The 144,179-nt window shown below is 42.6% G+C and overlaps 3 protein-coding genes and 1 long non-coding RNA gene across 5 annotated transcripts; 1 reads left to right on the top strand and 3 right to left on the bottom strand.

The window, feature by feature from the left end:
* Positions 1-46,895: 46,895 nt before the first annotated feature.
* On the bottom strand, positions 46,896-51,914 carry TTC32 (tetratricopeptide repeat domain 32). The gene is made up of 3 exons (XM_026519362.4): positions 51,624-51,914; positions 48,058-48,224; positions 46,896-47,316 (listed from the first exon to the last, which is right to left on the bottom strand). The coding sequence occupies exons 1-3, from the start codon at positions 51,773-51,775 to the stop codon at positions 47,189-47,191; spliced, it is 447 nt and encodes a 148-aa protein (XP_026375147.1). The 5' UTR covers positions 51,776-51,914; the 3' UTR covers positions 46,896-47,188.
* Positions 51,915-55,766: 3,852 nt separating this feature from the next.
* On the bottom strand, positions 55,767-112,841 carry WDR35 (WD repeat domain 35). 2 transcript variants are annotated; one of them, XM_026519378.4, is made up of 27 exons: positions 112,603-112,841; positions 111,788-111,905; positions 110,165-110,236; positions 109,011-109,103; positions 107,412-107,540; positions 104,382-104,515; positions 103,352-103,517; positions 103,066-103,211; positions 99,244-99,369; positions 95,881-96,066; positions 91,006-91,066; positions 83,884-84,028; positions 80,548-80,617; positions 79,465-79,518; positions 77,275-77,384; positions 76,579-76,789; positions 71,378-71,458; positions 68,801-68,937; positions 68,066-68,269; positions 67,080-67,226; positions 66,291-66,423; positions 64,014-64,124; positions 62,957-63,121; positions 61,929-62,069; positions 61,146-61,302; positions 59,079-59,319; positions 55,767-58,777 (listed from the first exon to the last, which is right to left on the bottom strand). In XM_026519378.4, the coding sequence occupies exons 1-27, from the start codon at positions 112,624-112,626 to the stop codon at positions 58,627-58,629; spliced, it is 3,513 nt and encodes a 1,170-aa protein (XP_026375163.2). In that variant the 5' UTR covers positions 112,627-112,841; the 3' UTR covers positions 55,767-58,626. The 2 variants fall into 2 exon arrangements, with proteins under 2 accessions (XP_026375163.2, XP_057165231.1); XM_057309248.1 differs by lacking the exons at positions 55,767-58,777; positions 59,079-59,319; positions 61,146-61,302 and adding an exon at positions 61,313-61,370.
* A 192-nt stretch (positions 112,842-113,033) lies between these two features.
* On the top strand, positions 113,034-117,024 carry LOC130543151 (uncharacterized). Its single transcript, XR_008958255.1, has 2 exons — positions 113,034-113,223; positions 116,885-117,024. It is a non-coding gene; the product is annotated as an uncharacterized LOC130543151 (long non-coding RNA).
* On the bottom strand, positions 115,323-136,829 carry MATN3 (matrilin 3). Its single transcript, XM_057309249.1, has 8 exons — positions 136,546-136,829; positions 131,125-131,691; positions 128,267-128,392; positions 127,407-127,532; positions 125,873-125,998; positions 122,694-122,819; positions 119,824-119,932; positions 115,323-115,678 (listed from the first exon to the last, which is right to left on the bottom strand). Exons 1-8 carry the CDS (start codon positions 136,760-136,762, stop codon positions 115,621-115,623), a joined length of 1,455 nt encoding a protein of 484 aa, XP_057165232.1. The 5' UTR covers positions 136,763-136,829; the 3' UTR covers positions 115,323-115,620.
* Positions 136,830-144,179: the final 7,350 nt, after the last annotated feature.

The raw sequence follows: 144,179 nt of genomic DNA, 5'->3' as shown, positions 1-144,179 counted from the left end.
TATCAAAACCGTTCTCAGAATGAAAAACTCCAGATGATTTCACTGCTGAATTCTATCAAATATTGAAACAAGAAATAATATTAGTCATATGTAAACTCTTTCAGAAAAAAAGAGAAAGGAACACTTCCCAGCTCATTTAATGAGCTTAGCCTACTCTGATATACCAAAGCCTGCAAAAAAAAATTACAAGAAAACTTCTCCATGAACACAAATGCAAAAATCCTTAACAAAATATTAGCAAGCAGAATCCATCAACGTATAAAAAAGATAATTCATCACGAACAAGTGGGTTTATACGAGGAGTGCAAGATTGATCTGGCATTCTAAAATCAAAGAAATTCACCATATCAACAGAATAAAAGAGAAAAACTATGTGATTTATCTCCAAAAATGGAGGAAAAGCATTTGTCAAAATTCAAAATCCATTCAAGTTTAAAACAAAAATGACCAGCAAATGGGGAATGCAAGGAAATTTTTTCAATTTGATAAAGGGCAGTTACAAATGAAAACAAAAACAAACAAACCCCACCCTACAGCTAGCACCATACTTAATGAGGAAACACTTTTCCATGAGATTTGTATCAAACACTTGGTGATGAAACCATTCTCCCTAACATCAGTAATAAGGATGTCCACTTTCAACACTTCTAGTTAACATAATACTAGAAGTCCTAGCCAGCGCAATAAAGAAAAGAAATAAAACTCATAAAGACTGGCAAGAGAAAAGTAAGGTTCTCGCTTTTCACAGAGGGCACGATTGTTTAATTATCAAAATTTAAAGACTCAACCAAAGAAACTACCAGAGGAAATAAATGAGTTTAACAATCCCAGAGGATATGAGATCAATACATATAACCAATTGCACTTTTATGTACTAGCATCAAACAACTAGAAAATGAAGTTAAACTTTCATTTATTATTATGTCAAAAAATATAAAACATTTAGGAACAAATTAAACAACAGTATGGCAAAACTCCTCAATGAAAATTTTAAAATACTGCACTGCTGTAAGAAATTCTTGAATGCCTAAATAAATATTTTAAAAAACATATTATGTGCTTGGTATGTACTTTCTGAATCTACTCAACAAATTTTAATGAGTGCCTATTACATTCCAGGCGCTGTTCTACACACTGCAGATAAAGCGGTTAAAATCCTGGCCTTATGAAGTTATATCCTAGTCAGGGAAAGCAGACAATTAAAAAAAAAAGTTATCCTATAATACATCAGATGCTGATAAGTTTTATGAATAAGAAAGTCTCAGGAGAGAGTAATGAAGGAAGTCTGTCTTACAGGATACTTAGTGAAGACCTTTTTGATAAGAAAAGATTTGAACAGAGACCTGAGAACAGTGAGAGAGTGAGCCATTGGATAAATTAGAGAAGAGAATGCCAGGCAAAAAGAACAACAGGTGCAAAGGTCCTGAGGCAGGAGCATGCCAGTATGAGAAACAGCAGAATGGATAATGTAGCTGAAATGCAGATGAGTGAGCAAGAAGAGTAAACGATGGCAGAGAGGTCAGATCTCAGGGGCCTGAATCATGCAAGGATTAGGGATTTTACCTACTACATCATGCAAAGTCAATGGGAGAATTTTGAGCAGAAGACTGCCACAACCTGGCATGTTTTAAAATATCTCTCTGCTGCTGTGCGGAGAGTATGTATAAACGACAAGCGTGGAAACGGGGAGCCAAGAGGCTTCTCAATACTCCAGTGAGAGATGCCAGTGGTTGGATTAGAGTGGTCGCCCAGGTGATGGAGAAGAGTATTACCTGGGTTCTGAACACTCACCAGAGATACGACCCACTGGATCTGTCGGCAGATCAGACATAGGGTCTGAGAGAAATAGAGAAGTCAAGGATTTTGGCCAAGAAACCAGAAGAATGAAGACATCATTTATAAGAACGTATAAAGTGTGGGTCTGGAAGAGAAATTAAAAGGTAGATTTTTGGACGTGTCTCTTTTGTGATACCAATTAGCTAATCAAATGGTGATATGCTAGGCAGCTGCATATTTAGGTCTGGAGTGCGGAGGCAGAGGTCAGGACTTGAGATAAAAACCTGAGGGGCCATCAGCCTATAGACAGGGTAAACATATACAGCTTTCCAACTGGGACTCTTTGAGACTGAAAGGCAGTGCTAATTATGCCAAGTGACATGGGAAACCCCAGAACTCTGCTGGGCAAACCAGGACAGAGGATCATCCTGCCCAAAGAAGGTATCAAAGCCATGAGACTAGGTGAGATCCCCAAAGCAACATGTGAATAGAGAAGAGAAGCACTCCAGTGTCTGGATGTCAAAAGACAAGGAAACAGTAAAGGCACTGCCAGGCAGTGGGCGGGAGGGCTGAGAGCCTGTGACCCAGACAGCAAATGAGGAAAGGTTTTTTATACAAGAGGCAGTGACCAGCTGCATCCAATGCTACTGAGACACGGGGTAGGAAGGTGAGTGAAGACTGAACAAGAATGCAAGATAAACCTCTCACCCCCAGAAAAGAAAGTGCTCAAAGACCATATAAATTTCAATCTTGTTCATGGTCAGGGTTTAAAAACAGAAAAATTTTAGGGATTCCACATAATCAGTTTCACTTTAAAGAGAAATAATTCAATTACTTCCTTTAAAAATGGTATCCAAAATGGATTGTGTTTTATGGTCAGTTAAGAAAAAGATACTAGAAAAAAGCAAAAAAAAAAATGATAGAAAACACAGCACTTCAGATGAGCCAGGCACTGTGTTTTACAGCTGGTGACAGGTAGGTGAAGTCACCTACCCAAGGCCCCGGACTAGTAAGTGGTGCAGCCAGCGTCTCCTCCTGGGTTGCCTGGCCCCACAGGCTGTGCCCTTAGCCCTGCACCCGTAAGACAGGGATATATACACACAAGAGGAGACTTTTCAGCAATTGACCATAAGGTCCCTCCTTGCATTTCCAGGGGCATCTGGGTGTTGCAGGTGGTTAAGGCTGGACTCTTGGTTTCAGCTCAGGTTGTGATCTCTGGGTCGTGATCTCAGGGTCATCATCTTGAGGTTGTGAGATCAATCCCCAAGTCAGGCTCCACACTAAGCATGGAGTCTGCTTAAGTTTCTCTCTCCCTCTGCCTCTGCCCCTCCCCCCAAAAAATTAATTAATTAAATTTAAAAAAGAAAAAACAGTTGCATTTCCAAAAATCACAAGAGTGGAATACAGGATACACACTGGTACTTGATCCCACGTGGACCAGAGTTCTCCCACCCCACTCACCTCCCTCAGAACGTCATCTTCTGTAGGTACACGGAAGTTGGACACCACCCAGCCTCTCCTCTGTCCCTGAGTTTCTGAGAACATACTTGCTAAAAATGCCACTAACTGGCTGCTCACCTGGACCACAGCATCCCAGTTTGGTTTGTGAGTCAATGCATGTGCCCACTTTGGGGCAAGACCCAACTAGAGGAGTGGTTACATCCTGAGGTGGTTTTGTTTTGTTCACTCGAAAACATGTCATGAATATCTTTTCTTTCAAATTGATTGAAGCTACACTATCACTTTTTAATGACCGCATATTTTCCTTTGCAGGATGAGCCACACTTCAGTCAACTGATCCCTTAATAATGGACATTTAGGAGTTTTTCCAGTTTTCTATTAATCAGAAATTAATGAATATTCTAGTGCATTCTCGTACAACTTTCCCCACTCAGTTTCCTTCTTATGCTAAATTTTGTAAAGCAGGATTTCTAGGTCAAAGTATATGGTATTTTATGTCTTGATACTTGTTGTCAAAAGCCTTGCAAATAGGTTGTACTAATCCATACTCTTTTGAACTAAATATTTCTCAACACCTTGACTATTACTGTTATTTTTTTAACCCAATCTGTTTACCTTCCCCAATAGGCACAACATGATATCTCAATTTTTAACTCATATTTTTTCATCATTAGCAAGGTTGAACACCTTTTTACATGCTCCGACCACTTTATTTCTTCTTTTTGTAAATTTACTATTCAATTTATTTGTCCATTTGTCCATGTGGTTTGTTTTTCTTTCTCCTTTTGTTTGGTAAAGGGCTTGCATATATTGGGCTTAGTAGCCCTATCATTAACATTGCAAATATCCTTCCCAGTTTGTCATCTGGCTTCAGATCTTAATCTGGTTTCACAGGACAGTAAACTGATATAAGTTTATTATACCAGACCCATATACTTCTAAATAACCCACAGATACTGCAACCTTTCCTCCAGGCTCAGTGGTCTAAGCTCTGGGGAGAATAACACATTGATTCAATGTCTCTGGTGAACACCATGCCTCCTGCCGCCATACTTTTCCCTTTCGCGGCTTTGACTCCCAAAGCCCTCCATGATAGAAGTCATCTCCATGATCATCCCCTTCCAAGGCTCCTGTTTCATAAAGATGACCTATGTTCCAAAGCTTAGTTTTAGCACTGGAACTTTGCCTCTTCCCTCGTGCATTTGTATGCGTGATCCTGAAGCACCACCAAGCACCCAGCACAGGTTTGGCCTGTGTTTGGCAGAACCAGTGAAGTTTCTCTCTGGTCAACAGTGGGGATGCTTTGTCCTATCCCCAAAAGAGAAAAAAAAAATGACAGGAAGACAGAGAGGCAGACGGATCGGCAAGGGGAAAGCCCATGGCAGCGCTCTGCCAGCTCAAGGTCCTGCCCCAGCTTCATCATGACTGTGGTTGAAATGGACGCTGTCATCTGTGAACAGGCCCAGCCTTCTCCCAACAAAGCCGAAACACTGCCAAACCTCAGAGGCCTCCAAGTACGCTGTGGCAAGTCTGCTCAGAGATGACTTCACCAGCCTAGGGTAAAGCCAAGAACCAAAATACTTTGTCTTCTGCTGTTTATTTTTAAATCATGATTATGTGTTCCCTCTTCTTTCAGGGACATCAAACATGTAGGAACATTGTGCAGGGACTTCTGGGGGGCCTGGCCATTGGCAAGAGCACAGAGGAGATGTCGGGCAGGTGCTGGGAACAGTGTATCCATGGCAGATGTTCAAAGGGCTGACCACACTTGGCTAGACTTGCTGTCCAATAAGTATGTCTAGTCCCAAGGCTGTGGTCATCTGCAAATAGTCACGGGGCACATGGCTCCCCATCCCCAAGAACAGCACTTCCCCTGCTGCATCCTCCAGAGGAAGCTGCTTATCTTCAAGTTCAAGAGGTGGAGTTCACATGTTCCTTGATCTCAGGCTCTTCCAGAGCAATACTTCTTCACTCTGTTTTGTATAAATCCGGCTCTTTGGAGGTTCATACCTTCAGGCAATCTATTCACTACCACTCCCTATCACACTCATTCATCAAAAACTTCAGTGCCAGGCAAACGATTATCTCCAACCAAAGTCCCTAAGTGACCTCAACATCAACCAGATGACCTGGCCAGCACCCACAGGCTTAAGGGAGACTCCAAGTACAAGAAATGAATGTTGGGGAGGCAAAAACAATAGAGTCTACTACCAGATGGTCTTCAGTTATGATGCCAGGGCTGGTTCTGCAGTGGGCAAGGTGGAAGGAAGGGTGGGCCCTTGACATGCCTGAGAAATGCATTTCTAGATGTTGTGAACCCTCTAGAGTCAAAGATACACAAAAATGTTTGTACTGGATTCTGGCTTTCTCCTGAATCACAAGTAACTGCTTTCTCAGCTTTCCTTAGTTTTCTACCAATTGGTGAACCATTTTGAACCAGTTACAGAAGCTGCTGAAATGGTTTTAGGAAGTGCCTGTTCCTGTCTTCACATAAAACACATGGCGAATTCATTTACACCATTGGTGCAAGCCTCTGCTGAATTCAACATTCCATCTTCTAATGTGTCCAAAGCTTCTAAGAACACTTATTTTCTTAACCCACTTCAGTTTGCGTCTACCACCAGTAGTAGCTTTTGGCATTCTTCAGTGGTCATTATTTTTCACCTGGAAACCAAATTGTAATCACCTCATAAGAGGTGTCCAACACCTTATTCCTAATACTTAACAGTGTCCACGATGAAGAAGAGGACATGAGCTACCCTGAGATGCTCTGAGCAACCTGTGGGTGCTAACCATTTATGGTAGAGACATTGGTGGGTTTTGCCACCTGGAATCTAGTCACCCTTCTGCTGACAACCATATCCTCTCACTAACTCTTAGATGTTGGGTTTTGGTGGGCTTCACTCCATAATCAGGACTAAAGCCTATAACATAAGCTTAAGCCAACTAGATCATCACATCACATTAATCTGGGGACAGATACAGGACCCAGTCCAAACCAGTGAGAGGCAATGAGAAGGTGACTCAAGTTTCTAGGAAAGAGACTGCTGCTATTTCCTGCTGGCCTTGAATCTGAGGAAATGTAAGTTTGGGAGCTAAGGCAGCCATTTAGTACCCTGAGGGAGGGATTCCACGTCCAGATGGAGTCAGCCCAAAGGAAGCAAAGTTGAAAGAGATAGAAAAGGAGAGGGAGAGAGAGAGAGAGAGAGAGAAACGTGCCGAATCCTGGTGACGCTGACTGAATAAGGTCCTGCCTGAAGCCAAGCCTGAAACCAGCCCAACTCTGCTCTTTTCAGAGAAGTGAGATAAGTTCTTTTTGCTTAAGTGGGATTTCTATCCCTGGAAAGCAAAAGAACCCAAATGGATATAATCCAAATGGTAACTCGGTCCCATCTCAGGCCTCACCAGCCCATGGCAGATGCCTGGTCACATCAATAACAACAGAATGGCGGCTCTTCGCTTCTACCTCCACCACGACCTACAGGGACTCAGCAGCACCACCCCCAGGGCTCCCTCAGTTACTTCTTGGTGGGGACTTCCCACATGGGCATCTCAAACGTGTTTAGGAACAGTTCTGGTCATGCGCTTTTACAACACACTCCTATCAAATGACAACACCCAGAAGGGTGGGATAAACCCACTGATCCTGTTATGATCGTCAGCAGAGGTGAGAGGAGAGGAAGTATATTGGCGGCCTCCACCAAGACCATTCAAATAACATGGAGGAGAGTCCCTGCCATAAGGAATAGAGAATCATTATCAGAAGAGCAGGGAAATAAGAGCTGGGCAGACAAAACAATAGGCCCCACTATGGGCAAGGAGGGCCATCACCAGCAAGTGATAAGGAAATGAAGATGTGGGGAAGGGAAGAGATGTACCCACAGTCACTGGGGGAGGAAGCTGCAGAGCTCAAACTCAAGCCCCAGGGTCCAGGGTGCTTTCCCTGCTCACCCACTTCCTTTTCTGCAGAGCTGGGCACAATTTAGAAAGAGCCAGGAATGTTCACAAACTCACATGCCAGTTCGTCCTAATCCACTGTTGAATTAGAACACATTCCTAAACATCGGTACAAAGGTATGATCTGTCTAACAATCAATGACCCACTGAACATGAGCACCAGGCTCCCCGTGACGCAAACTGTCGTAGAACAGGGTCCTGGATCACCAGTCATCCTCCCCTTGAAACAGCCATTTTATGGAGTTAAATGTGATCCTTTGCCAGGCTTGATCCAAGTACTTCCTGACTCACCCCACCTCAGCCATCCCCATGACGCTAAGATCCTGCAATGCCCTCACATATCAAGCAAATTCTCTTGGCCATTTAGACTTACTTTCTCCCATCATCCCAGAATTCCCTCTCCCATTTTTATGGCCGAAGGGCTTTCCTTTCCCTTCTTTCTCTAAGGCTTTTCTTTTTCAAACCAAACTCCAAAGCAAACTTCAAGTCTCCTCAATGTTAAGAAGCCTAAATTGAAAGCAGGAGACCTAAGGGTAGGAGCCAATCCTGGGTCTGCTTCCCTTGACAATGTTGGCCAGTTCCTCCTCTCTGGGGCTTTAGTTCCCTTCCCAATGCCACGGCACACAAAGTCTAAGATTTCCTACATCATCTGACCCACTATAAGCACAAAAGATGCCCCCACTTCCCCCCACCCATCACTCCAAGCCTCATGACACCAAATTCTGCAGCATTCACACCAGGGATATGTTCTGCTCCCAGGCTAGACCTGAATGATGGGAAGCGATGTTCTTGGCCCCTGAGACCTGAGAGTCCCTGGCTGTTTCTGTTTTAAAAATAAACCATATGACTCTCAGATTTGAGGGTTGAAGAGTAAAGAGAAAGAGGATATAAGAGAAGCTTCAGGGCTGATTGCCAAAAATGTTTCCCACCCACCAATTTCTTTAACAGGGAGCATCTCGAGGGGGAGCCGACCACATGGTCTTGATTTATTGCAACTTCACTTATCAGGCTGGTATCCTTTCAGGCATACTGGATGGCCAACAGGCAAGAGCCTTTTCAAAGCCCCTTCCCTCCAACCCGGGCTGGCCAATGGCCAGGAAAGGGGCCTGAAGGAGTTCTGTACAGCCTCCCAGGAAGCTGTTCCTGCTGGGTGACCTTCCCCCACCAAGCCAGAAAGCTCTACAGAGGATCACACATGACAGAGATTTGGCAACAAATGTCACATGGAGTCCAGGTCCAAATGGAAGCTGTGGGACTGGGCCCAAGTGTGATGGATACGTATCAATGAGTATGGATAACAACTTAGACAGCACCCCACACAACCAGCCCCTGATGTATGACTCCTGCACACATACATGGGCACGCCCCTGTGAGCTCAGCCTCCGCCTGCAGCTGGGACACCTCTGATTTCGCAACTACCTGTAAATGGGATATTGAACCTGCTCATGGACTCTCACTAAACACACACTAAGAAGCCCATCATCGTGAAAAATCATTTTAGTTATGCCAAGAGTTAATGTCCCTCTTCCCACTGGCAAAACCAGGTGCAGAGTTAAAGCAAGTCACCTTGTCCCACAAGGACATCTGCCTACAGGAGAGGGTCTGGTTCACTGAACCCAGGTATGTGATGGAGTTTGCAATTGGCACCTATGCCCTGGGTACATGTCTGCAACAACAAACGTGTGCCTGTTAAACACCAAAGCCCTCAAACACACAGAGGAATCAATGCCCCAGTCAGCTCCAGCAAGCTCCCTCTAGAGGTAGAACTCCGGGAAGTAAAAGGAGGAGCTGGGGCCAAAAGGCTCCTGTGGGCTCCGCTCTTAACTGGTGGCTTTTCACTAAGCATATCCTAAAGCCAGCAAAGGCATAAACCCAGCCAACGTCTAGCACCAAGATGCATCTTCCCGCCAGAGGATCCCCACAAGAAGGTCTTTTACTGGGAGTTGACCAGGGGCCATGTTTCCTGGCTTCTGAGCTGAGCCCTGCCTGAGTGTATCTTCTTTCCCAGACAGGAGTGCCTGCACCCCAGATGTCCAGCCTTCATACACTTGTACCTACAAGCCGCAAATCCACTCATCAGCTCTGCCCTGGGGCTCTTCTGGCTCTGAAAGGCTCCTCGAGTTCAGTGTATAGCCAACACTGCCAGCCCAGGAGACCCACTGTGGGCACAGAGGATAAGCCAGTTGGGGTATTCTCCAGCTTAGGGAGAGAGGCACATTGCCAACAGAGGATGCTGAGGATCATTTTATGATTGGGAAACACACCAATGGTGAAAGAAGAAAACCCAGCAACTGCCTGTTCTCCGGACCAGAAAGTTCTAGAACATGATGCTGTCCACTCAGAAAGGGTCTGATGCTTCCCAAAACACCTGCAGGCTTCAGTCAGTTTCAGGAAAACTCCATGGTAAGATTCACAGATGATGGCTCTCTAAGGGGGTATGAGTCCAATTCCTTATTTTCTAAATGGGAAACGTGAGGCCCAGAGAGAAGGCAGGTCTGTCCTAAGCAATGCAGAGCTGGACCATGAAGCTAGGCTGGTACAGCAACTGAGAACACAGGCTTTGGAGTCAGGTGGTCCTAAGTTCAATCTAAACTCCACTGTGGCCGAGGGTCAACACCAACTAGTGAAATAAGAACACCACTAGCCCATGGAGTTAGGTGAGCGCTGAATGGGCCACTACATGAAAGAATCCAGCATACCACAGGAAGTTAATAAATACTGAGCTCTGCCCCTTCCTGCTCCTACCTTCTTCCACCAATCTGAGCAAAGCCTTAGCTGCTTTCCAACATTTGACTAGATGATGCTTTTGAAGACAGGGCCCAAACCAAAAAGGCTACCCCAGTGGATGAGAGCATGTCAGCCCCTTCCAATGCCAGGAGCAGGTAGAGTCCAAGATTCCCAGGGCTCCTGGAAAAGACACTCCCTCTGGTTAGAGCCCAAAGCCTGCTGCACCCTTCCCCTGGGGCTCCAATCCTGTCACAATAACAATACCAGGAGGGGAGACTGCTCCTTGTTGGGGGGCCTTGGTAGCCCTCCCTGAGAAGAGGAGGAGAGCGTCCTGATTCACAGCATCACACAGCCCCAGATGTGGCTGAGGATCTGGGCAGGGTCCTTGCTGCCTATAGATCCTGAAGGGCTTTCTTAGGTCAGAGGGAGCACAACGCAGGCTTCAGGGCCCTAGAAGGCAGAGCCAGGACCCAGGAATAGCTACAGGTTATTGGGAAGTTATAGGGGTGTCATACCTGCCATATCTATATCCTTTTTCAGGTTACAAGATGCATCCGTATCTATCTTCTCAGTGCAGAGTGTAATGGGCCATCTCAAAAGGTGGAGATCTCTACTAGGTAGACCCTAGTACTGGACGGCCACCTGCCAGAGATCGCACTAGGAGTTTCTCTAGTGGGCAAGGGAGGAAGGAGGGGGCTTTGAGGGCCTTTCCAAATCCAGATCTCTTCAAGGCCATTAGGAGATTCTTGTCCAGCTCCACCAAGTTTCAGGGTACTGATGGACAGCCCCAAACATCACGGAGCAAGTAGCTTGTTGTCAGAAAGGAAACCTCCTAGTCCAGGTACATCCGACAACCTAGCTGCAACTCCTCACCCAAGAAAAGCCAAGTTAAAATGCCAGGCCTCCCTCCCAGCTCAGAAATTGAAAACTCACTTGCAACATGAGGCTAGCAAAGCAAAATCTACCGCACTGACCCAGTGAGGGAACTAGGCCGCCCAATGGGGGGCTCCCTATGATTGGAGCCTGCAGTGAAGCATTCCAGGCTGAGCCTCCCAGGACACACACATCTCTGTCCGCTCAGTCTCCACACCATTAACAAGGGGAGATTTCCCTAGGCTAGTCCTCACCAGGCTAATTGGGCAGGAGTAAGGCAGCTTTCCTGGGACAAAGAAAGTCACCTTGTCCAGGCACTTGCGATAGCCAAAGTGGGCCATCTTTTCCTCTGGATTCTAAGACCTCCATGCCGGGGGAGGTAAGGGGAAAAAGCAGACTGGGAAGAATTCAAGTACAAGCCCCATCCAGTGTTCTGAGCGTTGAGTCTCTGCCACAGGACCATCGACCACTGAGTCAGTACCACCAGTGGCCAAGACCTGTGAATGACTGCAATCTAGACATTTTCTTCGTATGTTGAAATCTGCTTTCCTATTTTGCCCCACTTTCATTTACTCCACAAATATTTATTAATCATCTACTATGAACTAAGCAGATGGTCCTCACCCAACTAGAATCTGAAAAGAACAATTATGCCCTCCTGAATCCCCAGCTGCTGGTACTCCCCATTTCACCTCCCCCCTTCAGCTACTCCTGCCCTGGTGGGGGTTGGAGGCCCCTCCAGAGGAGATGGAAAACCTTGACAATATACCCCAAGTGTTCCATCCTGAGAGTTTCAAGGCCTGGGCCCTTCCAAGTCACAGGAAGCTCTGACAGCTCCCTTAGGTCAGTAGAGGGATGACCAGGAGAGGCAGGCCTCCCAAAGGCCAGAACAAACCTACCTGGCTGATAAGGCAAGGCCCAGAGAATGGAGGCCATCCGGTGGTCAACACATAATGCTTCAAACCACAGAAGAGAAAGAGAAAACTCTCATGAAGACACTGGCTACATTTTCTCTGCCTCAATTCTTGGATCTTATGGGAGCTCTGTAGCCATTTTGGTTTTATTTTGTTCTGTTGAGGTAAGGATGAGGTAAGAATCCGAATGTCGGCTAGCACTGTGTCCTTACAGATGACCCACACTGGTGGTTTTCAAATGATGCTGGATGGAGTCCTGCAGGGTACAGAGTCCTTTACAAGATGTCAGGGGAGCAGACTGTGGGGGCAAAGTAGGATCGGGGGAATAAGCAGCATTGTCCCTGTCCCGCTCTCTCAAACGATCAATTCAGAGGTTATCTATTCTATATATGGAGTTTTTTGTTTGAAGAATGGCTCCCGCAGATCTTTAAAAAAGATTTTTTTTTTTTTTTTTTTTTGGATACCTCCTGCCTTTTGAAAGACAAAATAAAACCAGGGCCCAAAGAGAGAAGCGAATTGGCAAAGGTCACAGAAGGGGCTATAGGAATCTCCTGAATGATGGGCCAGAGTTCCAATTCGCCCAAGCTTTAGGACCACTTTAGGGTAAAAGCGCTGCACAGCGAGACTGCAAGTGAGGTGAGGGACAATTACTCCCCAGCTGTGAACCATAAGAAATGCAAATAGATGGGCTCTTTTCCTCAGATGGAAATCACACACAATCCGGGCTTGGCTGGGGTGTCTGGGGCCTGGGCGGGTGCCTGGACTAGATTGTTCCCAGGAAAAATTGATGGCACCCATGTCCTCAAGCTCAGTTTTGGGGCCCACTTCAAGGTCCTGCAAATGCTTCACTTTCCAGGGCCCATCCGTGGATGTGAGCATAGAGTTGCTCCTAAGGGGAGTTAGCTGGCTCAGGTATGGGACCCTGTCAAGGCCCCAAGTTGAAGGCCCCACACAGGGCCCATGCAGGGGCTGAGTCAGTTTATGGAGACATGGTGTCAGCATCTAGCTAATGCTCAAATAGATCATGAATAATTTGCTGGAAGCAGCTGAAGGCCATACACATTCTATAGCCATCAAATGTGGACTATACATTGTTCTTAAACTTGTTTCATTCTCTCTTTCGCCAAAAAAGGAAAAGAAAAAAAAGACACAAGTTTTGGGCCCTGCTTCCTCTGCTCTACAGCCTTGCGTTTCTCTGGGCCTGGGCTTTTATTGGTGTTTTGTCTGCGATGGGCTTTGGCCACATAAATGTGAATGAAATGAGGTAACTCATAATTAAATCTTCTGGCTACATTGTGGCTGGTGGCTAATACCTCTGAGTGTCGGTGGAATTGATGGAGACAGGCTGGCAGGCAGGCCCCCCAAACAAGTGGCAGTGGGGCTGAGAGCCAGCACGTTCCACAGATCAGGGGCTTCAGACCAGGGCTCTCGGGTGGTGAGGCTTGGGGGAAGGAGGACAGGGTCCACCTCAGGCATAGCTGCAGGATTAGCTTCACGACTGCCACCGCGCCCAGTGCTGAGACGCACAGTCCCTGAGCTACAGTGAGGCCCCCATTCTGAGGGTAGCACAGAGGGAATCAGCTACCTGAGGACCTCCCGTCTCCAAGTGGGCCACAGTCCTGGGCGAGGACAAATGGCAAAAAGGAGATCACAGTCCACTTCTCTGTAGCCCATCCTTATCCATCCCTGCAGCAGTGAAGAAGAGAAAAGAGGAGAAGGAGGACAGGAGTGATGGGGACATAAATAATGACAAAGATTAGATATCCCAGGAGCCAGGGGGCTAAGCCAAATTTGATTTAGAAAAATAAATATGACATTTCTTACATCCAAATGTCATGTATCAAATTCATACCGGTTACACTTGTTTTTAAGTTTATCAGAATTAAAGTTTGCCAACAATCTACACCCACAGATACTAAGCACCCACTTTGTATCAGTACCACTGCTCTGACTTTGCTCAACCCCAGCAGATCCCCTATATACCTAGGAAAGGCCTGGGTCACTGACATTCGAGACCCCACGATAGGAGATGGGTAGTGTCTTTCTGCCACAAGGGATACTGAGAGTCTGGCTGAGGGCTTTACATCTAGTAAGCCATCAGCAGACACTGGACATACTCTCAGGTGAAGATTAAACACAATTTTTTGTAGATGAAGAGATGTGGGCAAAGTAGTTCTCTTTCCTTCCATTTATTCACCTATTTGACAAAAGTCTCTGGGGCCACTTTACTAGACATATCTGTGTTCATCAATATCTGTTTCTTCTCTTCTTCCTGGAAGTAGAAGACACCATGTTCCAGCCCCCTTGCAGTTAGATGGAGCCCCAGAACTAATTCTGGCCAATTGGGCTAACGAGCAGAAGTGATACATGCTGCTTTCAAGCTGAAGCATAAAAGAGCAGTTGGGGAACCCTCCTTCATGCCACTCTCCTGCAGAGCAATCAAGAGAGACTGTGTAATCCCAGCCGGTAGGGGTATAAGGGACAGAGCCTCCTTCAGCTGAGAACCTTGAGTGACTGCATGGAGCAGAATCCCCACCCCCAACCTGTGATGGACAGAAAGCACAAACAAGAAATAAAACATTGTATTAAACCACCGGATTTCCAGGTTATTTTGCTACCTAACCTAGCCTATCCTAACTACTGTAATGGTGAACCCCATAAAACCTGTCCCAAAAACAGCAGCTTTGGGGAAAGGGGCAAGAAATTAGCAGAATATAGGGAGCCTAAATGGAGAACAAAGGGATAAAAGCCACAGAAACCTCCTGTGAGCTGCCAAGGAGAGCTTTGCCAAGTTCACAGTCTCTGGAGGTCGATCCTACCCTGTCTCACCCCAGCCAGCAAGTGTCCCCCACCATCCAGAAGTATCTGCCCCAGTGCTCCCCAGTCAACCATCTGAGCTGCAAAAGGGGCAGTGGAGACCAGCTGGGGGTAGGGGCAGGACCAGCTACCTAATTCCAGGGGCCCGGGGTAGACTGAAAATGTGGGTCCTCTTGTTCAAAACTTATAAAGAGCCTCAAGATGTACGTCCGTCTTCCACGGATGCTCAGGCATGAGCCCACGTGGAGAAGCAGTAAGACAGAGGCAGAGGCAGGAGGGAGGCATCGCACACGCCTCCATACCATCAAGACCTAAAATCCCCCCAGGACAAGCAACAGCCCCTGGAAAAGCTCAGTGAAAGGGACTCCCTCAAGGCCACGCAGCCAGTGAGGGGCACAAGCACACTACCAAGGCCAGGCCTCCCCCTCCCCCCACACCAGATGGGACACTGATGGAGCTGAAGCCATGAGCACACAGTGCCCAGCTGCTGCCACCATCAACAGAAGCTGCGAGGGTGGAGTCATTCTCACACAGCAAACCCAGGAAGGAGGCCATGGAGCTGAGTGCCCTGGCAACCCGGGGCCACACCAGACAGTCTCGGGGAAGGCGCCAGGACATCCCAGCAGCATCAAGCCCAGTGTGGGGGTGGGGGTAGGGGGTCCAGGCTAGGAAGGCAACTTCAGACACCCCACCTAGACAGGAGGACTACATTCCCATAAGCTCAGGGTCTCTAGAAGACTGCCCTCTAGGCAGGGAGAGTCACCAGTCTCTCCCACCCTCAGCTCCCCTTCCCCTTGGTCCAAAGGGGCAACATGAGGTAGGAGAAAGAGACCTGGTCTCAGCCCTGCTACTGACTTACTATGTGATCCTCAGAAAGGTCTTGAGCCTGTTCTCCCCCAGTAAAATCCAAAGCTGGGTTTTATGATCTCAAAGGCACAGCTGGCTCCAAAATCATGATTCTTCCTGAGAGGACTCTTACTCCAGTGGGACAAGCCATGTCAACCACAGGAGACTAAACTCCAAGTCCTCCCGAAAACAGATGAAGAGACGGGGCTGCCTGACTTTACCTCCTTCCTGGATTTGCTGGAGGAGACCTCTTTGTGGGGTCTTGGAGCCCCTCTGCCCAGCCACAGGTCGTGTGGTGTGATTTCACACTGTGGGGGCCCCTCTGGGCCAAGGCTTTGCCATGGAAGCAGCCAGAAGCCGCTGTCCAGCTGGCAACATGTGGGATCTCAGACAAAGGCCATGTGTAAATCACCCATAAAAATCACTCTCTTGCTCCCCACCCAGCTCTAATGGATCCCACAGAATAATTTATGAAGCCCAAGTGGGGAAGACTTCATGCACCACCCAGGGCCATAAAGCACAGGGTCTCCTGATTGTTCCCCAACCGCCCCACGGGCCCCAGGCTGGAACAGAGGAGCTCCCTCCAAGCACGTGTTTCTAGGCTCCAACACAGAGGAGCTGTTTCAGTTCTATGAAGGCCTTCCTGGGAATGCCTGGGTGTCACAGCCTCAGAATAAGGACTTGGGTAGAAGAAGCTCAGGGCTCCAGAAAACCGTTGTTACCATTTCTGCCACCAGAATATAAAGCAGAGACTGACATACTCACATAGTATTTCATGAATGTTTCCAAATATCTATTTTATTATTAAAATCAAACTTATGCCTATACAGAATTTAGAAAAATCAAACAGCACACAAAGTCATACAATGAAAAGAAAAAGCCCCCCCCAATCTAACATTAAGAGAATTATCTCATGATTAGAGGCTAGTCCCCACTCTACAGATGTAGAAACTGCAGTAAGAGAGGTCAAACAGCTTGCCCAAGGTCACTCAGCTCATCTGTAATGGAGCCTAGGTGCTCTGACCACTCAAGGTGGGTGGTCCCTGTGGATGGCATTTTCTACACTTTGCATCTTAGTTCTGGGATGTCCAACACCCCTCCTGTCTATTCCTGAACCCCACACTGATACCTGTCCCGCCCTAAAGAAAGAAGGGGAAGACGGTGGTTTCTGGTCCTGCCTGCACACAGGAGGAGCCTGGGCTCCTGCACTGCATCCACCAACAGGCCCCTCTGCTCCCAGCTCTGCAGCCCTGGCTCCTCACAGAGCTGGCTTCCTCTTGCTCCACTGCATGACTCCAGCTGAGCTCCCCCAGCAAAGCTCCCCCAGTGAAGCTCTACTAGAAACTTTCTTCCACACCTAAGTTCTGAAGCTGCAGAGCCCAGGCATACACATCCTAACTGATATTCTAAGCACCTTCTGCCCACTCTGAGAGGGTCTGAGCTAGGGCTGGTGGTACAGGACGAGGGAGAGGGAGACAGTCAAGTCCAGTGCCCAGGGGATGGGGCCCTCACAACCAGAGCAGACACAACAGGAGGACATAACACATAATGGTCACTTAAACAGAGAATAAAGAAACGAATACCTCATTTGGGAACAAGTTAACTTGCAGCACCACTGGGCCCTGAGGAAAAGGTCCAGCAGACCATGATAAAGGCAGCCCAGAGACCTCCCCGGGCCAGACCTCCTGCTGCAGGTACAAAGGCCACCCCAGCATGGCCAGATGACAGCATCCTGGGGGCTCACATTCTAAGCAAGAAACCTGTGCCATCTGGGCTTGGCCCAACCAGAGCTGTGTGATCCAGGACAAGTGCCCCCAAAGCACCCAGAATTGTAGGATTCTGAATTACAGGAAAGCCCAGGACACAATATTTTAAGGCCCTGAACGAAATCATGGAGGAGACACAGGGTGCCTATGATCATAAAATCCTGCCCTCTCAACAGCCCCCGTGACACTTGTCTTAGACACTTCCTCCAAAGGCATTCCCACCCCTAGAGGTCAGCTCATTCCTCAATGGAAATTTGTATTTTTTTTTTTTAATTTTAGACTAGGATCTGCTTTTTTGTAATTTCAGCTAACAGGTTCAAGTCTAGTCTCCTAAAGCCGTGTTTACAACATCTGTTTCCTCCGTAACATGCAACTAATGACCTCCAAAAGCATATCGTGGGCATGCACTCATACATTCACTCAACACATTTTATTGAGCACCTACCAGGTGCTACGCACTGGACAGAAAAAGAAAAGAGCATGAAAGAGACAAAAACCCCTACCACAAAGACCCTATGCTTAGTATTGCTTATAATAATAATAAATAAAGTGCACAGAAGGTCCAACGGAGATAAAGAGAAATAAAGGAAGAGGAGAGAGTACTCGGGGTGCATTTTTAAATAGAGCGGTCAGGGAAGACCTTATTAAGTAGAGACCTAAAGAGGGGAGGCAGCAATATGTGCAAAGTCCCTGAGGTAGCAAAAGCCAGGGCACAGGGGCTTGGGCTTGAGGATGGGCACAATTCTGGGGGGTCCAGCTAAAACTCCGCCCTTAGCTCTCCACTCAGTAAGGAGGTGGGAGAGAGAAGGGCATTTTAGAGATGAACCTTGAATCTGCTCTAATTTCTTATCCGATGTACATTAGTACTTCCCTAGTAGCCAGACTGTGCTGGCAACACACCTCACAATGAAGACGCCGCCCCGTGGCATCGCCACACGGTGCTGAGAGCACCCCCTCCAGACAAACGCAACAAGCCCAGCCTTCCACCCGTCCCTCACTGTCCTCCTGTCCTCCCCTGGACCCGCTCCAGCCTGTCTAGGTCAATCAATCAGTCTCCACTCTTTTCAAAATCACGATGTGCAGCTCACAACAGGAAAGATGGAGAAAAGGCACGCCGCATATCCGTTCACACACCACTCAGGTTGCCTTAACCCAGACGCCTGACCTCCATGTTGGGGAGTCGGCGCACAGGCCCACCCTCCCCCTCTGTAACCCACATCACCTCCAATACCAGAAACATGGATCACACGGATCTTTTCCCTTTTTTTAAGATGTTCCCAAGAAAATCTGTATTTAATTTATGGGCAATTTATAATGGAAATCGACCATATAAAATGTATACAAATGCGTAGGGCTGTATATAGGGCTTGGAAGGAGACAGTTGAGCTTAGCGATAATTAACGTGAAGGGTCTCTTCCCTGCTGCCAGGTAGACATTTGGATTGCCCGGACTCTCATTAAACTTAAACCAGAAAGGGCTCGGGGGCCGAGGGCCAAACATTCCTCAAGTCTATGGAGGACGTCAGGACATGGAGCCGACGACAATACATTTCACCAGCATTGCCAAAGCCTTGTTTAAGTTTAGAAGATGCCTGTATTGCATTACTTGGACAGAGAGAGCCAGCCCGTGCGCCACAATCCATTTTCCAAAGAAACAAAACCACTTCCAACCAAACCAACCCCAAACCAACATGAGGCCGCAGCATTTGCAGAGCGGTCAACAGATCCACGGGACACCTATCTGTCCCCACCCCGGCTCCGTGGCCTCCAAAGGCAGGGCAGCTGCTGCTCCCAGCACAGGGCTGCCCTGCTCAAGTCAGAGAAGAGTTACAGAGAACCTTGGAGCTGCCAAAAGCTATTTCCAGGGGACTTTGATCCACTGATGCTGTAATCTCTGAAGGGAAACATACTTCATTTAGAAGGTATTCTTTGGTGTCATTCCCAAGGAGAAGGCATACTTGTTTTTGGAATAACAGAGCACTTACTCTCCTCTCTTGCTCTTGTTCTCACTCTCCCGCACTCTGGTTGTGATTGTGCACAAACAACCTTGCTGAACACAGTGAGAGATCATAGAACATACTGTCGGCCAGAAAAGCGTGTTTTCAACAATGCCCAATTAGAGGCCAAAATCCTAGATGGCCGCAATACTGTAGCCTAAGGGCCAGATCTCAGGCTCAACCATTCTTCCACTGGCCGCCCCCAGCCTCCACCGGCTGAGGATTCTTTGTCTCTGCCCTCGTTCAGGGTGAGACCCCATTATGGGAGAGGTGGGTCCCCCTAAAACACATACAGGTCCCTCAAATCCCCCAAATGCCATGGCGAAGGGTGGTACATTTAAATAAGTTTTTCCTGGCATATTCTGCCATGGCTTAGATCAATTACCTCATTTTTCAACAATGAAAAGATTAAACAGTTGTTAAGGGTTATAAAATGATTTAATATGCTATTAAGCGGAGATGTAAACTATCAAAGTTTTAAGTTTCCAGGGAGAGACTTAAATATCAATTATATTCGCATCCAATTTGTATGGAGCCCCCCCTCCAAAGCGCCCACTCCCAGAAACCCACAACAGGGGCAGCTCCCCACTTCCTGGGGACACACAGCCCCTCCGAAAGGGGGCTGTGAAAATGCAGTTCCTGTGCACTGGTTTCATGAGAATTTGTCATGGCCAGGGAAACCGGGCTCAGACTGTTCACAACACTTTTTCCTTGAAACGGAGAACAAAATCAAATTTTGGAGAAATTTTAGGGATATGTATTTGTGCTCAATGACGGGAAAGGACCATTAAGTACCTTCTGTGAAACTAGAGGAGGACTCTAACTTCTGAACCCTCACTGGTTTTCACTCACTCGCTGCTGGCAACATTTCAAAGGGTAATTTTTTTTTAATTATCTTGTAAGGCAAAAGGAAAAAATAAAAACTCTTTGCTTCCTCTGTCTCCTCTCCTAGCATTAACTTTTCAAAATACGGGTTCTCACTTTACTCCCCCGAACGATTCAGCCGAAAACCTGTCACCCCTGATACTGACATCCCCCAGATTTGCAAGTGCCCCATTTACGTAACCAAATGGTGTAAAGCCTGCATCCTGCCTCAGTTCACCTCTTGGCCCCTGAATAGGTTCTGACACCATGGGCCCCATCAGGAGGATGACTCAATAGCCCATTCTGTCAATCCCAACCGCAAGAGGGAAGTTAAGGCAGACCCAGCTGCAAGGGGAGCGCTGGGTCGATTTCCATTGAACACAGATGTGTGCCCACCTCCCTGTGTTCTCCCTGTTCACTCCAACTAGAGGAAATCCTACAAGAATGTCACAGATGGGCAGGCTCCACAACGATGTCATGTGCCTAGACTAGGCACCCCCAGGTCCCTGCTCCCTCCTTCAGACCCCAGGAAGTCTTCAAAGATGGAAGAAGAGGGAATCTGGGGGCGGGAAGCAATGCGACCCTGCTCCTGACAAAAGTGCAGAATACGGCTGAAAGAACACTCAGGAAAATGTTTTGCAGAGTGAATACATCCCGCCCCCAGAATACTGCTGCCTAGTGTCCAGGGAACTAGAAAGCCCATATCAGGGTAAGATTTGATTGCAATTATTTAAAAAGTGCACATTCCATGCTTTTCAAGGAGAAGCCAGACTCCCCAAATTAACAGTAAATCAAAACAGCCCCAAAACAGACTGATGTCTTCAGAAACAACCCTTGAGTTTCTCATGCTACTTAATCGTACTGTATATTTTACCACTTACGAGGGGAGTGTGCCTGGCTGGGCGGCCTCTGCAGCACGCCCCACAGCAGGACCCTTGCCACATAATTAAGTGGCTTTCAGAGAGAGGCTCACCGTTTCTCTCAAGATGAATGAAGCAAGTTTCACTGTGAAGATGGCCTTTTTTTTCCTTCTCCAGGAAGAAAGCCGTGCCTGTGCACGAGGCAAGGACTGAGCTGCTGCTGCTGCGTCTGGAAGGGAGAGACTTTCCACACCCGCTCATGTACAGTCCATTTGTCAAAGCAATGACCCCCAAGTCACCAAGTGGGTGGACAGAGGGGTGGTGAGAAGCAGCCCGGTGACTTCCAAGTTTCTCCTTCCTCCTCCCCTCAATAGTCTGCTGTAGAGGAAGGGACTCGAGGTTCGATCCCTTCTGAATTGTCTGATTTTCCAACTGTGCTCCTGGACAGCTTGTGATTAGCAGGGAGAGGGGTCTCAGACAGAGCCTGAACCCTTTCCTTATCTATCCCACCTGGCCAGGCGGGCCAGGCCCCTGGCTCCAAAGGATGGGCACGTATCTGGTTGAAGTGGGACGTGGTCCTGGAAGGAACCACGGTGTATCAATCAGCGACATCCAGAGCACATCGGCCAGAAGCCACAACAGATTCTTGCCATTAGGTGTTCTCTCCAGTTCTGAAAAGTCCCCTGTGCTGTTTCTACCCCTCACAGGGAGGCAAGCGGAGCAATGATGAGTGGAGACAGCTGCAAGCATCAACTGAAAGCCATGTTCCAGAACAACGGGCTCCGTCCTCCCCAAAAGGTGCCCTGCACACCTTGGAGACATGGGTGAGGCTCCACTGAGGGCGGCAGACGGGGAGTTCTGTTAAGTGAAAGCAAAAAATAAGTCAAAATGACCCAAATTATGATCTTTACTGCTTCGGCCAGCTTCTGCCATTTGAAAACCTTCTTCTGGGGTCCAAAAAAGGGCAGGAGTGGGGAGTTGGGGATCCTGGCAGGGGCAGATGCACTGGGGGCTCTGAACCTGGGGAGGGGGACCCTGGCCAGGTGTCCCCAGCCCCCACTGTCACCTGTCCAGAGCACACCTTCCAGCAGAGCACCCTGACCCCTGCCACAGTCTCAGGAGGGGAGCTGGCACCTGACGCACACTGCAGAGGGCCGGATTTCCTAAGAAGCCGTTGCCAGAGCTGTTTGCAGAAGTAACTGCAGGTTTCTGTCCTCGCAAAGGGCATCCAGCAAGGCTGAACGCTCTACTAAAATAAATGGAACCAATGAGTATTGCCCATTTGGGGGCACCGTATTAAAGGGTGGGAGGAAATAGATGTGCTGCTCAAAACCCATGCTATAAACGCTGCCCTGCGCAGTGAGTCTCACGCCGGAGCAGAACTGACGGCAGCACTCACCCACCCTGCCTGGCGGTTGTGCGCACAGAGCAGCGTCCTGAAAATCGCGGTGATGGAAGCGGGAGGTAAAAGGCCCCTAGTGCCTGAGCAACCCCAGAGTCCATAGTGTCATCTGAAAGGCCCAGGGACACCCACCCCCACTCGGTGCCTAACACCCGTCGGCTCCCACGAAGCACTTTAAGAAGCACTCTGGGAGCCCTCCTCTTGCACTCATTACACACACATATACGACAAAACTCCAGAGGAACTCGGAGGTCAGCGTTACACACCCATGCTCCAGATGGGAAGACCGAGATGAGGGTTCCTAGGAAGCCCGCTTGCCCCTGACTCAGCCATCTTCTTTCTCACACTGACCACGTGCGCTCGTGCGCACGCGCACATGCGCGCGCACGCACGCAGGCAGGCGCATGCGCGCCTCTCTGTGAGTGACAGACGCTGGCAGTTCCCTGCAGCCTTGCCTTCCAGGAGAAGCGGCGCTACCTCCGTTTTACTTGGGGGGGCTAGGGGAGGGGCGTGTGGGAGGTTAAGGGCAAGGTTTGCGGTCTTTAGTATAAATAACGGGTCACCACACTCAGATCATCTTGTTCCAGTGTGACCGCAATCCCGTGACCCTTCGTTACTCCCCAAACCAGTCCTGTCATATAATATGCGAACTATGCATAAACAATCTGGGTTATGGTGGGTTTCCTAAAACTAGGAGAATTTCAGCCATAACACTCACGTTTTGTTTCTGGAAATTAAAGCCTGGGAACAGGGAAAATAAAGTCCATCGATTTATGAATTGTATTTCTGCACATACTTCAATTCCCAAGGCTTGTGGGGAAACAGAAACGCGATCTTGCTCCTGATGGCGTTGCCCCTGAGAGCAGCAGGCCTAACGCTCCGCGGCTTCCCACTTCGTACCAGGAAGCCAAGCTCTCCAAATATGGGCCCTGCTAAAACTTGAGTGACCTAATACCTCAGGGAACAACAAGAACACACCCAAGCAAGAGGGACTTGCTAATTGGGGCCCCCTGCCCAATGGCTTCCAGATGTCAAAAGAGGTGGCCAACGCGTCAGCGATGACCCATTGTCCCAGACGGCCAGCTCTGCATCCCGCAACAATGCTGCATGGGGACTGGTTTGTGTGTCTTTCTGTCCCCCAACTGTGACCTTCTGCAGCTGGGGGCACGAAGCCCTAAGACCTAGCTAGCTGGAGGCTCAGCCAGTGTTTGCTGAATGGTGACTGAGGGAAGTCAGGGGACAAAGGAGTGCTTTCCAGTGTGGGAGCTGGGCTGAGAGAAACCGGGGAAAGTTTCACCAACTGGCTAGGAGTGGGGCCGGACACAATAGCAGGATTTCAGTAAGGACAGGAGAGCTCAAGGTGGAGGGAACTGATGGTAAAGTTAATCGGGCAGGGGCTGGAGTGTGCAGAGGCAAGGGGATCAATGTGATGAGCACATTGGAGATAAGAAGGGAATCCAGAGGTGGGTGCAGCAGTTAGGATAAATAGGCCTATGGTGATGTCGCCCATGCTAGAAGGCTCCAGAATGGCCTGGAGCTGCAGCCTGCTGCTGCCCACACAGTCCACACTTGAGGGCTTCCTCATCAGCATGGCCTCCCTGCCCCTTGCGCCAGGACAAAAACCTCTATCCTTCAAGACCCTGCTCAAAGTCCACCTCCTCCAGGAAGCTTTCCTTGAATTCCCCTTCTCCAATTTCTACTGTGTACACTCTGTTCTGCCCAGCCCAGCCACCCACTAAGGGCCACGACAAGGTGGGGCAAGCATCTTATGGGTTCATAGCATCACCACAGTCTACCACTTCTTATGCCATGAGCTTCCCCCGACAGCGTGGCTTACCCCAGGGCAGGTGCACCAGGACTGCAGAAAGAGACTGCCAGTCCTGAGGGAGAATGGCATGAGCGGGGACCATTCAGCCAGCCAAGCCCCTACCCATTTCTCTACTCCCCAGGGACTCTGCTTACCTTCCCAGCCCTTGACCCAAGGACAAGAGTTACTAGTCCCTTCTTCAAGGCTCCTGGAGAAAGAGCGTCCTGCACCGAGTTCAGAAGGCAGCCCCACCTTCTGTGCTTCTCCCAGAATCCCTTGGCTCCCCACCCATTGCCAGTCCTCTCCAGCTGAAGACCATAGGTCACCCCACATTAAAGCCAGGCAGGGTGGCCTGCTGGTGCTATCATCATGCACAGTTAGCCCCACGTCCAGGAGGCCAACTAGGCCTGGATACAAGTACCATCCACCCCCAGGAGCAGTCTGTCTGGTCAGAACAACTAAAACCACCCTAGCCCTGTGAGCAAACCCACTTTTACAAGAACAGAGCAGAGCTGGGGAAGTGGGGAGAAGAGGTATTGAAGGCTGGGAGAGCTCAGGTCTGGGTCCTTCCCACTGCAGAAGGAGGTGGGAAGACTGGCTCTTGCCTCTATGGCTGTGCTTAGGGGTGGATCTGCACGGAGAGCCTCCACCTATGAAGAAGCCAGAACAGTCCTGGCCTTCAGGACAGCAGCACATACACAGGCTCCAGGACTCTGCCCTCATCATAAGGAAAACATATGACATATTTAATGGATCACTTAGGGGCAAACACTTATAGGACAAAAGTATTCTTCACTCAAAAAGTGTCCTCTACAGTAATTAGCAAACTCTCCAACACGTAATTGCCTGTGGGAGAGCTAAGGGAGACTTCTCCCTAGAATCCCATTACGTAGGTGTTAGTCACTTACCCTTTAGTATGAATCAGCTTAATCTGATTGCTTTCCTGAGGCCTTCTGATAGAATTCAACTTCCTAAAAGAGTAGATTCTGTAGGGGACTGACACAGGGTGAGCCATTTTGGAGTAAGGGGCATAATATGAAGCTGGGAAGAATGGGGGAGAGAAAGAGGACTTGTTCAGTCAGAAAGCCAAATAAAGAGACAAGGAAGAGGAGCCTGTGATCACATCAGAGACCCAGAGGGGAAGAACTGAGGATCCAAAACAGCCTCTCGGACTTGGGCACCGTATTAGTGCGCTAGGGCCGCCCTAACAGAGCACCGCCAACTGGCGGCTTAAACAACAGAAGCTTATTGTCTCACAGACCTGGAGGCCAGAAGTCCGAGGTCAAGGTGTTGGCAGGGCTGCTTCCTTCTGGGGACCATGGGGGCCTCCAGTCCCAGGTGCCTCCCCTAACTTCTGCCGTTGCGTTGGCAACTCGGGACGCCATTGACAAAATGGCGATGTAGAAGCATCACCCCGACCTCTGCCTTCACCTTGACGTGGCTTTCTCTCTGTGTGCTTGTCTGTGTCCAAATGTCTCCCTTTTATAAGGACGATTACTGGATTAGGGCCCACCCTAGTCCAGTATGACCCCGTCTTAATCGATTACACCTGCAATGGCTGTGTTTCCAAATAAGGTCCCTTCTGAGGTGCTGGGAGTTAGGACTCCAACACATGAAGGGGAGAGGGAGAGGGTGGAACAGATTTGACCCGGAACAGGCACTTTTTCTGGGAAAGAAATGAGACAGAAGACAGCTCAACTTTGACTAGCTGAGTGACTCTGAGCAAGACATTCCCCAGTCTGACCCTCATTTATTCATCTGTGGCCCGGGGAACATGGGTGATGGTCCCTTTCCCCCTGATCGCCGGGTGCAGAGAGGGCACATGAGGACAGACCTGCATTCTGCAGGTGCCCCAGGGGCAGTAGCAGTGTCTCAGCAGGGCCTCCCCTCCCTAGATCCTGCAAGACCTTCCATTCCTGCTCAAGTAAGGACATGCACCAAGCAACCAACACGCCCAAGCTCTAGGGATAGGGAGCTGGGACACTGCGGGGTGCAAGGGTTCCCTGACACCCATGGGTAAGCCTCAGACACCACGTGGTTGAGACCTGCACAGAGAGCAAGCATTCTACTGAACAAGACCAATAAATTCCTGATGTTTGCCTACAAACAGCTTGTGCTTTCCAGGAGCAACAGCTATCAAAGTGTGATCACAGAAGATCAAAGTCGGGCCCACTACCTTGAGCTCAGCCCCCGGGGGAGGGACACACCTCCCTAGCACCTACCTGTGGCCAGCACACAGTAAGCCCTCAAGGAGCCCTAGACGGAGGGAAGGCAGGCCCACTTGTGGGGCGACGGCGACACCTAGTGGCCAAGTAGGAAATGGCATGCTCAGGCCCCGGCCAGGAGAAAAGATGCCTGATGGCCTCACGCCCTGTGTACCTAAGTGGCTGTGTCAGATTTAAGTCCCATACCCTCTGGGCTCCAAGTTCAGACTCCAGGTCCCAGGAGGGACAGCAAAGACCCCTCTACCTTCACAGGACCATATAATCGCCTGCACAGCTATTTTTAAAAGAACAAAACCATGCACAAAAGTGGGGTAGCTGAGTCCTGATGTTCGGACAAGTCATGCTGCTGGTGGACAGTGGGGCTGACCCCCTAACAGGGTTCTGCCACTCCGGGAACACACACAGCAGGACTCCCGGCATCTCACAGCAGGCCCAATGCTGGGTGACGGTGGGAACTCAGTAGCGACCTGGGCTCTAGGCCAGGTTCTGCACCAGGACCTGTCCAAGCCCATGACCCTGCCTCAACAGAGACACCCCATCCCTGAAGAGGGGGAGATGATGGAGTTATAGTAAACAACCTCTGGGGACATTTGAAGCTCAGATGCTGTCTGAGTCATTGTGCGCAACCTGCCTTCAAGACACTGACGCTTCATGTCAGAGCTGAGAGAAGCAGGTGCAACTAAATGTAATATTATCTAATTTTGACCCAACATATCCAAATATGTTATCATTTTGACACATAATCAAATACAAATTATTCATGAGATCGTATTTTTTTTATTGGTACTAAGTCTTCAAAATCTGGTATGTGTGTGGGTATCCATAAAACACAACGTAGCTCGATGTGAACACTAAATTTTCATCAAAAATATTTTTTTTAAGATTTTATTTATTTATTTGACAGAGAGAGAGACAGCTAGCGAGAGAGGGAACACAGTCAGGGGGAGTGGGAGAGGAAGAAGCAGGCTCATAGCGGAAGAGCCTGATGTGGGGCTCGATCCCAGAACCCCGGGATCACGCCCTGAGCCGAAGGCAGACGCTTAACCGCTGTGCCACCCAGGCGCCCCTCATCAAAAATATTTGATCTGTATTTAGATTTCATAAACTTCGCAGTTGGAAAAGTAGATTCACTCACTTTAAATGTGAATTTGTTGTTCTGAACATCCTTTAAATTTTTCAACAACCAAACTGAGTATTTTTTTAAGTTAATTCAAGTAAAATTTAAAATTCCATCTCTGGGATGCCTGCGTGGCTCAGTTGGTTAAGCACTTGCCTGTGGTTCAGGTCATGATCTCTGCTTAGCGGGGACTCTGCTCCTCCCTCTCCCTCTGCCCCTCCCTCCCTCCTCTTCCCACCCCCCATAAATAAATAAAATCTTTTTTAAAAAATTCAATTCTCAGCAGCAGTAGTAGATATCGACTGCCCCAGAAGCATGAACTCCCACCTGAAGCAGAGCCTAGAAGCGCTCCCAGACCTGTTACCTGATTCACTGCAACGATTTCTTCCCCAGACTTCCATGAAATGCATAGCTCCTGACACACACAGTCCTGACGAGGATGAATGGAAGCAAGTCCCTAGATTTTAGGTCCCTATAGGTAAAAAGGGCCTGATGGCCCCGTGTCTGTCTCCGGCTCCCGTAGGTGCCCCTGCGCAAAGCCAGGGGTTGCCCCGCAGAGCAGCCTCACCTCTAGGTCTGTCCTGCATCTCGAGGGTTTTGAGCTGCCCTCACCTGCCCTCAGGCCTCCAGCTGCAATAGCCCCACACGGCCCACGAGCTCACCTGGAGCTGACCCCCCCTCCCCCGCAGGTGGCCCAGCCTCCCACCTGCATGGCCTGGCCGGCCCCACCCAGGTCGCCACGCTCTCAGGGCAAGTGCTCCCCCTCCCCTGCTCCCCTGTCCTCTGCCCCAGGCTCACCTTGCTGATCCTGTTCTCGCCAGGGCTCTGGCTAGGGGTACCCAAGACAGCCTCTTACTGCTCCCAGGTCCATCAAGGATCTGATGCGAGTGTCCACGTGGAGTTCCCACAAGGGTAGCAGGGAGGGGACCCTCTCCCAGGGTCTTCCTAGGCTTCCTGGAAAGCATTTGCACGGCCGGGATCTTCCGTATGCATCTACCCTGAGCTTTCTGAAAAGCAAAACCTTTCACCTAGAACTTGTGGGTGAGAGGGGAAGGGCTCTTGTGGGTCCTTACAGCCCGCTGTCCCCCACCCCAGCAGAGCTCTCTCCCCCCCAACCGACTGGGCCAGACTGACGTGGCTAGGGGGAGGTGAGATGGTGAGTCAAGGGACCTCCCACCACAGCCCACCTTCCAGCTGGACAGCACCTGTCCTTCCATCCATCTGCCCCCCCCCATCCAGGAGGAAGCCCTGGTCTGCTCCTTAGGATCAGCCTGGAGCATTGCCCTAAGTGACCCTGATACCAGGGGGCACCGAGGGCTGACACATTGCCCCAGGCTGGAAGGTCACCCTACTTCTCCCGTTTCAGACCCATCTGGGGGGCTGCTATCCCCCTGGATGCCCAGCTATCCTCCTGCTGCGGCCGTGCGCTGTCTGAATACATCTGGGGAAGTCCTGTGTTCCTGGCCTCTCTGCTGGGGCTCTCCTTCCGCTGCCCCAAGAAACAGGAGTCCAAGTCCCAAACTCAAACAGCAGCCAAAGCCAGTCCCACCTCTCCCTGTGGAAGAACACCCAGGCCCTGCCCTTGGAGCGGAGGACGTTTGGGGAATCCAGCCTGGTTCCATCTCTGCCCTGATGGGGCTGACGTCGTGAGCAGGGCAGCTGAACTGTTCTTCTCTACCTGTTCCGGTCTGTCACACTGCTCCTTCCCTGCACACCTCTATCTACCAACAAGAGACTAGGACCTCAGTCGCCTCGAGACAGGTGGCACTTGGTGGGACCTCTCTACTCAGCTCTTGCCAAGTCTTCCCTGGGACTTCCCTGCGTTCTTGCCCTTCTTGCGGGTTGATAAATGACTTTCCCCCAGTGTGAACATAAAGTTGTCTGGGCTTGTGGAACCTGCTGAAGAAACCACCTACAGCCGTGCTGTGTTCAGTTCCTATTTTATGAAGGCCAGGGGGAGAGTCTCTGAGAAGAAAGAAGGAGAAAAAAGGGTACGTAAGGTGAAGGATCACGGGCCTAGAGGTAGGTAGGCTGTGTGCAATCTCTACCCACTGGGGGGCTCCCTACCGTCACCGTGGGCACAAAAGTCGTGTCCAGGCTGCTGCCCCAGCCAGGCCCTCCTCCCTTAGGATGTCCCAGGAGAATCTAGGTCCCAACAGAAAGGCCATTCACGTGAATGAACTGTCATGTTGCCCAGATTTCCTGCTCTGGAAGGTGTAATGGGACCAGCGCAGGCAGGGGCCGGGCCAGGTGCAGGGAATGTGAGTGAACCGCAGAGGCCCTGCCGTGGAGGTGACCCAAAGGAGAGGCTCAGAGGCACCTGACTGTGGGCAAGGGAGGCTCACGAGGTACAGACATAGGGAAGCCTGTCTGAGCCTTGCAGGGTGACGCTGTCTGGGCAGAGATGGAAGAGGCTTCCCCTGTGTGTATCCACCATCGAGAGTGTGACAGGTGTCCTTGGTGACAGGTGTCCATGAAGAGCTACGTGCCCACGGCCTGTGGAGCTCAGGACCCTGAGCCACAGACGTCAGAGCCCTGACTGGCTGCTCCCACTGTGAGGACCAAGGACTGGCCTGGCAGCCCTTGTCCAGCCTGGCTTAATCTGCCAACCCCGTTCTCACACAACATATAGATGGCCCCACACCAGAGGGCGGGTTCAAAACCCAGCTGTAAACCACATCACGGCCTTCAGCATCGCTGTGCTCTTCTGGGATCCTGGGGAGGGAGCCACACCTATCTCAGCTTGCCCTCCTGGGAGAACCCGCACCTTTTCCAATGCTGCCTCCACTCAGGAGACTCCCATTCAGGCGAGAAGGCTGAGCGCCGGGAGCCGCACATGCAGGCCTGTTCCGCCAGTCCTCTCCTGCGGGCTGTGCTCGAGCTGGGGTAGCGAGTGCTGCCCCGTGTGGCTGTGCAGCTCACGCAGCCCGCACAACCCCAAGCGTGGCCCTGAGCCCCGTTTCCCCAGCGGGCTCCGGGCGGACCCGATCTTCAGCACTCTACTTCACTGACTTAGTAGAATGTCTAGCAGTTGCCTTGAGTTGGAAAGGAGGATGCCATCCCTTCAGGAAGAACCCATATGGGCCTCTTGATGCGAGTACCCGGTGCCCATTTCCTGCCTTGCCTTCAGCTTTTAGCCCTGAAGTTCAATTACACAGTCAACACCACGCCTGTTCGCCAGGCTCTGGAGGCTGCTCACAAGCCACGCAGACGGGGTGCGAACCCCCCAGGAGGAAGGTGGTGCTGGGGCGCAGTGCAGCCAAGCTGGGCCACGGCTCCAGGGACACTCAGGCCAGGGTGACCCTGCGGTGCCCCACTCCAGGAAGGAGCCAAGAGTAACCTGGGTGAGCTTCCGCTGACCCTCGCAGAGCAAGGGAGGGGATGGTTCTGGAAAAGTCTCTGTAGTTCGCTCTTAAGAGCTCTGAGTCCAGGGAATGCAGGACTAGCCTCTCCCAACCCCCATTTCTCTCCTACCAGCTACCCTGAGGGGATTCAGAAAAAAGCAAAAGTAGGTTGAGCACAAAGATGCTCCCTGGACATTGACTCTTTCTCTGCAAGACGAGCAGAAGATGCGGCGGTGCTGGACGAGAGGGGTTTCATCGCACAGCTGGCGTGGGGTGCGGCTGGGGCCAGAGCCCCCGACCCCGACCCCACGCTGGCATTTCAGAGCCCAGGGCTGAGCGTGGCCCTCTCCCAGCTGTGACTTGAGAGGCGCTGCCATTGCCACCTCACCACCTCCCGCGCTCCTACAGATTCCCCACAAGATAAATCCTTTTGCTTAAGGCCAAACCCTATCACTTAAGGGCCTTCTCGATGGCATTCGCGGGAGACGCGAAAAGACCAAAGAGCGTGATAACAAATGAACACGTAGCACTTCAGCTCAGTGGCCAGGGCTACACAATGAACAAGGAGAATCTGAGCCCAGCTGGAGTCCGATGGACCCATTCTGCACATTCCACACAACTACCCGGCCCCTGCCACCTGAGATTCCGTGCATGGCCGTCCCAGTGCCTGGCTTGTCCTGCTACCGGGAGCTCTACATGGGAACCAGGGCCCGAGCCCAGGGCCAGGACCCCTGGTGAAGTCCTTCTAAGAAATAACGCCACTCCTCAGCTCTTGACAGTACAACTCTTTTCCCCAGGGGCGCTATGAGCTGAGTCCCAAAAGCAGTTGAGCTGGCGGGCCAAGGAGGGCAAGGAGAAGGTGCGCGGCAGGGTCTGGGGCCGGCAATCAAAAAGCGATGTGTTGGCATGTCAGACACAAGGCAGGGCCAGAATCTGAAGCTTGCTTCCAGGCAGCGAGGTGCAGGCTCGAGCCGTCTCAAGTGGGGTGCTCCCATGGAGGGCACGTCCTGTGTCTCTAGGACAAGCTTAGGACAGGGTTCATGAGGAATGGCCTGTGTTTTGGTGCGTGGCATGCCATTCTAACCCCTGGAACTAGAAGAAGTGGCTTCAAGATCCTAGGCCCCCTCAGGCAGGCAACTCTCGGAGGTCCTGGGTCCGACGAGTGTAATTGCTCAATCTGCCTCTTGTGGTGAGGACTGCTGGGCCTCACCTTCTGGTGAGGAAGCTGAACCCCGCTGGGGTTCAGGAAGAGGATCTCTTCCTCCAGAGGACGCAGACCCAGTGTGAGGTGGCTCTGAAGAAAGTGGATACACTGGACATCTTAGAAGCCTTCTCCATGAAGTTTGTCGATCCCTCTTCAGACCTCATCGGCGAGTAGATACGCCGCAGGCTCTCCACTCCCGTGGCCTCCTGCTTGATGTTTCAAGAGGCCTCCTTGGCCTCCATTACCCTCACATCCGGTTAGACCTGTGATCTCCATGCTGCCTCATTCTGTCTTCCAACTCCGTCTGCAGGCCACTGCCGGCTCTCCTTCAAAGCCACAGCAACTGCTTCCAACCCGGATGAGGAAGGCCTTGAGTGTCTGCCTTGCTGGAATCCATTTCCAGACTCACTGATCTCTCTACGCCGCTGGGGAAGATGAACTAGACTGTCACGGCTCAAACTCACTTCATATGACTTCCATACTTTCTTGGTGAAAATTACCCCCATCTCCTCCTAGGTGAATTCTCAGGCTTCAGAGACCATTTCAAATTCTGCCACTTCTACAAAATGTTTCTCTTCCTTCCCTCACCCCCAACTCCTTTGCCTTTGAACTCTCATAATCACAGAGTCACAACCATATTCTACCTTGGTTGGTTATTTGTCCTTAATCGTTTGTCCTTATTTTCCCTTCCATGTGGAGATCCTTGAAGGTAGGGCCATGATCTTTGCCTCTGGTAGCATTCAGGCTTGGCTTTCAATTCCTAAAATGTATGTGAAAATGAGTCAAGTGCCATATCTGTCACCACCTACTTGAGGACCCAAGGATACAACCTAAGTCAGTATGCCTGACGTCACCTGTGACGAGACCTCAGGTAGGGAGCCAGTCCTATCACAGAGCAGCACAGAGGCTCAGTCCAGATCCAGTCCACAAAGTCACAGATAAAGTGGGGGACAGGCCTTGGTCAGATCATGGTTGGGGAGCAGGAATGGCTGTGGGAACCGTGGTTCTAGAGTGCTTCCCCAACAAGAGTGTGGCCATCTCCACCATGATGGCCACTGACCCTTTCATTGGCATGAGCAGGGCTGCAGTGAAGGACCACGCCTGCAAACCAAGAGAGTCTAGCAGAAACCAAGCATTTTTCCAGTTTAATATCACTGCTATGGTACCTCTGTGAGGGTAAGACAAGGGCCACCTGCTCTTGCCAGTTCTTAAAACAGCTTCGATGGTATTCCTTCTCAGTCCCATGTTCTCAATATACTCTAAAATCTTGGGTTATTTACTTTGAAGGGGACTATGGTGTATATGAAAATGAAGTCTATGAGGAGGAAGCCCTTGCTGTGAAGGGATGGCCCACAATCACGAGAGACCCTGACTGACTAGAGGTAAGATGGCCACTCTCCGAAAGGTTAGTTATATCCCTGAGCTTAGCCCCACTGTTCCCCCGCCCCCATCTGAAGGGAATCCCACCTGATTAGGGAAGGGAACACTGAAGAAGAGTTTGTGGAAGGAACTCAACATATCGGAATGCTTTAGATTCCATGGTTGATTTTCTTTTTCTTTTTGGGCTATTGTTTTATCTTATTTCCTCATCAGATACTTGTTCATATTGGAGGTATAAGGTAAACTGGAATAATACTGAGTGGCCCTCTACTTTAAAACATTAAGTGATGTTGATAAAAACAAATTATCACATGACTAGATCATGATCCGTCAAGAATATAGCCCACCAACCAATGGGAAAAACCAGTAGAATAAATCTCTGCAGTAGACTGTCTCTGCTGGGCTCAAACCCCAGCTCTGTCATCTTTGTCATTCGTAAGTCGAGACCTTGGTGAAGTCTCTAACCCTGTGTGGTCCTCAGGTCCCCTTGTCCATGAAGCAGAGTTACCTATCGTCCTCTTTTGTTCTGTGATTCCACAAACCAAAGCACCTGCTCTTGATTCCACTCTTATCCTAGATTAATGCTATTCTGCCGTGACTCAGTAAAAGAAACACTAACCTGAGTGGGCAGGCATGAGGACAGGCCAAGGAAGAAGGTTGTTCTGTCACCAGGAGATGGCTCAGTGGCGTTGCAGTCCCAGATCGGAGGTCAATATGTAGCTAGAGGACTTCGGGAGAACTTTCCTTGAGCATTTCCACCCAGTTGCCTGAGGCTTGACACTCTCCTTCAGCAGGGCCCAGGAGGGGCCAACAGACACTGGCGATCCAGACAAGAGTAGCCAAAGATAAGGGTATTCTGGAGGCAAGAAGGCAGAAGAAGAAAGTTCTCCATGAATATCCCAAATGCTTACCTTCCTAAGATGAGTCCTTCACCAAGTTCCACGATGGGGAAACGACACCATGAGTCAGCCATTGCAGTAGGTATCCTTTGAGGTGGAGTTGATGAGCTTTGTGGATGCCGTGGCCGAATTACTCCTGGCCAAGTGCTGAGTGTCAGCATCACCAGAATTTGACAACAGCCCCCCGTGGGACATCATTGTAAAGGGCAAGTACACCCAGCTAAAAGCCGAGGGGGCCAAGCCAGAAACCCAATCCTACTGGATATAAAAGCCCAAGATTCTGTAAGGACATCTCATGTGTCAGAGCAAGACCCCTAAAGTGGGAGATCCAATCTCCCAGGGGATCTCAGTGTCACCTGAGCCTACCAAAAGACTAATCCGTTCTTTCTGTGCAGTTTCTCAGTCAGGAGCTTCCCCTGACTTCCGAGCAATTGCCTCCAGCGCCCTGTGCAGGCCTCCTCGAGTATAAGAAGGGGCCAGGATGGACTGAAGGCAGATGCTGATGGACACAAGGGCTCTTCAGAGTGCCTCCCACCTTGTTTGTCTCCAAATTCTTCCTGGCAGCTGCAGAGAGTAACCTGTTGGAGATAGACTTTGACCCTGTCTCCCAGAGTGAGAGAGTCCTGTACCCCTCATTAGTCAGAAGGCCAGTGGTGAAAGTGTGGCATCTGGACCCAAAGAGGAGCACTCTGGGAAAATCACAAAGGTCCAAGCAAGAATCTAGACTCCCATTTATATGGACAGTTCGGTGACACATTTAGAAAGCGTCTGGGGAGCCGCAGGCCCTGAATACTCCCTAGGTGTTTTAAAGAGTTCCGGCTCACAAGTACTGCTTGGTGATTCGGCATCAACGTCCAGAGGTCAAATCCAACAGGAGGAAGGTAACCAGTAACTGGGATTAAGCATGGTGGGAGGCACCCTGGCATAAGTTGGACCTCTAGGAGATCTCCTACTTGGCCGGTTACTACCTGTGTGAACTGCACCCTTATTTTTCCTTTTTTAACCTATCGCCTCCTTTTACAAAATGGGGCTTTGAACATCATTAAGGTTAAGGAAGACTTTAGAACTGTTGGTAAAGCATCAGTATGTGGACTTCTGTTAGGGAGTCTCCACTGTTCCCCACTTCTGTTCTCGCAAGTGTCTACACTGCCTGGCCCGAGTCTAGCTATACCTGAACCCCATGGGGCATTGTCCAGGCCAGTGCCCTCCTCAGGGGAGAAGAAGAGGTGAGAGCAAAGCCCTCTCGTGTTGTACCGTGGTGACACTGAGAAGTTCTGCCCCCAGTCTTGCCCACGAACATCTCCACCTCTCCCCGCCGGCCTCCCAGATGAGTCCAACCTTCTGAGAGCTGCCTCGAGTCCTGACCAAACTCTGAACTACCCTTTCTGCAGAGCTGTGGGAAAGGCACACCACATCAAGGCTGCAGCTGGGCAGACCCATCTCGTTCCATCAGCCCAAGGAACTCTTCCTTGAAGGGGCCCTGCATGCAGATCTGGGTGAGTTCTAAAGGCTCTTTGGCCAAAACCACCTGGCTCTCACCCATCAAGCTTGTCTAGTGTCTGGCTATGCTAATTTGCAGGCATTTTATGGGATGTTTAACAAGTCTGATTATCCTTCTAGAAGAAGAAAGTCCTGGAAGAGAGTCCCTAGGAGCCCAAAATCTCAGTCTTCCTGCCTCAGTGACACTCCCACCCCCATCCTTCTTGAACTCAGGCCAGGAAAATGGACTTGGCCATCCAGCCTGGGTTCAATGACTATGCGGGCAATGTGCCTGCTAGGCACATGATCAAGATCTGAGATGGGAACTTTAGACAGCATGTCATTTGAGACCCCTGCCAACCCCTAAGAACCCGCCTTTTTCCTCCTCATGGAGCAGCACCCAAAGGTCCTGGCCATGGACCTGGCTGGCTCTCCGCTTCCTTGTCACAGCATTGGTCACTGCGCTGAAACTATCCAAGATGGCCTGTAAGTTATCCCATGAACAACAACAGATTTCAAGTGTGATAAACACATTTAACCAAGCACACGACCCCCACTGCCCCACGGGTGATGCTCTATTTCAGGGATCTTACCCCCTTCCTGCAACAAGGGAGAGCTCTCAGTGCCGCATAGCAGAGGCCCTCCAAGCTTGCCACCTCAGCATTTGTTGTATAAAATGAGATGAAGGACCAGGGAGGGCCATGTTGTCTGCTTTCCTCTGAGCAAGGAAGAAACGTGGGGACAAGGCGAGTTACCAACCACAGCCTAGAGGCCATTAGTGGGAGAGAGAACTGCCCAGGAAACAGAGCTCCCCCAGCCTGCCCCCACTTTCTCGGGAGTCTGCCCACCGGTGAGGGACGGCCGTGTCCTGTAGAGACTACCTGTGAGCCCAGCTGTCCCACTGCTCGCCATGAGTGTTTGCCAGAGCTGCCCACATGACCATCGTCACCACCCCCTCCCCCCAGGGTCACTATTTAACTCCGTTCTGGGAGCTCACAGCACGCCGTCTCGCTCAGGAGAGTATCCTCGGGGTGGCCCTTGCTTCCTGCGCCCACGATCTGACGCCTGGGATGTGGGCCTGCTGTTGCTGGGCCTTCCTGGCCAGGTCCCGAAGCCCTCTCTCAGGAGGGTGGTAAGAAGGTCTCCCTGGGGCCCGGTTCCAGAGCTTGTCTCACTTCCAGAGGATGCTGTCATGGACTGAGCCCTCAGCTCGGCCCCCACTCTGCTTCCTGCCCACGTAACTGTCTCAGGAGGGCGATGTCTCTCACTATAAAAATGGGTGGTCCATCTTGTTAACGCAGCTGAGCGTCATGGGTTGGTTAGCTGTAAGGGCCAAGGTGGGGGGTTGGGGAGCAGCTCTTGGCCTGGGTGATAAAGAGCCCTGGCTGCTGAAGTCCCTGGGGGGGGGGGGGTGCTGCAACCCCTGCTGGGCCAGAAGGGCTTTATGATGCTGGCTTCTTCCCACTGAGGACCTCAGGCCCCCAGGTCTTTATCAAGGTTTTAGAAACACTAAAGCACTGAAAAGGAAGAACACAGTTCAAGTGCAAGCATTGGTTTACATAAAGGAGATTCTTAAAGGGGCCCTAAGAAGAGAGGATTTGCGTGTAATCACTAACACTTGAAGTGCTTTAAAAAGCGAAAGGCTGTCAGTAGTGGGTATAAATGGCAGAAGAACTCAGAGAAGTGACTCCGAGGAGAGTGAGAAAGGCTTCAGCCGGGAGGTAGCAATCCAGAGCTTTCTTGAAAGGGGAAGGGGTCGCTATGCCTGATGAGCACAAGACCTAGCCCACCCTGCCCATGGTGTGGATCGTGGCCATGACCCAAGGCCACTGCAGCCCCACTGTCGCACTGTTGGGAGGAGAGGGGAGAGGAGAGGCTTGCTCCCCGGCTCCTGAGCCCTCTTCCTATGGGGGTGGGGGCGCCCTACCAGCATGGCCCTCCTTCTACTCCTCCAGCCCCTGAACCTCACGCAGTACCCACTCCTGCCCCAACACTCCCAGCCACTTCCCTGAGCAGTGAGGTGCAGAACCCAGCCGCACAGCTGCGCCACTCCTGCCCTTGCCTCACTCTCCCAGGAGGAGCCCACTTGCGGCCTCTGCTTCTCCTGTCTCCTCCCCACTGTGAGTCTCACCTGAGACCACAGCATGGCAGTGCTGTGTGGGCAGGTGAGGCGTCCAAGTTCTAAGGCTCTGTTGTTGGAAAAGCATTCCTCTCTCTCTAAGCTAAATCCTCCAAATTGGTCCTTCTTCCAAAGAAGCCCAACATCCCCTCTAAATGTGCCTGTCTGGTTCGAACCCCAACATCCCCTCTAAATGTGCCTGTCTGGTTCGAACCCCAGTGCTATTTACTGGACCCCTCAAGACACCAGGGATGCTGGGCTGGGGAGAGCTGGCAGGCGGGCAGCCCACTCCCACACCTTGCCCCTCCCCAAGCCCGCTTAGGCAGATTGTTCTTGGACCCCATGAAACCTGTATCCTTTTTTTAATTAATTAATTTTTATTTAAATTCCGTTTAACATATAGTGTGTTATTAGTTTCGGAGGTAGAATTTAGTGATTCATCAGTTGTATAAAACACCCAAGGCTATTCCATCACTGCCCTCCTTAATGCCCATCACCTGGGTACCCCATTCCCCCACCCCCTCCCTTCTATAACCCTCAGTTTGTTTCCCGGAGTCCCGAGTCTCTCATGGTTGGTCTCCCTCTCAAGATAAAAAGCTTTTGCACAGCAAAGGAAACAGTCAACAAAACTAAGAGGCAATCCATGGAATGGGAGAAGATATTTGCAAATGACATTTTGGATAAAGGGCTGGTATCCAAGATCTATAAAGGACTTATCAAACTCAACACCCAAAGTGCTTTATACCAACTTCCTTTCCTGCAGCCCCACAACCTGCCTGCGCCTTGGGGCACCCTCTCTACTCAGGGGTGTGATTTGGGTGCCCGTGCACCTAACACTTCTCTGCATCAGGTTTTGGGACCCTGGCACAGTTCGTCATAGGGTTGGAGCTGCAGGGCTCCCATTCTGGAGGATGGTCCCAGGCAAAGAACGGCATCTTGAGGCAGGTCTAGATTTGGCATCAAGATAAGTGAAAACAAGTAGAAACCGAGGTGCTTCACTCACTAGGAGCCACGGTTATTCTTAAACTGAGAGCTCAGAAGGGCTCGGGTTCTGTTACCATCTGCACAACTTCTGCCTGTTTGTCTATGTATAAAATAAAGGGGTCCTAGGAAGAGGGCAGGGGACAGAAAGGCAGCACGCAGAGGATTTTTAGGACAGAGGATTTTCAGGACATATGTCCTCACTCATTTGTCCAAACCCCCAGAATGTACACTACAAAGAGCGAACCCTAAGGGGAGCTATGAACTTCGGGTGATGAGGATGCGTCCATGTAGGTTCATCCTTGGTTATTAAAAAAAAAAAAAAAGCACCATCCTGGGGAGTGAGATCAGTCATGAGGGAAGCTATGCATGTGTGGGGGGTAAAAGGTATATGTTCGTCTCTGTACCTTCCTCTTAATTTTGTTGGAAACCTAGACGTCCACAAAATAAAGTCTTTTAAATAAGCAGATGATGAATAAAAATCAAGGAGGTGATTTCTCAAATTCCTTCCAGCTCAAGTGTCATGTGACTCTGATTAAAATTATATGCCCATTAAGCAATTCAAAAGGAATTGTCTAGAAATGTGAGCGCTAGCAGACCGAGGAGGAAGAGCACTTGGGGCAAGGGCAGGCTGCTCCCCGGTCCGGGACTGCTGGCTGTCCTGGTAATTGATGAGGCTGGAGCACAGCAGTATTTTACGAGAGCCCGGGAGTAGGAAGCCTGAGGTCGCTATACATTAGTCATGTCTGAAAACCCTTCTCATGGATTCTGTAAGCCAGCAGAGCTAGCCACCGCTCCTCGCCCAGACGAAGGACCTACTGATCCAGAAAAAAGGAACAGTGAGCCAGCATTGCTTGATTTGCTCAACAGCGATGACTTTTTCCAGGGAGGAAACCCCACATAAAACTATTGCAGACAGAATTCTGGATCGAGGCAGGCCCTGGCGTGATAACTCAGTATTATCCATCATGCCAAGTTCCATGGTACCGATGTGATCTCCAGTTTGAGAGAGGAAACATACCACCCACCCTCCCCGAGAAACTCAAGTCCTTGAGAGAGTGAGGGGAGCCAAGGAAAGTCTCCCAGCATCTGTCCTTTCCTCCTCTCCCCTCCTCCACTGCTCGAATAGGACTAGAACAGTTGGGGAAGGAGACACTGATCAGTCACCCTGGCCATCAGGCACCTGGGCTTACCCCTGGGCCAAGTGCCAGAAAGAGACGTACAAATGCTGTTCCGGTCCTCAGGGTCCCTAGCTCGAGGTGGGTGGGGTGACAAATAGGAAGGAAACAGGAAGAGCATAACCAGATATTGAGATGATATAGACAAGTGGTTCTCAAGCTTCGGTGTGCACCAGAGTCTTCTAGGGAGTCGGTGAAACACACTCTGAGATACAGACCCAGTTGATGCCACCACTACTGGTCTGCGGACCACATTCAGTGGCAAAGGTGCTCCATCTAGACCGTAATGAAACACTGGAGAATAGGGTGATGAGTCTAGACGGATATCAGCAGGGAAGGGTTCATGTAGTTGTTGAAGCTTCAAGAATGGGCCAGACTTGAATAAATGAGGGAAAGAGGGTGTTCTGGGAAATAACACTGTGAGCAGAGACAGGATGGTGGCAGGAGGTTAACAAGGGTAGAGAAGACGACGCTGGTCACTGTCACACGCTGGCATCTGTGACAGATGTGGGGTTGGGCTCCACAAGCAGGCGCCTCACTCCATTTGCCCGCCTCCTCTCCTCCCCATTCAGGAGGCTGCTCCAGTTCCAGTAAGTCTACTGGCAGCCGGTCTTCACAATGGAAATGATAATTGCTCTGCGAGCCCCTCTGACAGCTCCCGATCCCACCGGCTCAGCCAACTTGGATGGCATCTCACCTGGCTTGTCGTAATGGCTTGTTGCTTGGCAGCCCGAAAGGACTCCCACTTGTCTTTTCAGTCTCAAGCCAGAGGAGCCTCTGTCCTCCAATAGCAGAGCGTCTTGAGGGCGCACAGGGTGGTTGTGAACTTCTCGGCGGACAGCCAGGACAAACCAGCATGTTTTGTAGGGTCCTTAGTCACAAGCCCCTCTCCTGAAACAGTGAGGAGAAAGGGAAACAAGGCCCCTTTCTTCACTCCCTTCCTTGGAAGTCTTTAGTTTACAGGCTCATTCTCACCAAATACTTACTCCTTGCACGAGTGCCATTTGTTGGTGCAAGCACACGAAAGCGTACGTGTAAGACACCTGTCATTTGGAAATTGAACTAATATTTATTAGGTGCTGACTCAGTTTCCCAGGACTGCCACAGCAAAGCACCACAGCCGGGGGAGCTGATAACAACAGAAATGCCTTCTCTCCCAGTTCTGGAGGCTCAAAGTCTGACATCGAGGTGTCAGCAGGGCCATGCTCCCTTTGGAGGCTCTAGGACAGGATCTTTCCTTGCCCTCCTCCAGCTCCTGGTGGCCCCACGTGGCCCTTGGCTTGTGGCTGCTTCCATATACACGTGGCCTTCTCCCCTGTGTCTGAGTTCAAATTCCCTTCTTATAAGGACATCAGTCATATTGGATTAATGGCCCACCCCACCCCAACCAGTTCACCTTAACTAGTTACATCACAACAGCCCCCCTTCCCCAATAGCGTCCCATTCAGAGGTACTGATGGCGAAGACTTCCAACATATCTTTTTGGGGGACACAATTCAACCCGTAACAAGTACCTGTTAAAAGCCCTATTAAAACACAAAGTCCTTGCTGAATCAACCTTGTCTTTTAGAGAACTTTTCTTCCTCTAAACTAGAACAGTGAGCTATTTAAAGTAAAATAAAAACAACTACAAATCAGGCCCCTTTTCAATATCAACTGAGAAATAAAGGATCAAACACTTGTCGGCCCCACACCTAATAGACAGTGATGAATCTGTAAGATCTAAATAGCAAGTTAATTAGCAGATTTGATAACGAACTCATTAATCCATTCAACATGTCTGAGGCTCCTGTGTCCCAGGCTCTGTGCGAGGGGCCGATGATGGGGCATGAGCAAAGCAGACAGAAGTCCCTGCCCTGAGGTAGCCTACCTTCGGGAGGGAGGAGACAGGGAGACAAAAGGAATAAACACATGGTAGGGCAGACAGAGAAAAAGTGAGACGAGGAGCGTGATGGGGATTTGCGTGTCTCAGTGGGGCAGGAGGTTAGAAGAGGGCCCCACTGTCAGGGGACAGAGGATCAAAGGCCTGGAGGAGCAGAGGGCCAGCGGTGGGATGAGGGGCAGGGAGGGAACGGCCAGCGCAAAGGCCTTTGGGGAAACTCTGCTGCTTACTCTGACACAAACCACTCTGCGGTGACAGCCAAGGCAGACCAGTTGGGAGACCTGCAAAAAGAAAAGGTGGGGGGGAGCACGCGGGCCTGGGGTGGCAGCAGGGGAATCGCTGGGCTGCTGCCGCTGGGGATCTAGGGCGGGGGTCTGGCTCCGACAGCAGCAGGGAGCAGAGCGAGGAGGCCCGTGAGCTCCGTCTGGGACAAATTCAGGTTGCACCGTGGCAACTCGTCTTAAAGAGAGCAAGAAGTGGAAATAGGTTTGGGAAATGTGGTGCCAAGATGATATCCTCAGAGGTATTCCTGGTACAAACTGGCTAAAATTGCCTCAAGGGCACAGATCCACAAAGGTGGTGAAAAGAACTCAAACTAATGTTTTAAAGATGTGAGTGGTGGGAACAGCGAAGTGAGCGGTTTGACGCTTTGTTTCCAGTTGTTCTGGTTAAAGCCTTCACCTCTGGAAGGGGGGCGGGTCTTAATCTCCATTTATCCCTCCTGTGCGGTTTTAATTTTTATTACCATATGCATTATTAATTTTATAACAAAAAATTGGCAAGCATTCTTAATGTGGATTTTTTAAAATCATGGGTCCAAGCAGAACGAGGCCGATTTCTATGTTCTTACATAGAAGAATATCCAAGATCATCAATAATTTAAATTACTGAATAATGATATGCCATTAATCTGTGCATGTCCATGCGTACATGTGTCTGTGTATTTGTACACCGAAAAAGGTCTGGAAGGGTAGATACAACTTCACAGTGGCTCCTTTTGCAGCGTGAGAACGGGAAAGGGCCTGGGGGTGGAGGGTGGGGACTTCTGTTTTCTACATTCTCTGTGCTTTTGCCTACTTTTCAAAGGAGTACTTACATGTGTTGTGATTTAAGGTTAAGTCCTTCCCTATACTTTACTTCGGTCAGAGCTCAATTACACTTCTCATAATCCAAACAAGAATTATTGAAATTTCAAATAAACAGGCAGTAGAAACTTCCAGTCCATCTTTTCTTAGTCCTATGAGAAATAAGAGACTATATAATTGCAAACTCTATTAATAAAGTTGGTTTTGTTTTTTCAATAGAAGTGTCAAATATAAATTGTTTAAAACTAAGCATGACTCTTCTAAGAAAACAGAATGAACACATGACAAATGTCTACTTGACTCATGAATGAGAAAACCACCAGGATGGTAAAAGGGCATTTCAGGAACTGAGTATTTATAGTCAATGAAGAATTGCGGAATTAAGTCACTAGGTTAACCTAGAATCAAAACTAGTTAATGTCCTCCAGGGTGATAAGACCATGATACCATGATCTTTAGGGTCATTTCTACCAGAAAGAAACCGTTGCATCTGCTCTGGACAAAAATCTGTAAATTATATGTAATCTCAGAGAATTAAATAGTCCCTGGGTGGATTTTAGGCTGTGCTCAGTATCATATTGAAAGGATATGCAATCTCCCTTTTCCTTGTTTATAGATGTTGGATACTTTTTCTTAACATAAGATACAAATTTACATATTGGCAGCAGAGGCTTTCCATTTTCCAAATGGAGTTTGCTCTTAATATTAATCTGCTTTTCACCATCTTCTGTGTCTGTTTTCAATCAGGAAGGAAAATTACCAACAAGCAAGTCTATAATTGCAGTAACGTTCCATGGTAAAAACGAATTTTAATATTGTTTTGCTACCCACCTTGATGGATGCTAAAACAACTTACGAGCGATTTAAATTTTGTACCAGGATCGAAGGGAAAAAAAAGGGTTCTCATGTCTGCTTTGAGTTGATGCCAGCAACAAAAATCAATCAATACTAACTGCAGTTCCAAAGGTTTTCGTGGGTTTTGGAACATGACTTTGGGCAAGTTACTGAATCTCTTAGCATCAGCTTTATCCTCTATGAAAAATAAGACTTTTCCCTGCATTATTGCATGTGAGATGAGATGCTGACAGACACAAGCCTGGGAGCGCCCTGCTGAGTACTTCCCTCACTGTATTCACGTCCCTTCACAGCTCATAATTTCTGCTTTTGGGGCTTCCCTCGTGGGTTTGTCTTTTGCTACATGGATGTATTCTTTTATCTCCTTGTGATTTTAAGAGATATAAACTACATTTTTAAAATCTTACCAATTGCTTTGCTTCTCAAAAAAAATTGTATTTCTCACCTTCTTTCCTTTTTTGTAAAGAATGCAACAGTGGATTTTTTTTAAAGTCCTCTAACATTAGATGAGAAATTTAACAAATCTCAAAGAAGATTTGTTAAATTTCAATGCCATTTAAACTGGAATCCCGTTCCCAAAATTTGTCCCACTTTTGAGAAATATAGAAAACACCAAAACATGAATTTATCTAGAAGCTATCACAGTAACACACTTAGTTCATGTAGTGATCATTCAGTTTTCACTAGGATCTTGAAAAGTTATACCACGTGTTTGTCCACAATTTTTGTAAATAGCAACCTGTTCGCTCAGATGCAGTAATTAAATACATAGAGGTGAATTTCGGCTTCATGGCTTCAGGCGGAGGCACACCTGCCCATTGCCCCAGCGCGCCGGCGTTGTGCTACTTGGCTGGATGAGAAGATCCCTCAGGACTCTCCATCTGTTTTGTCTGTTTTGTCTGTAAGCTCTTTGGTATTGTGAAGGATGCTGTAATTTGCCCCAAGGTGTTTTTCTGTTATAACTTCAGTAAGTGCAGTTTGCAAGAGGACGACGAGACCCAAAAACCCTGAAAAATTGGTTTTAAAAGTTTTACAGATGGGGCGCCTGGGTGGCTCAGCCGTTAAGCGTCTGCCTTCGGCTCAGGTCATGATCCCAGAGTCCTGGGATCGAGCCGCATCAGGCTCCCTGCTCAGCAGGAAGCCTGCTTTCTCCCTCTCACACTCCCCTTCCCTGTGTTCCCTCTCTCTCTGTGTCTCTCTGTCAAATAAATAAATAAAATCTTCAAAAAAAAAAAAAAAAGGCTGTACAGAAACTGAATATACTTAAAAACCATTGAATTGTACACTTTAAGTGTGAATTGTATGGTGTGCAAATTATATCTCAATAAAGCTTTTTAAAAATAGTACAGAAAGAGGGGCGCCTGGGTGGCGCAGTCATTAAGCGTCTGCCTTCGGCTCAGGGTGTGATCCCGGTGTTCTGGGATCGAGCCCCACATCAGGCTCCTCTGCTTGGAGCCTGCTTCTTCCTCTCCCACTCCCCCTGCTTGCGTTCCCTCTCTCGCTCGCTGTCTCTGTCAAATAAATAAATAAAATCTTAAAAAAAAAAATAGTACAGAAAGAGAAAAATGAGTGCTGGAAGCATTCATGCCATTACACTGGATGTAACTGCTGGAAATGTAATTATATAATTTCAAATTGCTATTAATTATATACACTTGTCTTCATTACTCAATAAATATATTTTTCTATCTGTGAAAAGTATTTGGGTATCTTGGGATAAAATGGAATTCATAATTTTTTCAATTAAAATTAATGGATTTTGGGGCACCTGGCTGGCTCAGTCAAACGTCTGCCTTCAACTCAGGTCATGATCCCAGGGTCCTGGGTTTGAGCCCAACATCGGGCTCCCTGCTCCGCAGAGAGCCTGCTTCTCCCTCTCCCTCTGCCTGCCACTCCCCCTGCCTGTGCTCACTCTCTCTCTCTCTCTGTCAAATAAATAAATAAACAAATTCTTTTTTAAAAAATTAAACTAAATTAAATTAAATAAATGGCTTTTTTTTTCATGTAATGGCTTTTCACTTAGAAACATTTTCAGGGACAAATTAAGGTTGTTAGGCAAGAAAGAGGTTTAGAAACTCTGAGTTAAAGTTTGAAGGGGGGTTAGCTTTGGCAGAGAAGACACTAAGACCCACGGAAATGCCAAACTGATTTGCCCTGAAGGTAGGATGGCATCCTCCACACCCACTGAGAAAGACTTCAGACCTGCAAAATGACGGGGGCCAAGACTATGTAGTGAGTGAGGGGAGGTTAGAGAAGCCAGTGAAAGACAGAAAAACCAGAGAAAATCCAGGAGAGGGCAAACAGGTAGTGACTAAAAGTGACTGGGAAATTGAGTTTGCCGTTCCTCCAGCAGACTGCAGTTTGCGATCATAAAGGAAGTCTGTTGGCTTCATTCAGTTCCAGATTTCAGAAAAAAACATAAATAGCTCCAGGCTTTCAATTAGTGTAAGAGTAATCCTCTAAGATCAAAAGTAACTTCCATCCATTTACTCTATCTTACCTTACTTCGTAACCGCAATTTTCTGCCTTGTTTTTGCAGAGAGAAAAGCTGGAATAGTTTGGGTACTTCTTTAGCAGAAATACTAAAATAAGAGAAATCTGAGCAATAGCACACATAAAAGAATATCTTGAAGGCGCATAACAAAGGTATTACTTAGTAAATCAGAAATTTAGAATCTGGGTAATGCCTAAAGTTTTAACCAAGACATAAAAATATATTATTCCTTCAGTTATTTCCAGTAATAAGACAAAAGAAAAATAAGTATCTGGGTTCTAATCAGCAAGTGCTGATTCTGACCTTCAGTGATATCATTTTTTTCTGATAAAGGATGAAGAATCATTGAATCCAAGAAACAAATAAATTATTTTACAGAGTCTTTTTTTTGGGGGGGGGGGTCTGTTTTGTTTTTTGCTTTTTGGTTTTTTCAAATTACATCTGACCCCAGTCAAGAGTAAGGAAAAGAGTATAGAAGCCAAGAGAAGGGGCACCTGGGTGGCTTGGTCCAGATGTCAAATTTTTTAAATAAAAAGTTGGGAATGAAAATAACAAAAATATAGTTGTACTGAAGAAAATGCCACACATTTCTTTAAATATTTTACTGTAATAACATACGACTATGCATTATTATTTATTTACACTCTATGAAAAGCATACTTATTCAATATAGTTACTCGATCTGAAATTAACTACTTTAAATATATTATTTAACTTTCAGTGCTAATGCATGAATCTCTTTACCTTAAATATAAATAAAAATAGCTCAACACCAAAAAAAATTGTTCAACACCTACTTTACATTATAAGGAATGAGATGCCAGGTATTAAAAGGATCATGAGTCAATATTTTAATTGTTAAAACTTGCAATAATTTTTTTCAATAATTTCTTCTTCGTTTTTCTTCTTTGTCTAGAATAGTCTGTTTTAAGCTCAAAGTAGCATCTTGAAATCCAGGATTTAAGTCTAATACTTTCTTGAAATCTTCCAAAGCATCATCAAAGTATCCTGTACCAGAACCCCAAAAAATGAAAAAGAGTAATAAAACTGAGTATTTCTATACATTATTCATAACAAAGTTCAGATACACATGCCTTTATATTTATGAGCTTTCAATCACACCTAATAAAGGATTTTCTCTTAATAACAATACATGGATGTGTATATCAAAGTAATTTTGCATGTCCTTACAGAATAATTAAAATTAAATTTTTAAATTAGCCTTAAATGAACACTTAAAATTAGCTCTGGGTTTATTTCTTGAAATTTAACAGGGAAATAGCATAAATCATTATAAAATCTCAATAAAATCCTATCACCTACAGTAAAATTAAGAAACAGGAAATTAGCGTTCTAACACTTTAAAAAAGAAACAGTACCTACAGTCCCTTTAATCCAGGGATCTAAAGCCCCTTCACTTTATATTGTCTCATGTGCCTTTAAAAATTTTAACTCAGAAAAGTTTCACAGGTGGTCATCAGCACTGTCCTCATTTCGCAGTTGGGAATGCACAGGCACAAAGTAATGGGGTCACCCTCATCCAGCGCCAGGTCCAATCCCCATCCCAGGGCTCCACTGTGGTCTCTAAAGCCTACCGCAAGCCTAAAATAAAGGCTTCCTTTGTTCCGGGCTCTCCACCCAAATTTTACGTAACTTTAAGACTTGATGATTACTGTATTAGTTTCACATTTGACAGCTCTGAATTCATAAAATACAGTCAAGGACTAAAGGGAAAAAAAAAAATCTTACCCAGCCTATACAGTATCAACCCTCTGTTGTAATACGGAACTTCAAAAGTGGGTTGGACTTGTATGGCAGACGTGTAGTCATCCATGGCTTCATAAAAATCAACCCTGAAGTACTTGATTTGCCCCCTGTTGTTATATGCAGTAGCCAAATCCTCAGGGCTGCATTTGCTTTAAACAAAAAGTTCACATTAAGAACGTGTGTTACCAAATTCCTCTCGTTTCCACTTTCATTCTCTTTTGGGTATTGTCAAACTTCGTAGCCTGTAACATGCGATATCTACGCCGAAAAACCAAGCTGAAGAAGTGAAGGGCGAAGAAATAAAGCAGCGGAATCAATTTTTGTTTAATCCATCATCTACTTTGTAGCATGGTAGCGCTACCCTGTCAGTCCGAAAAACACATTGATTTTATAGTGCGTTCAGAGCCCCTGTGCATTGTCAACTTGTTTTGCAGAATGTGATATTCAAATGATTGTTCGTTTTCTAAGCAGGCAGCATCAGGGCAAAGAAGATAGATCAGATTCATGCTGAGCAAGGAGGAAAAGGCCCCGGAGTTCCAGTTTGCAATGGACATATCACAAAGTGAATCACCAATGTTATTCTCAAATTTTTAAGTGATCCCACCAAAAATGAGATTTTAAATCATTTTTCACCAATAAAGAAATACAAGCTGACCATAAGTGAAAATTCAACATGCTGTCACCCAAGGAGGGGACAGAGCTACCTTCCCTCTCGTTTGAGTTGGGATCGACCCCAAGGCCACACTGGCCTCCTGCGACGAGGACATCGGGGCTCAGGTTCCTTCTGGGGGTCCTGTGTGCCCAACAGGCTCTGTTCCTGAAGGCTCCAGAGGCTGCCCCAGGAGCTCTGAGTGGGCAGAGTCTCCAGTAAGGGCAGCTCCGACCAGCCACCAACCAGCTCAGCAGGTCACCCCTCCCCTGCCAGACGATTCGTTTGCACAGAGAACATTAACAGACTCTGCTCCATGTCAGAGACAATTCTGTTTTCCTTTTTTTTTTCCCCAAAGGTATTCACACATTTGAACCAAACAGAAGAGGCACAGGCTACACTCATCCGTCATTTCTTCATTATGCCCCATCGTGCAAAGTACAGTCCTCAGAAAACATCGTGACTGCAGTCCATGCTAGTAAAAGAGACTTCTGCTAGTATCTAGATCCTTGAGATCTGACAGGCACGGCAACAACTGCTGCCACGAGAGGTACTACTCTCGGGAGTCTCCTTCAAGTCTAAGTTCACTAATGATGGACAGAACTACTGCAGCATGAGAAAACTTGTTTCTGGGACGTATGACAGAGACTGGGTGCAAGAATACTGCTGGACACCACTAGCACCATCGCTGAAACCTGGGGAACAGGAGGACACACTCCCTTCAACTCTCTCTGTTATAATAGTAGGTGAACTGCTACCCAGTAAAAGGTTTTAAGAAAAATGCAGCCTCAGGACTCCAGGAAGGTTTTAGACATTCAATTTTTAAGCTTTGAAACTTTGTTATGAGTTTCTTATATTCATAGGATCATAGAATGTTCGGTTTAGAATTAGACCTCATTACAACAAATTCTAAAAGCCTACTTTTCATGTGGAAACTACTTCGTATTTTAAAGAGATGGGTTAATCATTGAAGCCAAAGTGTTTTTGATGATACTAAGATTTTTGTAATGATAGTATTTATTACACTAGAATTTAACTTGCTAATACAAACGTGGATTTTTTTTTTTTTTTTTTGCATTTGCAAACTTTAGCAAAAAAAGTGGAAGGCTGCACTTTGGGATATGAAAAGAAAATGTCATAAACCATTCAGAGCGACAGGCATGCAAAAATTGCAAATGCTTCTTCAAAATGTTTCAGTGACCCATTATTTTAAGTAATTAATTAAAAAATAAACTTAAGCTAAAAGATATATTTAAGGAAAAACTCTGAAATGACAGAATCCATTTTAAATTCATGAGTTCCTAGAAGAATTTCAGAACTATAAGGACATTAGAAGGTTCATTCAGGCGTGCTAAGCAACCTTCTAGAAACCATGGCAGATTTTCTTTCCTGCTTTGCGAAGAGGCAGATATTACATTTGCTATAAACATACATCGGTGCTTTTAGGCTGAATGTGCAAAGGAGACTAGATGGTGTTAGTATACCTGTTGCTGATAAATACTTTTTGAAACCTATAAGTCTGTTCTTTGAGCTTGAAATGATAGAAAACTACATTTTCTACGTTTACTCTTTTTTTTTTTTTTTTTTGGCATGGGGGAGGCTCAGGGGATGGTGCTACTGTCTTGCTGCCTGTTCAGAAATTTCTATTAACTGTTACTTTGGTGTATTATCAAAATACGAAAGCAGTTTTATTTTTCTGGTTTAATTCCACATGAGTTTAACAAACAGGAGAAGATTTGTAAGCCTCATACAAAAGACAAACTGGCATCCTGTCAAGAAAAACCAAGTCATTGAAGGGAGAGAAGTGATGTTGCAGACAATTCAAAACTGTCAAAAAGCTGTTCATTCCACTGCTCTCTGTTCTGTCTCATCCTAGTCCACACCACTCCATCAACAAGAACAAAGGCAAAACCTGGAGGACCAACAAATGCTACACATCCAGGCATAAAACCAAGGCACTTTGGGCAAGCAGGTATTAGCAGGTGAGGTCACTAGTATCTCAAAAAGAAAGACATTACATGCTTTCTGACAGAAGTACACAGCACCACCTAAAACATACGCTCGCCATAATACCGGACCTGAATTGGATCAAACCTCAGGATTTAACTACCAACTCACAAGCAGTGTAGGAGACATGGGACCGTATTAAATGACATCAGGGGTCTGAATTCAGCAAATCCATAATATGGGCAACTCTCAAGACACACAACTGGCTTCCTCGACAAACTTCAAGGGAAAAAAAAGAAGGGGAGCCTTATAGATTAAAGGACCTGGGGTGCATCCTGACTTGAACCAACTGCTAAAATACACATCAGCCAAACAAAAACACAAACAAAAACGTTATTAATCAATCAGGAGCCAACACTGATTGCATATTTCATATTAAGGAATCATGTGATAATAATGATACTGTGGTTATTTCCGTAAGAATCCTTAATATTTAGAAACGCATTTTTAAATACTCATGGATATGTGTGGGTGAAACGGTAATATTTAGGCCAAGTGATATCCTCCCCCACTACACACACACACACACACACACAGTGAAAAACGAAACACCCTTGCGGTGACGTGGTGGCTGGAGTCGCGGTCCCATGTACCAGCGAGTCAACTCGCCGTCTCCAGGTCTCAGATATCCGCCTGCTAAAATGACAGGTGGAAAAGCCCTATCCGCTCTAAGTCTTGGGTCAGTGAGAAACTTAGGAGAACCCCCAGGGGGAAGGCAGGCGGCGCCGCAGGTATCCCGGAGGAACGCGCTCCTCGCCGACCTTCTGGAAAGACAAACAGTCCGCCCGCTGCATCCTCGGTGCCGGGGAGCTCAGGAGCTGACCGAAGGATCTGACGACCCCTGCCTCCCACCTCCCGGAGGCGCCGACGCCCCACTTCTCGCGATAGTTACCTCCCGGGCGCCGCTCCCACGGAGCCTGCACAGGCGCACTGGCGAATGTAAGCGGAGTACAGCGCCTCGGCTTCCGCGAATTCGCCCTTCTTGAAGTGAGCTTGGGCGAGTGTCAACGTTGCGTGGCTTTGTTGCCCTTGCTGTCCATCCATAGCGGTCGGAGCCTAGCTTTCCGCGTAGAAAAGGGGTTGACTTCTGGGCGATTACAGGCGGTACCACAGAGCCACTTCCGCACTCCCGGAATTTGACAGCAAAACCTCGGCGCTTACTAAGGGGGAGGTTTGTGCCTTCCGAGGACCCATCATCTCGCGAGATCAATCAACACGAGGCTGGCGGGGAATTCAGACGGCCTGACCCCGCTGAAGTGCGGTTGTGTTATTAATTGCTGCTTCCGCCTGCTCCGTTTTCCAGAAAAGCAGTAGATTGATGGGCCCAAACTGGTTTCCGAGTCCGTGGACTGATGTTGCCAAGAGCTTGTCCTTTGTTACGCGAGTTGTGGGGGAAGGGAGCCTCACCATGCCGGAAGCAGACCTTGGTTTATTTTAGGAATGGCTCAGGGGCCCGCAGATTGATTGTAGCGCCCCTCGGGGTTGAGCGTCCACTCTTAGCAAAACACCTGGTAGTGGGTGATCTGAGTAGGCTGCGGTTACTCTGAGACACTGTGGAAATCCCTAGAGCTGAGTTGTCCGAATTCAGATTACCATTTATTAGCTCCAAGAGCCTAGACTGCACACTTCTCAAACCTCTGGAATAGTGTGAAGATCCATTAAATAATACTTTGTGCTGTCAGTCTGGTCTGTTATGTTATTTTACATTCCCTGGCTATTAATACCAAAGGGAAACTCAGTAATTCATTAATAGTAATTCATTAAGTACAGTACGTTTAAGGAAAAATTATGTAAAAAAACAACCCAGAGAGGAGATTTATAAGAAAACAGTTCTATTCATAGGGGCGCCTGGGTGGCGCAGTCGTTAAAGCGTCTGCCTTCGGCTCAGGGCGTGATCCCGGCGTACCGGGATCGAGTCCCACATCGGGCTCCTCCGCTGTGAGCCTGCTTCTTCCTCTCCCACTCCCCCTGCTGTGTTCCCTCTCTCGCTGGCTGTCTCTCTGTTAAGTAAATAAATAAAATCTTTAAAAAAAAAAAAAAAAAGTTCTATTCATAATAGCATCAAAAAGGAATCGAATATTTAGGAATTAACCAAGAAGTGAAAGACTTTACAATGTAAACTACAAAACACTGCTGAATAATTTAAAAATTACACATAAATGGAAAGACATGCCATGTTCAAGTTAAAGGGAATCCATTTCAAAATCCCAATTGACTTTTTACAGAAATAGAAAAATCCATCTTAAAATTAATATGGAATTTCAAGGGATCCCAAACAGCCAAAATAACAAAGAACACTCACTTCCTGATTTCAAAACTTAGCTACAAAGCTACAGCAATCAAAACACTGTGGTATTAGCATAAAGACAGTCTTTTTAATAAATCGTGCTGGAAAAACTGGATATCCACATTCAAAAGAATAAAGTTGGACGGAAACATCATATAAAAAAATTAACTCCAAATAGATCAAAAACCTAAATGCAAGAGCTGAAATATAAAATTCTTAGAAGAAAACATAAGACAACAGCTTTGTGACATTCTTGGATATGACCCCAAAGACAAACAAATTGGACTTCATGAAACTTTAAAACTTTTGTGCATTAAAAGACAATAAACAGTACAAAGACAACCCAGAGAATGGGAGAAAATATCCGAAAATCATGTGTCTGATAAGGGAAATGTGGGAGATGCTGGGTTGGTGTGTCTATCTACCAGTAAGACACGTAAAGGATTCTGACATGGTGTCTCTGTCACACTTGAGAAGCTCTGGTCTATAGGACACTGGAGGGCCTACCCTGTGATTTCCGTGCTGGGGCTAGGCTCAGTTGGGGTCGCTCCCTCTCACATCCACCTTCACCTGCTGGTGGGGTTCTGCCTGGAGAGTGGCATCAACAAGCCTCCCCTTTGCCAGCTCACCCAGAAATACAGCTGCAACAAGATGGATTGCTGAAAGGGTTGTGTTCACCTGCAACCTCATTCTGTCAACTGCTGCAACAATGTGGCCACACCACCCACACATGCCCGGAGAAGAAAGTCAAATAAGGCCCCTCCTTGGGCTCCTCCTTCCCCTACAGGGCCGCAGCTTGCTTGAGCCCCATGACCCTGGGGCCTCAGTAAAGCTTCACACTTGTTGACTAGAGAAGTGGAAAACACACACAAACACACACACACACACACACACACACACACACACACACATATTTTTTCCCCCAGAATATATAGGGAACTTCTAAAACTTAACTTTTTCATAGTGGGTCTATTATTTTGCATTTGCAGCAGCAGTGTATAAGGGTTTCAGCTGTTCCATGTTCTTTTCAATACTTGGCAATTTTAATTTTAGCTATTACAGGATGTGTGAGCGGTATCCTATTTTCTCTAGATTTATGAACTAGAAATTTAAGCTATGCCAAATAAGTAAGTAAATAAAACATTAACTCTAAGCCTCTTCATGTCTACTTTTTAATTTTAGAGAAATTTCTTAAGAATAGCTCTTGTCATGGAGAAAACTTAAAGTACAGCAATTTCTTCAGTTTGACCTGTTTTTTTCTTCTCCTAAATTCAACTAAAACATAAATTAATGCCTTTCATTTTAAAGAGGTTATTAAGACCATTCACTTCTCATCTCTCATAAATACTCTTTATGTATTTGTGTCGTTTTCAACCATAGATATATGTTACTTTTCTAAAAATGTTTATTTTCAAAAAATAAGCATTAATTTCTTAAAGAAAAAATAACGAGAATAATCATAAGAATAGACAGTAGGGGGCAACATAATATTGCCATTTTCATTTCAGACACTCAGCAGTATCTTAGAGCTGTAACATTATCAAATAAGTACTTCTTATGTTCCCTTAAAAGTCTGGTAAAATAATTTTCCCCCATTTCTAAATAAGAACTCTGTATGACTTCTAGAGTAATTCACTGCAACTTCCAGTCATCTGACATTTGCCTAGTACCTTTCTAAGTTGTTTTTTCTGTTTGGTAGCAAAAAATGACATTATACATCTACTGGAACTCCTTGTCCCTTTCTCCCCTATCCACTCTCTGAAGCCCAACACTCTCCAAACCAACCCCCACCAAAATATTTAAATCAAAACAAGACAAATACCATGTTATCCTTAGTTATAGATAAAGGAAATGGTATAAACACAAGTCATTTTTACTTCAATACTTATGTTCTTTTTTTTTTTTTCTTTTTACTTAACGCCACATAAAACCTAAAATTTCAGCTCTTGGAATACAAAAAGATCACTTCAAAGAGTATTTTAGCAAAAAAAAAAAAATGTGTAATAAAATCAGCATTCATGCGTGATAGCGGGTCAAAAATGTTATTATGTTGCTTGATAAGCACATTCCTTATCACTATAAACTTTATCAGTTGGTCCCATCATCTCAATACTTTGGCCTATCAAATTTTGAAACTCTGAAATGTAATATAATTCTACTTTGAAACTTCACATAATTCAGGCCAAGTTTTGTGATAAAAAACAACTCAGCATTACTTAAATGGAGTCAGTACAGGCTTCTTACAGGAAGAGAAACAATAAACTGCTTCATTATACTGGCTTCAATATATGTTTCATTCTGTACAACTTCTCCCCAAGTATTTGTTACATATAAGCGATTTTGCTTCTCTTTACTCCTTTCATCAGGAGAATTTGTTGGTGTTGTTATCCTGAAATTTCCTTCACGCTGAATAACCCAAATTAGGTCAACTCATACTATAGGTCTTTTCCTAGTACTATTTTTTTTTTAAGATTTTATTTATTCATTTGAGAGAGAGAGAGAGACAGCCAGCGAGAGAGGGAACACAAGCAGGGGGAGTGGGAGAGGAAGAAGCAGACTCCTAGCGGAGGAGCCTGATGTGGGGCTCGATCCCAGAACGCTGGGATCACGCCCTGAGCCGAAGGCAGACGCTTAACGACTGCGCCACCCAGGCGCCCCAGTACTATTTTTAAACAAGACAAAGGTCCCCAAGACATTATGGCAGATCACTAAAACTTTCAGAGACATAAATCCCAAACAGGCATAAGCTTTCACAATAGTAGAAAAGATATGTCTGTTTATATGTGTTTATACATGTACGTACACACACATCTACATATGTGATAATTAGGTATACAATGCATAACAGTTGTTTTCAGAGATTGTGGTTTCTGAATTAAACTGAAAAGAAGTAGTGATAGCAACTCAGGATCTATCTGAAATAATTTGTTGGAAGAACAATTCTAGGGTTCAAGCAACATGGAATTAGTGGCAAATGAGAAGGCTCCAAAATTGAGTTCCCAAAAGGTATGTTAGGAAAGGCCTGAGGAACCAACAGCTGATTTTGGAGCTAAAGCTACTGGGAGTGTAATCAACAAGTACAGGGCAGTCTAGAGGAATAACAATCTGAGTTCTCAGCTGATTCCTGGGATGGGAAAGGAAAAGAAAAAGAAGATGTATCAGGAATTAAACAATGGATGAAGAATCACGACTCTGAACACGCAGTCCCACAGGAATCCTTCACCCTACATCCCTAAAAATTTCTCTTCCACTGATGAAGCGGAGAACAGCTTCATCCTGAAAACAGAAAGTCTTATAGAAAGATGTAAGTAAGGGGTGCAGTCAGTTGAGCATCTGACTCTTGGTTTCCACTCAGGTCACAATTTCAGGGTTGTAAGATCAGGCCCCACGTAGGGCTCCACGCTCAGCGTGGAGTCTGCTTAAGACTCTCTCCCCTCTCCCTCTGCCCCTCCCACTCATGCTCCCTCCCTCTCTTTCTCTGTCTCAAATAAATAAACAAATCTTTAAAAAGAAAAAAAGGATGTAATTAAGTTCAACAGGAGACATATACCCTAGGACTGATCCTTTTGTTAGTATGTGATTTTCTGATTTGGAAGAATATCCTGTTCTGATTATAGAAGAAAACAAATCAGTTAGATGAAACTGTGTTAAACTTAAATAAGTAGGTAAATAATGAGGTGTGTTAGACAAAGTAAGTAGGGTATATATGTATGACCATACCACATATTAAAGAGGCACTAAAAATACAAAAGGCAACCAATGTACCATTCGTGATGCACTAAATACGCATGAGACCTATAAAATGTTCGATATGTGTGAGATCTTGATACAATTAGCCATTAGTGACACTTACTCTGGCTGGTCCTCTGCCCAAGAAATACAATCCAATCAAATCCATGACTTCTCAGCAAGCTAACTGGCAACCTATGGCTGCGACCTGGTATACTCGCCCCATAGCCTCTTCTACAGAGCAAGTGTCCATCACTAGCTTCAGGCACAGTCCCTATGACTGGGTCGCCTGGCTCAAACCTCAGCTCTGGTCCTCTTTACAACCATACTATCAGGGGGAAGCTGACTGGGCAGCATGGGAGTCAGGACACAAGAAGTGAACAGAACTCAGGATTCAGGTAATGTAATCTTTCTACCCCACTGACACCCTACCCTAACAACAGTGTTAAATCTGCCCAACCACTTTCTCCTTGTTCCTCACTGTGCACTTCAAATTGATTCAATAAAAAACAATGATATTTAAAGCATCCTCATTGGTCTGTACCCCTTTCTGCTCCACGACTTCTGGAATGGCTGGCTTGGTAGTATATTTGGAGCCCAACACTGCATCACAGTAACTCCCCACAAGGCCCTTGAACACAGACAGAGACTTCTAAGACTTCTGCTCCTCTCATTTTATTTAGGCATATGAGCCCACTACTGAAAGCTCATCTAGGCTCTAAACCTCTTCCTAGAGCTCACTACTCTCAATCTGCAACAGGCTTAATGTGTCACCCAAAACAGCACTTTGAGAGAGGGGCCTAACCTACGTATCGCAGCTGCAATAGCAATGTGGCCTATTTCTCTTTATTTATTGCCTCTACTAAACATCAGCCAAACTTCAGCAAACAACGGTGATGACACAGTGCTAGAGTCTAGCCTGTAGCCACAAAATGAAAGGACATAGTTCATGAGAAATGAATGGAGATATTAGCTACATAAAACAGGTAAGAAATTACCCATTGCTGTTTACGATTTTTTCTTTTTTAATTAATAATGATAAGTCAAAACAGACACATTATGGAGAAAGAATCACTCCCCACACCCTAGAGTTGTTTAAATGAAGGGCTCTGCTTAGAGACAATATTTCAATTAAAATTTAACTACAAAATGGATGTTGTTGTATAAATATTATCATTATAAATAGAGCAGAGTTTTCTGCACAATATAAAGAATAATGCTAAATGCCATCTCTCAGATGAGGCTAAAAGGGTAGATAAAAAAGGAAAAGCTACATAAAAAATAAGGCTATTAGAAACAATGCAAATTACAAAAAATATCTTAAAGTGCCTTGTCATTTCTGAAAATAAAATACAGAAGAAAATTTGATACCTATTTAATGAAATACAGCTAACAATAGAGCTCATTTTAATATTACAATTGTTTAACCTCCTTCTAATACAGGTTATGTCAATTCCCTAAATTGAACTTTGTCCCACTCCCATGCTTCCCTTATCCACCCCAAGGTTTTTGATGAATTAGTACTCTTGAAACTGAGAAAAATTTCTTATTTGGAGTATTTTCATAGTACCATGTAATCAGAACAGAGAGAAAGACAGAAATAAGGTGGATTTCCATACATTTTATATGAAAATCAGCATCATTATTTCATAGTAGGATATTTACACAAAATTATATATATAAATGATGTATATATAACATCTATATTATATATATATACGTATTATGTAATCATATAATTTTGTGTAACAATACAACTATGAAACAATGATGCTGATTTTCATATAAAATGTTTGAAAATCAATCTTATTATATAAACAGTCATAGCTATGTATATATGCTACATATATTTTACAGTTACATGCAGTTTGTCATTTCTTCATCCCACTGAACTATGGCATAAGGGACAGAAGTTGTAGTTACTTATTTCCTGAGCCAGAACACAGTGCTTGCATACACTGCACATCCAGAATTGATACTCAGTGATCGGGCTTCCCGTGGCAACACAAGTTGGCAGTTTCCCTTCCCCTCTGTAAAAACCAGAAGAGAAACAATGAATTATACTTTAAAACTTCTAATTACTCAAACTACTTATTACACTTAAAAAACTAAGGAATGAAAAACATCTCCAGGCAATTTTCAATTAAAAACTTTTCTTATAATGAGAAAATTAAACATTAATACACTTACAAGACTAAATAAAAGAGGGTATAATCTTAAGGTAAATTACTTCAAAGTTTAGCACTTAAATTATTATATCACACTATTACACTTATAGAAATCCCACTTTCTAATAGGGTGAATGATATACATTAATTATAATCAGCCTACCCTTCAAGAAGGCTGTCCAATTCAGATTTTCTATTATCTTTTGGAGTATGTTTCGTGAAGATTTCTAAAGCAAGATCTTCATATTGCTGTTTTTGCTCTGCACTGAGGGTCTCTAAAGATTCAAGTTTAATAAAAGCTTTTGAACAAGTACCAAAAGCTCTACTGGCACACGCACAGAGTGCTAACAGAGAGTAGATCTCAACGGCAGGGATGACGTCTTCATAGTCTCTCAGGTGAAGAGCTAGGAAAAAGAGGACAATTTAGATCTTGAAAAGTGATCACAATATCATGATCATGCATGGAAAAGAATCTGTGTTAAGCTGCTTTAGTTTAACCTACATGAACTTTTATAAACTTAAAAAAAAAAAACAAAACAGCGGCAGGCAATCGAAGCGCTGGCAGAAGGAAGGAAATTACGTGATCTCACAGTTCTGTAACACTAGCCAACAGCTCAGGTGCCACAAAAATAACCACCGCCAAACGATGCACTTGCTGTGCCAGTTAGAAATACACACACAGACAAAAAATAAAAATTGCTGTCGCAACATAGCTTTTGTTTCATATAAATATAATCAGAAATTTCTGTGGCATTTCAGAAAAAGTAAATTAATATTATACCGTTAGTCACAATTTTCAATATCATGTTTCTTTTTGGCAGAAAAGCAAAGCAGCGTGAAATGTTTTTCTTTGTGTTTCTTTGAGAAAAAAGAAGTGACAATGAGCCTCTAAGTTGTCAGTTCAGAAAAGTTATTTTGACAGCTACCATATCTTATTTTCACTTTTTCTATACTAGAGCTATAATCTTTCTTAAAAATGTACTGCAGAATTAATAGACTGTATATGGATTTCTTCACCCAGTAGGTGAAAGCTCTAAGTTAAAGTTCTAATTTGTCTTGGGGCGCCTGGGTGGCTCAGTCATTAAGCGTCTGCCTTCGGCCCAGGGCGTGATCCCGGGGTCCTGGGATCGAGCCCTCCATCAGGCTCCCTGCTCCACTGGGAGCCTGCTTCTTCCTCTCCCACTCCCCCCGCTTGTGTTCCCTCTCTCGCTTGCTGTCTCTCTCTCTGTCAAATGAATGAATAAAATCTTTAAAAAAAAAAAAAAAAGTTCTAATTTGTCTTATAAGTCTAGAAATTGTGTATAGGTTATATAAAATACAACCATTTTAAACATAATTGCATAATTTATACCACATAGTAATCAGTTAAAATTAAATGAAGGTCAGGGATAAACATACAAAAATAAAAATGATTCTTGTGTATAACTAATAACCAATTAGAAAAGAACTTTACAGTCCCCTTGCTAATACAAATGGTTACACAGATCTATGTTCATCAACATGGAAATATGACTGCAATATTCACCATAGGGTATAAAGCAAGTTCCTGAACAACATGTGTGATATTATTTTAAGGAAAACTATCTACAATTTTATAGGCATGGAGAAATGTCTAAAAGGAAGTTCACCTAAATGTTAGCAATCATTACTTCTGACTTATAAGATTATTTTACAAGTTATTAGATTATTTTACCTTTTTCTTTGTATTTTTTTCTGTTTTGACTTAAATTGTTACATGTCTTTTTTTCTTACACCTGTGTAATTTTAGTAAAAAACAAATGCTATGGAAAGCTATTAATATGGAAATATCTTACAATATATCATAATGTTTTTCAAAAAGGACATAAAGTATGGCCTGTTATACTCCTGATATTTTAAAAAAAACAAATTTCTATATATATTCAAAAGCAGATGGACTGGGCTATTAATTGTTTAACTCTGAATAAATAGAATAGTGAATGCTATAGATGGGGGGTTTTTTTTGCTTATCTCAAACTTTTGATTTTAATGTGAACTGTAATTATTACTTTCTATGTATTAAAAAAAATTAAAAGTGCTTCAAAAAGGGGAATGCACAAAACAAATTACAGATAGCAAACCTCAAACATGAAAATAAACCCATACATAAAAGATTTGTTGAAATTAATATATGGGCAATCTGAAGGAGCTGGCCCTTCATATTCAATTGATCATTTTTATACATCTTATATACATTAGTTCATATGCCCACCTGTCTTCAGTGCAGTGTCAACATATCCCTCATAGAGCTGCCTCTGTGCCAGTATAAAGAAGTGGTAAGCCTCGGCCCCCCTCCAAGCATTATCTGTGAAACGACTAGTTGTAGACAGAACTTCTTCTTCCAGCAAACCAGCCAAAGCAGAAGTGGCCTATGAGTCAAGCAGACCCACGTTTTCTGTCAGCACAACCATGACAGTCATTCCAATAAAGATAGCTTCTGAAACGGTCATACATTAAAATATCCAAGTAAGCGGATTTTATCATTACAAAACTGTCATTACAGATTTAATGTCTCCATTAGAATTCATCTTTGTTAAGCCAGTATAATCAAAAATTGCTTCCAGTTTTACTGAGGCATAACTGACAAATAAAATTGTAAGACAGTAAAAGTGTACCTCGTGGGGGTCCGACACACAAATCACTGTGACTCAGGTGCGGTCACATTTTAAAATAGAACTGAGTATAAACTTACTAAGAGATTCACTTACACATAAAATAATATACATATTCTAGAAATGTTTCTAAAACTCACCGGTTAGAAAACAAAGGCTACAGATTAGTCTTGCTGAGAAAATGTTCAATATTCCTAAGTAGAAATTTCTAAATTTGAGTATTAATTCCAAGTCATCATTCCTTTTCCTCTCCTCATTTAAGAAAATAAATGCAAACAAGCAAATTAAATGGTCTGTCCACAAAGAGAAGTTTGATAGTTTTGTTTTGTTTTTTTTTCTCAAACACATGAGATGATTTCACGTTCTGTAATGTTCTGCCTTACCTCTGAGCTCTTTCCCTTAACTTTTCCTTTTTGGGCATTTTTCATTTGTTCATGGTACTGCTCTATGAGTAAAGCTGACAGGACATACAACTTCTTGACACGTAAAGGTTTGGTTCTTTTCTTTGCCTCTTCATCTGCAATCTTTAAACATTTAAAGAATATGGGAAGACATTCCTTAATCAAATTATATTTGTACAATCATTTCTGAAATTTGATCTTTAATAAAAAGAAAAATAGTAGGATGGAACATAAATACCACCCACTTATGATAAATATTTTAAAACCCATTTTCTTTTCTTTAGCTTATAAGGACTCCGTTCTTTCCCTAGCATTTAGCCATGGAGTTACAACTCATAACAATTTCAGAAAATAACAAATGCTCTTAAATAACTAAGTCACAATGAAGTCACAATGAACTAAGTCACATTTCAAAGTTTTCATGCAAGGGGTAGCATTTTCCATAAGAAGATTTTAAAGGTGATGTTCCAAGTATACTGAAATAACAGGACTTTTACATGGTACAGCCTTCAGAAATAAAGATTTCTTTAGAAGATTGAGGGGAATTTTCCACTTTTCATTAACTCAAATGGGAAAAAACAGAATAGGATGTTAATTTTGCATACATTAATACCATACTAATCATCTTCCCTCCAAATGCATATTATGAAAAAACTGTAATGTCTTTAAAATGTGTACATTTAAAAGGACTCAAAATTCTATTATCAACAGGATTTAATTCCCAGTTAAGGGAATTTGTACGTTTATGGTCCCTGAAAATTCTATAATTTTTTGTTAACTTCAGTATTAATATTCAATTGTTTAGGTATTGATAAGGTACTGACATTAATAAACAGCCTTTGTAGTAAAAGGTAATAATACTAAGATAATGCATAGCTATAGAGGTAATGAAACTAGAGGGATTTTGCTATGCCAAGTATTTGTTTTCCAAGAAAATAGAAAATGTGTTCTTTAATACACAACACTGGTAACTAGAACATACCAAATACTCAAGAGGATTATTTTATTACCTTAAACATCAGTTTAGCAGCATCATAAAAGTAGTTGGCTTTCCGATAGAGTTCTATGGCATCAAGAGTTTTATTCTTTTCCAATAAATGAGATGCATACCTCGCTAACAGGGATCCGATTTCTTTCATACTGTGATTTTTAGCCAATTCAACAGCTTTGTTCCACTAGGGGGAAAAAATACACCATTCAGTTTCCCAAGCACTTACACTCACAGAAGTCATAAAATTCAAACAATAAAGCTTTCAGTTTATAGTAATAAATAACCCTACATCAAAATTTAAAAACTAGTGTATGTTTTTTAAAATAAATTTAATTAAAATCAGAGCAATTATAAGTTTATAAGCTAAACATGTATCAAAATGATTAAATGATGTAAGACTTTGATTTGCTTAAGACGTACATCGGAAAAGGAAAACTTGAAAGTTTATAATCACAATATTATAATTCAATTTCAGACCAGCAAGGAGTGAGAGAAAGCTACATTTGCTTATAGTAAAACAAAACATGCAATTTCAGTTGAGAAAATGTCCTATCAGATTTAACATTTAAAAGTTATTTAAAAAAGCCAATGGAGCTTTATAAAATACTTCAATACTTAAAGGAATACGCTGATATTCAGCAATTTCCACAATTCTGCACTTTACCTTTCGTTAAATTCCAACTCTTAAAAATATCAAATATATGTTTTCTATAAAGAGACAGGAAAACAGATTTGCCAAAATAAATATTGATAAGGTAACTCAAATCCTTCCTCTTGCAATGACCATTAACTAGTCCTTCTTTGGAAACAAAACCCTAATAAAATACAGAAGATTATGAAATTACTTCCAGACAAAAACTTGCCAGACTAGAAGCACAGGGTTTGTCCCCATATTGAGTTAGTTATGAGCGGTCACCCTTAATGGCAGCACTTCAAGAGGTAAGTGCAAACTCCAACATTTTCTAGGTCCTCAGCAAAGTAAGAGAGTATCTAGCTCCTTTCACAAAATTCACCTCAACCCTACACGGGCAACAGGCGAAAAGGATGAACGGGGACTTTAACGCTCAGTTCCTTACTTGGTTGAGATGCACACAGGCATCCACTGCATCCTTTGGCTGATTACATTTCAAAAATGCAGTCACTGCTTGTTCGCACATTCCAACCCTTACAAACATCTGGGCTATTTCCTGTAAGGACAGAACATGACTCTCAGATTTCAGAGACCAAGGGAATCACTTACATTTTCATTTATAAAACTCCATAGGGACATATGAATATTAAATGTACTGGTGGTTACAGTCATTTTTCGTTAAAACATACACAGGGACAGAGACTACAAACCAGAAAGGAGGCTAAGGCATCATTTTCTATAAAGCCAGTGTTTCGCTGGCTCACGCCACAGACTTGATTTTTAACCGGGTCCTGAACATACGCCACTCTTGTCTTCTCCCAGTACAGTAGCAACTTTACAGAAATGTCAAGTTCGGAAACAAACTCCATAGTAGTGTGTGAAAAAAACATTTAGGGCAACCAATGGTATGATCAGTGGTCATCGTTAGAGGCTTAAGGGGAATCTTACATTCACAGAGCTCTCACGGACCTCTCCAAAGACACGCCCCAGACAAGCTGGCCATTCGTTAGTTTAGGGAGCAGGATCCAGCTCCCCCGCGGGGTGGGGTGAGGAGAGAGACCACAACAAAAACCGACCGTACCCATGTGGCTTACTCTCCACTTTCAGAAAATCAATTTTCTTTTTCTTTCTGAGTATCTACTTGCCTAGAGGTTTTCTCTCCCCACCCTCACTTCTAAAGTATTTTGGGAAAACCATAAAAGTACATTTTGGATCCAATTATCTTTTTAAAAGTAATATTTGTATTTTCCTGGTTATAAAGTAACACATTCTCATGGTAGAAAGAAAGAAAGAAAGAAAGAAAGAAAGAAAGAAAGAAAGAAAGAAAGAAAGAAAGAAAGAAAGAAAGAAAGAAAAAGAAAGAAAGAAAGAAAGAAAGAAAGAAAGAAAGAAAGGAAGGAAGGAAGGAAGGAAGGAAAAGTTAGAAAGCACAAAACTGTAGTTACTCATAATCTTACTACCCATAGGAAATCTATCTCAACAGTCTGATGTGATTTCCTAACATCTTTGTCCTATGAATCTATATGTATGTGTGAGTTGCTGTATGTATTGTGATCATATTATATATAGTTCTGCACACCCTGAATTTCCCACTTAAATATTATGTACATTTTACCATATTACTAAAAAATCCTCCAAAAACTTAATTTTTAAAGTTTGCAATACTAAAAAAATTAAATTTTACCATATTTTACCATATTATTAAAGCCCTCCAAAAACTTGATTTAAAATTTGCACTACTAAAACTTTTTAATCATTTTAGTTATTTAATTATTATTATAGATATAACTACTTAGTATTTATTCAGTAATAATACTTTTCTGGATATTCCATAGCAACATTCTTTTCTGCATCATCAGACACACCTAATAGATAACATTAATATAGGATACACTGTCCCAATAGCCAGGGTTATAAGTAATTTCGGTTTCTTTCCTACTCAAGAAAGCACAGGACTAAGAATAAAGGTACCCGTAATGCCATTATTACAGGGATAACTGCTCTGATTCACATTAGAGAAAACCGAATTATCAGAATTCTACTATTCATTCACCTATTAATTGACAAAATTTCTGTGGTAGAACTCACAACTGACATATGTCCAGACCCTGCAGTGGAGAGATGCTAACTCTACAGGTATTATACAACTCAGTGATTTACATTTTAGATGAAACAAATAAAATATAAACTCATTAACATCATTCAACAATTAAGACGCTTAAAAAGAACATTCAAAACAAAGTTCCAGAAAACTCTTTTTCTCTTTTTTTAACATTACTTAATTGTTAATATAACCTAATAAAAGTCAAGCTATCTTTTTAAACTTTTGTTATAGCAAATTTCAAAAACATACATACACACTAATCCCCAGACCCAGCTTGGATCATTTTGAAGCAAATCTCTGACAAGATATCATTTTAACTGGAAACATTTCATGTGTTCAGCTAACTTTAAAAGCAATTTTATCAAACTGATAAGACTACAGTAGATTGTGAACATGTTAAAGTAGTGGGAATATGGCTAATTTTCCCTCCATTTTCAAATATTCTGTAATATTGACATATTGTTTTAATAATTAAAAGTATCATTCCACATCTAAGAAACTACAAGATTACAGATTCATTTTAAATTTTCTTTGTGGCAGAGGATATTTCCTGACTGTAACATAAAAACCTTATAAAATAACCTAACAACTCTAAAAACTAAAATTTATAATACCCACTGGAAGCAACTTGTGGTTTTCTGGAAGTGAACTGGCAAGATTCTCCAAACCCTCATAATCTTCCAACATATAATAACATTCAGCTAGACGTTCCTGGTTCCGGCCTTGTACATAATATTGTACAGCATTCAACCTATAGAAAAGTAAAAAAAAAGCAAAAGCTTTTAAGACGAATGTGAATCTCCTGGTAAATAAGCATTGTCACCACAAATGTTCCTTCATTAGAATTACTAGTATTACTCTAGTTACCACCTTCAGTTACATTATGTCTTTGAAGCATATAAATTGGGCGGGGGGGGGGGGGGGGGCATCTAAAGACTGTGAAGCATCCTTCAGTTGCAACATTCTTTGGATATTCTTAAGAAATATTGTTGCAATCTGATACACAGTTGTACTTCCAAACGCTGACGTAAATAAATAAGCATACTGATCAAAATGAAAACTTCAGAATACAAGTCAGTGATCTGAAAATAATCTACAATAAAACAAGCAAATATAAAATGCTTTTCTTACCTTCTTCAGAAATAAATCATACAATGTCTTTGAAATGCACACTGTGGTCTTAAACAGTAGAAAGCTGCCTGAAGCTAGGCACACATTTTGTGAGTATGGAAACTCCAAAGTTTTACAGCACTTATCTAAGGATCTATCGCTCCCCAGTGTTCATCTAAAGCTGTTTTGAATTTTAGGATCCAGGAGGATGGCCTTCAATTTTCCCAGCATTGCATAATAGGGAATTACTCATACATGCCGCATGAATGGAGAAGGTGGTCCACGTAGGTTACCTACCATTTTTGTCGATCAGCAAAGTAGTCTCCGATGGCATTGTGGGCTTGCTCTAGGAGACTGTCATCTGCATCGCCAGATCCAGTTTTCAGGAGCTGGAGTACTCTAAACCAATCTCCCAATTTCAGCCGAAGGCCAATAGCAAGATCTCTACAAACGATGGCATCTATTCATTCATTCGACAAATAATTTAACAACTGCCTACCACGTGCTAGGCTCAATTCTAGGGAACTAGGATACACAGCAATGAACTGACAATGTACCTCTCCAAACATTTTAGAAACTTAACCAGGAAAGAGGCAATGGGGAAAACCAAATATTTCCCGCCTCTTATTTTCCTAGAATTCCAATTTTCCTAGCAAAATAATGATTTAAATAATAATCCCTTCTTTTCATCAATTTCGTAGACATAATCAGGCTTATTTAAAAATCACACATGTAAACACATTTGGTTTTATCTTTCTTTTCAGGGTTTAGGCTGTATTAGGGATCTCCTGGAAGTACAAGTAATATTAATAAAAATTAGACATAATGCTTACAGCTGAAATGAGGTTCATACATTATTTTATATAAATCAAAAATGAACAGAGTAATAAAAATCAATCCCTAAATACTGTTCATTTTTATTTCATGCTCCTTGACAACAGAAAGTTAAATACAGGCCTAAATGAAAAAAGATAACCCAAATATTGAGCAATGTAATAAAGGATAAAAGCCCCTAGTCTCTGAAGTCTTATATTTTTCTCCTACCAAATGAAAAAAAATCCATGGCCAGCCATTAATATATGTAAAAACAGAAAAGAAAACTGCCTCCAAATTACAAAACGTAAATTAATGAAGGACATGTGGAATATTCAGCTGGTAATCCAAACTGAAATTATTTTCTAAAGAAATGGTATGATACATTTAGACTACTGTACTTTCTTCATTTGTACAAACAGATCACGAATGCCAAAATACTTCAGACTGCCTGTACCTTCATGACTCACCTTCTGTCCATATCAAGATACATTCTTTCGGCCTCTTCAAACCTGCCGAAATAGGCAGCAACCTCGGCCTGCTTCATGGACTCAGTCTGCAGATTGCCCAGACGCTTCACAAACTTAATGCCTTGGTAATCTTTGCAGCGTACAAATGCTTGCTCTGCAGTGTGCAAATCCAGCTTCTGAAGAGCTGCTTCAGCCAGTAGGCGCCTTTATTACAAAGAGAAACAGAAAATCTTATTGCAATTATTGATAAACAAGTCCTGAACCAGAATTCAATCACTATACCTATTGTTTCCAGTCAAACATGGTGGGAAGCGATTAACACATTTATACGTGTTTCACTTAATTTTATGCTCATTTTGAGTACTTCCAAACCTAAAATGAATTTCTGTATTTTAAAAAGAAGAGCAAGAATGGATATCTACCCCCATGAAGGCTACCACGAGAGTGGGGAACAATAGAGCTGAGACTTTCAAAGCATACACTAGTCATTTGGGGAAGATTTTTTATTTTTTTACTTTTTTATTTTTTTAAAGATTTTATTTATTTATGTGACAGAGAGACAGCCAGCGAGAGAGGGAACACAGCAGGGGGAGTGGGAGAGGAAGAAGCAGGCTCATAGCGGAAAAGCCTGATGTGGGACTCGATCCCGGATCGCCAGGATCACGCCCTGAGCTGAAGGCAGACGCTTTAACGACTGCGCTACCCAGGCGCCCCAGATTTTTTATTTTTAAATACCAAAGTCGGGGGTGTGGATTGTCCTCTATGAACTGAGATGCATCTTCAATTCCAACCTTCTCAATCAAGGCTCGACTATCTCGCAAGGACCGAATCTCAAAGTTAATTATATAATCCTTGTTTGGATGTTCGGGATTCTAAAAGCAAACATGAAAAGTCAGAAAGTCAACTGGCTGCCTTTAGAGTGTTCCTTTTTTTACAGTAAAACAGACGTGCACACACCCAGAACTGCAACACCTTGTAAACCAACATGGGAAGAAAAGCTATTCCAATGTGTGGGTCTTTCAAGCTGTCTGGAAAACACCCACAACCCACAAATGAAGTTCCTCCGGAGGCTATGAGGCTGCCCATGGGGAAAAGGCAGTGGTGGAAGAAGGGGTCTCTTATAATTATGCAGCCTCGTTTCCCTCAGCTTACATGTCGTGTCCCCAAGAGCTACTATTCTCTTCTTGCCCAAAGTGCTGCAGCTTCCACCAGAGCAGAAAACACGTGTGCGGGGCCTCTACCCCTTCACTCCTTCATCCACTCTTTCCTTGCCAGGGGCAATGAGACTGCGGCTCCTTGTGCTGCTCTGCAGCACACACGCAAATGAAAGAAAAGGGGCTAGTTTTCATCACTTCTTCCCTTTTCTTAATTTTGCAAGCTGACCCCTCCAAAAAAAAAAAAAAATCTTTTTTGAAGGCCAGCCTTGCAGGAAAGAACTAGCTAATGCGCAGAGAAAAGAGTTATAACAAACTCGCCAGTATCCTACATATTCCAAGCAAAGAAAAGGTGAAGCATAGGAGAAAATTAGAAAAAACAGCAATGGCTGCCAGAGCTGAGCTGCGTGTGCCCCTCCTTACCCTGCAACTAAACCGTTGCATTCAGAAGCTAAAATTTCTCCGGGAAATCCCTGGCACAAGGTAGAAAGTAGTATGGAAAGAGCATGAGGTTTGGATTCAAACAGACCTAAACTTAAATCCTAATTCCACTGCTCACTGGCTATGTGACAACTCTTTCTAAAACCTGCTATAAGCCCCCCTCCCGTGCCCACCCAGGAAGCCAAGGCCACCTTCCCCAAATAGAAACCCAATCACGTCACTCTCCTGCTTTACGCCCCCAATGACTCCAGGATGTGGTCCAAACTCCACAGAAGGTACACAAGGCCTCTTATAACCTGGGCCAACCTCCCCCATCACCGTTCCCCTTCTTCATTTCTGCCAGTGCTACCCATTACACACACCAGCTTTGAAGCCAGATGGCTTGGAGTCAAATCATGTCTCTGCCTCCTGCTAACTGGGTGTCAATGGCAAACCAGTTTATCTCTCCAAGCCTCACATTCTTCACCTGAACCAATGAAGACAGTAATCAAACTTACTTCCTAGAGTTGTGAGGATTAAATGAGATAACACATCAAACATCTAGCACAATACCTGGTTGTACTACTCACATTACTCAGTCTCGGAACTGACCAGTGCGCTCTCGCTGCAGACCTCTGAAGGGCTACGTCTGCCAAACAAACTACAGCACCCCACGCCTTGTCTGGTCACTGAATTTCTTGTCTATCTCCCCAACCGCTCTACTTGAGGCCAGGAACTGTGTCTTACGGACTGCCAGTAAACATTTCCTGAGTCAATGAACAGATGAACTTTTGATAAATCACTTTACTCACTAAGAGCCTTCTTCATCTAAAAATGAGGTCTGTGTAATATCTACCAGGCATGGCTGTAATGACCAATGAACAGTGATCCATAATGACAAATGACAAATGAACACCTCTTATGAAAGATACTTTAGTAAACGTAAATTGAGTGAACTTCCTTTTTTCCTTTTGCATTCTTTCTGCTTTAGTCCTCCAAGAAATTTCTCAAGGAAAACAAAACAAAACAGGTTCATAATAAAAGGCCTACAATGTATACATCAAACCAAAACATGAAAACATGCTACAAACTGCAACTAACTTTGGAAATGTAAAAAGCTACTACCCCAATTCCAGAGAACTGGATGAAGTACACAGAAAAAGTAAATGCTTTGTATAAAATGAAGGTAAAACTCTTTTCAATATATTCTTAGAGAAAGAAATTCTCAAAAAATGGTCAAAGAAGGCCAAAGTAGGGGTTCAAAAAGATATCTGGCATCAGAAATGGATTATTTTATAAAGCCTGAAAAAAAATAGGATAGTGGCCGTGCAAAAAAAAAAAAAAAGTTACTCAAATATCCTAGAACTACAAAACACTAAATTATCAAATATTTCTTCAGTTCCTCTGTTGATAATATAAAAACAATGACAACAACAACTAGCTACCATTTTTGAGCTCTTGATTCTAGCACTGTGGTGCTTTTTACACAACACCTTACACAATAACAATCCTGTATGATAGGTACTATCATTATCACCATTTTATAGAGGCAAAAAATTGAGGCTCGTAAACAAGAAAGGAAAATGAGGCTCAAAAAGGTGAAGGAACCTGTCTAAAAGTGTTGCAAGTGACAGAGCAGAGTCAATCCACATTCCTAACAGGGACACTATACTGCCTGGTGAAAAAATAAATCCCAGCCAAGCCAGCAACAGAAATAGAGTTGCTTTTTAAGAATTACCTTCAGTATCTCATCCAAAAGAACAGATTTAATTTCTAAATCCTCAAAGTTACAAATATATCCAGAAGTCTGAATGGGCTCCTTTAAAGATAAAAACAAATGTTATGTTAAATTCTACAAAATTTTCCTTCCTTTAATATATGATTTTATATTTTATTATCAACATTTTCAAACCAACAGAAACGTAGAAAGAATGTCATTAACACCCATATGCCCATCATCTAAATAATTATTAATATTTTGTTAAATATGCGTTAGCCAATTTTTTGGCTGAAATATTTTAAAGTAAATCAAGTAAGTTTATAGACATCATGACATTTCACCCCTAAATATTTCAGTACATATTTCTAAAAGATAAAGCTGTTCTTAAGAAAAAAATAGATGTTCTTTACATGGTCACATTACTATTATACCTTATGTAATCAATATTAATTCCTGAATAGCATCTAATATCAGTCCAATTTTTCTCAATCCAAAAGCTCCTAATGCCACTAGATAATTCTTATTCATGCAATGCAACATTAAACTTAATTCTTAATAAAACTGACAAACACTCTATTTGTATGTAAGTACATAGGTCAAAGAAACCTTGTACCATACGGACAAGTCCATCCTCTGTAACATTAGCCAGAGAGCATTCCTGATAGATTTTCTATATAAGAAGACTTAATTTGCCAATATGTAAATGCACAAGTCTGTTACAGGTCTGTCTCTTATCCTAGTGTTACACAGGCTGATAGAAATAGTGTAGTAAATGCATATGACCACGTAAAGCAGCTGCCCTAAATCCCTGGTAGAAAAAGTAGGTGTAAACATTATGTAAACAAAAAGAATTAAACTCTCAATATACTTACTACCTCCAAGAATGCTGTAGAAAGGATAAGTTAATGTCTGGTAATGGAAATAATACCAGAATGTAATATTTTAAAAATATGCGTGTATATGTATATCATGAAACAGAAAGTAAGCAAAATCCAAAGGAAACAACATATTGAATTTATAACTCTGAAACCTAGCTCTTCATATGATAGAAACTACAAAAATTATAATAGGAAGATACTAAAAAGATGGAAATTACAGGTAAAAATTGAATTAAATTTAGTTTCGGTATGTCAAAGTTTTTTTTTTTTTCAAAGATTTTATTTATTTATTTGACAGAGATAGAGACAGACAGCGAGAGAGGGAACACAAGCAGGGGGAGTGGTAGAGGAAGGAGGAGGCTCATAGCAGAGGAGCCTGATGTGGGGCTCGATCCCACAACGCCGGGATCATGCCCTGAGCCGAAGGCAGACGCTTAACCGCTGTGCCACCCCCAGGCACCCCTAGTATGTCAAAGTTTAAGAATAAGGCTCTTGTATATACATTATATGAGTTCATTGAGTCTTAAAGTGATGATTTTCTTTTAAAAAGTAAAAATTGTTGATTATACTAGAAAATTTTACAAAATCCCTTTATTTCTTAAAAAATTGTACTATGTAAAGGCAAATAATATGCCTTTATGAGCAATGAACAGAGAGGATCAGAACAAAATTTAATTCAAAAAGAAAGAACATGGTATACACAACTAATGAATCATCGAGCCTTACATCGAAAACCGGGGATGTACTGTACGGTGACTAACATAATATAATAAAAAATCATTATTAAAATAAAAAATAAAAAAAAAAAAAAGAAAGAACATGGGGCGCCTGGGTGGCACAGCGGTTAAGCGTCTGCCTTCAGCTCAGGACGTGATCTCGGCGTTACGGGATCAAGCCCCACATCAGGCTCCTCCGCTATGAGCCTGCTTCTTCCTCTCCCACTCCCCCTGCTTGTGTTCCCTCTCTCGCTGGCTGTCTCTATCTCTGTCGAATAAATAAATAAAACCTTTAAAAAAAAAAAAAAAAGAAAGAAAGAACATAATGACATACTTCTTATAAATTCTAGAGGCCTTTGTACACTTGAATTATTTGATACTACATGTATCCAAATATACCTGTATAAAAATGTTTACCATTAGAAATTGTTTTATTTTTGGCTAGATAAAAAACAAAGCAAGGTAGCCAAAAGGTAACGTCATAAAAGATGATGTGTGGCTAAAAAGTTATACCAAAAATAAAGAGAATAGAAGAAAATACAGGTAGGAGGACAGATCAAAAGTTAAGAGTTTCCAAAATAATCTATGATTATTGGCACGTAAGAAAATATGCAAATATTTGTGTAATTCAGATTTTAAAATGTCAACCAACTTCTGCCTGAATGATCTCAACTAATTCTCTTTATTTTCCAAAATTCACTAGATATCCATCCACATTTCAACTGAATATGAAGTTTTAGACCAGTGGTTGACAAAAGCAGGACACACTCCCCTACGTAGTACCTAAGAAATTTATTTTTATCAAGAAAGTATTTAAAATTTCACTAATCTACACTATATTAAGTACTCTTATTCAGTACATGAGTCAAAAGGTCTCAGAACACATACAATATAACAAGTATCCTGAAGTGCTTATCCCCTCGATTACAGCGTATTGTGACGTACTGAAGTTTGTACATACCTAGTGAAGAGGATTTAGAGACTAGAGTATCTAATTTTTAGCTAACCCTCATAAATTGGACATGTGGTTTCAAAATCTTCCTGCAAAGAATTTGTGAATTAGCGGAATATTAATAATGCAAGCACAAGCAAACAAGATGAGGCAGAACAGTCACCTTCCTTACTCCCGACACAGATTCCAGGGTTAGCCACATTACAAAGTGAAAGCAATGACAGTTTAGTCAGGGCTGACAAAAAGTCAGTTAAAAAATGGAAATTATCAAGAAGACTGTCTGAAACATGGGATGTTTCTAAGTTAATAATTCCACACTCTATAAAGTGTGCATTATGCTTGAGACACTAGCTAATCGTAGCATGAACCATAATATGACATTTTAAAATAAAGTTTACTTCCTGTTATTTTTTTTCTCATTCTTTTAAAATTGCTATTTCAGGGACATGATTCATAATGTACTTGTATTAATATGGTAGGTCATGTATATAATTTCTAAATAAATAATTACACACATATGAAGTATAGATTCAAAAGTTTGGAAGCCCCTTGTTTGGTAAAGAAGTGTATAAAAATGAGAGGGTGAGTGACAAAATTATGAGGTATGAAAGAAATATGAATATGAAATAGCATCAATGAGAGAGAAGATCCAAGAAAAAGACTAGAAAAGCTGAATCAGGACCTTGAGAGGGTCACTGGAGACAAAAATGATCAAGCACGAAATATCAACATTAAATAGTGATTTCCAAATTCTCAAAGAAAGTGTGCTTTATCAGTGAATTACAATGTCACATACAAATGGCACCCCTTTTTCACTTATAATCTAAAGCAAACTTTACAGCTTAAAGAAAGGTATGAATCTAGAATTCATAACAACGCTCAAAGGGATAAAAATATACTCAGTATTAACTGTCAAATGCTAGCCTATGTCCTGAATAATAAAAGAATATGACGTCCTACGGCAGTCCCAGTAAATTCGGTTTTGAAGAGCGTGTCCTTACACGATCAGTCAATAAGCAGCTACAGGAATGAACAGCAGAGGAACTAACCAAGCAGGGATCACAGCCAGCCAGTGTCCTCATGAATGAAAAACAGCAGGGTTTATAAAGAAATCCAGTCAGTGGTAAGGTTGAAAGAAATTCATCTAGCTCTAAAGCCAACAGAATTACTCGCCAAGCCAGAAAACAAACTCAAAAAAAAAAAAAAAAAAAAAAAAAAGGCTGCTCTGTTAAAACTACTTAAGAAGCACTTCGCGCCAGACCAAGATGTCTCTTCCCCCTGGTGCTAGACCGAGCGTGTGTGCTACACACACATTATGAACAGCCAGGCACAACACTCTCACTCGTCCAGCCATATGATTCCCGACTTAGTACACACGGGGCCAACGACGGAAAAAGGACCCCAACATTCAGAAAGTATTCCTCTCCCATTCTCACGGTTAACCTGTGGTTACCTGTCAAATTTTCACACTTGTTTTGTGGCAAGCATCAAACTTCCCTTGGACCCTTGCTAGAAGACCCTGCTTACAGGTCAAATGCAGCAGCCCTGAATGCCTTTCCTTTCAACCATACTCAAGGACTAAAAATTACAAAGATCCTTAAGACTCCTAAAAGCTTTAACAAAGCCTTTGAGAGCCATTTATATCAGGTCATTTCCCAACCCAGAGATCCTGAGTAGAGCCAAAATGGGGAAATGTGAAAATAATTTAGGATGTTAAACGGACAAATAGTTTACCACTAAATAAATTACTCTGGAAGATCTTTGGCACCTCAGGAGTCCAAGCATGCAATTTCTTTCCAAAAAGGAAACTGTAAATCCACACATCAATTAATGACATCCAGCATTTATCAACTTCTCTCTTATTGTTTACATTTCTTGGGTACAGCAAGCATACAGAAAATTCCGAACTAAAAATCCGTTAATTATTCAAAAATTGCATAAAAGATTTATTTCAATGACGTTTTGATTAGGCTACCACTCAAATTATTTGAAATTTCCTTAACACAAATGCTAACAGTTGATGCAGAGCAGACCAAGTGACAGGAAAATTCCAAGCTTAAAAATTAGCTGATGTGAGTGGCAAGTAGAATATCAAAATATAACTTTACAATTAGTGAGCAAGGGGCTTCCTGATACTCCAGAGAGAGTAATCAGTCCACGCGTGCATATTCATAAAGTTAGCAGGGTGAGAAAGACCAGGATTCGTGGCTGACAGAGTTGATATGAGTACAAATAAGACCAAGGAGGCACAGATCAAGGTGGATGGAGAGGCAAAAGAGAATAAAAGCACAAAGCAATTTCAAAACCACATTTTTTTGATTAGGTTGTTCTAAGCAATTTTGGTAAATGTTACTACTGATTTTCTTTTTTTCTTAACTTTCTGACAAGGAAAAAATAAAGACTATATTTTAGAGACCATGGCTCCATCTTTTAAAAGGAACAGATAAACGCTTGGGAAGTACCTCTCAGAGAAAGCAGAGAATATTTAAAGAATCAGGATTATTCCCACTTAAGACCAAATATGTTTTAATTCCACAGAGATGTCTCTATTTATTTTCAGAAATTCACGCAACCAACACCAACAAACCTCTTAAGGAAACACAAGTAAAATAGCCAGGTTTCACTACCTGGCTCGTTACTTATGTACTGCTAACGCTCCTCTCTTGTGCTTACCTCAGGATCCAAGTTTCTGAAAACATACATTCTTGTCTTCTCCATCATGGCAAACAGATCTGGGTTATCTTTGGCCCACTTCATATCCCAGACATCTTTCCGCTCCAGTTTTAACAACTCGCCAATGACCTGCTGTCCTGTGCTGTCTGTTACCCGAGCATCCAAGTCAAAGAAAGTGAGAACTCCTGAGATGTCGATGACAGCCAGACGACTACAAATAATGACGGTGGAGAAGGGAGACAAAATTGTAAAATGACGATCGGCAATCGCAAACATAATTACCTGTTACAGTTCGTCTGCAAAATCAGTTCATCTGAATCTGGAAGAAGGCAGAAATGGCTTTAAAGAAATAGCTAGTGTTAAACAATTTTTTACAAATTTGATAGAAGACATGGACTACTCTCCATTTTGCTTCCTTGTAAGGAAAAAGTATCCAAAGGAATTAAAGAAACTGACATGCAAACAATTTAAAGTATTACATTGGAATTTCTATATTTTGCCCAATTAGAGAAAAACACCTAAACACAGTATAATCAATACAACTATCTAAATAGAAATATAGTATAGTAAAATCACACTGAACTATAAGACAAGTTAAAAACAAATACACATCTTTGTATTTATTACATAAATCCAACAATCCCAACTGGTAAGTTCTAAACCCAACAACTGCATGAGGAGAATTTTCAGACTTACCTAGAGTTGCAATTCAAGGATAACTGGTAGGCTCGACAATTAAGGGAATATTTTTGAATTAAACCAACATTAGGAAGACTATATCTCTGAATGGTGCCAGATTCACGACCCTATGGAAATTACTTTTGATTATTAAAGCATATTTACATAATGAAATTAAATTACAAATACAGGTCTCTCTATATGTTCATATATTTGTTTCCAAAACCAAAGTGATGGTGTCATAACTAATTCCCAATTCTAATACTAAATCACATTACTGATTACATATGTATCTCCTAATTTAATTAAAACCCTTTCAAAAGTGGCTGAAGATGATCTATTTTTTTTTCATGTAGCATTCCAGAAAGAAGTCAGAAACCTAGCGGTTCCATAATACATAAATGCTTACATCACAAGGAAGAAATAATAAGGGTTATTTAACAGTTGTTGTCTAGGTGAATATGCAGGGTACACGAAAAGCTAAAATATAAAGCATTTATTGAATTAAATTTCATATATATGAAAAATCAATATAAGATCACCATATGAAACAGTTGTTACTGAAAGTCTATTATTTTTCATCTATAGCCACCCATCTGATACTAGTTAGTGGCAAAGGGAGATGATCAGAAAGCAGTGATACAATGATTATTAGTTTAAATGGTCTAAAAACAAAACAATGTAGGGGCGCCTGGGTGGCTCAGTCCGTTAAATGTCAGCCTTTGGCTCAGGTCGTGATCCCAGGGTCCTGGGATCAAGTCCTGGGTCGGGTTCCCTGCTCAGAGGGGAGCCTGGCTTCTCCCTCTCCCTCTGTTCCCCCGTTCATGCTCTCTATTTCAAATAAATTAATTAAATCTTTAAAAAAATTTTTTTTAAATAAAAATAAAACAATATAAATTACTATGCAACTCTGTGCAAGCCTTAATGCTGACAGATCAACAGTTGGTATAACAATCAGGAGAGAACTGTGGTTTCCAAACCCTCCTGTGCCTCTGGCCATGGCAACAGGACAAAGCAGAAGGTTCCACTCAGCCAACATTTCCCTCCCCCCTTTTTAACCAGAGCGGCAATGTTTTTGCAGCATGATTCTCAAGAGGGGCCCATCAGAAAGGCTGGAAGGGTGAGGGGCAGAATATTTTTTAACGTATAGAAGGGAAGTATAGGTTTCAGAAGATTGACCATACTGGAGTACGAAGTAAGATTTTGTTTTTCAAAAAAAGGGTCCTGCAGCTTCAAAGGTTTGAAAAAGTAATCGTTCTAAAATCTTCTACATTTCAACGGTGAAAAGCAGTTTTAAATGCAGAAGATATTTTCTCCATTAAAACTTCTGGCTGGTATTAAACTATCTGAGTACATTTCTTATAGGTAGACTCTGTCATTTAGGAATTACGTCAGTCAATTTTTGCGATTGATATGAGTTGCATGTTATTTTTTCCTGCAAATGTCAGAAACACAACTAACACTAAAACAACAACGACGACAACAAAACCCTGCCATACAGCAAAGAATCTAAAAAGAAAACGAGAGGCTCTATAAGAGAAACTGCTATAAAAATCCTGATGAGGAAAAACAAATGCTATGTTCTTAAGATTTTGTCCCCCATAAAATTATCTAATGGCTAAAGAATGTAAGTAGGACTGTAAACACACACTATTAAGGCTCTAATTACATAATTCAAATTCAATGACTCCACCAGCATTACTATATTAAAGTAAATATTTAGTTCTAAAATTAATATTTTCAAATGTCAGAGCTCAAGAAAAGACACTGTAACATTGATTTTATTTGAAAAACTGGCCCTGGACTTCTTCACTTTACTGGTTAGCAAACACAGCACCTCTTCATTTTAAGTCTTATGAAAGTAGCTGAGCCAAAACCCTTCTCCAACACAAAACAGCAGGCCGCACAGAGGAGGAAGCTTTCGAAGATCTGCTACCAGCATCCAATCCACCCTGCACCTGCCAACCCCATGTGGCTCCTTCGACCCAGAGTCACATTCTCCCCAGCGGGCCACAGTGACACCCATTTTATAAGCAGCTCTTTTTGCAAATGCTTAACAGTTTGTGAGGCAATCTTTAAAACTTTATTTCTTATGTTGGACTTAGTAAGCTAGGTGCCCACAAGATGATATTCAAATCCAAAACATATTACTTTATTTTTATAATTTAAACAATTCTTATTCATCAAATCAGTTTGTTTCGAACTTACCACGATCAGTGTCTTATCAGATGCAGTTATGGCACAAATCGGATCCCGGGTGCCCTAAAATGAATCATTATTCTTTAACAAATATTTATTGAATGACTAATCTGGTAAAAAAAAAAGGTAGTACGCAACTGACCAAGAAGAATACTTCAATGTATTTATTAACTTAACATTTACTTAATAAGCACCTACTACGTGCTAGACACTGAACTAAGCACTGGAGACACTCGGATAAAATCTGTCCCCTCAGGGATTCCTCAAAAGCCTACTGGGGTAGACAGCGGGCCGAACACCTAATGACAGGACAGTGTGATACAAGTAGAGGTGTGCTCAGCAGTTGTGAGAGCGACAGAGGAAGGAACATCTCACCTACAGAGAAGGGCACAAGGAGGCAGAAACCTGAGCTGAGTCATAAAAGAAGAGACAGCAGAAGGACAGACAGCCCATGCCAGAATGAGGGAGGGGAAGTAGCAGGGCCCTGCACAAGCCTGGATGGATCTCAAGAGCTTATATGCTTAGTGAGAAAAAGCCAATTTCAAAAGGTTACATGTTACATGATTCCATTCACTTAAAAAATTCTCAGAGTGACAAAACTAGAGATAGAAACAGATTCTTGGTTGCCAGGGGTCAGGGATGGGGTGGAGAGCAAGCACGAAAACGGAGAACTAGCAAGCCCCTCCCCGATGGTAAGATTACATAAAACTACACACATACATGTACATGTAAAAACGAGTGAAAACTGCGTAAGGAATCGGGTGGGAGTCCAGTTAACAGTGTCATTACCAATATCGATTTCCTGTTTTTGATGTTATCCTACAGTTACGGAAGATGTCACCATTGAGGGAAGTGGGATAAAGAGGTTCTATGTACTATCTGTGCAACTTCCCGTGAGCCTACAATTATTTCAAAGTTTTTAAAAATCAGAAGAAAAAAAGCACACCTAGAAAAAAGGTTTTCAGAATAGACATTTTTTTAAAGAAGTACTAGAAGATGTTATTCAATAAAAACAAATTCTCAGATCTCAAAATAAAGTTACAGTATTTCCAAATTTACAGCTATCAACATTTGCTTCAAAAGATCACCTACTTGAATGGCTTTACTATAATCAAGCACCCCATCCACGGATCCAGAAGGAGTATCATCAACGTGATAAATCCTGGAAGAAAAAAGAGAGAATTTCAAAGATGGTCTAAGTACAGATTATACCATTTCATAATCTCTAGAACAATTAAAGGATTGGATGACACCAATGAATACTGTCACATAACATAAATGTCCTGATTATTTTAAACAGTTCTTGACACAGCTCCACCCCATAAAGGTAGAAACTACCTACCAGGTGTTTACCAGTTATGCAAGTGATATGTTCCTGAAAGTTGTGCTAAAAACGTATTTGAACATTGAATCACGTATTTCCAATGAGTTTCATTAAGCCCCAACAGATATTTCACCTTATTCTGCAAATGAACATCACCCAGAAATAACTTCTAATACACTAAGTTTCTCTGTAATTTCACCATAATTTCCCTTCTATCAATGTGCTTAATAAAGGTAAAGCTTAAACGTATTTGGGAAGCTCTAATGAATGGAATTTTTGTTCTGAAATAAAGAATCATTCCCTATGTTCCCTGTGTTATGAAGATGCACTATTTTAGACTTCCCCCATCTGAGACCTTCAATATACTACTATTCACACCATAGCATCTCTACTACTTTACTCGTCTCTCCCACCAGTTGAGGAGTTTCCTGGAGGCAAAGACCATGTCTCTGGTGCCTAGCACAGTGCCTCACACACACAGTGCCAGGTGCTCTATGGCTGCTGGAAAATTATTAAGGTGAGTGGAGGTGAACAGGGAAGATACATCACAGAGTGGCTACGAGGCTCTGGGCAAGCTACTTAACCTCTCTGAGCCTCAATTTCTCCATGGGGAGAATAAGGGCAACCTTCTGCAGGGTTTTTTAAGAGGCATAAATCAAATAATGTTTGTAAAGCACATATGCACAGAGCCTGGTCATCAAGAAATCACAGATGGAATACAGTCACAAGAAAATCAAGCCATTTTCTATCTTTAAAATATCAGGAAATTTTATCACTGTGAAACTGAAATCATAAGTGTACTTTCATCTATATACTGAGATCGAATGTTAAATAGAAATGTATTAAATGCAGAAAGAAACTATATTTAAAAAAGAAATTAATAAATTTAGAGGTGCCAGGTACTTGCATTTTAATACATTTCTATTGTATATCCAGCTACTATTTCTAATTATCACAAAATGGAAGTCAAAGGTCAGAATAGGAGATCTCTCAAGAGATCATGTGACCACCTTCTGTCTCTTAAAACAAGTAGATTACTATAAGAAAGGCCAATCTGAGTAAGCGTTTCAGAGCCAGATCAACCTGGCTCTATGTCCCATTTCTACTTATCAGCTGGTGACCTTTGGCAAATAATTTAAGCTCCTATGTCTTAGTTTCCTCTCTGAAACAGGATTCATAAGAGTGCTGACTAGGCTTACTATAGTATCTGGCACACTAGAAGTAGTCAATCAATGATGGCTGCTCTCACCACCATCCACCATATTCTACAGATGAGGAAACTGAAGCCCAGACAGAACCTGCCCAATCATTAAAACTAGTAGGTGTGTCCCCGATAGAAACAGAGGGAGATGCTGCCATCTCAAAGCCAGAATATCTTTAGCTGGCTCTCAGAGGACACTTACTCTATGGAGAGGCTAGACTTTTCAGTTCCAACTTTGTCCTAAGATCTCCCTGCAGACTGTGGTTCTCTTGCTTATTATTGCTACCGCTGTCACATGCTGTCCTGAGAGAGCCACAGATTCTTCCTGCTTAGACTTTCAGAACTACTGAGAAAACAAGATACAGTATTTTTCAACTGTTCCGGTGTTTTGTTTTGTGTTTTGTTTTGTTTTGTTTTGTTTTGTTTTGTTTTAGAGAGGGAGAAGTGGGGCAGAGGCGGAGGCACGGGGGAGGCGGGGAGAGAGGGAATTTAAGTAGGCTCCATGCCCAACACAGAGCCCAGTGCAGAGCTCAGTCTTAAAACCCTGAGATCATGACCTAAGCCATAATCAAGAGTTGGACACATAACAAATGAGCCACCCAGGTGTCCCTCAACTAGTTGGTTGTTTTTGTTTCTTTTGTTTTTGTTTTTGTTTTTGCTTCGACATGAAATCAACATCTAAAATATTTTTACTCGGGACATTTCTCCTATCTTAGTACACGAGTGAGTCTTAAAGGGAAGGGAAGATTGCATTAAGATCTCAAGCATGTGTGAGGGAAGATGATCTGATATGACCCCTGCTGTCCACTCCCACCAACACAGGCCTACACCCTGATTAAGAATTCTCAGCTTATAAGTGAAATAAATCAAGCAGAGAAAGACAATTATCATATGGTTTCACTCATTTGCAGAACACAAGGAACAGCAGGGAGATCGATAGAAGGAAGGGAAGAATGAAGGAGAGGTAAACAGAAGGGGGAATGAACCACAAGAGACTATGGACTCTGGGAAACAAACTGAGGGTTTCAGAGGGGAGGGCGGGTGGGGGGATGGGCTAGCCCAGTGACAGGTATCAAGGAGGGCACGTATTGCATGGAGCCCTGGGTGTTATACACAAACAATCATGGAACACAACATCAAAAAGTAATGATGTACTGTATGGTGACTAACATAACATAATAAAAAAAAATTTTTTTAAAAAGAGTTATTAGCTAAAACACTCAACAAAATGCTTTATTTAAAGGCCTAAGGTAACAACAAAAGGGGAAAAAGAGTATCATCAACAGAGATAATATAACTGACAAAACACAGTAAATGCATCTGTGCCTTGAGACTTACTACAGGGAATCCCCCCACATCCTAACTCCTAACTTCTTTATGTGGTAGAGCCCCCTCTATCACTTAACCCCAGACTCCCTCGAATCCAGGCCAAGAGAAAGAAGCCAAGTAACCAGTTTGCCCCACCTGAAGACCTCCTCCATATCTGTCTAAGAACCTGCCTCTCCTATGGAGACTGATACTAGAATCACCCCCACCCTTCTGGAAAGACGTATACCACTAACCCATAAGAACGAAGCTTTGGTTAGACATTCAGTTGAATAATCATATTTATGGTTTACCCTAATATGGTAAGAGTAGATGAGTGAGAATAGCTATTTCCTTATAAAAACACAGATTTCCACTCTTTATCTCCAAGGGCTTTCTTTTATTACAACATGCTACCTCTCATTTATTTTGATAAATTTAAACAAATAATTTGAAAGATTTTGAAATTAATGGAAAAATATTATTTCTAGTAATCAAAACAATTTACAGTTCTCAAGCATGACAATTTATAATTAACTATATCTGATTTAAATGCGATACGGTTGAGCTACTAAAAACCATGCATCAAAAGATATACCTTTCTCTCCCTTCTTTTCGAGACCGCGTGATCTGATTAATTTCCAATGCTGTGAGCTTCTTTGCCACCCGATACTGCCAGGTATAAAAGGCTTCTTTTGAAGCTGCTATCACATGAGTTTTGGTCATTGCAACAAATAATGGTACTATTAAAAAGAGCATTAAGACAATTAGGTTACAGTTACACAGAATGTTTGTGCTGCAAAGGAATTCAGTGAGTATTGCATTCAACTCCTCATTTCAGACAATATACCTCACATACAGTCTCTGAAATCAAAAAGACTCAAAAGTTTGTAGAACTATACAAAAATGTTACATCAAAATGGATCAAAGACCTAAATGTAAGAACTAAAACTTGTAGAAAACCTAGAAAAAAAAAACTTAGGAATAAATCTTTGTGACTATGGATTAGGCAAGAGTTTCTTAGATATGATACCAAATGCACAAGCAACAAAAGAAAATGTAGATAAACTGGACTTCATAAAATGAAAAACATTTGTGCTACAAAGGACACCATCAGAAAAGTGAAAAGACAACCCACGGAACAGAAGAAAATATTTGTAAATCAGATACATGATAAGGAATTGTTTCTAGAATATGTAAAGAGCTCTGACAATTCAATAATAAAAAGACAAATGGTCCAATTAAAAAACGGGCAAAAGATCTGAACAGACATTTCTCCAATGAAGATACACAAAGAGCCAGTAAGCAAAGGAAAAGATGTTCAGCTGCATTAGCCATCAAGCAAATACAAATCAAAGCACAATGAGATACTACTTCCATCCCATTATAATGGCTAGAATAAAAAAGTTAGAAAATAGCAAGTATTGCCAAGGATGTACAGAAATAGTAGGAAAATAAAGTCCTAAGTCCACTTTGAAAAACAGTTTGGCAGTTTCTCCAAATGTTAAATACAGAGTTACCATAGGCCCCACCAACTCTGCTCCTAGGTATATACCCAAGAGAAATGAAAACAAATGTCCACACAACACAAAAGCTCACACTAAACGTTCAGAACAGCATTGTTCGTCATAGCCAAAAAGTAGAAACAGCCCAAATGTCCATTAACTGATGAACAGAATAATCAAATACCACTCCTTCCTCCTGTACCCCTTATCATTACTGCTTGGTTTGAGCCTTTATCCTTCCCTCTGATCTCATGTCTTATATTTCCTCATTAATTTAGAAAAGAAAATTCTCCAAAGTTCCTTCCTAATTTAGGAATATATTCTCCTGAACATAAAACTTTTTTTTCCATCTGCTCTGTTTTTTTTTCCCCAAGACTTTACTTATTTATTTGACAGAGAGAGAGAAAGACAGAGAGCACAAGCAGGGGGAGAGGTAGACAGAGGGAGAGGAAGAAGCAGGCTCCCTGCTGAGCAGAGAGCCCTACGCAGAGCTAGCAGGGCTGGAGCCCAGGACCTGAGATCATGACCTGAGCTGAAGGCAGATGTTTAACCAGCTGAGCCACCCAGGCACCCCCTTCTGTTCTGTTTCCTAAAGAACATTTAATTAAGCTCCTACTGTGTACCCTTTGATGACACAGTCATATCAAATCTACCTTAAAGATTAAAAAATGGAGGAATAAAGAAATAAAGTAACTTGTCCAAGGTCAAAAAACAAACTAAGCACACACATTCACACAAAATATATAAAAACAACAAAAAATCCTTCATAAAAGATCATTTTAGTACCTATTTTCTAAACTCACAAATAATTAGAATACTGCAAAACTTATGTTTTATTAAATATTAAGCAGAATTCATATAGCCAGAATGAAGGAATGGTGTTAAGAGCAGCTACCATTTATGAAGTTCTTGCTACAGTCCCAGTAGGTATTTAAGGCAGTAAGAGACTTAGAAAGTGGACAAAGAATTAGAAATCAGACTAATGGTAAAATGTTAATTGAGTAGATTACCAACTTTGGGTTTCAAATTCAAGAATTTTTGGGGCGCCTGGGTGGTGCAGTCGTTAAGCATCTGCCTTCGGCTCAGGGCGTGATCCCGGCGTTATGGGATCGAGCCCTACATCAGGCTCCTCTGCTATAAGCCTGCTTCTTCCTCTCCCACTCCCCCTGCTTGTGTTCCCTCTCTTGCTGGCTGTCTCTATCTCTGTCAAATAAATAAATAAAATCTTTTTTAAAAAAACAAATTCAAGAATTTTTATATGCTAAGTAATTCAGTATAGTTGAATCATACTAAAAAATTTTTACATTACAATTGTTAAGATTTTTCTATTCAAAACACGTACTATTGTTGAACTCTAGAGGGAGCCAGAAGCCTTTCCTGTAGGGAACAAGAGGTTGAAAGGCAGTCCTGGAGAAGGGTAGCAAAGGGGGGGGGGGGGGGCACTGAGTGGGATGAATGAGCTCTCCAGGACCAGGCTTTGCTCAGCTTTCTCTGACCCTGGCTCTTCACTAAATCCTAAGACATTTGCTAAATGTTTACTAAATTCCACCACAGATACTCTAATGCTGCCTATTATGCCCTTAATGTGATTTGGAGGAAGCTCACAAAGTTTTCAACTACTTTCAAATTTTCCTAAGCATATGAAAGCATTCCTCTATCCACTGTTTACCTACAGCTAAATTACATTCATGTTCCTTTCTGATATATCCTAAATAATCACAATAACTAATCGTTAGCCTGATTAATTCAAAATTAAAGTGCTGGTGGTTCATTTAAAGAGTTAGACTTTGGGATTCAAGCGACAGATACTTGCTTAACTCTGTGGCCTTAGATAAAACACTTATTCTCTGTTTACTCCCTGCAACTGAGAATGATAATAATACCAACCGTATACAGCTGCTTAAAGATCCAAAGAGATAGTAAACATAAAGTATAGTACAGTGCCCGGAATAGAATAAAAGCTTAATTATCACTTCAAAGCCAATATTTATTGAATTTTAAATGTATATATATACCAGGTACATATTGTAATATACTAATTATAATTACATAGTTATAATATATACAATATATAACTGGAAGAATATATAACAAACACACTCCATTATATCTATTCTTACACAACTACTCCATGGGGTAAGCATTATTATCCCCATTTAGCAGATGAAGACACAGAAGGATGGAGGGCTTAAATAACTTGCTGAAGCACACAGCTGGGAAGTGGGAGAAGGTGGGACACAAGCCCAGTTAATCTGGCTCCAGAAGCCGTGTACTTAACCACTATGGCATACTGTTTCTCATTAAGGGTTAGTAAGTATTAGATGTGGTTACTATTATTGTCTTTACTTTTATTACCTACATAGGTTTTTATAATAAAATCACATACAAACCCACCGGTCAATATAAAAACCAAATACAAATGTATCTGAAACATAAATTCTTTTGAATCAGTAGGGTAGTAATTTCAGCAAATTCATATGGGTAGATAATCCTATCTACAAAAATTACGCTACATCTTCATTAAAAGATTCAACCCATCTAGGTGGATTCGTTCTTAGTTTCCTAGAACTAAACCTCCAGGAAAAAGTTAAGAATCCAAATTTTAACAGAACATTTTAGAAAAAGAACACAACCAGGATAAAAGCACTCCACATCCTTCTCAACTATTCATCATCTGGAAAAAAATTTCAAATATCTAGAATGATTATTGGAAAATAAATTTTTTAAGAAAAAGTCTCTTCAACAAATGATGTTGGGGAAATTGGACAGCCACATGCAGAAGAATGAAACTGGACCATTCTTTTACACCATACATAAAAATAAACTCAAAATGGATGAAAGACCTAAATGTGAGACAGGAATCCATTAAAATTCTAGAGGAGAACACAGGTACCTCTTTGACATCAGCCACAGCAACTTCTTGCTAGACACGTCTCCAAAGACAAGAGAAACAAAAGCAAACATGAACTATTGGGACCTCATCAACATAAAAAGCTTTTGCACAGCAAAAGAAACAGTCAACAAAACTAAAAGCAACCTACAGAATGGGAGAAGATATTTACAAATGTCTTATCAGATAAAGGGCTAGTATCTAAGATCTATAAAGAACTTACCAAACTCAACACCCAAAAAAACCCAAAAAATCCAGTCAAGAAATGGGCAGATTAGATGAATGGATAAAGAAGATGTGATACACACACGCACACACACAGAGAACATTACTCAGCCATCAAAAAGAATGAAATCTTGCCATTTGCAATGAAAATGGATGGAACTAGAAGGTATTATGCCAAGCAAAATAAGTCAGTCAGAGAAAAACAAATACCATATGACTTAGCTCATATGTGGAATTTAAGAAACAAAACAAATGAACATAGGGGAAGGGAAGGAAAAATAAAATAAGATAAAAATTGAGAGGGAGGCAAACTGTAAGAGACGCCGAACGCTAGGAAACAAACTGAGCGTTGCTGGAGGGGAGGTGGGTGTGGGAAAGGGATAATTGGGTGATGGTCATTAAGGAGGACACTTGATATAACAAGCACTGGGCATTATATGCAACTGATTAATCACTAAATTCTACCTCTGAAACTAATTTTAAAAAAGGCTTCCATTAAATGAACTTCAACACTAAGAAGTAGTAGTTATTAGGCAAGCAAGGATGTAAAATGACTTAAAACAATCTAGGAATTCACATATAAGTAAAACCTGCTTGTAATATTTTAATGCTGAGGCCTGAAATAAATGTCCACATCTGTAATGTTCCCCTACTTTCTTACTTATTCATATCTCAGCCCCTTAAATAGCTGGTAAACTGAAACTCCACTGACATGTTTGCATCGAAGTGCCTTTTTCTAGATTATATGGAGGACTCAGTGCATGTGTTCGAAACCATCATTAGAAAGCCATTGACACGCTCCCATCAAAATGGCTAAGGTACAGGCACCTGGTACTTTCCAGGCACTTTCCATGCCTTCAATCCTCTGCAAATGCTGTTTTCTCTCCTTAGAAAGTCACATGAAGAAATACTTATTCTTCAAAATTCAGGTCAAATGAAACTGTCTCTAAGGAGGAAAGCTGTCCCTGGTGTCCTTACTCACCAACGGCCCCTTATCCAATACCCAATGCAAAACCTAGCACACAGATGGGGAGCAGTAAGCCCGTGTTCACTGGAGTAACTGTATTCCATTATTTGTTTAAATATCCTCCAGGAAGCTTCAGAGTCAATTTCTTATAACTCCAGATACCCAGTATAGGACCTGAAACTCACTGAAGGTTTGCTAAATCAATGAATTATCATTTTCTATTTTCATGATAGAAAATAAATATTTTCCATACATTCAATAACCATTTGTTATGGGGCAGGCATAGTGTTTGGGAGAGGAGATACAGAAATGAATAAGACATAGATCCTTCAGAAGCTCAGAATCTTGTGGGAAAGACAGACAAGAAAATCGATAATCCTAGTGCAGAGTAAAAGCAGTACCGTGAGAGCAGTGCACCGAAGGTGTTTTAAGGGCACAAAGGAAGAGCACCAAAAACGGGCACCTAACTCCTTCGTGTACAGAACAAGAGTCCCATGGACTAAACTTCTCTAATAATGTATGAGGTTCTTTTAAAAAGTCTCTGTAGAGATTGTCAGGAGGAAGAGTAGATAGCACAACAAGAATTACACTTTTCAGAACAACATCAGTCACATATTTTTTTCATTTTAGCCTCCGGTCCTCATGAAAATTTGCCATACAAACTGAAAAAAGGAATTTTACAGGATATGTATGAAACAAAAATGTTGAGTCCTTGGCGGGGTTTACTGCAGACCAATGAAAGAACTTGTTTGTTAAAATTTCAGCCAGCGAGACTGCCAAAAAAAAAAGTTTCGAGACTCAAAAATACAAATAATCATGCCCTCAAGTATTGGCCATTTTATGAAGGTGAAGGACTGACATCTGGCTTTATTAAAAAAAAAAAAAAAAGACTACCTGTGATTAAAATTACCTTGAGGCTTACCCTATCATCATTATTCTATGTTAAAACTTTTGATATCAAAAGAAAAAGCATATAATCTAAAGACTGACAGAATTCACACCTGAAAGACTGTTATGTTTCTAACAGAAGATATTCATGTAATGAGAATCTGTAATAATTTTAAGTGAAGCCTTTCAACAAGAAACACTAACATATACATTGTGCACATATATAGACATATACCTTACAGTAACAATGAACCTAAGACTTGAAGTTGAAAAGTTTCACTATATAAAAGGGAGTTACCAAGACCCTGAACAGAAAGCATAAAATCTTTGAAGCCAGGAAGTATTTCTCACATTTACTTCTATCACCCAAAGAGTTTAGCAAAATACACTTAGAAGACAGACACTAACATTTCATTAAGGTTGAACATGAAATGAAATTAAAAAAAAAAAATGACGAGCTCTCAGATTCTGAAAATAATTCAATGGGTTTTCAATCTTTGAAATCTAATAATTTTTCTAAATGCCATATCCAATAAACTACCACATTTTTTAAAAAAATGTTACTTTTGGAAGTTATCGTGAAATGGCAACAAAATATTTGGTAATGATTTTTAACCAAAAAACTTTAGAGTAAGATGTGCAATTTTTTAATGATGACTTTCATAGCTGTTGGCTAGAGGGAATGGTAAATCTAAAGTAACAAATGTCTTCTGAAAACAAGAAGTCAGGAATTTTTGAAAGCTGTCCCTATATAGACTGATTTCATTAGAAAAATCTGGAAAGAGGAAATGCACTTTTACAAGCAGCTAAAGTGTTTTTATGGAAAAGAGGTATTTACAAGCAGTTTATTAATAATATAAGCGGTTTAACAGCAAAATTCTTTCTATAATCCTCAGTTTATTACATACTAATCATTATGCTGCATACCAACGCCTATACAATTATATTTCCCACTGAAAGCAAATGATGGCAGCACAGCAGTCGTGAGAGTACTGCGGCTTTTAGATACAGTAACCTGTAATTAACTGCATTTCACAGGATACTTCTGACAGTGAAGTGGAGCATTACTGATAATTTTACCATGATGACAGGCATAAACCGGTGCTGGACTTGGCAAACCAGGAAGAACGGTCATCCTTATTTTGGAGAATGCCATTTTAATTAATAATACCATTGTTAGGTTTTTAAATTAGTGCTACAAATAAAACTTGACTAAAGAGGGAATAGACATTAACATTTCCTTACCAATATCAATATACTTGGGATCCAAAGGTGTGCCAATAGAATTACAAAGAACTAGAACAAACTGTGAACAAAAAACAAAGAGTATCAGAACTCCTGCTTCTTTACAATAAAGGAAACAATGCTTAAGGTATCATGCTTATCTCTTGAAAGTATCACAACTGGGAAATAACTGATAAAATTGTTAAGTGCAAAGAATATAATCTACAGCATTAAACATAAAGAAACATGAATTAAAATTAAACCAAGGCTAATTTCTTAGTATAATGAACACTATGGCTCTTAAGAGGCCACCTAAGAAACGTTAAGTACACTGGCTACTTTTCATTGTTCACACTTCTAAAACTCCAGATCAGCTGTAACCACAAAACTCATTTTCATCCTATGATCAGCTACGTAAGAACTAATTTAATTTGTTACCGTTGCACCAAATGTTCCCATCTCGTTCTCCTCCTTTGAAGCAATATAAAAATGACATGAGAAATTCAGAAAAATCAGTTAACTCAGAAAAAAACATAATCCAATCTAGTGAAAAATGACTTACAATGCCCACTAGTTAACACAAACATATTTACCAATAATTAATATTAGGGAAAATAATCAAGTATAATGCACACTTTACACCCTATTATTCTGAAGTGATCATTTCATTTCTCTTACTGTTAGTGACCTTTTCTATTATCTTGTGCTAAGAACACTGTTTTAGTTAGATGTTCTCCTGAAAAGAATAATGATTTCAAATAAACCAATTCTCCATGTACTATTTACATACAGCCTTTCTCTTTCTTTTTTCAGCCTCTCAAGTAAAATTTCTTTAATTTCATAAGTACAAACTAAATGGATCTTTATGCACTGTTGGTGGGAACACAAACTGGCGCAGCCACTGTGGAAAACAGTACGGCGGCTCCTCAGAACGTTACAAATAGAACCAGCCCACGAGCCGGGAATCACACTACTGAGTATTTACCCAAAAAATACAAAAACATGAAATCAAAGAGATACATGCACCCCTATGTTTACTGCAGCATTATTTACAATAGCTAAACTATGGAAGCAGTCCAAGTCTCCATCAAAACATGAATGGATAAAGATGTGGTGTATAGATATATACAATGGACTATTATTCAGCCATAAAAAAGAATAAAATCCTGCCATTTGCAACAACATGGATGGAGCTACAGAGTATAATGCTAAGCAACATAAGTCAGAGAAAAACAAGTACCATATATCTCACTCATATGTGGAATTTAAGAAACAAAACAAATGAGCAAAGAAAAAAAGAGAGAGAGAGATAAACCAAGAAACAGAGTCTTAACTATAGAAAACAAACTGATGGCTACCAGAGGGGTGGCAGGGTGGGGAGATGGGTGAAATAGGTGAAGGGGATTAAGAGTATACTTATCATAATGAGCACTGAGTCATGTATAGAATTGTTGAATCACTAGATTGTACACCTGAAACTAACGTAACACTGTATGTTAATAACACTGAAATTTAAGTTAAAAATTTAGGGCACCTGGGTGGCTCAGTCAGTTGAGCATCTGACTCTTGAATTCAGCTCAGCTCCTGATCTCAGGGTCCTGAGGTTAAGCCCTGCATCAGGCCCCATGCTGAGAGCAGAGTCGGCTTGAGATTCTCTCCTTTTCCCGCTGCCCCTCCCCCCCTTCCCATGCAGGCACACAGGCTTCTCTCTCTCTCAAAATAAATAAATAAAATCTTTAAAAAAATAAATAAAATTAAAAATTTAACGAAAAAATAGAAAATGTTTTTAAAAATTTATAAAGGAACTAAATGACAAAAGTTATACTGAAATATAATTTACTCTTCCACTACTTAAACTAAGCTGATTTACTGCCACAAAAGACCACAAATAACTTGTATTTTTTAATCCACACATAATCTACATGCTCAAGGTTAAAGAATGAAGTAGTTCCATAAGACTTCTTATTAAAAATAGAAGTTCCCCCAACTTCCCCTTTTCTGCTCCCTGAAGTAACAACTTTCAGCTCCTTTAACTCATTCTTTTGATATTTACCTTCACAACCTAAGTACTGTGTTTATAATGCTACTTCTTGTTTTGTTCTGTTTCGATCTGGGACATTCTCTACTGACTTCCCACTACCACAGATAGGTATGTAACTCTCTTTCAGCAACCCCCTCCCCAGCCTCCCGCACAGGGGCACACTCCTATCCCTCCAGCTTCCCACTTACCATTTTGTTAGATCAGTATTTTAGGGGTTAATACGGTCATTACACTCCAAATAAAAGGCTTTTTTAAATTAAAAATCCATTTAATTAAAAAATTCATTTAAAAAACATCATTTTGACTATGTAAGTGTTATTCACAGCTGAGTTGTAAGTATGTCACGATTTATTCTCCTTTCAAGTGCATTTTGCTTTCCCTGTGGTTGGTAGTTGTCTCTATTTTTTCTCTTTGCTACTTTCTTTGTATTCATTACTAACTTAAGTCCCCAGTTACCTCCCAGGTATGTATGTCTCCTCTCAAGCGTTCAACCACATTAAGTGTTCTATTAATTTCATCTTTAATTTCCTCTGGAACCATGTGACCGGCTGACATCTGATGACACCCTAGGCATGCCACCCACTGTCAGCTGGTACCACCCTTCACCATTGCTGTTGGGTTATCTAGTTTCTTCCTCTTTCTCGGTCTAGTCCTCATTTTGGTTGGCCATATCCTGAAGTAACTAAGATAAGAAAGCTTGGAAGGTAAATTTTTGGTGATCTTGTACATCTAAAAATGTCTTTCTCCTACCTTCATTTTATTTCGTTTTTTTTACACAACACAGAAAGCTTTATTCATCCACACCATTCCAGAAAAAGGCAGGCTCACTTTAGTACACTGTCATCTTGGGCTTCTGCCAGTTCTCTCTCAACTTGTTTCTGTTCATCCTACTTCTTTTTCTCCTCAGCTGCTCTCCTCCTTTCCTCTTCTGCCCGAGGTTTCAGGTAACTTGAGCCTGGCTCCGTAGGCAATGCCAAGGAAAAGGCAGAGTAGTGGCCGAGCTTGAGTGGAGAGACCTGCACAGGCGACGCCATCTTGTCCAAAACCTTCACGCTGGCAGCACAATCTGTCTCCTACCTTCATTGTAATTCGTACTTTGCATAACATATAGAATTCAAGATGGGAAATCATTTTCCCTCAAAATTTCAAAAGCAATTCTCCAAAGTATTGCTGTTGACAAGTTGAATGCCATGATGATACCTGACCCTATGAAGTCTGTTTTTCTGAGAGCTTATAGGATCTTTCTGTTCCCAGTGTTCTGAAATTTCACAATGATGTGCCTTGACATAGAAATATTTTCATTCACTGAGCTAGGCACTTTCAATCGAGAAACTCAAGGGAAATTTTCTTGAATATTTTCTTCAGAATTACTCTCCTCCACTTTGCTTGTTCACTGAACTTCCAGGGCTGGCCCTCTGATTTTCTTATCTGTTCACTCCTGTTTTCCATTTCCTTGTCTTTTTGTTCGACTTTACACTCCTCTGCCAAATTTTTCATTGTCCTTATCGTATTTGTAATTTCCAAAAACTTCCTTTTCTATAGCATCCCTTCCTTCTTTTATGGATGTATCTCTTAACTCTAGGAGGAGAATTTGAAATGACTTTTCTGCACTGTTCTTCTCCCTGCATAGTCTCTGCTTCGTCCCAATTCTTTTCTCCTTGTGTTTATTTGTGTGTGTATGTCTGCTAAATGAGATGCTTTTCTCAAATGTCTGACAATCCTTGTCTCTCTACTTCTATGTAAGAGTACAACACTAAAAAGCTGTTTGGAATCTATTTGTTTATGGGTGAGCCCCATGACTCTGGTCTTCACAGTAAGGTGACAAAGCAGGGATCTTTACTTGGGGACTCCCCATAGGAGCAAATTTAAGAGGTCTTTTCTCTTGAACTGGTCAGATTCTTCAGACAGGACTCTTTATATGCCTTTTTTTTTTTTTTTTAAATTTTCTCCTTCTTACATAATCTCTACTACTTCCAAATTGTTTTTCCATTTGTTTCTTTCTCCTACCAGATACCATTAAGTCCTGTGTCTCTTCGGGATTCTACGATGAAAACTGGTTACTTCTTTGCTTTCTCCATTGATGAGTTAGGACTCAGCTTTCTTAGGTCTGCTAAGGTAATTACCACTAATTCACCTACTCTTTCACCTCCAAAACTATGTTGCCATTTCCGCTCCCTTTCTGGTCCCTATGGGCTTATGACTTTTTAAAAAATACCTTTACTGTTGTTTTAGTGAGTTTCAGGAAAGAACAAAGTCAAAGGCGGCTGTTCAAATGGCCACCTTAAACTAAAAACTCTATACTTTTTAATGGGATAATTTATAACCCAGCCAAAGACAATGGTAATCCTTTTTTAAAAATGTATATGCTTCTGCAAATATTTAAATCGTTAGCATACTTTTTTAAAAGGCATAATTTACATTATTTATTTTATACTATGAGACATTGATTTTTAAAGCAATGTAATTCCAAATAAAAGTATATTTCTCATCAAAGCTACCCAAAGTGTTACAATGGTCATCGTTACATAATTTCTTGAGCGTTTATACTAGACATCTGGATATTCATTTTTTCTTGTGGAATTTTAACTTGGAAAAGGATTATGGTATTTTAAGTATATTTCAGAGACAAAAAGCTTCTGTACTGAACTGGTGAATATGAAATGCTAATGGATTAGCTGATTAGAAAAAAAAGGGGGGGACAGAGAGCCAATGGAATCACATAATTTTCCAAAACAGAGGTCTAGACGGACATGACCAGTAGACCCAATACTTTGCTGTGCCTACCAGTACAGAGGCCATGCTGGAGAAGGTAGAAGTTAACGCATCTTAGCTTTAACATATAAAGGAACACCCACCTGAGGATGATTTTCATCAGCTTTTGTAGCCAAAATGCAGAAATCTCCACAGGTAGTAATAGAAATGAGACTCTTCACATATTTAACATATTTCTCATTGTTTTTCGTATCCCAAAAGATAACACAATATTCTGGACGATCAGGTCTGGTATATGCATAAACGACAGTATTTGAGCAATAACCCCACTAGGAAGAAAGGAAGGAGCAAAGAACAGGAGGGAAGAAGAGAGGGAGAGAGAGAAAGAGAAAAAGAACATTTAACATTGGAACAGAAAAGTCTTATTATAAACTGTAGATATGTGGTTTTTTGGTGCTAACTATCTTCTTCAGGAATAGAAGACAGAAGAACTGAAATTCAGCTTCATACCTTTTCTCGTTAAAACAAAAAAATCTAAAGTAATATAGTTATCAAAGAATGTACTACAAAAAAAAATTTAACTTTCCTTATTTTCATTTGTAAGATTTAAGCTTCAGAGGTAAAAATTTCAGATTTTTCTATAGTCATGTCCTATAAGTCAGCTGCATGAGGGACAACAGGAAGAGTGATCCCATCAAAAGTTTAAATTCTGGGTCCCCAAGCCAAAATTCAAAAACAGATGCTTTGCCTTTTCTCCCCATCCACATTTTTTTACATTTGTTTTTACCAGAGTAGCACACGCACATAGTTTAAAGTCAAATAATTCTATGTGGCTTATTTAAAACAAGAATAAAAGGCAGATTCCACTGACCGATTTCCTCCCAGGGGAAGCCATTCACAACTCTGAGCTTTGACGGTTTTGTTATTTACCTCCATATCACATACGTATTAGATAGGGGAACTTATGGAACTTAATGGAACTTCTTTCTCTTGAGGTAACTCTCCCAATATATTCATATGTAATTTTTAATAAATCAGTATTTGGAGTTGATATTATTATTGACTGTGTTCACTATTCAAAACTAAGGCATATTTACTTTTTTATACTATGATTACTTTTTAAAATAACCTTTTTACTTTAAAATAATTTTAGATTTATACAAAAGTTACAAGGATGGGGCGCCTGGGTGGCTCAGTTGGTTAAGGGTCCAACTCTCGATTTCAGCTCAGGTCAAGCTTCCAGAGTTGTGAGATTGAGCCCCCTGTCGGCTCTGCACTGAGGGTGGAACCTGCTTAAGATTCTCTCTCTCCCTCTCCCTCTGTGTCCTCTCCCCCAGCTCACGCATGCTCTTTCTCCAAAAAAAAAAAAAAAAATTTTTTTTTTTTTTAAAGATTTTATTTATTTATTTGACAGAGATAGAGACAGCCAGCGAGAGAGGGAACACAAGCAGGGGGAGTGGGAGAGGAAGAAGCAGGCTCATAGCGGAGGAGCCTGATGTGGGGCTCGATCCCCTAACGCCGGGATCACGCCCTGAGCCGAAGGCAGACGCTTAACCGCTGTGCCACCCAGGCGCCCCCCCCAAAAAAAATTTTTTAAGTTACAAGGATAATACAGAGTTCCCTATACTCCTCTCCCTATTGTTCATAATCTTACACTACTGTGGTTCATTTGTCACAACTAAGAAACCAGCATTGATCCAGTCCTATTAACTAAACTTCACACTTTATTTGGATGTCATTAGTTTTTCCTTAATGTCCTTTTTCTGTCCCAGAATCCTATTTGGGATGCATTATACTTAGTAGTCGTATCTCCTTAGACTCCCCTGGACTGTGGTGATTTCTCAGGCTTTCCTTGTTTTTAATGACCTAGACAGTTGTAAGGCGTACTGGTCAGGTACTTTGCAGAATGCCCTTCAATTTGGGTTTGTCTGATGTTTCTCTCCTGCTCCGATGGGCTTATCAGTTTTTAGGGAGACCATCACAGAAGCGAAGAGCTCTGCTCACGTGCCCCGTCAGGTGGTAAGTGATATCTGTGTGACACCGCTGATGATGCTAGCCGTGATTGCCAGGACAAGGTGGTGTCTGCTAGGTCTCCCCAGGGTAAAGTAATTTTCTGTTTTCCCCTTCCCATACCCTGCTCTTCAGAAGTGAGTCACTAAATGCAACTTACACTCAAGTTAGGGAAGCGGGAGACCAGAGGCGGTAGTATCCAAGTAATTCGAATACTTCTGTAAGGAAGACTTGTTTCTTCTCCTCCATTTATTTATTTAAATAATTTATTTTAGATCAGCTCTTGCTCTTGGACATTTATTTTATAATTTGGTTACAATCCAAAGTTACATCATTTATTTAGTTGCTCAAATTGTTCCAGTGTTGGCCATCAGGAGCTCTTCCAGGCTGGCTCCTCTGTCTCTTTGGTATGCCCCATCCTTTTGTGTCTTGAGCACTTCCTTACTTTCTGGCACTATCAGAGACGCCAGGCTCATCCTCTATTTTTCCTACCCTAGTCCTAAAATCAGACAGTTCTCCAAGGTGCTTTGCTTTTTAAAAATGAAACAAGCTTTCCATAACAAATATTCTTAGTAGTTTACCAGCTTGATTAATCTCATACTTCCAAATGTGTTTTGGGTCAAATGTTAAATTTAAGATAAGATACTGATTAGTATTGTGGCGCCTGGGTGGCTCAGTCGGTTAAGTGTCTGCCTTCGGTTCAGGTTATGATCCCAGGGTCCTGGAATGGAGTCACGCTTTGGGCTCCCTGCTCAGCAGACAGCCTGCTTCTCCCTTTCCCACCCCCTCCCCATTTGTGCCCTCTCTGTCTCTCTCTAAGACATAAATAAAATCTTTTAAAAAAAATATTGATTAGTATTATGCTGCTTATTCTCATTTTCCCCTTCTGATCCATTCTCTACCTTTCTTTACCCTGCTGTTCCCTGGAGACTGGCTTCTATGAATTCCAACATGTGGGCTACCTTGCCTTCTGGCTTCCAGTTGGATCTGGCCAATAAGGCACCAGAAGGTAAAGAGATGGGCTGAAGTATCCCCTCCCCAAAACTGTTCTTACCCAGCCAGCCAGCAGAGGCCATGCTCCCGCAGGATAGTCCCTCTTGCATAGCCACAGCTCTAGTGGGTTCCGGGAACAATACTTTCTTATCTTGCCCAGTGTTGCTAATCCCTGAATGCCTGCATTGTCATCCCTTACTGGACCCATTAGCCCTGCCCATACCTCTGTAATAAACCCTCCACCAATCTCTCTTCAATTATTCTTTTGAGTGTGCCATCTATTTCCTGCTGAGACCCTGACTGTTTGGAGTATTTTATTATGTATAATATTCTAGAAAAGTTTTCAAGTTCTAAAGTCTTCACACTAAAAACATCTCCTTTCATCTGATTTCTAAAATAAAGTGGCTGTGAACACATGCAAGAAACATACATTATACTTTGAGCTGCAACAAAATTAGTTAATAAAAACACCTTTTTTTTTAACAACTGCTCACAATACGCACCTTATAGTCAGGTCGAATGTTTGCAAAATATATAAAAGAATCAACAGCTAGGGCAATTTTCAGTCCTCCTCCTTCCCAAGATAGTGCAGACATCTGCTTTCCAGGAACCTTCAAAGTACCCAAATGCTGAAAAATAATTATATTTAACCTGAAGTATCACAATTAAACAAAATATAAATTACCACCAATCACTTCATAGAGATCAAAGGCGTTATAAAAATTATTTTGTGAAAGGTTACTACTCACTTTAAAATCATTTTCCTTGAATTTCTATAATGAAAAACATACTTATTATAGGAGAAATTTACAAACAAAACCAAAAGAATTCAGTATCAAATTTCATCAAATCCAAGATGCTGGAGATCTAAATACGCATATTTATGTACAACTCAGGAAAGAATAAAACACATTGCTAATTAAAATAGGATAACTTTGATTACAAGATACATTCCAATTTTGGAGTTGTAAAAAATTCTGCTTCTTGGGGGCAGCTGGCTGGCTCAGTGGGTAGTTGTGGGTTCAAGCCCCATGTTGGGTGTAGAGATTACTTAAAAATAAAATCGTTTAAAAAAATTGTGCCTCTTGGAATGAATGAATGATTGTGGTAGGAAATGCAATCTTTAAGTCTGGCCTCTCTTTCATCCTCCATAGCCAATCAGTCACCAAGTCCTATTGCTTTCATTCCCAGCTATTCTCCACTGCCCCTGCCTCCTTTCCTGAATGAACTATAGTAATAGTCTAGCTGCAATCTTTACCTTGTATCTCTTTTCTCGTTCCCAGCCTCTACCTCCCCAAATTCAATATTCATTCTACTGTCAAAACTACCTTTCTGGAACACAAATCCAATCATATCTTATCCTGCTTTAAAAAAAATGTTTAGTAATTTTTAAGAATCAATAGCTTCCCACCATCACGTTCTTTAACAGAGTATACAATGCCTCTTCCCATCTGGCTCCAAACTATACTCTTTGGCTCAGTACCTCACTATTTAGCCGTAATTCCTGTGCTCTCCCTCATGAGAGGGCTACTGTGCCTCCAAACCTTTGACCTGGATAATATCCCTTCTGCCTGAAATCTTCCTTTCCTCTCCCCGTGCCTCCCTGGCCTCACTCTCTCTTATCCTCCTGGAGCATGGTCTCCATCCTCCAAGATGCAACTTTAATATTGTTTCCTGTCTTCTCCTTCCTTCTACAGGTCCAGAGAATTCAGAAAGTGAGTTACCAGAGAGGACTAACTTCATCATATTCACATTTATGTCCCTATCCCTTAATGGATTGCTTGGCAAACAGATACTCAACAAATATCTATTAAGTAAATAAATGTATCATGCATTCAAATTAATGTCTTCATAAATGAAGACATGCTAGCTACTTGTAATTACAACGATATCAAACCAACTTACAGTTTTCAATTTAACATAGCCCATTTTATGGCTAAATTAACAAGTGAATAAGTTAATACAAAGACATTTTAATGTGGCCATAAAAAGAAAATATTGTAAATCTATGCTTTTTTGACAGACCAAGAATTTTATCCCTTGTTCTTAAGCAGATATGTTCGAAAGTCAGGTTTAATGTATTAAGCTCCATTTTGCCAGGGAAACAGATGGGGGTAAAAATGTTTTAACCTCGAAGGGTCCACTCTATCTGTCCTGCTGCCTGCATGAAACCAAAGGGAGCAAGCAGGCTCTCACAGCAGCACTCCTGGTAGTGAGGAGCCGCACTGAGAGAATAAGGTCATCTCGCAACTCTGCAGGCCAGCCAGGTGATGGCAGCAACAAGGAGAGAAAACCAACTTGTAAGCACTCGCCAAGTATGGGGGTAGGCATTTTCTCATTGTTACCTCCTGTAATTTTTACAACAGTGCCATGAGGTTTTGCCTTTATTTCAGAACATAAGTAAACTGAGTCTCAGCGCTGAAATAAGTTCTCCAAGTGAGACAACACTGTGGAAATGGAATTCAGAGCCAAAGCCAGGCCAAACTGACAAGTCACATGTTCCATCATCCCCTTCCTTGGCTAAGACCACAGTATAAAAACCAGAAGACCCAGGCCTTCAGAATCAAAAGCAAATTCTTCCCTAAGGTTTCCTTAAGTTTAAATCTCTAGATAACTTCCTTCCAAGTTACTGTCCCTGTCCTAATAACATAGATCCAAAATAAGTCCCCTATATATTCACTCATTCAAAAAAAGCAAAAATACAAAAACCTAAATGACTAATACACCCTCAGGAACTATGCTAGATACTTTAATTACAACCATGCCAAACCAACCTACAGTTTTCAATTTAACACATAACACACTGTTTTGCAAGAGAAAACAAATAGACCTTAGAATCCATGTTTTTCTGCTTAAAAAATGTTGAACTAACAAAAATAAGCAGATAAAATAATATAATGATAAATAAGTCAATGTTTGACAAAAATAACCAATAAAGAACATGAATTAAGAACGCATTCAGATTTTTAATAGTTAGGAACCTTAAGAACTATACTTTTGTTTTCCCTTGGCTTGTAACATATACTAGAAATATTATTAGCTGTCAATGTACAATCTATTCTCTACATCACATTCTACTGGATATTTTGAGATATTGATTCAAAAGCATGAGCTGATACCATTTCTTACCCTCACAAAAATTACTAAAACGTATTTTAAAATATTAATATTAAAATATTAAAACAACTGGGGAAGGTTTTTATGTAACAAAAACACAAATTATTGAAGTCTATGGTGAATTTATAAAAACCAACAGGTACTAAATAGAGTCTAGAGACAGAAAATCAAACAGGTAAAAAGTTATTAAGCTTAGTTACTATAAGTTCTCTCCAAATTCTTTAAAATTCACAATATATTAATTCTCCTATTTGATATTTTCCACTACGTCTTCAATAAAATTCTCCTTAAAAATTAAATTCATTAGGTGCACCTGGGTGGCTCTGTCTGCAGTCAGCAGTGAGTCGGCTTATCCCTCTCCCTCCCCTTTTGCCCCTCCCTTTCTGCCTCTCTCTCTCTCAAATAAATAAATAAAATCTAAAAAAAAAAAAAAGTAATACTACTGAGAAGGATAACACACGCATTTATGAAAACAATGCCTGTATTTTAATGTAGCGTCACCTAAGATTAGTTATTAAGATAGATTTTCTTAAAATAGTTGGTTATTCCTCAACAAATTAAAACTGTTAGAAGTCTGGAGGAGGGAGGGGCACCTGGGTGGCCAGTTGGTTAAGTGTCCAACTGGTAATTTCGGCTCAGGTCATGATCTCAAGCGTCCTGGGACCAAGCCCTGCATCAGGCTCCACACTCAAGGGAGTCTGTTTGGAATTCTCTCCCTCTCCCTCTGCCCCTCCGCCAACTTGCACTTTCTCTCTCAAATAAATAAATAAAACCTTAAAAAAAAAAAAAAGTCTGAAGGAAGAAGAGACAGATATGTGTGTTTAACATCTATGTACATTTACTATATCACATTAAAAATCCAAAATATTAATCTGAAACAACTAAATTATATTAAAAACAACTCAAAACCCAGCTAGGAAAAGACGTACATTCAGATCACAGAGGAAATATTCTAAATAACTACTGCATAATGATTTCTTAGGTGAAACAGCTCATTTCCTACACGTACAGAGTATAAACTAAATTCCATGATGAAATACAACTATCAAGACTTACAAGTGAGGATAGTACTCAAAGACAAGACGCCTGATATTCCATCATTTTTACTCAAAATGTCCCTTTTCAAAAATGTGACAAATTTATACCACGTCCTCCGTTCTTTTTTCCCCAACCTTATTCACTACACAGGAAAGAAAAAAGACATTTACCTCACCAAATGGAGTGTAAAACTGCACAGTGTTTACATCTTTATCCTGAGTGACGACCTTCTGGGAGCCTGCCACAGCTAACACGCTGCCGATGTGGTTCCACTGGATACTCACCACATACATGCCAGTGTCGATTAAAACAGGATCTAGTCGAAAAGGAAAAAAAATGAGGTAACTGTGGTAAAATACTTAGCCTACAGAACTGTATAATCTTCAGAACGATTTTTAAATACGTTTTAAGTTCTCCACATTAAAAAAAAGAAAGAAAGAAAGAAAAATTACGTACTTTGGTCATTCTCATGTCTCATGATTTGGCACCTCCCATTGTCAAAACAAATGGCAAGGCAGGGGCAGTCTGGCTCCACGTAGCCTTCCGTGCCGTGGTACCAATGAATTCCAGCAATACTGATTGCTCCAGTGACATTCACCAAGCAATTCAGTTTCATTTTCATCTAAACAGAACCAGTTAGGTTAATATATCATCTTTTAAGACAGGTCAGTATAGAATATTGTAGAAAGAACACTGAAAATGGGATTTAAAAATCTGATTTCAAATGCCAGTCCCATGGCTTACTGGTTTACCAACCCTAGGACAAACCACTTAAACTGAGTTTCAGTCTCTCCCTTTTGCAAAATGAGGATTAAAAAAAAACTCAGAGAATGTATGAGACTAAATGACAAGAGGTATATGAAGGTACCTCATAGCAACGTGTCATGGAAAAGCTGGCTACTATCACTTCCACCAACAGGTAGATTTACATAATGTCCTCCGCCTCGCGACAAACAAAACTGCCCCATAAATGAGATCAGAGACTGAACACAGTAAATCTCACAAAGCCAGAGTTTTTCTTGAGATCATGCTAGCTGAGCCTCTTTTATTTTGCCTTCTTCCCAGGAGCTGATTTTTGTCCCTTACTCTTTAAGTCTTCCGTTCTTTTTACAAACAACCTTGAGTAGCTTGCTACAAAAATATCATTGGAAAAAAAATATATATATATCATTGGTATCTCATGTAAACTTAGGCTTCTGCTATTAGAAGACACAAAGATTAAACTGTACCTCATCCCACTCATTATCCCTCGGCTTCAATACACTGAAATCTGGTCCCTCCCAGTTACCAAGAATTCTGAACTAAAAGCATAATTTACCTTGAAGCGACCCAGTTTTTTTAATTAAAAAAATCTAAATGTTGGGAAAAAAACTGAAGACTTTCTTGATGACACAAACCAGCGTAAAAAATAAATGTGTATACGTATACAAATGATATATAATCATATAAAATTGTGTAACGAGTATATGAAAATAGATACACTTACTATAAAATTCCCCTGATTATCATAAATGTGTATTTCTCCATTTGCCATTCCAAAAAGTAGGACTTTACTATCTGCAGACCATGCTACGTGGCATAACTGTATACCCTTCAAGTCTTTTCCCCAAATGCGATTCCCTAAAATAAAACATAATTATTTCATTAAAAGTTCAAGGTCATGATTCTCCAACAACTGTCCTAAAAATCTGTTTCCCTAAAGAGCTCTCACACTCTTCACAGCACCATGTGTTTGTTCAGTTTATGCAGCCAATAAATAGTTACTGAGCAGCTACTATGTGCCAAACACCCTATTAAACATTTGAAATAGCAGCTCTTTCCAACTTTCTCCCTTCTCTTCAAAACTCTAATCTAGGGCCTTACTCCCAGTTAGCAGATGAATTCACCTTCAACTTTGGAAAGAAAATAAAAGCTTGCAAAAGAGAAATCTTTCATTCCCACTCTCAAACATTTAGGACAAAAGTGAATCCACAAGGACTCTTTCTGCTTTGCCCCCCAGTACAAAGGATGAGGTATATCCCCAACCAGACACCCATGTAGGGCAATCCCTCCACGTACTTTCTGGTCTAAGCCTTTTCTAGCTTTGCAAAGATCTCCTTCTACTGATTATTCATATTTTCTCTTTCTCTTTAAACTCTTATCTCTAAGCCCTTTCTTACAAATATTTAAATGCACTCAGATCTATCCTTCTTCAAAACTACCACCTCAAATAAAAACAAACCAAAGAACAGCTCCCTCAACCCCAAGTTCCCTTCTAGCCACTACCCTGTTTCCACCATTCCTCTCCCAGCCAAGCTTCTTGGAAGAGTTTACACCTGCAGTCACCACTTCCTCACCTCCCTCTCAACCCTCAGCCCAACCCATTCCGGCTTCCACCCCATATGTCCACTGAAATGGCCTGCAGGAGGTCCCTAGTGGCCTGTGGCTAAGTCTACTGCAGGCTTTTCCTTAACCGCCCTTTCCTTCTTTCTTGGTTTCTGCACAATTGTTTACTCCTTTATCTCCAACACTTATGTTGCAGGTTCTTACCCCACAGGTGGCCCATAGGTTTTTCATCTATTCCAATGGTTTAGATTCCCATCTACATGCTGGTGATTTCCAAAAGTATGACTCTGGCTCAGATACTTTAGAGCCACAGATGCATTCATGTAACTATGGTCTGACAAATTTTGCTTGGCTGTCCTACGGCAGGACAAAATCAATATGTCCGAAAACAAAATCTTCCCTCACAATCAGTCTTTCTCCCACAACCCCTATTTTTTTTTTTTTTTTAAGATTTTATTTGTTTATTTGACACAGAGGGAGAGCCTGATGTGGGGCTCAATCCCAGGACCCTGGGATCATGACCCAAGACAAAGGCAGACGCTTACCCGACTAAGCCACCCAGGCGCCCCTCCCACATCCCTTATAATAATGGCATCGCCATCCGTCCAGTTGTCAAAGCTAAAAACCTGGCTATGATTCTAGACACTTCCATTCCCTCATCCCCAGACTGATCAGTAATGAGGCCCTACCTACCCTACCTCCTCAGTGGCTCCAGCATATGTCCACTTACCCCCAGCCTCTTTGTCACTACCCTGGCTCAGCGACCATCCACCGTCACCTCTCACCTGAATTACCATAGTAATTCCCTAACTGGTACATCTGCCCCTATCTTTCTTTCCTCCCTCCAGTGTTCATGTTGCAGTCACAGAGATGCTTCCAAAGAACAAATGTGATCACCCCGCTCCCATTCTTAAAATCTTTCACTGGCTCCCCAGTGCCCTTAAAGTTAAATCCCAACTCCTTGTATAACTTACAATCCGCATAATCTGGCTTCTGCTATTGTCTCTAATTTCATCACATACAACTCTTCTCCTTTTAGTATTATACTGCACCGACTCTCAAAAGTTTTTCAATACCCTAAACATGGCTAAGTTCAACCCCTCTGGACTTCCTCAAATGCTATTTCTTAGGCCTAGGACACTCTACAAACCAACCTTCCTGGTGCCTAATGCCTTAGCACATATCACTTCCTCCAGGATGCCTTCCCTGATTCCTCCAAGCCTAGGTAGACACTTCTACTCTATGTTGCTGTATTTTCCCTGTCTCAGCACTTACCACAAGGTACTATAATTACCTGATTACTTATCCATCTCTCCTGTTCTAGATCTGAAATATTTTTTGTCATACCTAGTGCCTAGAATTATAGCTGTGACTTTGTAAGCTCTCAGAAACATTTATGGAATAAATGAAGTTACACTAGAAAAAAACAAATGGAAAAATGAAAATCATTTTGAAATATATTATTTCTCTATAAAGTTTCACAATAAAATGAAGGTACAGACTCTCAGAAGCCCCAGTGTTATCTATGAACTAAAATCTGAAAAACATAGGTTTTAAAGTCATGAAACACAGGTAACAATAACATGCTCAGCTCTATTAAAAAATGACCAGATGATCATTTCACAACACATAAAAATATCAAATCATTATGTAGTACATCTAAAACTAATGTTACATGTCAATAATATTCAACGGTTCAATTTTTTAAAAATAACCAGAGATTGTTATATCCCTATATACCTTTGGAAACTAAGATTTACATATTTATAATAGCTTAAATAAGTATAAAAATAAATTATAACGAGGCAGACATATTTAAAATAACCCTGAAAAATTAATTTTTTTTTTCAGTGCCACTATAGGATATTTTTTAAAAATAGATTTTTTACTTGAGTATACGTGAAAGTAAATGTTTCTTAGGGGCACCTAGCTTGCTCAGTCGGCAGAGCATGCGACTCTTGATCACGGGATCGAAAGGTCAAGCCCCATGTTGGGTGGAGGGTTTACTTAAAAAAATAAAATAAAATCTTAAAAATAAATAAATGTTTCTTGAACATCATCAAATTGTATATCAACTATTTTCTCTTCTTGTGTTTTTCTATTAGAAATCTAACATATAATTAATTAAGCCTCTAAAGACAAAAATGCCAACCAAATCTTTATCTTAGTTCTGTGTGCAACAAAGCATTACCATCCACTGAACCAACTATCACAGCCCCGTCTTCATATACAATGCAGATCTTCTGTCCGTCGGCATTCCAGCTCATACTTCGAACCACTGACTTATTCCTATTATTGATCATCTCCTCGTACCAAGAGCCTATTCGCACAAATTTAAAAAAAAATTACAAGTCAAAACTTTCACATAAGAGTTGAAAACATTCCATAAAACACACTATGGGATAAGTAACCGCAAAATTTTCTACAATCTGAGACATTAAACTATAAAACCTTCAAATCCAACAAAAACAAAATAAAAATTAGCTGAGGCCTTGACCAAAACCGCTTCAAAGATTATCACAGAAAACACAATAAATGCCCATCTTTTCTTTCTTTCTTCCTTTCTGTCCATTAAAATATAAAACTCTATTTGATTTTGACAGGCCAAAACAACTGATTTTTCTCAAAGCCTAAAATTTTAGATAATAACCAAGGAAAAAACAAAATAACCACAATAATTTTATATGTATGCATAAACTCTCCAATGATTAATTATAAGCATATTCAATACAAATACATTAGGTAAAAACTCTAAGCCTGCTTGAAAAATTTTCAACAGTTCAAATCACTTTAGTGATTTCCCATCACTGATGCTGAATGACAAAAACATTCTTTCTTGTACACAGGGCTAGAGTGAGAGGTCTCAAAGGGTAACCAAATGTGAGGCAAATCACAAGGCTATTTTGTTTTGTTTTGATTTTTTTACTACATTTTAGTATCAGGAATTTTGGCCCACAGCCAAGCAAATTATCACGTAATTTGAAATAACTGGTTGAGGAGGGCATTATCAGAGTCAGGACTGAGGCCCAGAGAACACCCATCTTGGAAAAAGACAGTTTACCCTAATCTCCTGTACTCTCATATTCTACTCCCTGCACAGACACACACACACATACCTAAACTTTGAAAAACATAAATTCATGTATGAAGAATTTTTAAATGGTATACCCTGAATGTCTTCAAAACAACACACGTGAACTAAGGTAGCCTTCTCATTTAAAGATGATGGCTACAGGCCCCAAGAGATCATGTATTATGCGTTATTTTCTGGTAATAGTGAAGCACCTAAATTAATCCTTTTCTTGCTCTCTCGTAGGCAAAGGGTACAAATCATGAGCCAGTAGTCAGAGCTGAGATAAAATCTGTGTCCATGAAAGAAAAGGAAGCTAAATGACTCAATGAAGGGTATGAATTATTGTCCCTGACTTCTTAATAAATGTTTTTACCCACTGGACTAACTCTAGCCACTGATCACACAGAAAATAACTCTTATGGGGCGGGGGGGAAAGCTATCTCAAGTAGAAAACTATCCTGCTAAGGACCTAAGATCATTTTGGAGATAACCAACAGCCACCTAGTTCACTTTCCTCATGCAAGGTCACAGTTGAAAAAAAAATTAAGTTAAAAGGAAAAGTAAGCAGCAATAAATCTAGAAATATTACCCCTGTGTGGTCGGATGAACCCCTGCTGCTGGTTTAAAGGAGTCTATTTCAAATACGTTGTTTCCCCATTCAAACACTGTAACCCAGACTCCAATCTGTGAAAGGTTCCATAAGCTCTCCCAGCATACCTTTATATAACATCCAAACAATGATAAGCCCATTTTGATCACTAGTAGTCAACTTCTGATACTGTTCATTCCACGTTACAACTTGAACAGAACCTAAAAAAATTGTAAAACAATTTAGGAACTTAAAAAAGGTTACGATTTCAAGTTCGTATTTTTATAATAAACACAAACAGCATGTTCAAAGCAATACGGTTCCTGTGCGACTAGCCAGTCTTTAATTAATCACTCAAAAATATTCATAGGATGTAGTCGCTATTGTCACTCATTTCCTGTGATACAATCTTCATGTTTGATACGTGTAATAAAAATTTTCATGTTTGTTCATATTTCAGGCAACAAAGTCACCTAATCCGGTCAGACGCAAGAGCTGCCATATATCTGATGACAGAAACAAATGTCGGTAAGATTTACCCAACTGGCCTGACTCCCAAGGATAATAACGCCCAAAGGACATCATACTAAGTACTTGGATTTTTTTTTTAGGGGGAAGGGGGTTGTTTGTGGTTGATATATGCCCTAATTTCTCTTCTGCCCCCTCTTGTTTTCCATTCTATTAGTAACACACTCTTGAGCATATCTTAAACCTCTGGGTTATATGAACAACTGAGTTTTTTTTAGTTGTTTTTTTTTTAATCCCTACATACTTTAGTGTATGTTTCCTAAGAAGACATTCTCTTTCACAACCATATTATAAATTAGTGAATTTAACACTGATACAATATTATTATCTAACCCCAGTTCACATTCAAATTTTATCAATTGTCCAAATAATACCCTTTATAGATACTTCTTTTTTCGGTCCAAGATCCAGTCTAGGATCACGGAATGCATTCAGTTGTCATGTCTCTTTAGTCTACTTTGATGTAGAACCACAGGGCAGATTCTAAAAAAGGATTATATCCTACCCACAGACAAATAACAGTATTTTTTAATATATAAAATAAGACCGACTTTGTTTTAGATTTACTAAAAATACTGTTTTTCCTGTAAAAGTTGTTGAAGGACTCTAGGCTCAATTAATTAATTATGGCTCAATAGAAATGATTACTTTAAATATTGCCATTATTAAAAATTATAACATTTCTGCATTAAGTAGAGGGTTTCTAAATGCCTAAAGACTATTCAAATATGATTTTAAAAATCACATGACTCACCACTATGACCTTCGAGAGTCTGATTCATAGAAAGGTTACTAGGGGCTGCAAGACCCCTCAATTTTGCATCATCTAGGCAAAAAAATATTAGAGCAAACACATTAAAGTAACAGATTATAAGACTTTGACATTTCTTGCTTATTTTAAAGGGAGTTCTTATTCCTGGATGATATTAGAAAGATTTTTTTTAAGTATGCCTCAGACCTACTATTCTCATGGTAGAAACATAGGACAATAATATGTACCCCCTTGTAAAGATACTATTCTGACAAAATAAAGCAAAATACATTTTTGAGAAACATTGTTTACCCATTATATTAAATATATTAGTAATTATTATTGCTACTTATTCCTTCCCAAAAGATCATAAATAGAAATATTTATGACAGACTGAAAACTCTAAAGCATAAAAGGGATCAGAAAGCAAAGGCTTTGGAAATCAGTTTTTACTAGATTTTGCAGAATCTTTTATTCATTCATTCATTCATTCATTCACTTAATGTCTATATCGTGCCATGCACTATGGAAGCTTCTGAATATAAAATGATAGATGAAATAGTTAAGGCCTCTCCCCTCAGAGAGCTGTAGTCTACTGAGGGGACAGATTTTAAACATTCACTCATCCACCCCCATAAATATACATGTGTGTATGTAAAATTACAAATTGAGGAAGTAAAGCCATAATAAGAGATAGTAACAGAGGGAGATTAATTTAGATTGGAGGGAGGGAGAACCAGGGAAGGCTTTCTGAAGAAATTATATTTACGCTGAGACTAACTGGAGATGCCAAGCGAGGCGGGGAAAAGAGGGAAGGAGAGGGGAGTAGTCCAGACTCAGAAATAGCAAGTGCAAAGGCCCCGGGGGTTGAAGTGTAGAGCCTTTGAATCCAAAATGGAATTTAGTTCAGCCCTTTATCTTACAGAAGACTGAACTAAAACCCAAAGATGTTGACCAACTTGCTGAAAGTCACTCAGTATGGCAGAGCTGAGATTCCACTCCAACCTCCTCATCTAGATCTTCAACGTAGAGTGGGGATTGTCGAGCTCGCCATTCTAGAGCAACACTACGGGTGTTAAAGGAAATGTGGAACTGTTTGCTATGGTTCCAGAGAACTAAAAAAAGAGAAAGCAAGGTGTAATCACATGAAACTTACTGACAAAAATGTTTTAAAAGTCTCATTTTCTGTGCTTGGACACTAGGTGAATCATTATTAACACATCTGAGAAGCAAAAAAGGATGATACAGGCCTGCAAACAATCTGACAAAATGTGAGATTCTGTGACCTTACTGAAATGTGGGTTCACATCATTTTTATTAGACTCCAAATAATAGAGCACAATAAACAGACAAGGCAACATAGCAACTTAGTTCTCATTCTTCATTGTTTTTCCTTTTCCAATCAAGAACTTCAGCAAAAGCCATCTGATTTTTACATTCAATATTCTCTACACTTTATTGCAAAAATACTCTACAAAAAACACCACTAAATGTTTGGGAATTTGTTTTTTTTCGTTTTAAAGGAATTAGAATTGCATACTGACAATACCATGAGTAAATCTCACTGAACAAATGATACTAGCCAATTTTCCATCACGTTCAAGCATTTGGCTCGCATTCATTTACCTGTCTGTGTCTCTAATTTCAAAACTTTCAGTAATCCATCTTCGCCACCACATGCTATGAATCCTTGGTCCTTGTTCCAAGATACACATTTCAGCTTCACGTTGTTGGGAATGGCAATCTGAAAAGCAACCACAGCCACTTTCACAGCTATTCACGAAGAAGTTCGTTGGTGACTTACAGATAAAGGCTAAAGAAAATCCACCACCACCACCACCACCCCCGCCCAAGAAGAAAAACGGTCCTTCTTGCAAAGTGTGAACTGTGATGAAAACGGGCATGGCACGACCCCGGAGCTGCCCTACCATTTGCGAAAGACAGAAAAAAGTGCACACCAGAGAAGGGCACTGACTGCGGAGGAACCCTGTGGGAGAGTCACCTGATGAATGTTTTACCGGAAGGAAGAGGGAAACGGAGGTATAAATCTAGACCATCAGTCCATATTCCCTTTCCATACACACCACTTGGGCTACCCTTTTGTTTTTACTTTTCTCTTGCCCGGCAGCCCACGACAATCCAAAGAATTTAAGGCACCTGGATCAACAATAGGTGGGGGGGGGGGGAAGCCAGAGAAGCACTTGGTGATCTGTCCTGCTGGCTCCCCAAAGACCCAGCCAGGGGCAGGAATGGGAGAGTTGCGCGAGAGGGCTCCTGGCTCCGCCGAGAATTATCTGGGGTTTGAGGCTGGACGATGCAGGAAGGTGGGAGGCGGGAAGGCGAAGCTGAGATCAGGACACCAGATTCGCCTGCAGGATGCCGGAATCGCCCGCAGGACGCTAGAACGAAGGAGAGGCCAGGGCGCCCGCGAGAAAACTCACTTTCTTGCTCAGGTAAAAGAACATTCTGAGAACTCCGAGAGGACGAACCCAGCCGTCCAGGCCCGCCAAAGGAAACCTGTGCTAATTCTCCAGTTGCGAGTACCAGCAACTCCAGGGAGCGCCCGTCGCCCTGGCAACCACAGCCGCCGGGTCGCATCCGGGGCGCCGAGAGACACTTCCGGCTTCGTCCTCGCACCGCCGGGCGTCGTGCGCCTGCGCGGACGTCGGGGGCTTTGGACTAGGCGTAGACGCGGGGCTGAGCTCGCGGTGGGCCCTGATCGCTTTATTTCTGTGCCTTTTTGCCCAGCGCCTGAGGTCAGTGGGTGACCCTCAGCGCCCTGCCTCGTCGCCCTAACTGTCCTTTTGATTGGCTCGGAGGACAGGTCACATCTCAGACGGTCGCGGTGGAACTTGCTTGAGGTGTCAGTATCAGCTCAGTAGCAGAGGCGCTTATGCAGATGAGGTCACAATGATTGGGTATTTTGTGAGCCCCAAAGTCCCCGCATTGTGGAAAGGAAAGGCATTTACTCTATTTGGTGGGCTGGCGCCGTCCGCCAGAAGAAAACGCAATCCTTCCCTTACGCCTTTGGGGATTGGAGAACCCTCTGGCACAATTTTGGGGTAGGAAATTGTGTTTATTCTGTTTTAGAACTTTTTAACAGCTTATTTAAGCTGTTACTGCAGCCCAATGGTTCATGTAAAAGGAATGTGTATGAGCTTTGGGCCTTTGCGGCATATAATTGCCATTGGGGCGTAGCCTTCAATTTTTTTTGAATCATTAAGGTTGGTGTTTGATATTTCTCGCCTGAGGGCGACTGTTTTCTATTCTTTTTCTATCTCAATTCTTTCTTCAGTTCTCCCTTGTTCTTTTTGAATGCTTGGAGAGTTACAAAGCACCGCAATTTGGGCACAGGGCAGAAACTCCCAGGAAACTATTTTAGTCTTAGCTCATCTTTTAATGTATATCGGATTTTCCCTTTTACCATATTCTGCAGCTACTGCTGTTTGAGTTGTATAATCTCGCTCGTACTTCATGCAGCAGCAGCGGCAGCTAATTCCCCCACCTAGTCTTTCTCCATTTCAGGCAAATAAAGTTCAAATCCTTTGAAGTGAGTATTGCCTCACCAGCACACTCAAGAATTGACAAGGGTCCCAGTGCCTTTCCCATCAAATCTAAACCCCAGCTAAAATTAGATTTTCCTTTAATAAGGAAATGTCATTACTATGGTGCCCCCATTCTAAGCAAGCTAATGTGCTTTCTGCCTCCGAGGCCATTTTATATGTCCTGTGATGTTCCTACCCTCTCCCCAATTGTGCCTAGCCAAATGTACAAATCAGGTCTCCCTGAGAAATTATTTCCAAACTTAACCCCCATCCCATTCAGATAATATATTTGTTTTCAAATGTGTATCTTTTTTCAACATCAGACTATAAATTCGGAAGGTATGTTGGCACCTGTGCACAACAAGCTCCCTATACAGGGCTTATGAAACAGATCAGAATTATCTAAACCAGGGGATTCCAATCAATCGGTGACGTATAAGAGATGATTAGTTGAAACTAGTTACAGATGGTCACTCTTGAAAAATCCTCTCTTTAAATACCTTCCCCTAGTGCTTGCACGTGAGGTGTCATTTATTCCTTCTATAGCACCATTTTTCTGTGATATATTAATAGATATTACCGATTCTGTGTTGAAATAAGTTTGGAAAATAATACTGCTCTAAGTCATCTTTCAAAAATGTTGAGAAATGACAATGTATGTTTCATATAATATATACTGTCTTGATGTATTTATTTTTCATTTCTTCCTTTTAAAGTTTCTTTCTTAGATTTTTGACTGATTTTAGGTTTACATCTGTAAGTTATATTTACATTTCAGGTGCTTATATTAATGTACTTCATTATTTTATCCAAATTTAGATAATTTTGTTTGATTCCCTCTCCCATAACATTCTTGATAAAAGCCTATTTGACCTGAACTTACATTTTTAACCTTAAAGGCATGAGATTAAATTATAGGAAGAATTACAACATTGTGTCCTTTAACAAGAAATCATCATGTATTCAAAATAATTGTTAATTCAGCTTAAGGAAATATGTTAATAAATGAAATTGATATGGGTCACAAAAATGTCATGACAATAATATATATAGTAACTTTTTATTATACTAAAGACAATACAAACAAAAAAATTGAGTAGTCAAAGACTATAAGCTTTCAAGCTAAAAAAAAATACATATACCAAATATGTAAGTGAAGAAAAGTTAGGCTTAAACTTTAAAACGACAACATTAGGTTTGTTGTTACTTGTTAGAGCAATATTTATAAATACATAATTTTATTGATTGGATCCTAAAGTGAAACAGTAAAGATAATGTAGGATTCTTTTGTCCTTGGTAAAAAGTTATAATACTCTTAATTCAAAACTAAAGTCTTTAGTTACGTGTTTCTTATAATACTTCACATAGTGTTCACTTGATACGTGTGTGACAATCCCCTGATCACAGCTTTAGTAATACTCGAGCAAAACGTGAGCAAAAAACAAAGCATTAAAGAAACAGTTCTAAATTATATTCACCTCAATTCAATTATATGAACTTTTTTATGTGTAAATACTTTGTATAATTTACACTTTCAATAATAAGACTGATTTATACTATAAATACTATTAAAAATAGATCAAAAGTCCCCATTATAAGAAGGGCTATCTTACTAATATAAACATTTAAAAATCAAATGGCTCAATTGGTAAATAAAGAAATACTAAACTTTTCATTCTATTTCCTATGAATCATTTCACAGTCATAGCTTAGAGACACTAAAGTTTGCTCTTAAGGATATGAATGTTTAAATTTCTGTAAAAAATAATACTGATTCTTCAGAAGATCCTCATACTACTTATCCAGTAGTAATCAAGCATTTGCAATGGCAAATTATTAGCAGGAACATTGAAGTATGCAAAAATATTAAATACACCAAGCTCTCCGTATTTCCAGGTGAAAAATCTGAGTAATTCAACGATGTATTTGTCCATATTCATCTGCTTGCAACTTCCCCAAAATGTCATCAAGTGGCTGGTTGTTAAGGCCAATGCCTTTTTTTTTTTAGACATCAGAAAACATAAACACACTTTCAAACACTTCAATACAAGATAAAAGAAAATAATTACATTCTATTTTAAATTTTAAAAATGAAATTATTTTCTCATCAAAACTCTAATCTAAAACTCAGAAATTGTATTCTTTAGAAAGCATGTAATAAAGCAGTAGTCTTCAGAGATGATGATACAGAGCAGTTGTCTCCAAACATTTTTGCTCCTATCCCCTAAAATAATTTTTTTTTAAGATTTTATTTATTTATTTGACAGAGAGAGAGACAGCGAGAGAGGGAACACAGGCAGGACGAGTGGGAGAGGAAGAAGCAGGCTCCCAGCGCAGGAGCCTGATGTGGGGCTCGATCCCAGGAACCTGGGATCACACCCTGAGCCAAAGGCAGATGCTTAATGACTGAGCCACCCAGGCACCCCCCCAAAATAATTTGACAAATAAGTGATGTCTGTGCATATTTAAATTATATGAAAAATTTCATCATAAGTTTTATTTACAAAATATGCAATTTCTGCCATATCATGAATATTGGTTTTTTAAAAATAAAATCTAGGGGCACCTGGGTGGCTCAGTCGGTTAAGCATCTGACTGTTTCTGCTCAGGTCATGATCTCATGGGTCCTGAGATCAAGCCCTGTGTTGGGCTTTGCACTCAGCAGGGAGTCTGCTTCCCCTCTCCATCTCCCTCTGCCCCTCTCTACTGCTCATGCTGTTTCTCTCTCTCTCTCTCTCTCACTCACTCTTTCTCTCTCTGAAATAAATAAATAAATAACTCTTTTTTTAAAAAAATTTTTTAATTAAAAAATAAAATCTTAATTAGTCTTTCAAATGTATCCTATATATTATTACCATACTGAATGGATACCTATTATCCATCTTTTAAAATCAAATATTTAAAATAAAGGAATTTCTGAGATAACGTATGATTTTTGGTGCTATTGTAAATGGGATGGATTCCCTAATTTCTCTTTCTTCAGTCTTATTGTTCGTGTATAGAAATGCAACTGATTTCTGAGCATTGATTTTGTATCCCGCCACATTACTGAATTGCTCTATAACTTCTAGTAGTTTGGGGGTGGATTCCTTTGGGTTTTCCTTATAGAGTATCATGTCATCTGTGAAGAGAGACAGTTTGACTTCTTCTTTGCTGACCTAAAGGATCTATATTCTAGAAACTACAAATCACTCTTGAAAGACATTGAAGAAGACACAAAAAGATGGAAAAATATTCCATGCTCATGGATCGGAAGAATTAACATAGTTAAAATGTTACCCAGAGCAATCTACACTTTCAATGTCATCCTGATCAAAATACCAAAGACATTTTTCAAAGAACTGGAACAAACAGCCCTTAAATTTGTGTGGAACCAGAAAAGGCCCCGTATCGGCAAGGAATTGTTGAAAAGGAAAAACAAAGCTGGGGCATCACATTGCTGGATTTCAAGCTATACGAAAAAGCTGTGATCACAAAGACAGCATGGTACTGGCACAAAAACAGACACATAGACCAATGGAACAGAATAGAGAACCCAGAAATGGACCCTCGGCTCTTCGGGCAACTAATCTTTGACAAAGCAGGAAAAAACATCCAGTGGAAAAAAGACAGTCTCTTCGATAAATGGTGCTGGGAAAATTGGACAGCTACATGCAAAAGAATGAAACTTGACGACTCTCTCACACCATACACAAAGATAAACTCCAAATGGATGAAAGACCTCGATGTGAGACAGGAATCCATCAAAATCCTAGTGGAGAACATAGGCAGCAACCTCTTTGACATCGGCCACAGCAACTTTTTTCATGACACATCTCCAAAGGCAAGAGAAACAAAAGAAAAAATGAACCTGTGGGACTTCATCAAGATAAAAAGCTTCTGCACAGCCAAGGAAACAGTCAAAAAAACTAAGAGGCAGCCCATGGACTGGGAGAAGATATTTGCAAATGACACTACAGATAAAAGACTGGTATCCAAGATCTACAAAGAACTTCTCAAACTCAATACACGAGAAACAAATAAACAAATCAAAAAATGGGCAGAAGATATGAACAGACACTTTTCCAATGATGACATACAGATGGCTAACAGACACATGAAAAAATGTTCAAAATCATTAGCCATCAGGGAAATTCAAATCAAAACCACACTGAGATACCACCTTACGCCAGTTAGAATGGCAAAAATTGACAAGGCAGGAAACAACAGGTGTTGGAGAGGATGTGGAGAAAGGGGATCCCTCCTACATTGTTGGTGGGAATGCAAGTTGGTATAGCCACTCTGGAAAACAGTGTGGAGGTCCCTTAAAAAGTTAAAAATTGAGCTACCCTATGATCCAGCAATTGCACTACTGGGTATTTACCCCAAAGATACAGACGTAGTGAAGAGAAGGGCCATATGCATCCCAATGTTCGTAGCAGCATTGTCCACAATAGCTAAATCGTGAAAGGAGCCGAGATGCCATTCAACAGATGACTGGATTAAGAAGATGTGGTCCATATATACAATGGAATATTACTCAGCCATCAAAAAGAACGATTTCTCAACATTTGCTGCAACATGGACGGCACTGGAGGAGATAATGCTAAGTGAAATAAGTCAAGCAGAGAAAGACAATTATCATATGGTTTCACTCATTTATGGAACATAAGAAGTAGGAAGATCAGTAGGAGAAGAAAGGGAAGAAGAAAGGGGGAGTAAACAGAAGGGGGAATGAACCATGAGAGACTATGGACTCTGGGAAACAAACTGAGGGCTTCAGGGGGAGGGGGAAATGGGATAGACTGGTGATGGGTATTAAGGAGGGCACGTATTGCATGGTGCACTGGGTGTTATACGCAAGTAATGAATCATGGAACTTTACATCAAAAACTAGGGATATACTGTATGGTGACTAACATAATATAATAAAAAAATATTTAAAATATAATAATAAAATTAAAATAAATTAAATAAAGTAATTTGTATTTCCTTGTATTTGTTTTCCTTTATACTTTCTCCACAGAATTTTATTCTACTTTGAATCTTGAAAATTTTTTCTTAATCACTAAGACTTCTTTGAGGTAAATTTATATAAACAACAAGTACATATACATTTATATTGAAACTGTGTTTAAATTAATTTTCTTTGACCATAAGGCCCCCAGTTTTTTTAATCATCTGGATTGAGTTATCATTACAACTATTAGGAGCACATAAGTGATCAAACAAATAAGTTATAAATGTTGACATAAAATTACTAAAAGTAAAAGGCAAAATTTAATTGGAAAAGTGTCTCTTAATGAAATAAATTGGGGGAGTTTATGAAGCCTTGATTAAAAAACTGTTGAACTGTCCCTTTGTCTGGCTCTCTGGAGATTTTACTTTTCCAAGAAATTCACCTTAGAAGATTCTGGTTAGAGAAGAGGTATGCCTTCCTTGTGTAAAGTTAGGAGAATGGCAATGTGAAGTGAGAGATGGGAACAGAGAATGCCAACTCACCCCCTGTAGCATTTCTGGTAGGTCAATGTAAGGATTTGAAAATGGATTTTTGTAAAACTTTCTGTGCCCCCCCCATATCCCTATCACAATTTGAGTACCACTCCTCTAAGATACCTAGAAACAGTGTCGTTAACTGGAGCTAAGAAAAAATACTTTTCCTGAATTACTCCTTTAGTTAAAGAACTGATTTTGAAAGTTCCTTAGATGGTACCACGTTACATTTCGAAATCTGCTTTTGACCAGTTGGCTAGCCAGGGTGAAGTACGTGTCATCTGAGCTACTGCCTCGCTGATCCGCTAACTCCTTCCGTACACCTACAGATTCTGAACTAAGAGAGCCCATATTAAGGAATCCTAGCATAATAGCTCCATCTGTTAATAACACAATTAGCATATACTGCTATGGAAAAGCACCGGAGAAAGAAATAGACAGCTTTTAACATGTAAATATTAAATGGGCAAAACAGTCTATTAAAACATTTTAAAAGAACTCTAAAAAAATAAACACTGTATTACTACTGCTCATCTTAAAACGTAATGAATAGGGCCCTTATCCTGTGGAATGTCCTAAAATGTTTGGCTCAATTGTACTACCGAGGGTGGCTGAAAGCAGAAAAACCTTCCAGAAAGGATATGTTTGGCATTCAGTCTCTGCAGATATGAGTTGACCCTACCCTGGAATGCCAGTGTGGCTTCACATCCACAAGCATCTTCTGTGGAGATGAGTCTTCGTGCTTCTTGAATGGCTGGTGACGACAGAACACAAAATGTTATAGCTAATTAGAAATCACAGCAAATCAGGAAATCTGTAATTCAATCCTTCCATTTTTAAGACTTACCTAAATGCATTTTCCAGGAGGTAAGAGGATATAAGGGCCCACAGAAAGAGGAGAAAATACTTTGAAATATTAATGTCACAGAAGAAATTGAATTAGACGTTGGGAAACGTTTACAATCATCAAAACTGAGTGTTGATTATATGAGAGTTCATTATATTCTCTATACTTTTGTGACTGTTGGAAACTTTCTATGAGATAAAGTAAATTTTTTTCCCTAAGATTTTATTTATTTATTTGACAGAGAGAGAAACAGCCAGCAAGAGAGGGAACACAGGCAGGGGGAGTGGAAGAGGAAGAAGCAAGCTCCCAGCAGAAGAGCCTGACGTGGGGCTCAATCCCAGGACCCTGGGATCACGCCCAACAACTGAGCCACCCAGGCGCCCCAAGAGATAAAGAAAATTTTTAAAAAGTTGACTAGGGAGAAGCCAAGAATGCAGAGCTAAGATAATTAATCTTATTATGGTACTGTGTCCTTATTAAGAAATGAAAATAAAGAAAACAATTCTCTCTTTGGCCAAATATTTCAAGAATTAAAATTAGGTAATTCCTGATTTCTTATGCAAACTATTATTCTATTGAGTGGTCTGAATTGAGAGTTCTAGTTCTTACCATAAATACTTTGGAAGTAAAAATTTAGGTTTGTATCATTTAAGCAAAGAACCCAGGAGATGGGGTGCCTGGGTGTCTCAGTCGTTAAGCGTCTGCCTTTGGCTCAGGTCATGATTCCAGGGTCCTGGGATCGAGCCCCACATCGGGCTCCCTGCTCAGCAGGAAGCCTGCTTTTCCCTCTCCCACTCCCCCTGCTCGTGTTCCCTCTCTTGCTGTGTCTCTCTCTGTCAAATAAATTAAATCTTTAAAAAAAAGGAACCCAGGAGAATGATAACACTAACTTCTAGTTCTTTCTGAAATACAGTGAGGCATCTATTCCTACTCACTATCATAGCCCCTAAAGTTGCCTAATAGAAATAGGAGTAACTTCCCAGGTCTGAAGACTGATGTATAATCTTCCATGGAGCAGTACCATTCACCTGAGGCCAGAGAATGGTCTTTTGCTCCTATGTTTTCTCCCACATTCTACAAAGATAGGATATAGCGCCAACGTGACCATAAATTCACTTGATTAAATATAATCTATCTACCTGTCCAAATCCTGTTGACTTTTAAGGACAGCCAGCCCAAATCAGTTAGTCAGTAGTAAGCCAGAAAGTATCTACTGAAATTAAGTACATTCCCACCATCCCTGTACAGAGCATGTAATTGGCACTTAAGATGCTTTTCCAGTGTATCTTGCCTGATAAACTAAGTTCTGTGACGGCAAGGGTTCAGTGGGATAGTCTAATAAAAACACTCCCAGAAAATTTTAAAACTGGGATGTAGCACAATTGAAAGTTGAGAGATGGACCCATTCACAATAGCTTCAAAAAGAATGGAATATTTAGGATTAAACTTAACAAAAGAAGTGTAAGACTTGTACAGTACAAACTACAAAACATTGATGTGTCTCCAGTTCCTTCCTCAAGATCTGATAGAGTACTAGGTATGTAAGAGGAGCTCCGTGAAAACTTGCTGACCAAAGAAGTGAATGGCAAATGAGGTCAGGACTAACGCATCAGAAACGAGGCTGGAATCCCCGTCTTCCAGGAGAAGAAAAAAATGCCCAAGACTGATTTTTCTGAGCATTAAACCCATAGATAGGGTAACAGTACTGTGACATACTCAAATTCTAAAAGCAAGCTGTTCCCTGTTATCCTCACCTTCCCCAGGAAGCGGATCCATACTCTACTTCAACTGAAGAAGTATCTACCGAGTAACCGTCAAGTGCTATGGAAGATGCTAGGATACAGTTAACATCTACTACCCTTAGGGGTTGGAGTTTACTGTCCACAGGAGGATAAACACACAAGTCTCAAATTCTGACTTTTCTCCCCAAATCTGCTTCACCCTCAGTCTTCCACACCTCAACAAAGATACCCCATCCTCCTCCCAGTTGCTCAAGTCTGAAATAGGAAAGTCATCCTCATTCCTCTCCTGCCCCGTTCCCCACATCCAGCTTACCACCAAATCCTCTTCATTCTGCCTCAGAAAGGTATCTGGAATCAGCTTGCTTCTGTCACCACTGTCATGCTCCTCACCCAACCCGGGACCATGGCAATAGCCTCCCACTGGTCCCACCCTCTGCCCTTCATCCCTCCAAGCCACACAGCAGCTAGGGTGGATGTGGAAGCAGTGAATCTGGGGGCAAAGGGAGTGACAGGGTGAAGAAGAGAGGTGACCAGGGGCAGGGAGAGAAGGGAATGGATACAGGGCTTCAGTTTGGGATGAGAACGTTCCGCAGATGGAGAGTGGGATGGTCGGCCACCATAGGAATGCACTTAACGCCACTGAACTAGATGCTTAAAAAGGGTTAAAGTGTGAAATGGGATGTTATGTGTATCTTACATCACAACAACGACAACAAAAATCCAACTTAGGAAGAGGCTGTAATTAGAAAAACAGAGAGGAAGGAATCAGGAGGGAAGAATGGCTGGGGGGAGACTTGCTTCATGTGACGACAGCTGGGAGCCTCCGGAGGACCGGGACCAGGAGGACCACTCAGACTTCAAAAGGAAAACTTCCTCCTAGAAGATGACCCATCCAAACAAAACGGGCTCAAAGGGACAGTCCCTACCTGAACACGTCTTCTTGTCTTCGTTCAGGGTGTAGCCGGCGTAACAATCGCAATGATAGGCCGCGGCCCCGTCATCCACGCACAGGTGCTGGCAACCGTGCGAGCCCAGAGCACACTTGCTGCGAACTGCCCGGGCGTGGGGCAGGAAAGAAAAGAGTCCCAGGTTACAGTGGGGAAGGAAACACCAATTTCTGGGAGAGAAAAGCTTCGGTTGGGTCGTAACAGATGCTGAGAATGAACCCTTCCGCCGTCAGCGACACAGCTCCCGCCTTTCAGTAGAAAGCCTGTCTTCCTTTCCTACATCTCACATCCCTCCAGCCCCACCTTTTCCTGCCTCCCCCCTTTCCTTCTCATTTCTTGCAGATATCTGGGGGTGCCTCATCTTCTCCTCCTGCCTGCAGTACGGGGGCCGCACTGAGTCTTGAGTATGTTCCGGAACTTACCTTGGGCCTCTCCTGATGCGTGTCAAGTGCCTCCAGCATCCCCACTACACATGGATCATCTTCACCGTGACCAACAATAACGTACTAGCGACCCACTTGCACATGGAGCTAAATGTGATGCGGCACAGAAGCGTGACGCTGTGCTGACCAAGGGCCTGGCCTTGATAGCGTGCAAAGTGGGACGGAACGCACCAGCCCCCACACACGCACAGTGGTAATAGTGGTGATGGTGAGGAGAGGCGTAGGTTTGGATAGTGGAGCGTTTATTATCTGTCACAGAAATAAATTACAAGGAGGAAGACAGTTGGCCCAAATTTGAGTGGAGGGCGAAGAGCTATGCTCATCTCGTCCCGTGTGTGGACTGGCCCAGGACAAATGAAAGGAGCAGGTCTCCTTTCATAAACCCGGGGGACACAGGTTCTTCCTCCACCCTCGCAGGGACCAACCGAGTTTGTCTGTCCCCCTCTAACTTTTCAGCGTCCCTCCACACTCAGGAAACTTCCATGGCTCACTATTGCCTATGAAAGAGCTTTGAGTGAAATGCAAGTCTCTACGTGTCTTTCTAACTCTAACACGGATATTCCCCTTCATGACTTCAGATTTTTCCAGCACAATGCCGAATAGTAGGGGATGCCTGTGTGGCTCAGTCGGTTGAGCGTCTATTGGTTTTGGCTCAGGTCATGATCTCAGGGTCATGGGATCTAGCTCCGTGTTGGGCTCTGCGCTCAGCCTGGAGTCTGCTTGAGATTCTCTCCCTTCCCTTCTCCCTCCCCCGCTGCCCCTCTCCCTGCACATATGTGCACTCTCTCTCTCTAAAATAAATAAATAAAATCTTCTTTAAAAAATGCTGAATAGTAGAATGTTTCATTTTTTCCCCTCATCCCAGCCTAGCAGCTGCTCTGCAGATAACAGCTGGTCACGCCTCCACCCCAGCCCCTGACCTGGGGCTCCACGTTTAATCTACAAGCCTTGCTACTGCCCAGCAGGGGAAAAAGCAGGCTGCTAGAGATGTGACCCATGGTATGTACCCCAGCTTCAGAACAGTATCCATTATTACTTCAAAATATATAAATACTGCTCCGCATTGGGCTCCATAAATATACTTTTTTCTAACCTTCTAACTTTCCACTATCTGGTCATGCCCTTCTTCCACCTTTGCTGTCCTGTGATGGCAACCACGCATGGCAACCATGAAACGTTACGGCCTGCACGTGACCGCATGTGTGACCACCAAAGCAAGCGCCTGGGTTCAAATCCTCGCTCTGCAACTTACTAGCTGTGTGACCATGGGCAAGTTACTTAACCCGTCTGGGCCTCAGCTTCCTCATAAAGGTGCTGTGAGCAATAAATGTGTGACTGTGTGTGAAATGCCTAGAACCACATATGGCATACAGTAGGCACTGAAGAACATTGGCTATTGTGACCTGGGAGTATGGCCTGGAATAGTCTGCCTTAACTGAGCAGTTTTTTTACTTTTTTTAAAATAAAATAATCCCACTTTGTTCCATAACATCTATTAGTTTAAATGTAAATTTGTGTTAGTGTCCTTTTTCAAGGTCTTCAATGTCCCTGGCTGTGTAAGGAACCAAGCGGAATACCTATAACCAGTTTGAGAAGCGCAGCCATGAGGCCTCTCTCCACCCCAGTGACTTAGTCCTACCCCCTGAGCAAACCAACACAAGCCACTCCCCTTGGCCATCTGGCTCTCCAGTCCTCCGTCTAAACCTTCACCATCCTCAAGGCCCACCTGCTGCCCTACACGCTCCGTGCCCTTCCCCAGACAGCCCGCCTCCCCCGCTGCCACAGCCCTCCATTACTGTCTGTCCCTCTCCCCGGCTAGTCTCTGCTTCCTCTTTGTGCCCAGCCTGTAAATTGCTCAGAGGCAGAAAATGTACATCCCCACAGGGCTTTGCACAGTCCTGGGAACAAAATAGGTGCTCAGTACCCTTTAATTGATTTCTTTCTTTTCTTTTTAAGGGCATGGGTCATGTGCCATTTCCCTTAGCCTCTCTTGAAAAGGTCACATAATATCGCTCCTCAAGGGACAGGAGCACATACATAAAAATCTAAAAAAAGTTTGAATGCGCCAAAATTAAACACCGCCTTGAGAGGCAGGAATTTCTCTCAGAAGTGTTTTTACATTATAAATGCCACCCTGTTCTGCCAGTGAGTTTAAATCAAATTAATGAGGATTCGCCAAGTCATAAGGCTCAGATTCACAGAAGATTCATCATCTAGAAACCGTCAGGGAACAACTTACTTCAAATTTACTGGAAGATCTGTGTGGGTCTAATTCAGTCATTGACAAAGTCTCCTTTACTAAAACAATCCAGCTTTAAGATTAACACTACAGAAAAGTTCCAGGGCAAGTTTTCATTGGAAAAAGATCAGTTCAGCCTATCACACCAAGTAGTTACTGTCCAACTGACTTCCTCTAAAGTTCCCATTTACTTTACAAGTCCCCAGTGTACAGAGCTATAAAATTTTCCTGGATAAGCATCCTACATTCAATTAGCTTTTCTCATATCCCTCACTCCCTACCCATTTCTGAAATGAGCTATATTTCTGAAATTGAGCTATATATAGCAATGTGTGTCTTGATCTATAAGCAGGATAGAAGGTCTAGAGACTGATTCATTAAAATATCTTCAAGAATCTCTTGCTGTGTGAATTGCAAGTTGGTTTCACTGCCATAGAAAGAGCCAGCTATGAAAGAATTTGTTGAGTGGACCTTACCTGAACATGTTTTATTATCTGCATTCAAAGTATAACCCTCGTAGCATTCACAGTGATGGGACCCATCTCCGTCATTCACACAAATGTGCTGACAGCCATGTGTACCAAAGGCACATTGGTCTTGAGCTGCCAAAGAAAAGTCCAGGAGAAAATAAATTAAAAGTGGAGAAGTCTTTTATTACCCATATATAGAAATCTTCTTACCTGCGGCTAGAAATATGTAAGAAGCAAACCTATTGGAACCTTCCACAGCCATCTGTACTATTGGCTCGTACCAGAAGTTAGCGGAGTTTAACAAAATCCTACACACAGTCAGTCCTTAGTCTTTTTTTCCCAACTGCTTTTTCAAAATCATCCAGACTGAGTTTTTATAATCTAAGTATCTCATAAATGCTTAACAAATAAACAAATAAATACTAAAGCATTCCTTTTAGTTTATAGTATTTACGCTGAATCAGAGGGATACCAACGATGTGGCTAATTACACTAGATTCAGAAAGACGTCGAATTTAAGTTTGAAGAAACTATAATTCAGCCCTCCCCTGTTCTAAGGAAAGAAGCTGAACCTGAAGGAGACCAGCTGACTCAGCACAACATCAGAACTCAAGACCCAAACTGTCACTCCAAGCACTTTCCTATACATGGACATGATAATTTTTTTGTCTTTAAACTTTTCATTTTGAAATCATTGCAGGCATATGGGAAAGTTCCAAAAATAGCACAAAAAGTTCTGTACTTCACCCCATTTCCCCAAATGTTAACATCCCATATAACCATAGCACACTTATCAAAACCGGGAAATTTAACGCTGACACAATGCTATTAACCAATCCACAGATCTTAGTAAAATGTTGCCATTTGTTCTACCACAATGTCCTTTTTCTGGTCCAGGATCCAATCCAGAATCCACACTACATTTCATTGTCACATGTCCTTAGTCTCCTCCTCTCTGGGACGTTTCCTCCATCTTTGTCTTTCATGACCTTGACAGCTTTGAAAAGCCCTGGAAAATTACTTTGTAGAATGTCTCTCAGTTTGGGTTTGTTTGAAGTGTCCTCATGATGCTGAATTTTTAACGAAGACAACAGAAGTGCTATTGTGCCCTCAGGACATTCTGTCAGGAGGTGCATGACGTCACTGCGGGTCATTACTGGTGGGGTTCCCTCGGATCACTTGGTGGAAGTGGTGTCTGCCAGGTCTCTCCACTATGAAGTAACTGTTTATCCCGTTGCAGGTAATAAGTATCTTGTGGAGCGGTCTTTGATTTTAACTTTCTAAGCTGTCTCTGGGGCTTGGAAAGCACCGCCAGGGCTGGCTACAGAGAAGGAAACGAACAACACACCCACATATGGGGGCCTTGATACGCACATACCTGCTGCCACTTCTGACTTTTCTAATAAGACTCAGAAACGGGAAAGGCCCAAGAGAGAGAAACCAACCGAGGGCCTTGTCAGTGCGCCCTACCCCTCCAACACCGGCTAGGGAGGTACGCAGACGGGGAGGTAGCAGAAGGAAAGCCTCCTCCCCCACTTACCTGAACACGTCTTCTTGTCTTCGTTCAGGGTGTAACCTTCGTAGCACTCACAATGGTAAGAGCCAGTTCTGTCGTTCACACAGATGTGTTCACACCCATGAGTGTTCAGAGCACACTTATCGATAGCTATCAAAAGACCATCAGAACAAAAGTAAACACGCGGAAAACACGGTAAATTAGTTATGAGCCAACACACACACACACTGAAACGGGGGGTGGCCTAGCACAGCAGAAAGGCCACAGGACAGGAGGTTGGAAACTGATTTCTGTGCTGGCTCCTTCACTAACAGACCCCAAGACATGGGTAAGTCGTCTTCCTTCCCCGGGTCTCAAGTTCATCATCTATAAAATGAGTAGGTTGAATTAAATGACCTCTAAGTTTCCTTCCTCCCAAGAGCTTTTTTCAAGGATGTTTTATAAAAAATGGACCTAGTTCCCACCTTTACTGATTATATGTGAGTATCCATATACCAGATGAATGAGAACCTCTCTAAAGCTTCTTCTGTGTCTAAAGTCACGGAGCGGCTCTGGTCACAGAGACAAAGGGGCGGCTTGTATTTAATTAAGTAAAATCCAGGAAAAGTTCCAAAATCCTCAAAAGGACCAAGAGTTCTGGCCCCCTTCCGGACTAACCCATTTCCCTACTAACCCTTTTCTTGAAAACTAATTATACACACTATAAAGAAGCTGATTTATGTCTTACCTCACTCTTCTCCAACAATTTTGGAGGAAAAACACTAATAAGCCACCGTGAACCAACCCCAAGGCAGTTAGGAGAAAAGCATAAGGCCAGTCCCACGCCTGGAGAATAGGGCCCCAGCTAAGTCCCAGCCAGGCACACTCCCCGAAGCAGGCCTCACCTGAACACGTCTTCATGTCGGCGTTCAAGGAGTACCCTTGGCTACACTCACAGTGGTGCTTGCCTTCCCCGTCACTGACACACACGTGCTGGCACTGGTGTATGCCAAGCGCACACGGGTCCAGGGCTACACAGCAGAAGCGTACAACCGTCAGTATCCACACATAAGAGACGTTCCAGATACTTGTTTCACGTCAAAGGCATCACCCTCTGGTTCCTTCTCAATGAGAGCTCGCTACAAAAACTGGCTACTGGTTTTCTGCCTCTGGCTTATTGGAAATACCACTCTTACAGGAATAATGTTACTAATTTAAAATTACAGGTTTCATTGGCAGCTTTCTCAAAGAGAAAGGAAACTTTGCATTTGGAGCGGAAGCCAAACACTTACCCGGGTCAGACAATTTGGTATTTTATTCAGTCCATCCACCTAGCCCGGGAAAAAGACTTTTACTTCCCAACTGCAAGAAACAGGGAGAACTACAATGCACTTCTGGAAGGTCTATGAGCTAGGTGTCCTGTTGCAGCCAGAATCTGCTTTCCAAGGCCTCTAGAGTCCGTGTCAAAACAGAATTCACACGCTGGCCTGCCCCTCGGCCTGGAACTCACTCACTCTTGGGCGGCAGTACATATTTGAACATGCGAACCGCGGAGGGCAAGGCAGGTAACCGCCTTCTGAATGAGCAGCGTGGACGTGTGAGCCTAAACGTACACGTATGTGACTTCTACTATCTGCGAGGAGAATGGACTCACACGCTAGATGCAAGCAGGTAAAAAGAAAAGGAAGAAAAGAATAAACGAGATTACGTCAGCTAAGCCACATCCCCGATTTTCACTCCTGGAGGTGTTTATATCTCGTTGGATTTTTTTCCTAGTGACATGTTTTGAAAGAAGAATCAATGAATTTAGTCATTGCTGAGAAACCAAGGAGGCCTTTTGGAGGAGGCTGGCACCCCAGGCAGGTAACCCAGCCTCGACTGCTCTGGCAACAGGTCAAGGCTAATATTTTCCCAAGAAGGGCCTTTTCATGCAATGATCTTTCCAACCCGTTGACTACAACAAGCTGCCCCTCAGTCTTTTTTCCATAGAGAGGACATTTTTCCCCCAGAACAAGCAGGTCTTTTGTACCAGAAGGAAAAGATTGCCACTCACCACTTGCTACTTTATGGCCTTCACGCCCAACCCCAGGTGCTAGCTTTGAGACCCAACTCTGCCACAGACCAATGTCTTTATGGAAAAGCTCTCACCCACAAGCACACGGGGGTTTTCCTGGGAGAAAGAAAGCCATGTTCTTTTGAGAAACCAATGAATGCCAAGTGGATGCCACCAAAGCCAAGGACAGCTTGTGAAGGCCCAGTGTCCTGGGAAAGGAAAGACAAGGGGCCACCGGCCAGGTCTGGCCGAGTTGAGGCCAAACTTTGCTCCAGACCAAGACTTCATCTCCCATTTCCTGACAAACTGGGGTGATTGCTGAGTCCCACATTAATTTTGATATAAAGTCTCCTTGAAATTTGCAAATTATAATTACTGATTCACTTGTGTGTCTCATCACCACCTCCAGACTATTGCTTGAGAGTAGGGAGGGAATACCTTTATCTTTGTATCATCAGTGATCAATTAATGCGTATCGAATAAAGGGATGAGGAAGAGGTTACACAACAAAAGGTATCTACATTTTAAAATTCACCTGAACTAGAAATTTGCCCACACCTGTTTCAGATATTCCACAGAGGGCTTTGAAAGACTATATCACTAAATAATACCCATGAATATGGGTAGATAAAGACAAAACATAGATAGATAGATACAAATTAAAAAAGAAACATGAGCACCTGGGTGGCTCAGTCAGTTAAGCATCTGCCTTCGGCTCAGGTCATGATCCCAGGGTCCTGGGATCAAATCCCGCATCAGGCTCCCTGCCCAGCAGGGAGTCTGCTTCTCCCTCTCCCTCTGCCCCCTGCTTGTGCTCGCTTGCTCTCTCTCTCTCTCAAATAAATAAATAAAATATTTAAAAAAAAAAAAGAAAAAAAGAAACTTAAAAATAAGAAAGCATGAGTTTCACATATTCATAATTCTGATCAGTGACTAAGAATAAAGCCCCGCCTTAAAAGAGTTCATATTCATGGATTTGACTGATTCATGCTAAAAATTCCGATTAAATTAGCATGCTCAGATTCAAACTCCATCCTAAAGGAAAAAAGAAGGACAGTAACAATCTTTTTTTTTTAATCTGTTTCTTGCTATCTCACAAGCAAACTGAAATCTCAGTCCCTCCCCCCATCCTTAATCCTGTCCCTCCACAAAGAATAATCAGACAAAGAGCAGAATCTGAAGACTAGAGGATCTAGAGAATAAGCAAAGCCCGGCCTGACAGTTACACTGGAATGCCAGGGACCCTTCCCGGGCAGACAGATGCTGCTCCCCGTCTTCTGCGGGAAAACAAGCAGAGTTCTGTTAAAGCCAGAGAGGCGAAAGCTGAAGAAAACGTCTGGGGAAAATGGACTTGTGGGCAGAGGGGAGAAAAGATGTGTCTTGACTTTTTTATTTTTATTTTTTTCTGACCCCATCAGGGAACAGCAGGATCATTTATCCTGGATATTTCCAGAACTTCACATTTCTAATGCAAACATGAAGACTTTTATGAGCAAACCAAGTTATATATAAAGCAACTCTATATTACTAAACCAACAAACTGTGTTTAAGTTGGTAAAAAATTCAAGAAAGGCACTGCTTATATGTCAGTTTTCCTAAAGTTTCTACCAAAAAATAAGAAGAAGAAGAAGAAGAAGAAGAAGAAAAAGAATACATCTCTTTCTTTGGATACACAATATCTGAATTTTCTAGTTGGGACCAAAAACTTACCGCAAAAGGTTTCCTGGAATCTAGAGGAAAGTTTCTCAATGACCCCGTAGGTCTCCACGTAGAAAACATGCTCGTCTAGGGGCTCACTGGCAATCATCTTGAGGGACTCCATGTCTGCCCGGTCCACACCCACGGCATAGAGTTCAATACCAGACGCCCGGGCCCGAGCTGCCACCTCATTCACCTGGTCCTGGGGCCTCCCGTCTGTCACAATGATGGCCACCTTAGGGATGTTGGAAGTGGGTCCCCGAGCTCCTGCCTCCACCGTGAAGGCCTCATCCATCGCTGTCTGGATAGCCAGGCCCGACATGGTGCCTGTAGACAAGGGTGTGATCCGGGCCACAGCCTGTTTCAGAGACTGCTTATCTGAGTGGGTCTGGAGATGGAACTCAATCTTCACGGTGCTAGCATAGTTCACCACTGCCACCCGTGTCTCCGCCGCCCCAATGTCCAGAGTGTCAATTATCTGGGAGACGAAGGTTTTCACCTTGGTGAACTCCAGGGGCCGTACACTACGAGAACTATCGATGATAAACACCAAATCCAAGGGCCTGCTCTTGCAAAAACCTGCAAAGAAGGGTGCGGGGAACAGGTATGGCTGAGCAATGATGTGATTCCAATCAGAAATGGGGCAATCCTCACACCCAGAGAGCCCTGGGGTTGGGGGCCCCACTGTCTGCTATCTTCCCCCAAGACCATCATCCTCGCTTTGGATGCTGAAAGCACCAAGGTCCTTCTGAATTCCCCAGTGAGAATTCACATAGAGGGGTGAAGTTTCTCCAACGATCTCACCTACAGGCTGGCTGAACCCCAAACTTTCACCTAGAACCCCATCCCTCTGTTTCAGATATTGCTCCCAAGGTTCCTCTTGACTCCCAGAAATGAATGGTGTTGAGACCTCTCTTGGGCACCTCGGTCATGGGACAATGGAACAGTGGCAATGGGACAGTGGCCCCGAACAGTGTGAAAGGTAAACTCGCAGCCCTGCCCAGGCCTCACAGACACCTCAGGCAATGGCAGAGTTCGAGGCAAGCACTCTGGTGCTTTTCTGGAAGCTTCCTTCTTCTACTCCCCCACCAATGGGGTAAAAACTGCCTAGAGTAACCTTAAGTGCCCCCTCCTTCTCATCATTCATCAAGTTTAGTGAACTTTGGGGCCCTGCGAGCCTGAGATACTTAAAAGTGAGAAGAGACATGACACCCTGATCCACACCTGTTGTGCTTCCAGCTCTGTGCGTGTGTCTGGTTTTCAGGAGTGGAGACGTCCACTGGTATCTACCCTCCGCCCCCACCAAACTCTCGCAGTCACCCCTTTCATTTTTTTCATTCATCAAATACTTTTGGGGGGACCTACCATTTATTTAGCCCTGGGGCTACAGAAGCAAAGAAGCTTCTATCTTTCCTACTCAAAAGTACTGAGCACCGGGGCCCCTGGGTGATGCAGTAGGTTAAGCCTCTGACTCTTGGTTTCAGCTCGCCACCCGCTGGCCCTGCTCAACAGCAGTCAGCTTGAGATTCTCTCTCCCTCTCCCTCTGCCCCTCCCTCTTTCTCTTTTTCTCTAAAATACATAAATAAATCTTAAAAAAAAAAAAAAAAAAGTACCAAGCACCTTGAAATAACACCACACATCTTTGGGGCGCCTGGGTGTCTCAGTCAGTTAAGGGTCTGCTTTCATGATCCTGGGGTCCTGGGATGGAGCCCTGCATCGGGCTCCCTGCTGGGGGAGGGGCCTACTTTTCCCTCTCCCTCCGTCCCTCCCCCCAGCTCGTGCTCTCTCTCTCACTCACTCTCTCTCTCTCTCTCACTCAAATAAATAAAATCTTTTTTAAAAACTATTTTATTGATTTATTTGAGAGAGAGAGCGCAAGAGCACGAGCGTGGGGGAGGGAGAGAGGGAGAAGCAGGCTCCCCACTGATCAGGGAGCCCCATGCAGGGCTTCATCCCAGGACCCCGGGTTCATGACCCGAGCCAAAGGCAGACGCTTAACCGACCGAGCCACCCAGGCACTCCTAAATAAAATCTTAAAAAAAAAAAAAAGAACCCACAAAACCACACATCTTTATTTTTGTCTCTTCTTTCTTCCCCTTTTCCCCCAATCTTGTTCTAAACTCTCTCTCCTAGCCACCAAAATCAAGTCCAAAAGTCAGGACTGGCTGAGCAGAGAGCCAGTTATTAAACATCTTTTTCAAGCCATTCTTCCTCCTCTACACACACACACCTCATCGTACACACCAAGTCCTGAATGGAAATGTAACTGGGGCTTGGGCATGAGGCATCAACCAGGGTTCTCTCCTTTCCTAACAAGGGGGCTGAAGGTGACGCCACTGTAAGAAGGCAACTTACTCAGTGACTAAAGGGAAAAAATGGATTCCAAACAAATTCCTCTGCAAGACAGTTTGTGACAGAGAAAGCCCTATCTGGAACAGGAGTGATGCCCATTTTTCTTCTAAAAATGGGAAATTATCTTCTTGGTTTTATCCTGCTTCCTGGAGGTATTCAATTCAGAAAATAAATCAGACATTACTTTCAATAACGTTTTAGAGATCATAGGACACAAAACTGACAACCCTGTGAAGTTAGAGGTGCCAAGGTTGTTTTTATACCCATTTTACAGGTGAGAAGCCTGAGGTTCTGGAAGGTGTGTGAGCCAGAAAACAGCAGGTCATGGATGGGATTCCATGGTTCCTGACTCCCAGCCTAAAGGGGCTTTTCACTGAATGGCTGCCTCTCTCCAAGGCAATATTTTCCACCAAAAAAAAAAAAAAAAATCAACATTATTTCATGTACCTAGCAAACATCCTTCATGTTGACTTTGAGCCCCCACCCTGAAATATGCTGTATGTCATGTATTTAGTTAAGTCAAAAGGAATTAAGTCTTTTTTTTTTTTAAACAACTCCTGAATTTCATTTCATCCCTTGATTACCATGCATCAGGAGCAAAGAAGAATCCTTTGAAAATCCTTCCTGGACATGGATGTAGGTATTTTTACATAATTACAATAAAACGAAAAATACATGGTGATATGAAATTCATATTTGACAACGATTTCCCTAACACCCAAATCTTGTCCTGACTAATGTCAAGGTTATGTTCTTATGGTAAATGTGCATGAGTCCCTCCTTCTCCCACGGAATCCTTTATGGGAGGTTACAGGGGGTGTGGTGGGCAGAATAAAGCTCCTTCGCCCCCCAAAATATTCATGTCCGAATCCCTGGAACCTGTAAGTATGTTACTTTATGTGGCCAAAAAAAAAAAAAAAAAAAAAAGACTTTGCAGATGGATTAAGTTAATGACCTTGAGATGGGGAGTTTATCCTGGATTTTGGTGTGGGTTCAATGTAATTACGGAGCCCCTAAAAGTGGAAAAGAGAGAGGCAGGAGAGATCACAGTGATGAGATGTTAAGAAGGACCCAACCTGCCTTTGGTGGCTTTGAAAACAGGGAAAAGGCCATGAGTCAAGGAGTGAAGGTAAGCTCTACATGTTGAACCAGGCAAGGTAACAGTCTCCCCTAGATCTTTCCCAAAGGAGCACAGCCCTGCTGACACAATTTAACCCTTTGAGACTAGTGTTGGACTTCTGGTCTACAGAACTCTTAGATAATAAGTCCGTACTGTTTTTAAGTCACTGAGTTTGTACTACTTTGTTACCGAAGCAATACAAAACTAATACGGGGGCTCAACTCAGATGGCAGGGAATTCTGTGAGCATCTGGTTACTCCCTGATTTGGACCCCCTCTGCAACATCACTGTTTTTGAATCTCACTCGCCTTTACTAGACAGCAGACCTTTGATTCTCAGAAACCAGGAAAGTGAGGATCTGAATTTCCTAAAAGATTTCCATACTTACAATTTTGCTGATTTTTGATAGTCCTGCCAGAAATAAAAGCCCATAGCAAAGTACAGCAATTTCTGGTTGCAAAAAGGAGGGAATTTGGGAAAGGGTGAAATGTGATGTTTATGAAAGGATTATCATTCAAGATCAGTTTGGATTCCAAGTAATGCAGGGCCAGTGCTGCTTTGGGGGAACAGGAATCCCTCCTCCCTCTCCCAGTCCCATCCCCAAGGGAGGTGGGTCAGGCTGAGAGGCAAGGTTACCTTTTAGAAGAAAGGCTTCCCTACACTCCCCAAACTGCCCCCCTCCTCCCAGCCCAGAGCAAAGCAGGCTACCAGCTGAATTTAACCCTTGTGAACCCTGGTACTCCCTGGCTCAAAGACAATGCTGTCAACATTTCAAATCCAGCCCATTGGGGCTGATGCAGGAAAGAATCCTTTGTGCTCTTTCCCAACATTATCCAGAAAGGTGCAGAAGGGGATAGACCAAACAAACCAACCTGAGGCATGAATGAGACTGGAGACTCAGAAAATGGTTTGGTGCAGCTTCTCTTCAGCAAGACTGAAACTGGACATTTTGGTAATGAAGATAAAATTTTATGTAAACCCCCTTTAAGAGCGTGGTAGATTGTAGCAGTGGAAAGATCCTTATGTGGGATTTTGGAGCCCTGAATTCTATTCTGAGCTCTGGCACTGATTTGCGGGGTCATTTGATAAGCCTCGGTTTATATGCTTTTAGGGGTTGTGTCAGGTGATCTTCCAGCTCTGCTACTCTAGGAACCTGTGCCAGAGGAACCAACTACTGACCAAACAGGGCAATGGAAAATTGTTTGTCAAAGACCCAGTGTCTTGGGTGTTTGAAGATCCAAGAGAGTACAGGTTGGGACTGGGACCCAGTCAGTTCAAGCAGAACACCTGGTCAGGGGCAGAAGAAGAGGTGGAGACCAGGATGGTTACAGGAGAGGTCTGGGGCCATCCAGGGCGCCCATCAGGTTTCCTTCTTGGCCTCCACCTCCACTCCCTGGTGTGGATTCCGTTCAGAATTCCGCTCCAGATCCTAGATTGGACTGAGACAGCTTGAAGGCTGTGGCTGGGGGAGGGAGGGTCACACTCTGATCTGGGGCTATAGATGAAGTGATTTCCAGAGAACTAAAGGCAGAATCTCAGGAAGGGTTTGCTCAGCTGCACAGAGGTAGGTAGGGGCTGGCACAGAGCGCTGGGAGGCGCCCGGTGTTCGCACGCTGCCCCATCCTCCAGGCCCAAACTGCAGAGGGAAATGGCTGGAGTTTGAGCTTCAGGAGACCCAAATTCTAGTCCTATGAGTGACTTCGGGCATCTCCCTTCCCTTGTCTGGACCCGTTTCCCCCACAGGATTCATCGAGGACGGGATTCTTCTGCATTGCAGTCCGCTCAGGCTGGGATGGATGGAACACTTGGCGGCTGCGCCAAGCTTCTCCTGTTTGATGCTCCGCTTCCCCTACCACTCATCCCTCCCGCCCGGCCCTCCCCACCTCCCTCTTGCCGGCTGTCCCTCCCTGGTGCCCGCTCTTGTCCCTCCCAGGCGGGGGTCCCACTCCCAGCACCGTACCTGCGCCGCGGGCCCCGCCGGGCTGGCTGGCCCCGGAATAGGGCGCGCCAGTGGGGGCGGCCGAAGCAGGGCGGCGCCCGGGGCTGCCCCCTGGGCCCCGCGTCCCCAGCCTCCGCAAGCCCGGGCGGGCCAGGGGGCCTGGGGCGGCGGGGGTCGGCGGCAGCAGCAGCAGCAGCGGCCAGAGCAGCAGGAGCATTCCCGAGAGGTGGCGCGGCATGGCGGGCTCCGCACTCCTGCAGGTGTCGTCGTCAAAGTTCGCTCGCTCCAGCAGCCAAGGGCTTGAGCCCCGCGCCGAGGCGGCCAATTTAAAGGTCCCGCCGCCCCGCGCTCCGCCCACCCGCGGCCCCGCCCCGCGGCCCCGCCCACCGCCGGAGCGCAGGAGGAGCCGCTGGGCTCCGCGCCCGGGGCCCGCGGGAGCCTGTCCGCGCATTCCGGCGGCAGAAACGGAATGTCTGGGGCTAGCCGGCGGCGGCGCGGTGCCCGGAGTCCGGCCCGCGGAGGCCCCCGCCCGGGCTCGTCTGGGTGGGCTCGGCCGGGCGCCTCCTGGCCGCGCTCCGCCTCTCCTGAACCTTGTGCCCTGGCCTGCGAACCCCCCGGCTGCAGCCCGCCCGCCCTGCGCTCTCCTCCTGCCCTGGCAGGGCTGACCCTCCACCCCAGCCGAGGGGGCCCTGGGGTCTGCCTTCCCGCTCCTGCCAGCGCTGCCTGCGGCGAGGTTTCATCTCGCTCCTCTCACTGCATTCCTTTCCCCAGCCAAGTAACCCAAGTTTTGCTGTGGGCTCTCAGTAAAAGAAAAAAAAAAGCCTCATAGCTTCTAGCAGCATGAATAGAAATGCTTTCCTCCCAGCTTCAAACATCCATAAACATTTGAACTTATATTACCAGGAATAGAAAGTCAAACATACATTCCCCAGAGAGCCCCCCTGCCAGCTGGAAGGACAGCCTGTACCAACAGAAGCTTCGAAGGCGCTCCCTACATCCCATTTCCTCTCCGGAAGAGTGACGGTTGGCAGCACAGGGCTGGGGGCCACCCAGGGGACCCTCCAGGAACTGTCTACTGGGAGAAAAGCATAAATGGTCTACCTCTCTAAGGGAATGTGGTGAATTTGGGAAAAAGAGACTGGCTCTGCCTGAGGAAAGCAGGAAGGCTTCTAAAAACAGGTGAGGTTTGAGCTGGATCCTAAAACCTGATGGATATTAGCTCCAAAAGATCCGATCTGGTCTTCCTGCGTCCAGACTAACAGTCCTCTAAAATCCACACTCCACACTGTAACCTTAAAACCACTTCTCTTCTTAAACCTTGCAGCTTCACTTCCAGTAAAATCCAAATTCCTTTTCACAGCCAACAAGGCTCATTGAGATTCAATCCCACGTCTTCTGCAGCACTGATTGACATCTATAATGTGCTCTCCGTGCTTCAACCATGCTAGCCTTCCCTGTGTCCTGGAGGACACCAAGCTTGTTTCCCTTGGTGGTCAGTGTAATGTCTTCCTCAGAGCAGCCTTCCCTGAGGCCAGATCTTTATTAGTTTTTCAAACCCATTTTTACCACAATCCATTATAACAACTACATTTTATGAGCCAGCAGCTACATAGATAGATAACACATAGATCCACAGTAATGATGGTTGCATGAAACAATACTAACACTTAACCACATTTGATGCTATTCTATCCACCTCCATTCAGTTCTATTTCATTTTTTTTTAAATGTGATCATGAGCATGTGAGTTTGTGGTTCACTAATGTTTCCCAGTTAGCAGTTTAAAGAATTCTGTTTAAAATAGAATCTTTCCTACTATTATAGCATCCTGTGTGTTTCATTTGGGAAACTTACTCAATTTGTAATTATTCAATTTATATTCAACTTATTTATTTTTATATCCCACCAGACTGTAGGCTCCAGAAGGGTAGAGCTGAAGCCTGCATTGTTCGGTGCTGACTTCCTGTAAATTCCACCTTACCGCACGCAGGTTCGAAGTCTGCGGTGGGACTAAAAATTTAGGAAATGGAAGATCAGAGAACAGGGCTGAAATTTAACTCTGCCTTGGCAGGAGAGCAGGCAGGCACGATAGACTCCAAGAAAAGAAATAACCTGGCATTAGTTTTTCCAAGAGTGAGGAAATGGTTTTGCTAGTTTCACCTCACTGCCAGACAACAGACGGCTCTGTGCTGGGCACTGGCTCCGCAGACCGCCCTTTCCTCTGGCCTCCTCTAGTGGGGAGTTGGTCCTCCTCCACCACCAGGCTCCTTCTCTGAAGGAACTCAGGGGCACAAGCCACATAAAGTTAATAGTCTGTTTCAGCACACTTGCATGTAGGCATATATTGAAGATTAAAACTATTTGTTCAGGCTAGGGAAGAAATTATGGGTAGTTTTCCCTAAAAATTCATTATAATACTACTACTTTGTTTTTACAATCCTAAAAACAAAACAACAACATAAAAAACCCTATTTCTTTACTGGTCAGCTCTGGCTAGGTTGGGCTATGGTAATAATGACCCTAAAATCTCAGGGGCTCCTAACAAGAAAAATGTACATCTTGCTCTGTTATGTGTTCTTCCTAGGTCGGCTGCAGTTCTTCCCCATGTCGTCTTCATTCTGGAACCCAGACAAGGGGCAGATCCAGTCTGAGACATGCCGGTCTTGTGGCAAAGGAAGGAAATGAGGGCTGGAAGAACCAGATGACAGAGCTTAACATTTCTGCAAGAAGTAGCTTTCATCAATGCCACTCAGGTGTGATTGGCCAAAGCAAGGCATGTGGGCAAGCCAGGTCCACGGTGGGGAATAGAAGGCTTTTACAGCAAATCGTTGCAAACCCTAATACAATCTAGCACAATTTATTTATACACCTTTTATAATGGGATGGATGGGTGCCCCCTGAGGTCTCCTCTCTAGATTCGGTAAGAATCGTTGGCTTCTGTCCTAATCGGCTTCTCGTCAGAGGCCCCTCTGTTTGCGCCATCCAATCCTGACTTTTCTTTCCCCTTTTTTTTAGGATTGTATTTTTAAGTAATCTCTACCCTCAAGGTGGGGCTCAAACCCACAGCCCCAAGATCAAGAGCCATATGCTCCACTGACTGAGCCAGCTGGGCGCCCTGAATCCTGACCACTAACAGCTTTCCAGCTGCACAGGTGGGAGAGCCTCAGTGGATTGACTTCTTTGTTCCTGCCGCTTGGCATCCTGTGATAGGGGAGCTGCACTAGCTCTCAGCTCAGACCCATTGGGAAATGTCTCTAGAACCTCTTCTGACCCGTTGTCACCCCCGGGAGCCACGCCCCCGCTTACCTTCCGGTTGTGTGCTGCTGCCCAGCTCCAAGTCTCCCAGGACACATGCAAGGCCATGGTGTTGGTTGGATTCCAAGAGCTATTTTCTCACATCCTGGACTTACTCATTCGTGACCAAAACACCTAGTTGTGCTAATTTACAGAAACTCCCAGATTCAGTTCTCTCTGACCCTGTGTGCCAGAAACCTAAGGAGGCCTATTGCACACGCCTGAATGAGAGGTTCTGCCACTTGACTGAATCTAAGAATCGCTCAGGATGCTTATTAAAAGGCAGCTTCCTGATGCTCAGGAATTAAAAGGCAGGTACCCAGATACTCCTACGCAGACAGTTTGGGACTGGGCCTAGGAATCTGCATTCAACAATCTCTCTCTGGGCAACTGATATCTGAGCGAGTTTGCAATGTCCCGGTTCTGATGACCATCTGAGCACGTGATGACCAGGCCCACAACAGGCCTGGGCGGGATCCAACGCAAGGACAGGTGCAAGGAAGTGGCCACCCAGCACAGAAGGCCTTTGAGGGGGGCGCCTGGGTGGCTCAGTCATTGAGTGTCTGCCTTCGGCTCAGGGCGTGATCCCGGCGTTCTGGGATCGAGCCCCACATCAGGCTCCTCTGCTGGGAGCCTGCTTCTTCCTCTCCCACTCCCCCTGCTTGTCTCTCTCTTACTGGCTGTCGCTCTCACTGGCTGTCTCTGTGTCAAATAAATAAATTAAAATCTTAAAAAAAAAAAGGCCTTTGAGGGAGTGACTGTATGGTCATAAGACATCTTGGGCCAGGGAGTGACTACTCTCTCTCCTCCATCACACTGCTCAAGAGCAATCACTAAAACTCAGATCACCAAATTCAAAGTCTTCCTCAGAGAGTTCAGACAGCTCCACCGCTGGCAGGTGTCCCAGTTTTAGCGCCTTCCGGCAGAGGTGGTGTGTAATCTTGATTCTACACTGATTGTCTATTTCCTTTTCCACGTCTTTTCCTGCTTCCCATACTCCACACAGTCTAGAAATCCACAAGATTTCTTCTAGGTCAGCTTTTAAAAAACTGTAATAGATTTTTTTTCTCAACTGTAAAAGTAATGCAACTTACTGTGGAGAGTTTAGCAAATGTAGATCAGCAAAAATAAGAAAATAAAGACCATCTGTAACACTACCGTCCAAAAATAAGCTATGTGGTATTCTCTTTTTCTCTGCTTGTATATTCACATATTTTTATTAAAAATGAGATCACACTGTATACTGTGATCTTATTTCTTGCTTTTTGTACTTAATGTATAGTGAACATTTTTCTGTTATATTCTTCTGATACATCATTTTTAATGGCTATATTGTATACCATCATATATTCCATTTATTTATGCAGTTCTCCATTGTGGGACATTTAGTTTCTGCTTGTTTTTAATGATAAACAGTGCTTCAGTGAATCTCCTTTTGTGGATCACTGTGAACTATTATCCTTTCCCTAGAATAAATTGCTAGAAGTAGAATGTCTCAATGACTAGGCCTTCTTGGACCTCTGGGTACCATCATAGTGGGAATTCCACTGAGTGTGGTTTCAGGTGCCACCTCTCTGGTGGTGATTCCCAAATCCATGTCTCTTGTCCCAGTCCTGCTTTTGGGCAACAGACTTACATTAATAACTCTGCCTGTTGTACTCTCTCCTCAAAGGTCACAAGAGCACCTCAGGCTCAACCACAACCAAGAATGAATTCAACATCTTCCTTTTTTTTTTTTTTTTAAGATTTTATTTTTAAATAATCTCTACTCCCAATGTGGGGCTCAAACTCACAACCCTGAGATCAAGAGTCGTATGCTCTACTGACTAAGCAAGCCAGGCACCCCTCCACACCTTCCTCTTTAACAAACTCCCTTTTATGCCTCATTTCTGCCTGTGGAACTAGCATTCTCCCAGCCACATGGGCGTGAATCTTGATGTCCTCTTTCCTCTCTTGATCCCCTGAATTAAAGTTATCAAGTCTTCTACCCACATCTCCACCAGTTCGAATCCTGCCCAACGCTCAAAGTGTATCTCAAATCACTTCATTACAGGAAGCTTACCCTTATCTTTCCAGCTATATGCAATCCCTGAAGGAGAGGGAGGGGAAGACAGAAGAAATATGTGAAGAAATAATGGCTAAAAAACATCTGAAACTTGATGAAACCGACAAACGCAATGAACCTCAAGCACGAGAAACACACACAAAACCTTACATTTTTTTGTGTACATTATACTTCCAAAAAAAAAAAATCAAGGAGCATATAAAAATGCTTAAAACCAGTGACAAAGCAAAGTTTTTCATCACCAAAAGTTAAAAAAAAAATGAACAAAGTTAAGGATGATGGAAAATTTCTCAGGAGAAACAATGTGTACAGGAAGACAGTGGAGCAACTATCTTCCAAGTACTGAATAAAAAACAAAAAACAAAACAAACAAAAAACCCTGATTACCTAGAATTCATATCCAGGGATAGAACTGTTTGAAAACAAAGGTAAAATAAAGACATTGTCAAGCATACAAAGGCCAAAAGAATTCAGCAGCAGCAGAACCATACTGGGGGGGTGGGGGGGAGTTCTCTGGCAGAAGAAAAATGATACCAGGTGGAAATGCGGATCTACAAAAAGAATGAAAACACCAGAAACGGTAACTAAATGGGCATCTGTGTAATTTAAAAAATTATCTTCCTCTTTAAAAGATAATTAACTGTTTATCTTTAAAAATAAGAGTCACAATAAGTGAACACGAGAAGGAACCTAGTCAGCCACCCATTTGGAAATGAATTATTTCCTGCCATTCAACTGGTGAGAGGGTGAGGGAACATAAATCAGGTTTCCTGAGGCCTCGTCCAGATTCCAAGCTACCTCACTGAATGATGACAGGTACAAAACTCCTTTCTAACAGACCAGAAACAGTTACTCTTTCTCTGGATTCCAGGGCAAATATTCTTCTCCCTTTTCAGTCCTTCCTCTCGCCATTCCTTGCTCACACACCCCCTCCTGATAATATTTACACAGTGCTTGGTAGTTGCCAACTCTTCCATGCCTGTTACCTCACTTGATCCTATAAACAACTCCCAGAAGTGTGTAGGTCAGGGGTTTGCATCTTCTTGATTTTACAGATGCAGAAACGGAGTATCAGACCGGAGTTAAACCCCCCAGCATGAGGGATTAATAGCATGGTGAAGTCAGGCCCGAAATTTCAATCTTCTGACTCCAGATTGCGTGCTCATTCCACCAGCCCCATCTCTCACGCGCCTGAATTCCACTGTCTGGCACACATCTTAGTTCTAAATTATTCTGTCATACTCGAAGTCACAGCTTTTATAGGAACACAAAGCAACCTCAGAAGAGCAAAAGTACTACTTGGCTTGGTCTTACTTATAACACACTCCTTCTCTGAAAGTAAAAGGAGTCCTGAAAATGGCACATCGGTCATGTGCTGCAAGGGACATTGAAACAATTAGAACTAAGTTCCAGATGACTATGGACAAATTAGTCACAGGCTAGACAACAGGGATCAGTCCATCACCAACTGAGGGAAGAAAATGTACAATTTATCAACGGAAAGTCTCTCGGTTTTGTATTGCAATACCTTTAAATGTAGGTGTGGAACACCCTACATTCAGATCATATCCAGTTCATATTGAAAATAATCTATTAGCAGTGTAAAGTTTGTAGAGACAAAGTATTTCATTCCCTACACATTTACCACCTTCCCTTTCCCTCCCAATTCTGTGGGGGCCACTGTGCCAAGTGTTGCAGATGGGAAAAAGAGTAGAGTCTCATCTCTAAATTGTTCGCTAACAGAGACACTGACAATAAAACATGAGCTGTAATGGAGGGATGTCCCAGGTGCTAGAAGAGGAGGAAAGGAAGCAGGCCGATTGAACAAACCATTCTTCAAAGCGAATTCCTTGGTAATCCATTTGCCAAATGATCAAAAGAGAAAATGGCCAATTTACAGAATTTACCTAATTTACTAAAACCTTCTAAGCAATATTATAAATACCTCAATATATATAGACGTACTCTTTGAGGACTTGCTGGAAGTCAGTCTGCTGTTGTGCTAAGCACTGTACACATTGCCTTCTCTTAGGAAGTTATATGGTGCTTACTAAAGCTCACAGAGGTCAAGTAACTTGGCCAGACTCACGCAGTAAATCAGTGGCAGAAGTGAATTTTAAAAAACCAAGGTTGTCTGAATCCAGTGTCTGATTTCTCAACAGCTCCACTATATGACCTGCTTCATAGTATCTACGGATTTTTTTTATGTGCTAGGCACTGTTCTGGATTCTGCACATGAATTACATCACTTATTATTTATAACTCAGAGTTAGTGGAGTCTTTTTCTAGATGAGAA

This window comes from Ursus arctos, unplaced genomic scaffold (genome assembly GCF_023065955.2).
Source record: "Ursus arctos isolate Adak ecotype North America unplaced genomic scaffold, UrsArc2.0 scaffold_8, whole genome shotgun sequence".
NCBI lineage: Eukaryota > Metazoa > Chordata > Mammalia > Carnivora > Ursidae > Ursus > Ursus arctos.
This window is presented reverse-complemented; position numbering and strand designations above follow the sequence as displayed.

Excerpts from the sequence above, each read along its gene's own strand:
- MATN3 (XM_057309249.1), bottom strand. The coding sequence starts at position 136,762 with ATGCCGCGCCACCTCTCGGGAATGCTCCTGCTGCTCTGGCCGCTGCTG. Across the intron at positions 131,692-136,545 it reads CGGCGGGGCCCGCGGCGCAG|GTTTTTGCAAGAGCAGGCCC; the intron begins GTACGGTGCTGG and ends CCTTCTTTGCAG. Across the intron at positions 128,393-131,124 it reads ATTCCAGGAAACCTTTTGCG|CCCTGGACCCGTGTGCGCTT; the intron begins GTAAGTTTTTGG and ends TCTGCTGTGTAG.
- WDR35 (XM_026519378.4), bottom strand. The coding sequence starts at position 112,626 with ATGTTCTTTTACCTGAGCAAGAAA. Across the intron at positions 96,067-99,243 it reads ACATTCGACCTGACTATAAG|TGGGGTTATTGCTCAAATAC; the intron begins GTGCGTATTGTG and ends CTTTCTTCCTAG. Across the intron at positions 63,122-64,013 it reads CCTGTGTGCATCTCAACCAA|TGGAACAAAGCTGTTGAATT; the intron begins GTAAGGAACTGA and ends TTTTCCCCCTAG.
- TTC32 (XM_026519362.4), bottom strand. The coding sequence starts at position 51,775 with ATGGATGGACAGCAAGGGCAACAAAGCCACGCAACGTTGACACTCGCC. Across the intron at positions 48,225-51,623 it reads GTGGGAGCGGCGCCCGGGAG|CAAATGCAGCCCTGAGGATT; the intron begins GTAACTATCGCG and ends TTTTGTTTAAAG. Across the intron at positions 47,317-48,057 it reads GTTGATACTGTATAGGCTGG|GATACTTTGATGATGCTTTG; the intron begins GTAAGATTTTTT and ends GTTCTGGTACAG.